Raw genomic sequence first — 144,179 nt, 5'->3', positions numbered from 1 at the left:
GTAGAAATACATTGGATCCAGCTTATAATTTTGCATGGAAGATTTTCTAAATGCCTGAAGTATATCAGCTAAGAGAGTGACATCAAGTTTTAAATATGCCTTGTGATAATCACCAAATGTCTGGCATTTTAAATTGTTCCACATCAACTGGGCATGGTGATAATCATCATCAGTAATTCCAGATGCCCTGAGTTTGCTGTAGAACTCTTGTTGTGGTGGCAGAGAACACTCATCAAATTTAGAAAAATCTGTAACATAATCATATGGGTATACACCCTTCCGCCTAATTAATTTCAGGTCCTGATTTGGAAACAAAGCACATGTGATTTTGAATTGATCATCAGATAATTGACTGGCCAGTGTAGCCAGGCTAGCAGACAGAATTCTGTAGGAATCAAGAAATCTTAAGTGAATGGGAACACCATTAACTTTAATTATCTTGCTAATAGCAATATATTTCTCATCATTTTCTGCTAAAATATTTAAATTCTGCTTGTCAAACCCCTCGTACCTGATCAAATGATGAAAATCATAATTGGATGCACCATGGCAAAATATAGGGACAAATTTTGGTCTCTGGATCTTAATATTAGAGCTATTACACAGGACCATTTTGAATTTACCATCTGTATGAGAATGGTGTTTCACCTTGATATTTGTATCTGAAAATTCAGAATCACATACCGTGCATTTTTCTGCATTGTTGAAATCTTCAATCTGATTCTTTGTTAAAGGCAACATGGGTTTTGATTTTAATAAGACATTAGATGCTATGTCATGGCACTCATTTTCTATTCTATGTGCAAATTTTTTGATGGCATCTGATCCCATGTATAAATATTCTTTACTAAAAACCCCATCCTGTACAACCACATAATAAAAACTAGAAGGTTCATGTAACTGGTATGATGTAATTGAAGATTCATCAGGATCTGGGCTGCAGAATGCAAGGGGTTTGATGTTTGATTCAAAATCACAGACTATATATGCTGGGTATTCCAACAAGGCTTCAAATTTTTTGAATTTGGCATTTTCATTTGGCTTAGGCATAACCATATGAACAGGTTTATGGTTGCCACAGTATTTCAGATGCTCAACTAACTTGTTTTTAGCAATTTCTGCATTCACTTCCCGAACCCCATTCACCATTTTTCTACCATCAAATACAGTCAAACATCTTCTACACAACTTGAATATTGTATTGGATTTGCCTTGTTGTTTTCTGACTAAAGCTTCAAGACTGTGTATCAGAGTGTAATGGTGTGTGTCATCCCCTTCAATTAAGAGCAGATCAATCGGAACAGTAGAATCATCATCAAGTGTACTGATTCTGAGAGGTGCTATCAAGCAATTGCCACGGCCAGTAGAACAAATAAAAACATTAATAGATAATTGTTTACCATTGATATCCCTGGCCTTTTTTTCAAATTTATCAATATTCTGAACAGACATTGGATATTCTAAGCCCTCCATTACATCATCAAAATTATGTTCATATTGTTTATAATAAATTATTCTTTGTGGATCCCTTAAAACTGGATACAAAGCAGCTAAAATACATCACAGAAAACATTTCTCATCATTATTTTTTATGTTAACCACGGCTTTTTTGTTTTTGATATTGGCAGGTAATGGCAGATATGTAGAACCTTGTAGTGGGCTGAATTCAGAAATATTAACATAGAGCTTGTGTGAAGTTCCGCATAGGCTCCATCCTGATTCTTTTGCTGCAAATTCAGAGTGTTTAATATTCAATTGCTCTATCAAACTGCTTATTATTTTGTCTAAATTTGCATTTGAATATACAGCTACAGTTTTTGTTATGTGGGGCTGTGTAAATTTTGTGCCATTTGATTTCTTATATTGTGTAAACAATTTGAGGGACAGCTTATAAGAGCCATTTTGTGCATTTAGAATTGCCTGCACATTAGGATTTATACTGTTCAAAAAATTCTTAATGTCACATCTTGGTTCTGATACAAACCGGTAATCCCTAAGTTGGCCAGCAAAACTGCTATGGATGGGTGGTGCATAGCGTGGCTGCTTTGCTGCTCTAGCATTAACAGGTGCTTCATGCTTCCTTTTCAGACCAGATGTAGATGGCTGTGAGAGCAATGTTGATGACTGTACATAACAAGTACACTTATGCCTATTGTAATATGCTTTGCTTAATATTTTATGGCATCTTGGGCATATTTTTGTAGCCTTTCTGCATTTCTTAGGATCACAATTATGCCGGTGCCTAGCGCAATTAGAACTAGATATATTTTTATTGCATTGATTGCAATATTTCAAGTTTGGCATTTTTATTGTTTGTTTATATAAAATTTCTTGGTCCAAAAAAACAGAACTATGGATAGAATGCCAAAACAATTATAACAGCAGTTAGTGGCTGAGCTGGTGCTTTTATACCCAGACAACAGCAGTAACTAGGCTCTGGTGATCCCCAATATAAAATAATTTTGCTCTATTATGCTGTTGTATAACACACTTTACCAGGTATCAAACCTGGAAGCTATCAGCTGGATATCAGCTAGCAGTGAATATTCTCAAAGTCTCACGTGTGGGGATATTATTCTGCCACATGTATTTCAATCTCACATATTTTACCAGGTCTTAAACCCAGGAGCCTTTGATTACAAGGCAATAATACCAACACTTTGCCATGAGGAAGGCCTACACATTTTTACCAGGTTTCAGACCCGGAGCCCTTGATTACAAGGCAGCAAGACTAGCACTTCTCCATGGGGAGGCCTCAAACCCAGGAGACTTTGATTACAAGGCATATAGGCCATGGGACCATGCCCACACTCTACTGAGTATAGAACCCAGGAGCTATGAGCTGTATATATCAGCTAAATACAGTCAAAGTTGGACTTTGAACTGTGCAGTGAATATTCTCAATGTCTTACTTGTGTATATATTATCAGAGCAAAGCATTTTGGATTGGAGTCATGCTGTCATGCAAGAGGGTAATGTTCTTTTACTAAGAATTTTCCCCTTATTACACAGAAATATTAATGGAAGTTTTATGCCCTTTCAGTGAATTGGAGTCAATGCCATATCAATAATGCCCCTTTTAGCCTATTTTTCTTATGCATGCCAACAATAATGGAATATGAAATCCCCTAAGCGTGCATAATTTATTGTCCGGGGCAAGCAATTACTTAGCTCAGAAATGTATTAGTCTGTCAGACAATTTCGATCGGGAAAATTGATGCATTTCTGAGCTAAGTAATTGCTTGCCCCGGACAATAAAACTGATCAAAGATTAGAAAGAAAGCAGGCTGCAAATTAAATTGTTACCTGCCTTTGTCCAAATAATCCTGTATTGTATTAGATCTGTAAGTTGTTAGAGCATGAGGATATGAGCATTTTTGGCTTAGTTTTAAGTGTAGCCAAAACAATATCAGGAGGGGCATATTTTTGACAAGCTTATAGACAACAATCTGGCAGATTCAGCTTTTACACACATGGACAAATCAATCTGTTGAGGGTTCTTCATTTGTACACTAGAATTCAGGATTCTTGGGATTTTGACAGAGTAACACACTATAAGCAATAAGATCATATGGGTACTTGGCATAGTTTTAAGTGTAGCCAAATCTGTCTGTTGAGGGTTCTTCATTTATACACTAGGATTCAGGGTTCTTGGGATTTTGAGAGCATATCACACTTGAGCAATTGGGGCATATGGGCATCTTGGCATAGTTTTAAGTGTAGCCAAATCGGGCTGTTTAATCAAATAACCTCTTCATTTGTACGCTATGTGTGCGCTAATAATAGTACCAAACACACTACTGAGCTACAGTTTAATGTGGGATCCGAACCACTGTGCCATGTGCCTTCACCGGATATCGAACCCGGACTTGATTACGAGGCGACAACGTTACCACCGGGGAGGCCCTGAATTTGCTTAGTGTCTCGTACAGTCGCTAACTAGTCAACCGACCGTCCCTCACAAAAACGCGGCGCAGCAAATGGAAAAACTGTAGCAGAGGGAAGTTTATAATCGCTTAACGTTGATCCCCTTAACTAGCAACAGTCACCTGAAAAAGAATCATCTGAAGCGTCGCCACGAGTACTGTTGGCTAAATGTAAGATGTTAGGGAGGAGAGCTCTCGTTTTATGACAACTGTAGAGGAAATTGCAATTTAGTCGCATACGTCCTTCGATATTTTCTTCTTATGCCACAGTAATGATATCCCCCAGTTAAGAAAATTCTAACAAAGTATCCACGGCAAGGATAATTTGCATAGGCAATCCTTCACCTACAGCATTTTCTCAAAATTGATCCATACAACTACAAGCATCCCCATATCTTTTTCCCAAACTGGGCAAGGATTTTCACTTCGAGCACTTGGGGGCAGGGTAATATTTCATATCATAAAAAATTACCGTGACATTTTATTATCATTATCATTATTGTTGTCGTTGTTTTACAAATCATAAAATTTAAATTGAATTGAAAATACCGTGGCGTTGTTGCTAAGTTCAGACTTGAGTCCTCTATTTAAATAGAAACTGGATTCGACTTGTTTCCTTTCCATAAACTTTAATACTTATTTTAGGAACAGTTCAGTGTCTTTTTGTATTTTTTCACGATGTGTATATCAGAGACTAGGGTCAACCCGATGGCGTAGTGGTAATGGCGTGGCCTTGTAATGAAGGGGTTCCGAGTTCGGTAGTCGGCGGAGGCAACCAAAACTTCGGATCCCACTTAAAACTGTCGGTCAAGTCCCGATTAGCCTATCTGTGCATAAAGTGGACTTAAAAACAAAAACCCAAATATCAGAGACCGCTAAGTCTGATATCTTTCAAGACACACCTTGTCCATGTTTTCACGCAACAATTTCACTATTCAAATGATATTAGGTGTTCCCAGATATCTCAGGAAGGTCAAGTGCTTCACTATCCCCCCCCCCCTTTCCCAATATGAGCGCGAATGCTAACATCCTACAAATTTTCGAGTAAGGAAAGAAATAAAAGCTCATTAAAAATAATATGGGTTATATTTAAAGATTCGTATTTTGCATTTCTGATTTTAACAAAAGTTTTAGCATATTTAAGAATATTTCAGTCAGAGGCGCAACCACGAATTTTTGTTTTGGGGGCAACCACTAGGATGAACGAATCGATAATAATAACAACACGATTGTAATTAGTATTACTATTTTTATTATTAATAATAGAAGTAGTACCAAACATTATTATTCACGCAATAAGGGGGGTTAGAAGTCGACGCCCAAGCAATAGTGTTGGATCAAACTATTTGAAATATTTTTTCAACACTTTCATTTTCATTAGCTAATAATGAAAAACAAGCACACAAACTGAATTTTTGAACGACAGAGAATGCATAACGAATATAATTCTTATGGCGAGCGAAGTGAGCAAGAAAATTTTTAGAACCAAAATTGTGAAAACTGAAAATAATATAGATTCTCTTTTACATATTTTTCTTTCATTTGGATCGTTCGGCTCCTAGGGCGGACTCCCGCCGCCGCTCTAGCTACCTACGGCTCTGAACTTGATGAGACTGTAAGAAAATTAAGTATTGCGAGCAAGAAAAATACGAAATGTATTTTTATTTGTATAAAATTTGAAATAAAGTGGCGTAGTTACCCTTTTCTCCCCCGCTGCAGGTGCCTTGGCCGTCTAGAAGAAAAAATGCAAGAAATACGTGAAAACATATTCCATATTGAGTATCCTTTTGTCCTGTTACTCTTAGAGTCTGCCAGTCTTGCTTTTCGTCCAAGGTTGGGAGCAATGCCCTGGCCTCTGTCGTTGCGCCACTGATTTCAGTTATGTCTGTAGAACATCATTTAAAACGCCCTATTGCTACTACTTTGAGGGGAAAAAAATTCAAGAAGCGCCTTCTGTGGATGGCTCCCTAGTCCCCCTTTCCTATCCCTCGCTAGGGGCTTGAAAATAATAAACGTGTATTCATATCATTAACTTACAGACTGTGTTGCGACAATATATTTCTTTTGTTTGCTGCGAAGAAAACACAACGTTTATGTGTGAAAATATGAAAAAAAAAAAAAATTATATGTCACTCACAAAGTACTACAGGGACAACCCGGTTTGAAATTTTAAATACCGAGATCCGGAATTTCTTGCACGATGAATAATATTGATATCTCATTGTTTTCAAAGGAGGTATGAGTTCGACGGGACGATCCCGTCCCCACGATGTCTAAAATTGACAAAAAATCACATATTATGCAAAATGTCGGTGCTTGGGGGAGGGTAACCGTGGGTAAGGCGCCAGAATATCTAGCTGGTTATATTTTTCATTATTGACAATGTAATTGTTTTTGGAAAAAATAAACTCGTTGGAATCATTACGAATATTAGATATCTGAATTCAAAAACATCTGAAACACTTGAACGTGGATCGATCTCAGGCAGAAACCCATTGGAACAGAGGCGCAACCACGAATTTTTGTTTGGGGTGGCAAGTGCCAGGATAAATATGCCATATTAATAATAGTAATAATGCTAATAATAATAATGTTAATAATAATAATGTTAATAATAATAATGTTAATAATGTTATTATTATTGATTTTGCCATATTTTACTTTGCTTATTGTGCTACTTTTGGCTAATTTGCCAAAATGGGGATGAGTGATGATTTGATGAAATTGATGAATGGACACACACTCACAAACATCCATGCCCAAGCCGGAATTCGAACCCGGCACCAACATTATTATTATTATTATTATTATTATTATTATTAGTATTAGTAGTAGTAGTAGTAGTAGTAGTAACAAAGACATTATTACCCTCGTAAATTATGCAAGAAGGGGGTAGAAGTTGGCGCTAAAGCATTTGTGTTCGAACAAACGATTGAATTATTTTTCAACACTTTCAATTTCACATTGACAAATGCATTCCAAATATAATTATTTTTTATATTAACATGTATAACTTTAGTGCACGATATGTGTTTCACATATCGTCGGTGAAGGGATGAAGTGACGTATCTTGATTTTTACGATTTTTTAAGAGAGAGATTTAAAGTTTCTCGTTCAACATAATACCGTCGTGCTCATTTGATATTTATTATATCAATTGCAAATTTTGTACAATAAGTGTATGATTGTTGTTACATCTGGGGAAAAAGTTACATTTTGAACATGTTTTCATTTCTGCTGGAAGAAAAATTTCGGAATGTGCTTGAATCACTTACACCCCTTCGCCTTTTCATTTCAAAGATTGTGATTAAAGTTACGCCCTCCTTATATTTTTTTTAAAATGATCTTTTTGGTATGTAGAGATACAATTATTAATTTTCCCGTTAATATAAAGTATTTAATAATAGTTGTATTGATTTCATACCTTTATTTAAAAGTGATCCATACATTCATTTCTATTTATCCATTGCTGTTGAAAATATTAGTTAAAAGAAGTTAATAAAATACAGAAACTTAATAATGGTTTATCTTTAATGCAATTCAAGATATAGTAACACTTCAGTACAAAGAAAATATGAATTCTGGTTGTACTTGTAACTAAGAATAACTATGGGACTTTGAAGGCTCGTACAATAGAATATTTTTAATATTTTTTTAATGATATTCAGTGTGGAAGATTTTTGTAGAAATACACAAACTCAGGTTCTCTCACTACAGGTGTATCTCCTTCACATAAAGACACCAAATCTGCATACATCTGTAGTGAAATCCTTGGTGGATGTGAGTGAAGACACTTTGGAGTTTTGGTGAATATAACTTTCCTTTGCAGCGAGATACTTCAATAAACCCATTTAAATGGCTGTCCTTGAAATAAATTTTATCTGGTTGATCCTTGATCACCATTAGTTATCGTATGCCTGTTCAGTCAATTCCTTCACCATTATCATCCTTCCTTACAGATAGGATCCTCAGATTTGATGCGACATCTCGGAAATCTAAGAAATTCATGCATTTGAAGGGAATGCTCAGTGTATGGTTTATCAGATCGTGCAAGTCTAAAAATTGGTAGCAGCTGAGCTGGAATTAATACATTTCCAGTTGATTTTAGTTCCTTCATTCTGTCCGTGGTACGATTCAAAGAAATTTAAATTGATGACACTGATATGCTGGGCCATAGTAACAGTGTAGAGCATCATGGCTGCAACTATTGAGTTTTTATTTTTCCCTGTACAACCTTCAGCGAACAAGTAAATTTCTTCAACCTGTTTTACATCCAATTGATGAAGAAACTTGTTTAGACAAGTGAAGATTTTCGCATGCACCTCTGTAGGTCACTCCTTCGTGCCAAACAAAACAATGACATTCCCTTGTCTTCAGATCATAGAGTGTAAAATTGTATGTTCATAATCGTCTTTTATAAAATAACTTTATTTCATTTGAAATGGGAAGATAAATGACTTGCTGCAACTGAAACACTGCAGCAACAGTCTTGCATTGAAAGTCCGATGTGTCTTTAGATTCCATTTTCTTCTTTCTTACAGTAACTATCTCGGCGATATGTTTTTGATACTTATCACCTAGTTCGCTCTTCTTCGACTCATCTCCTTCCAGAAAGTTGCTACACAGACCGCACGTATCCTTTTTTGGTCAATGAAAAGAAAGGTTCATGCTTTTGAATATCTTTCTGTATGCCTGATAAGTTGGTAAAGGGGTGATGTTCTCTTTATGATCCTAAATAAACATTCTATACATTTTGCTTTTAGGCAGATCCGAATGAAGATATTGTCTTTTTGTATCTTTACTGCAGTAGTGAGATTCTACTCTTGGGGCCGGACCCTGTGGTCGAGTGGTCGGCCCCCGTGGCGGAGTGGTTAGCACATCGCGCTACGACGCCGGGGGTCCCGGGTTCGAATCCTGGCTCGGACATGAATGTTTGTAATTGTCTGTCCTGAAAAGTCCTGAAATTGAAATATGAATGAAATAATATGAGTGAATGAAGTGTGATGGGGTAAGCTTCCGCATAGGGGCTTTCGTTTAAAAAACAATAATAAAAAAAGTGGTTAGCACATCGCGCTGCGACGCCAAGGGTACCGGGTTCGAATTCCGCTCGGGCTTGGTTGTTTGTGAATGTCCATTCATCAATTTCATCACTCATCCCCATCTTCGCAAATTAGCCAAGAGGCACAAAACGCGAAGTAAAATAAACTAAATCAATCAATCAATCAATCAATCAATCGACTCTTGGGAATCTCTTTATGAGTTTTACACCATATTCTCTATTATTTTGTCCCTTTCCAGTAGGCTCTGAAGTTTTCCTCCTCTTCTCTCTTTCTCAATGACATCTTCTTTTGGCTAGAGCAGTTCGCATTGTTTTCTCTGATATAAAAATGTGTTTAGAAACATGGTTTTACTCACTGATACTACTTCTCTTTCCTTCTATGGTAAAAAGTAATGATTTGTTTTTAATCTTCGAGATTCTTCATTTTGCGTAGTTTGTGTTTACCGTCTGAAACCTTTACATATGTGTTGACGAATTCTCGTTGAAGCTGAAGGTCGTCACTTGTCCTTAAAAAATTCATGTCTTTCCGCATCTGTGATTTTAAAGCATTCTTTACCAAACTTTCCACATTTTCCATCACATTTTTCTTTCAGATTTCTCCCTGGAACTAACTTTTTTGTGCATGGACTAACGTATGATTCACCTTTGTTTCATAAATCTTATATAAATTTATATAATATTTCGTAAATCGTATATCTTGTTTCCCGATATAAGCTTACACCAGTACGTGCCTTCATTTCTTAGCAGCCACTGAAGAAACTTCGCAGATATCTTTATGCAGAAAATTTCAAGATACGCCAATTGCAGGGTGCTTAAATCTCCGGAACCAGTGGGAATTCAGCCACGAAATTTTGACAGGTAACAGAGGAGGTAATCATAAATCAAAAACGCAATTTTTCGAGTTACGCCACTTCACCCCTTCACCGACGATATATGCAACATGGAGCGATGTGGACACTAAATTGTGTGCATATTCAAAGTTTATTTAATACATATTATATACAACTTATATTATTTAAATCCATTAGGCAACCAATTCATCCACCTCACAATAAACCAACAGCAAAAATTACATAAATTGTCTGCACGCTCCCTTTCCTCGAAACAATTGTTCATGCATTTAAAACAAAATCAATTAAGACAAGTCTTATATCTCTGTCTGGTAATTTACAATGCATTACAGAGAACAATGATATATTGCGAGCAAAGCAAACAAGAAAATTATTGAATTCAATTTTTTTGCAGGCTGAAATCAATATTGGTTTAATAGGGCTCAAACAATTTCACGAGACGCCAATGCATTCTCTCTCTCTTACAACTATTGTGCCTCCCCGACAGGGACGGCGACAAGGGTGGGCATGGATGGACAATTGCCTACCCAAAAATTGCTGTGCCAACCCAATCAAATTCAATAAATATATACTCTTGGGAGAATGCGAAAGGTCTAATAAATAAGTTTATTATGGTGTTCACTTCATGTATATTTTACTTGTGAATATTATCTATATTACAGACAAGTTCACATATTATCATTCAATAAAAAGCTTTGCCGAAACACTGATTTCGTGAATAGGTTTACAAAAGTCAGAGTAAATAATAAGTTGAATGGGATTAATTTAAGCTTTTCTTTCAACTTCCTTAATTTTATCAATGGAAAGCGAAAGGAATTTCCAAATCTTTAGAAACAAAAAATGTGATCTAATGCCCACTTGTATGCTTAAGCAGCCAGTAGGCTTAGGAGGCTTTATGAGAGGAGCAAAATTGTGCAGAATATGATCAAGATTAGAACAAGATTATGGGCCTGAGGGCTGCAGCTTCTGACCTTCACAGGGATGATGCATCAAATTGCTTTGAAAATGTGCCACATAATGAAAAGAAATAGATTCTTGAAATGTGGCAAAAATATAGAAATATAATTAACTGTCTGCCATAACTTGGCCAAAAAGTTGTAACTGAAACTGAGTGTAGAAGGGGTGGAGTGGAGTTGCTTGATGTTGTCAACTCCGGGCTTCCGGCCTGGGTATGATTAAGGTGATCTGTTAAACAAATAAAAACCTCTTCTTCGCATTGCTTCCTCCTGCAACACACAAAGTTGTTTAGTTAGGTCTATATTGAAATACTAAGACAGAGGTAATTTGATACGTCCCTTTCATCATCACGATTTTATATACCTGTAATTTCTAATTTCGATATCGTATCCAAAATAGATATAATAATTTTATATTCATTCTACTAATAAGAAGCAATCACAAAAATAGATTTTGATAAAACAGCTCCGTAGGTTTGAAAAATAGCTGCAGAATTAGTAATGACTTGATGAGTTAGCTATTGTATTAGGAATCTTCTTAAATGAGTTGTTGTTGTAAGTCCACTTTATGCACAGATAGGCTAATCGGGACTGGACCTACAGTATAAGTGGGGTCCGAATCACTATCTGCCTCCACCGGTTATTGAACCCGAGACCGCTTGATCACAAGGCGACGACTTTACCACTATGCCATCAGGGAGGCAAAAAATCTTCTTACAGATACATTTTCCCTATCAGTTACGTAATCATGTGATTTTTCTTGTGGTTAACTAACACAGAATAGGGACACAATTTTAGAACTTTGTGCTTCATAACGTAATACATACAATTTTATTTATTTATTTATTTATTATATTTCGGTGATATTTTGCCAAAATGTCCTTCTTTAGCTTAGGTAAATATTATGCAGAATGAACTAATAATTTGATTTATACCCGGGTTCTTGCTTTTTTTAAATTTTGCTAATAAGACATTATTCATACTTAAGTCAAACGCTGAGCTGTATTGGGCGCTCGGAATGCACACGTCAAACAGTGACACCCTTATACAGATCGGATTGATTTCAGTTATTATGTATTAGTTTTAATCTGCGAATTAATTAATGTTTAAACGATATTTTTCATTTCATTGCAAGAGATTTTACCATTCATTATTTTTAGTAAGGGGTTTGCAGTCTGCGTGTGAAACAAAACAAGGTGGCGAACACACTATGTTTGCATTTCTCAGTTCGTCGATTTCATCAACATGTCGTAAGTGTATCTCGCGATTCACGATTATTGGTACTGCACGACACTCGAAACACGATGGGGACATTTTAGAATGAAGAGTCTTGAATTTCAGTCCGTATCTGTTGGTAATTCTATGTCTTTGCCAGTTTGTAAATGCTATAGATACTTCTTACAGGCAGGTGTGCACACGGAGGTGCCAAAGGTACCTGGCTACCCCAAACGTCTTCTAAAAAATAAAGAAAATATGTTGAACTACCATTAAAATAAGGAAAATAATATCAGTGGTAAAAAATAAGGAATTTCGTTTCATTTGAGATGACCAGCTCTCTCTCTCTCTCTCTCTCTCTCTGAGTCTCTCCATCTCCACAAAACAATGTGATATTCCTTTACTATAGTAGACAGTAATCACGTAGTAAATAAATTATTTTTTTCTTGATAAATCGCAGAGCCCCTTCACATATCGGACCGTAAATATTCTTTTCCCGAGGACCGACTTGTCTGTTAATGCAACCTTCTAACATTTCCAATAAGACTTTCATGTTCAAAGATTTTCATGAATGCTCTCTCACTTCTCATTCAATGACAAGTGTATCAATTTTCAGATTTTTGCTTACATCTGAATGCTACGGTTTAAAATGATATGTAACACATGACATTAACTATCGAGTGACCAGGTACAGCAATATATTTTATGAAGTAGGCTAATGTGCATTAGAAAACATGGTAAAACTGAACCTACAGATGTACTTCGTGAGAGTGATTCAGCTGATAGTACCCGTAGAGATATAGCCTTGTATTTATCATTTTCAATTGTTTACTTTCATTACTTAAAATATCGACACGGTGATAGTAAAACCTGTGCTAATGTGATAACAAATGCTCATTCTATATTGTTAAAATTTCATGTATACTTAATAGTTTCTGTGAAAATAACATGAAGTTACGACTATAGGCTAGCCATGTCCAGGTAGGTAACTGAAACTTCTCTTAAGGGACCCCCAAATAAATTATTCTGCGCGCACCTATGCTTACAACATAGCAAGAATAATTATTCTTTTGTATTTTGCCAGATAAGACTCCTAAGTTTGTTGTTTTCAATTCAAGTGGCAATCTTGTTACGCGTCCCTGGAAGTTACGTCAGAGCGATCGTTTGGTGAGTTGGGTTGTATACGTACAGTCATGGACACTTCTGGTTTGTAATGATTGCACTGAAAGTTAATGGGATTGTTATAATCCAGACGTGTCCGTGACTGTACATACAGGTTAGATTTTCAGCGCTCATAGATCAGAAACTAAGCACTTTCGAGGTTATGAGTATGAGGAAAAGTCTCTTGTTTTTTTTTTATATATCTATCTATCAGCATCCAACCGTTGTTGAAGTTGTTTTAGAACACCCTGAATATGTTGGAGGGGGGGGGGACGAGCATGAGTGCATGAAAAACTCATATAAGGTCTTAGATTTATACTGCCCACCCTAATTTATGAATATACAGCTTCTGCCCACCCGGTCGAAAATTTTTGGCGCCGCCCCTGCACATCGATTTTATAATGATAACATCGTTGCCATGTGATCAGGGGGTCCCGGGTTCGATATCCGCTGGAGGCACATGGCACAGTGGTTCGGATCCAACTTTAAACTGCAGGTTCAGTCCCGATTAGCATTTCTGTTCGTAAAATGGACGTAAAACCACAACCCAATCAATCAATTTTACAACTTATTTTCCTTCAAGTCGTTCGGCGTCCAGGGCAGACTCCCTCCGCCCCCTAGCTACGGTACTGAAGACTAAGAAAAGCAGGTAATGATAGCGAGCGATCAAGAACGTTTTGCGAAAAGTATTTTTATTTGCATAAAATTTCAAGTTGTGGGCGGTAATTGCAGGTCACATAGCCGTCAATGTTTTCCCCCCCTGTCCCCCCAAGAACTCATTTCCGTCCAAGGTTGGGGGGCAATGCCTCCCCTGCCCCTCCCCCCACGCCCTGTGGTCGCGCCACTGCATCGGAATGAAAGTGGCGACACGTGAGCTGCGTTCGCGCTAAATCTTTCGTTGCTGGGCCACTTGATGTCGACAAATAAACTCAAGGTCAACAGATTTAGGGTCGCGTGGGTGGTGCAGGGAAACGTGTAAACTGCTTACGTGCCAGCTATGATGTAAGCGCTCTCATTTTGATAGGAGTATTTGGGATTGATTACGTCAGGGGGAATGATTTCCTTACGCTAACCTGATGTGAGGGTAGGAAGTATCAAGTAGGAATGAAGTTAATGGCAAGCACAAACACACCTGTTGTATGCACAGTAAGGCTAATCGGGATTAAACCTACAGTTTATAACTATGATCTGTATGTCTCCACCGGGTATCGAACCAGGGACTTCTTGATTACAAAGGAACAACCCTACCACTGAGCCATGGGGGAAGCCGAATTAAATATTATCATGAGGATTCATAACATACCCAACTTACAGACCCTATTTCCAAGATGTCTCAACTACAATTTTACATTAAACAACTCTGGGAATAATTGAATGTCGATGCTAAATTAAGATGTAACACAATTCAAACAAGTTTCGCATGTAGCAGTTTGCTAGCTTCTTCCTTGCTCAATTCATTCAACTTAAATTGACAATTTGTACTAGGTGGTTAACCGTGGCGACAAAGTAAGAGAGTGACGGAAAATGTGATAAACAAATAAGAATAAATGCAATATTTCCGCAGCATTTGTCTCAAGTGACGATGGAAACTTTAAGTTAAACACCCACTGAGACGCGGCAACAGAAAGCAACAGAACTTCTGTTGTCTGCTTCCACTACAGGGAAACACACGGAATTTCCATGCCAGAAGTCTGCATGTTATCTTAAAGGTTATCGCCCGCTGAGACGCCGGAAACGCGTCTGTTGAGTTCTGTTGCCGCGTTTAACAACGTCTCAGTGGGCGTTAAGCTTAACGCGTGAATTACAACCGGCTACTTCCAAAAACGAATCCGTTATCTTAGACGTTGATAGGTAACGAGGGGTCCGACAGCCCCGAGTGAAACTTAACTTGTCGACCATTTTGTGATACAAACTGACATGGCAATCCTCTTGAATGTACCCCATGCTAGGTGCTTGCACTTTAGACGTATTTCTACGCTCTCTCGTGTGCGTCTAAATGAGTTACACTTCTTGACACAAATATCACTGACTTTTATTCCACAGAAGTCGAGATTTGTTGAACTTTAAGTTTTGAAAGTGAAAGTAATTAGAAAATATTAACTAACTCTCTGGCATTCCTAAAGCGGAAAGTGCGAGCGTCCCCTTGTAATCGAGGGATCCCGGGTTCGAACCTGATTGAGGCACATAATGGTTCGGATCACAGTTTAAACTGTAGGCCCAGTCCCGACTAGCCATACTGTGCATAGAGTGGACTTAAAACACAAAGTCGAACTTAAACTCTAAAGTGGAAAGTTTATTGTCACAGCAACCTAAACTTTTTATCCCTTCCTACAATGGGTAAGATTAATTCAGGTTTCTCCATTGTTACCAGTTTCCTTGTAAGCATCTTATTTATTGCCATTCCCGTCTTGGCCTTTCTATAAGTTTCCTAAAATTAGGTTTCCCAACCAGGATTCTGTAAGTTTTCTTTCTTCTCCCATTCGTGCTTTATGACCTGCCCACCGAAACCGTCTTTATTTAATAATTCTAATAACATCTGGTGATGAATATAGATTATCAAATTCATTATTTTTTACCCATCATAATTTTTCCTATTTCCGACATACGACTCGCACAAGACCCTGAATGAAAAAGAGGAGGTCAACTGAGCAACACATGAACATTTGAAAATCCTTGGAGAGAACAGTTGTTTGGCAAAATGCAAGACAAATAACGTTTTCATTTGTTTCAACCGGAGACACTGGCACAGTTCCTCTGTAAGACTTAATCCAACTCATTAATAATGGATCGGGACACTGAGGGACGAGGTCCTCCAGCCTCCTCTCGCCACTCACACTACGCATCCCTCTCTCTTGGTATACTTTTGCGTAGATTGCTTATCATAGCTGTTACAAGAGCGGAAGTGTTCCGTTTAGGATTGGAATATGGAAGAGGATTCTAGTACTTGTATAGAGAAGTTTCTGACCTTGGTGCCTATTAATAAAACCAAGGTGTGTGTATATATGTTTGTGTTTTCTAAGATTGTTGTACTTGAGGAATAAATATAATAAAAGAAAAGTATATACAGAATATGAATATAAAATATAACAAACAAAATCATATATATATTTGACCAGTGTTTCCAAAATTTCTAATAGACTTGTATATGTTAAGGATTTGGTTGGTGCTGATTTTCAGCTTGAAAATCTTACGGAAATTTATAATGAAAAATATAATAAAATACTAACTTGGAATATATGATATTATCTAGTAAATTTATTGAGTAATATAAGTCCTTAGACCTTAAGCCTCCCAAAGGAACAGGAGTTGCAAGTATCTGGTCTTCCTTCTTTTAGTCCCTTTTTCCACCAGTAACAAGCGGCACTTTGTCGAACTTCAACAACAGCTATTATCAAAGTCTTGGATGTTGTACTAAACGCTGCTAGGATCCTTAACAGGACATTCCGTTGTACAGATCTGAGACTATCTCTGATTTGTTTTTGCGCTGTGGGATGCGCCCAGACTGACGCAGCATAGCATATCACTGGCATATCATTACTACAGTATGAGCAAGTAATTTCAATGGTGGACAATAACGTTTTGTGTGAACAACAAATCACACAGCATTTCACAGTGATAGTCGCTCCTGCGGCATCCAAACATATTTTTTAGAAAATAATTTTAGGCATTATATGTTTCAGAATAGTGTTTCATATATTTACATTACATATATAGTATTTTACAGACTGAGCTTTACTCTTAACTTTTGTAGTCAACAATCATAACTAATTGATATATTACCTACGTGTAAAACGCAGATTTTCAGTTCTGAGATGGATGTTCATTGTATGTTTTAAGTCCAATTTATCGTCATATTCGGCGTTTGTTGAAAGCTCTTTCTGTTTCAGTGTACATAGTCTGCGTTTACAATAGACTTTCCCAGCTATATTTTCAGTTTCCTATTCTTTCGTTATTCTAACAGGCTTCTGTTTATGTTTTCTGATTCGTGTCTGATGTCAGATTAAGATCGATGACTTGCCTGTTGTATGCAGTAATACCGATCTCACTTCAAAACCTTTCTACGCTGAATATAACATGGTTTAACAAGTTGAACAAGGGATGCTGGACGGCGTGAGGAAGAAAATGAAGGGGTGATGAAGCACCCTTTCCCACCTCCTGGCGGTCCCCCTGATTATAAGTAAACCCAAACTCATACACGAAAATAGTTATCGAACTACTAACACCGAAAAAGTTACCAACTGTATATTGCCAAGTTCATAGTTAATGCCAATCTTACATACCTACAAGTTTCTTGTGAACAATTTAATAAGTGTAAAATATCAGCACTATGCCACGAAAATTTGAGTTTCTGTTGTCTCGGCACGGTGAGGTTGTCAGTTTCGGAATGGTGTCCTTCCTTAATCCACGAAGCTGCATACTTTGGGGCAGGCAAATCTTATGACTGAACCATAAATAACAAATGATTTTTGAATGGTGTCTGTTACATAGTTAAGACATGGAATAATATATCCTTTCAATTCCATTTTTCTTTAAAGGGATAAAAACACTTCTGGCAGGGATAAAAATAATTTTCTTTTGCAGGGGATAAAATTTATTGTGGTGGGGAAATCACCAGCACCCCCTTCGCTTAATTTGCACACTGCTTAACTCATTTAATTATTAACCTTCCTAAAATACCACTCTTTCACCCCTCTGTCTTAACACATTCTCCCCGCTCCCGAACTTTCGTTTCATTACTAACATAAAAAGTAAAGTGTTCCCCTGTGCTTTGCACCAAGCTATGAAGGCGTATACGGGGTGTGGAGTTAGGGCCCCACACTTTCTTGATCACGGCCGAAGGTGGGGCCGCCTTTATCTCCCAGAGTATCCTCCACGTACCCACTTTATACTACACTACGTTGGGCGGGCACCAGAGCCGCTTGAACAGGTGGAAAAAATCCCGGGTCTCTCGCATGGTAGTCAGACGCTAGCTGAGCTACCGCGGTTTTCATTACTAACAATGCAGATGCCATTCATTTAATTCAATTACTAGCAAGTAAGATCTTACAACCAAGTTCGTTTCTAGAACGCCGGGACAATCTTGGTCCACTATATCCATGAGACGTTATCTAGATTTAGCTTTAGTGCCTCGTACATACATATAATTCAAACCGTCAATACATGGACGAAGAGAAAAACGGGGGAACCGAAATTCCGCTGATCTGACCTACCCTTGAACATATGCGGGTGGAGGTTGGGCGTCTTCAGGAATTTCTCCTTTTTCTTTCCTTATCTGTTTATTACTGAGGGAAAATGCAGGGCTTGAAGCTCAGGGACGGCGACAGGGGTGGGCACGGGTGGGCAAGCGCCCACCCAAAAATTCCTGTGCCCACCCGATTGCCCACCCAATCAAATTCACTAAGTACATATACTTATAGGTATGTGAATGTTGCAATAAATAAGTGTATTCTGGTGTTCATTACATGTATATTTTACTAATAATGAATATTATCTATACTAGGAATGTTCACATGTCATCATCCCATAAAAAGCTGATTTCACTTTGTCATTAAAGCAAAAGAAAGTACTACAGATCTAGAAACAAGAAAACTGTGACAAATTGAACACTTCTATGATTAGAAGCAGCTAGTGGGTTTAGGAGGCGTAAAATTATGCAGGGTATGGTCAAGATGAGATCAGGATTTAGAGTGACCTTGAGGGCTGCAGCTCTGGGCCTTCACTGGGGAACAAAATCTGCTTTGTAAAGTACCACATAAAGAAAAAATGAGGTACTTCGGATGTGATTTAAAAATGTAGAAATACGTATAACTAACCACCTCATGTAGCTTGGCGAAATGTTATAACTGAAAGTGTGGAGGAGTTTGGTTTGGGATCTTGGTGTTGTAATCTCCGGGTATTCACATATATAAATCCTGGTCTGCGTATGATTAAAATAATCTCTAAATAAACAAATAAAAACCTCAGCGTTGCTTCCTCCAGCAACACAATAAATAATTAGGTCTACATTGAAATTCCAGAAGTGTATCTTTCTTTATTTAATTACAATGTTTATATTTATATTTTACATACCTGTCATTTTCAAATATCTACATAGTATACAAAATAACAATTATTATTCATTGCACTAATAAATACTAATAAGAAGCAATCAAAATAACCACTACAATACCGAGGTATATTAATTTTGATGTAACAGTTATGTCGGTTTGGAAAAAGCAACATTATTATTGAATTGATAATGGGTGGCTAATTCTATTTAGAAATCCTAATTTCACACATAAATTTTGCCTATCAGTTACGTAATCATGCGATTTTTCTTGTGATTAACTTCGTAGAATTACTCGTAAAAGAAGAAGGGGTTAGAAGGAAAGCTTTGTTTTGAGGGCGTCAGAAAACTAATCAATCACGATGAGAATGGTTTAAACTTTAGAAGCATCAGAGGTTTAGCCGAAAAGATCAACAGAATCTGTAGATGCAAATGAATTAAAGAAGAAAAGGTATGTCACGAAGTATCCATAGAAAATTATGTTTATTTGTTTTTAAGTCGAATTTTATGCTCAGATAGGCTAATCGGGACTAAACCTACACTTTAACGTGGAGTCCAAACCAGTGTGCATTGTGTTTCCACCAGAGAAGGGGGCAGTAGAAACCAGAGCCTCTATAAGGCGACAACGTTATGCCATTGGAAAACAAATATACAGAAAGAACTCACAGGGAACGTGTTATATTATCACCATAAAATATGCGTTCATTTAAGAGAGTATATTGCCAGAGACTAATATTTGAGACTTTCTTAAAACAACGTTATTGTTCACGAAGTTAGCTGCCTTAGATCCAACAATGAAATACTGTGAAATTGAAACTACCATCTCAACTTTCGAAGTGGTATGAACTAATGAAACTCCACTTTTGAAAGAGTAACATGTTGCTGATTCGACTGGTTTCTTCTATGTGAAGTCACTTTTCTCCTAATTTTGGCTAATGGCGACAATGAGGTTCAATTATGATTAGATGAAAGTGACGAAGGGGAGAAAACAAATACACGCAGACATTGAAAATACAACCCCACAAATTATTATTTTGACTGTGGTTTTAGGCGCCAGAGATTAAAGTTTACAGGGTATACTGCGCAGGATAGATGTTGATATTTGGGCGCTTTCGAAAAGGTCACGCAAACAACCCAAATCGTCTGTGAAAAAGAGATGAATTCCCGGATATAGTGATAAATTTCGATAAATTCCTTGTGTCCTACAAAATGTAAACTATTTGTTACCTGAGTGCATGTGTTCATCTAACCATACGTGTGTTATTTCTCCAGCACGAGTAACGAAGACTTACTTCAGAAAACGAACAACAACTTAGCTAACAGATTTCTCAATGTTACTTGATTATTACTTTTGGGCGATATTTTGTCAAAATAGCCTGTCATAAGCCTCGGGATACAGCATGAACAAAGAATTGGTTTTTCCGTGTGTGTGTGTATTTATATTCCCAATAAGACATTAATGTTAATCCAAATATCCAGTGGCGGCGATTAGGAGGAGCGAGTTCCCCCCCCCAGCCACATTTTGCCAATTCTTGCACCTGCACTATGGTCTCTTAATGCTAAGACTTTTCTGCCAAAAAAAGTAAAATGCCCTTGCCCCCACGTTTTGACACCCGATATCTGTTATTGAAAACATTCAGATCCATTTGTCAGACGTAATAACCTTGTAAGCCAAGAAAAGTGATCATTAACTTCCACATTTCAGTCAAAAACTCATATGATGAAAATAATATGATCAGGAACATGAATTTAAATTACGAAAAGTAATTTAATTCTTCACTTTTGTCTATCCGTCACAATTTCTATCACTGTCGCCTAATATATAAAGTGGAGTAGGTATGTGCCTTGTATTTTTGCACTTGAAGGACAAAATGTGATGCAACCAAGTGAAAGGGAGAAAGAGGTAACAAGCTAAGAATGAAAGATATAAGAAGGCATTAGGGAGTAAAACAGAAAAGATGAAAAAGAAAGGAAAGAGAAGTGAAGGGAATTCGGGAGTGTAAGAGAGAAGAGAGCAGGGGATACAAATGCATGTATGTCGTACATATACAGTATGTATCTTACATGCATGCATGCATATATATATATGCATACACATTTATACCTGCCCACCCTAATCTACCAATTTACAGCATCTGCCCACCAGGTCGAAAATTTCTGGCGCCGCCCCTGTTGAAGCTGAACGCTAGTTGTGGAAGCATTCCCTTTCATCCCGTGCTGCGGCGACCTATTGAAAGATAAATTATTTTCTACAGCAAGCTGCATTCTTTATGGAACCAAAACACAATTATAGTCTGCCCCTTCCAAGGTCAAGTGGAAACAACCTGAATTTGTTTTCTAAACATATGAAGTCACGTACGCGGTCACGAAGACGACGTGGGCGACCCAATGCTTTCCGAATCAAGTTATGTTTATTCCGTACTGAAAGAGACAAACAATACCCAGTCTGTAGGCCACATCGAACCAACGAAAAGCGACGTAAAATAACGAAGAAATAACTAATACCACAAAGAGCATATAGATATCTCACATATTTAATAATAATAATAATAGGTAAAATGTAAAGTTTCCCGCGCATATAGCACCGTGCATGAGGCAAATTTAGGGGACGTGGAAGCATATATTCTTGATCTCGGCCATTTTGGAGGTGATGTGTTCAGCACCACACTCCGGCCGCCCTTACTCCCGAGGATTACCTCAAGGTACTAATTTTTTTGAGTCAGGGTGAGCCTCAAATAATAATAACAATAATAATAATAATAAACTTCTGTATCTGTATAATAAACGAAACTTTGTATCAAGATACTTTGAGAGTTACTTACAGATATGTACTTAATCTTACATTCATTTTGAAAGACAATGTATGTTTCATAATTCCCGGGTCTCTTTGGTTATTCCTAGAACACCCTTGTTTATGAGATGGGGCCTAGTGTTGTGTAGGCCCCACCAGATCAAAACAAACATTGGAGGAGCAAGGGAGTTTGTGCTTTCTTCATAGCATTGCTAGCGACTTCTGCCCTGTAACGAATTCACAGCTCTCATAAACAAATGCGTGTGAAATAATGTGTAACTGTAAAGACAATAGAAGAATTCGCACGAAACCTAGTGGTGTGAAAAGTTGGGTAAAGTAAGGTTGAACCCGCATTATTTTATTTTTTAAAAAATAAACTTGAAATGATAGTGAGGAAACAACAACACGAACAACAAAAAGAGAGGTTAGGCAGAAATATTGACCTGCTTTCCTGATGATACATACCACATTTCATTTATCATAACAGAGGGCTTCCAGCCATTGGATGTAACCGTCACTTGAACCTTACATCCATGCATATACCTACCTATATGTACATATGTATGTATGTATGTATGTAAATATATTTATGCATATTCACTACTTACCCATTTTTGACATTTGCAACGCTCTGTAGAACTAAATATTCAGAGCTTAATCATCGAAACTCAACAAACAATAGATGTACAATTTGCCAGTAAGAAATTTACTTTTGAGTGCATAGGTAGCGGGGGGGGGGAGGGGAGCGGGAACAAAATAGAAAACTTACAACTCTGCTAAGATGTAATTACTGTAAATTTAGAGCTTTTAGGCAGATTTTTTTACAGTCGCTGTATACCTTTGAGGACTAGAGTGATAATTCATTTGAGTAAAATTGGGTCAAGGCCTTCGATAAGGCGGGAGGAAAATGGATTTTCGCTATTTTGCGCGATTACAAAATGCTGTAAGTTGAGAGATGTTTAGTTTTTCTTTCGGCGAAGTGACGAACTTGATTGATTGATTGATTAATTTGGTGTTTTAAGTCCACTAAGGCTAATCGGGACTGGGCCTACAGTTAAAGTGGGATCCAAACCATTATGTGCCTCTACTGGGTAGAAGTGGCGAACTTGTTTCAACAAGTTAAACTTACTCTAACCTCTGGCGCAACTACTCTAACCTCTGGCGATATCTTGAATTGTACAAACATTGCCACAACAACAGAAACAGTGCTTTCATGTCGCACAAATATCTACACATTCAGTTGCTTGCTATAAGCGAGTGGTGTCAAAGCTACTATTTTAAACAGTGGATCTACAAGCTGATGGTCGATATGCTGACTGGATTGGTTTTCGTTGAAACACCCGCATAATATCGTTCGAATCTGTGCTTCAGGACAACTCAGGGCATTATTAAATGCCTCGATACCCATGGAGAACATGATAAGCTGCAACCCTAGCTCCAACTTGTTCAAACACAAATCTAGAACATATTTTAAAAACGAAGATTAATTGCTTCACAATGAAACTACTCGTTACGACCTTGTTGATTACATTTTTACAACTTTGTTCACTACAATGATAACAAACAATTGAGGATTTGAGGAATACAAGGGTGGAGGAGCGGCACCTCACGGTCGTACACATGCTTGACACATGCGTACATGAACATACCTTAGCCTACAAGAAAAATTGCCCCTACAAGAAAAAATGTCATTTAACCAACTTTTACCTCAAGTATGCATTTTGTATGCGATATTTAATCGGAATAAAATTTGACTATTCCTAAAAAAATATTTCGGTCCCCCCTTTTTCTTCTATCTTTCTATGTTTCCTCTATTCGGAGGAACGTTGTTGTCCATACCTTACTTTCTTCTGTTTTGTTATTTTACGTCCTTTTTTTTACCTCTCTAGGTTAATCACAATACAATGAGGATGAAGGATGAATTGATGAGATAGATGACGGAACAAACACATATCGATTACCCAAGATTCGAACCTAGAACCTAGGATCAGTGTGTGAAAGTGCAACCCCCCCCCCTTTGAAAGGTTAGCCCCCAGTTTCTGGTTTCTATCCGGCCCTCTGGATTACTTCCTGCTTTAATCCTTCAAATCCCTCCTTTCACCTCACCCTGGGTGCCAAGCGAGCAGATTATATTTGAGCCGGAAATACGAAAGGGGGGTTTCACATAACAATTTATATTTTTAGTCCCTGGTTCGTTACTCATGTACGTACATCAAGTGAATAAACAACTGGTTTAAAATGGACAGTACTGTAGTTCTTAGAGTTAATTCAGCAAATCATAACATTTCTAGTAGTGCCTCCTCGATGGCGCAGTGGTAGCGTCGTCGCCTTGCAATCAAGGGGTCCCGGGTTCGATACCCGGTGGAGGTACATAGTGGTTCGGATCCCACTTTAAACTGTAGGTCCAGTCCCGATTAGCCTTACTGTGCATAAAGTGGACTTAAAACACCAAATCAACAGCAACAACATTTCTAGTAGGATTATATTGTTTATTATACGTTGTTATATAGTATATATCTCTGCAAAACTATCTCTGCGGGCCTACCCTCAGCTGAAATGATATTCCGTTCATTACAAATGCGTTTCCTTACGCCTTTACTCTTTCTTTTGGGCATCAACTATTCAATACGGAAATATCCAAATATTCAAAACTTTTCTAAAGGGGACTTGGGACAGCAAACAGGGGCTGGCTTACACCAAATGCTACATTCTTATAATAGTCTAGCCACCAAAAGTGGACTAAACTCGAGGAGACATTCCTCGTCGTCGAAAGATGGGGAAACACTGTTTTCTATAAAAGCCCAATTGGCTTTTTTATAGTCTGGGTAAACGTCCGTGGACGTGGACCACGTAGCGTTGGAAAATTCCACTGTAACGGTCTTTGGAAAGACATCGCCCCCACTGGGGTGATAAAGAAATCTAATATCCAGGAAAGCACAATCCAATGAGCACATACACTTACATCCAGTAATAACATATAAGTACGCACATGGAAAACATATTACTTTACCCTACACCTTGTAGCTGGCCAGCAATTAATTAACATATTTCCAAAACCAGTAATGCTCAATCCGACCATTACAAGTGCTCCGAGGTTTTTCTTGGCTATGAAATTTATGTTACGAAGATTTCATACAAAATATACAAATAACAAGTACGTACAGGAGACAAGCAAGTTGCTTGAATCAACAGAGGGTTTCGTACCAAAGCAACAAAATGCAAGGGATACAACACCTGGATGTTCTATGCAATCTTCAAAACAGCATTCACTGCACGTGAACGGTGCAACTAGACTATAGAAAAAAAACGAACCTTTCCGAGAGTCACCCAATCTACAGGCAACTGAGCTGCTTATTGCGTCGCCCCGGTGTGGAAGGTCACACTTGCTTCTTAATGTTCGTTTCAAACGACACGTGTTTCTTGTTTACTTATTCTTCTGAAATCTGCTTTTGCCTGAATCTTCCTTAATGCATCAAAATATCTGCTTTCGAAAGTTTTAATGAGCACGTTTTAAGAACATCTCAACGACCAAAGTCAAGAATTAGTAGAACTTTTGACTGTCTTCTAATCACCGCAAATTAGCAAATATATTTCCATCAATGGATTGTAAATTGATTATGTACGAGTTACATGTAAATATATTTTGTAAACTTCAAGTTAGTATATTTCATTGATTGATTGATTGATTGATTGATTTGGTTTATTTTACTTCGAATTTCTGCCACTTTTGGAAAGTCGCGAAGATGAAGATGAGTGATGATTTGACGAAATTGATTAAGTGATACTCAGAAAGAATACTCATGACCCTGGCGCTGACCACTCCGACGGTTAGTGTATTTCATTTTACATAGAACTTTAAATAATATTTTTCTTCCATGTGCAGCAAGTTGTACCACAGTTATGTTCGGAATTTGGCAACTTCGACATTACCGTTAACGAAACAAATAGTTGATGAAGGTACGATGAATAAAAGCAAACTATGGAGATCACATTTTATGTATTTTCCGTCCATAATTATAATACATGAATAAAGTTAACCCACAGTTTTAAATTTTCACATGCAAATTTGCTTCATTATTCGGGATGGTTGATTAGAGGTTAACAGCAGTGTACGTAAAAATGATCAAGCATAGCGTTATGGACCTCAGGTTGAAATTCTAAGTAAAGCATGCAGGTGCGAAAATCCCTCCACTTATTTCATGAGTTCATGATTCATGCTTATGTCACGTCGTAGATATGTAAAAAGAAGATAGAGCGGTGTTTACAGTTTAACTGCGAATGCTCTATGCTATGTGTACTAATCAGAAAGTAGTATATCCATAGTTGAACTCACATTGACAGACAAACAATTTTATCGACATGTCAATTATTCCATAATACTAGACTTAAGACTACTTTCAATCCAATTTGCAATTATTTCTGAGCAATCGACAGGTATATGTTGTCAAATTGTTTACCCTCACTTACAAACAGACAAACCATTTGAGAACATTTTGCCGAGAGAAGTTGCCATAGGCATAACTTGGCGGAGGCAAGGGCGGGCAACCGCCCCCCCCCCCCCCAAATCATGTGTTGAGTGAAAGAGAGGTATATTCCACACATAAAATGTCAGAGACAGAAAAAAGTTCAGAACTCAATGTGCTGTCAGGAATGTGTGAATATAAGAACACTGATCATGAGTTTCAACCCAGAACTTTCTTGTGTGTGAGGAACAACATTTACGAGAACATTTTCCGAATTTGAAATGAACTGTTCAAAACATTATTGACAACCTCCGTGAGTTCAGGATGCTGTGAGCATTCTTTCTTGCCCTCGAAAGTTCAGGTCCAATACACTGTATACTCAAAGCTACTGGGCATTAAATACTTCGCCTTATTGCTGTTTTGTATATTTAACAAACGAATGATATTAATAGGTCCAAAATGATAAATGAATTTTACTCGGACGCAACTCGTCAAGAAAGGAAACTGAAGCTTCGTTAGATTTTTGATTGATTGGTCGATTGATTAGGTGTTTTAAGTCCACTTTATGCACAGTAAGGCTAATCGGTACTGGACCTAAAGTCTAAAGTGGGATCCGAACCACTTTGTACCTCCACCGGGTATCGAACCCGGGACCCCTTGATTACAAGGCGACGACGCTGCGCCACTGCGCCATCGGGGAGGCCTGAAGCTTCATTAGAACTAGAAGCTTCACTCATACTTGTGTGCTATATGTGGTATGTGGCGGATCGGATTTATGTGCTATATAAAGATCGAAATATGCTATGCATAAAAACACCTTCGAAATTGTATTATGGTCTATATAGTATGTTTATGACCTCACGGATACTCTTGGGAATGCCACGTCTCACATGATTCCAAATACTGAAGGAATTCCCTTCTAAAACCCACATATTTCTTGGTGGCTGGGTACCATCATTTTTCAACATAGATAGCGCAAAACTATTGCATTTCTATCCAGTGGCGCCGACATGTCAAAATTATTGGGGGGGGGGGGCTCTGATCACTGAAATAAATTAATGAATGACTAATTCCCTTCCTTTTTGAAGTTTTGGGCTCAGTGTAAAAGCCCATGAATTCCTCAAAAATATCAAAATGTTTTTTTTTGTTTCGGCTAAAAAACAGTTTGAGGAGGCAACCCCCCCTACCCCTCAAATGTCAAGATGAGCACAAATTGAAGTGGGGATATGACCTGTGTGTCCCCCTCCGACTTCCATGAAACTTGGCAGGTGTATAAAATGGCCCAAAGGAGGAAATACGTGTTTTTTGTTTCAGCTCAAAAACTGTTTTAGGGGGCAAACCCCCCCTCAAATGTCAAGATGAGGAGAAAGTCAATTGGGGATCTGACCCCGAAACCACGTAAATCTGGCATAGGAAGAACACACACATATAATTGGAACACTCACAGCACAGAACTGTAGGAGTGTCGGTACCAAACGCAGTGCAATTGTAGAGAGATGCTGAATTCACAGACACCGTCGTTCCCGGATAGGCATGGGCATAACAATAGATTGACCAGAGCAGGGTAACGGAGTGTGGTTAGCCGAAACAAAAAAAACAAAAAACACATATTTCTTCCTTTGGGCCCCTCTATACACCTGCCAAGTTTCATGGGAATTGGAGGGGGATCCAGGGATCAGATACCCACTTCAATTTATTTTCATCTTGACATTTGAGGGGGGTTTTGCCCCCTAAACCAGTTTTTAAGTCGAAACAAAAAAAAATATTTCTTCCTTTGGGGCCCTCTATACACCTGCCAAGTTTCATGGAAATCGGAGGGGGACACAGGGGTCAGGTCCCCACTTCAATTTGTTCTCATCTTGACATTTGAGGGTAGGGTTTGCTCCCTAAACCAGTTTTTTAGCTGAATAAAAAAACGTATTTCTTACTTTTGGACCCTCTATACACCTGCCAAGTTTCATGGAAATCGGAGGGGGACATAGGGGTCAGATACCCACTTCAATTTGTTTTCATCTTGACATTTGAGGAGGGGTTTTGCCCCCTAAACCAGTTTTTTAGCCGAAACAAAAAAAAATCTTCCTTTGGGCCCCTCTATACACCTGCCACGTTTCATGGAAATCGGAGGGGGACACTTAGATAACTTCCCTCATGTGTTTTTTGCTGTCTCTGGTCATAGCCCGCCCCCAAAGTTAATGGTTTAGCGGTCTCAGCCCGCCAGCATTGATGGTCTAGAACATTTCAAATGTGTATTTAAAGTTAAATTTATGTGGCACAATTCAGAGTAAACTTTACAAGAGAAGCAAAATAATACATTAGATCCTCTCAAGCAAATTATTTGGGGGGGCTCTGCCCCCACATCGTTAACATTGGGGGGGGCTCAAGCCCCCCCAAGCCCCATGGAGTCGGCGCCTATGTTTGTATCACTTGTATTTGAAGAATAGATATCGTTTACAGACGAGGAATTGATAAGTTGCTGGGCTCATTTATAGTTTTCTTCTGCAATAATAGAACCATTATGCACTAGAGGTATTAACAGCTCAACATGAGTGACAAAACTTGCAAACAAATTGTAAAATTTACACGCTAGAAAATAGTTTAACTATACTGTGCTAGATGAAACTAAATTCATGCAAACAACCTCACACCGTACTGCATACTTTGCACACCATGGTACAGAGTTTTCAAAGGCCTGAAAGCCAAAGCACATGACCAGTTTTCTTGAAATATATTATTATTTAATGAGGATACAGGGGTAAAAATGATGATAAATAATTCAGAATCACCCCTTCCCCTCTCCAGGTACACTTTGGACTCATCGTATATAGATGCTTGAGCTCTGATTCTTGTTCTTTAAAAAATTGCAGAAATACAAAGAGCGAACTATCGCGCCCTCTCACAGAAAAGACTACAAAATTTAGAAAGAGAATTACATTGGTTAAATGTCCAATTTATAAAGTAGGTATTGTCCAGGTTTTCAGGGCTTTGCAAATACTGTGTGGTCCTTACGGCATGGAGGAAGTCCTGCTCTTCACGGCCACCGGAAATCACATGAAACCGTGGAAGATTTATGCGTGTGAAAATTTCCATACAAGTCGATATTTCTGTGCTGGGACGTACACAGTGGATAGCAGAAAGTCAACGAATCTGAAAAGTTTCATACATGCTGTGTGACGTATAAATTATATTGTTAAGTTGTTGTTCTAACCTCACTTTATGCAGTAATAGGATAATCGGGACTGGACCTACAGTTTAAAGTGGGATCCGAATCACTATGGGCCTCTACCAGGTATCGAACCTGGGTCCATTGATTACAGTTTAAAGAATATTGACAACAATTGTATTTGTAAATTCCCACGTGAATAACCAGATATTACTTTAAATATAAAAAATATTAAATTGAATACTTAAATGCGAACAGTTTGCTATATATTAAATAATTCTGGCATCAGCGAATGTGCATGATCATCATCATCTATTCACTGTTGAAACAGTTTGACCTTAACTCCTTCAATATTAAAATTTCTAACATGTACCATTTGAAACAATTATTTTCAGGTGGGGAAGGCCACCTTAAAACAAGCCCCCAAGGACTAATATTTGCAACCAGAAAGAAGAATGCTCTTTTATCTCCTAAGTTTAAATTAAGTATAACAACAAAAGTTTGCTGTGTGTTTAAAATTTCTATTCGGCTTGTTAATTTTCCAATACATAATTAATGGTTTTAAAAGTTTAATTAAAAATTGATTTTATATTAATATAACTTTTTAATTTTACAAATACAGTAGTTATGGGATGAAAAAAAATTCGATCATGCCTCCCCCCCCCCAAGTTAGGTCCCAAGTTACGCCCATGGAAGTTGCTATTTAACATATCTATCAAATTACACGTTCGTAGCTTTAATTGAGTCCTAGATATTTAAGTATAAGAATATTTTCATTGTTGACTTTCGATTCATGGCCTCCCATAAACAGACGGATACTCACATCCAGATACTTTATACCGCTCCATGCTAGTATTTGATAGGTCTACCCATCTACGCTTCTATTTTATGGTTTTTGACTATCTATCCAATTATTTCGTGAATGACTACAACAATGAAATGAAAGACTCAATGGAGATTTTTAATAACGCGTCCGGTTGGTTTGACAAATTTCAATTTATAGCTCGAACCGTTTTGGTCACGTCACCACTTTAAAATTCAGGGTGATTCGAAAGTCGAAAGAGAAACACCCATATAATTTCTACAGATATTATAAACAGTGAATGCAATCACGTGCAGTATGTAGGAGTCTATGTGTCCATATCTTACTTTCTTCTCCTGTTTTGCTATTCTACGATATGAGAATCAATTGATGAAAGTGGATAGAAAGTTTTTCTTCTTTTTTTTTCAAATGGGAATAGGCAAAGGACATATCAAATTCATGTAAAATTTTCTGAAAAATTGAATGGTGAAATCCGGTTTTAAGATATCTGTATTACTTTCAAAGTTACGGGGTGTCAAAAAGTACCGACGTATAAACAGGCAAAAACATGGAACCACCCAATTTCATGACAACGCATAACGTTAAACCAATAATATCATTACCATTGTGTCTTGGACTAAAGAGTGCAACAAGAATACCCGTTCCAACTTCAAATCCGCTTATTTTTTTAATTGGAAAGGGGATCATGTGTCAACCCGAAATAACGTGAAATTTTCTGAAATATCACATTTTGAAATCCTTTTTAAGGGATTTTTATTCGTTTTTGAGTGTCTGCATAATATAAAATTACGCACTTAATAATGGTTCTCCTGAACTCGAAAACTGTCAAAGATGTTTGATGTGTTACTTACCCCTATTCTCGTTTGAAAAAAGGTTAGATCAAATATGGCGAATCCAATATGGCGTACGGGGTATCTAACATGCCTCAGAGATGAAGCACTTTATCTCCTAATAACGCATATGGCTACATTAATGGTCCATGTTTCAACTCAAGCAGAAAATGTAAGTTTTCAATAAAACTTCAAAAAAGCGAACTTCCAGTCTTTATATCGAAAATTAACAGACTTTAACTGGGTAAATCTATGCGATATTGAGGATGTCAATACACTAACTAATACGTTTTATGATATTTTGTATAATATTTTGAATGACTGCGTACCACTGAAACGCATCAAGGTACCTAAATATCCTGTGTGGTTCAATGGTGACATTATTAGGAAAATAATGTCAAAATTATATCATTGCAAAAAGTGGGGAAAATTTCATTGCAACGTAGAGTACCATGAAGGGAAATACAAGAATCTTAGGAAAGAGATAAAGAAAGGGCTAACAGCAGCGTACAAAGCGTACATCCGTGAGACGGAGGAAAACATAAGGATAGATGTAAATAATGTATGGACTTATATTAGAAATAAAAAGAGGGATTCAGGTAGTGATACTTTTGAATACAACAATGAAATCTTACACAATGGACACGATATTGTAAATGCATTTACTACCTACTTTCTATCGGTGTACAAAGATTCTTTACAGTACTCTATAGTTGAATCAGATAAGTGCGAAACCGGAGTGCTTTCCCAACTCGATATATCGTATATCGAATTGAATGATATCGAGGAAGCAATTAAAATGTTGAAAGCCAAAAAAGCAGTGAGGATGGACATCATTCCTCCCTATGTGGTCAAGGGGAGTATAATATTCAATAACATTTTAGAACATCACAACTTCCCATCAAAATGGAAAATCACTAAAGCTAATCCCTTCCCAAAAAAAGGCAAATGCAAAGAACGTTGATTGCTTTAGGCTCAGTTTTTTTGCAAAGTGTTTGAACAAATACTGTACGACAGAATAATGGCCAACGTACGACCGGCTATATCTACCATGTAACATGGTTTTATATCGCGGAGGTCGACAATCCCAAACCTTGCCGAATTTGCACATTTTGTAGCTTATGAATTAGACGAAAGGAAACAGGTATCTATGCTGACCTGGCCAAGGCGGTCGATTCGGTAAATGATGACATTTTAGTTCAGGAACTATCGTATTTTAATATATTTCTGAAAACGTAATTATGCTGCGAAAATCTTACCTCATGGACCGAAAGCAATTTGTCAATTATAGAGGATACATATCTCGGGAATACCCTACGCCTTCTGGGGTGCCGCAGGGATCCAATTTGGGTCCACTCATTTTCTTACTCTTTATTAATGACCTCCCGAAAATTATTACGAAATCACGTTGACATATTTGCTGACGATGTAAAAATATTTAGAACAATTTGCTCTGACGAAGACAGCCTTGACTTGCAGGCAGACGTAAATATATTACTACAATGGAGCGAAAATTATAGACTTGTATTCTTGATACATGTCAGATAATGTCTATAAAAAACGCTGAAATAAAAAGAAACTTCCAGTGTCAGATGGGAGGAAAACAAATAGCTAAGGTCACTAAATTCACGGATCTTGTTATCACGTATGACGCAAATCTATGTTTTAAAGAGCATATGCATCATATCGTTAACCAAGCATATAAGAAATTAGGATTGATAAAAATATGTGGGGAAGATCTAGAAAGTACATCAATATTAATAATTTTTGTATGTCTCCCTAGTACGCTCACTCGTAGAATATGCGTCGGTAATATGGCAGCCCTTGGACAAAAAAAAAAAAAAAAACATATGAGGGAAATAGAAATGATTAAGTCCAAGTTCTTGAGGTTCATAAAGTATAGAGAAGACAAAGTATATCCTAAATTCAATCCGTACTCTGAGCTTGTATCGCAGTTTAACATTGAAAAAATTGAAGAAAAGTTTAATCTTAATTTGATGAGCACGTTATATAAAATTGCAAATAACAAAATGGGGTTAGTATCTGCATTACAATATCATGTATCTCAAATGAGAAACAGACCGAAACCCGGTTTGTTTCATGTACCAAAATCTAGAACAAATTATGTAAATATATCTCCGATGTGGAAAATGGGTAAAACTTATAATGAAGTAGTAGCAAATGATCCGAGCGTTGATATAAACAGTCTGTCATTTCAATCATTCAAAAGAGTCCTACTGGCTCATTGGAGAAAGGGGTGAGGGGTTCGTCTGTATAGGAATTAGTGAAACAATTTTTGTTATGCACAGATATATGTAATGCACATATATAATTCACAAAATGTATGTATGTCTCAATGGAACAATGTTCTGTGGCATCATTTGTTAAATAAATAAATACATATATAATATCTGGAGAAAATATATGGGTGGTTTCCGACTTTTGGATTGGATTGGAGATAATTTATACAGGAATTGTTTAGAATTTACTTTGTCGTTCTCGTAAATTGTGTTTATTTTTGCGGATGTAGCGTCAACAGATTCTGTGATATGGATGTCTCACCTCGCATTGACTCTTGTCCCTCACGGCCAAACAGACGGACGGTCCGAAAGAGATGTGTTTACCTACTATCTGTTAGGTCTATGAGATTTTTTAATTTGTAGCTTTGAGACACTGATCGTTCATACGGGCTGATGGACTTGGAGAGAAACACTTTACACATTCGCTAATCAGTTTCCAAAAAGGAATATAAAATAATCCAAAAATATAATATAAAAATAATATGGCAATAAATATCGTGTTTAGTAACGTTACAGAAAATCATGAAAAATAAAGTGGGATATTACACAGCCTTTACCCAGCCAGAACTATATTTTTCAACATACAGTAGAGCGTCGATTATCCGAAGTAATTGGGGGACATGGGTGTTCGGAAAACTGGTTTGTTCGGATAATCGAACTGTACATGTTTATTTGCCAAAAAGAAGTACTGTACAGTAAATTTATTCATAAAAACAGGCATCTCTTTAAGTATGTATTACAAAGTAACGTACAAAGGCAACTTTAGTAGGAATATATAGTATGTGGTACAGTTTATTAAACAAAAATATGTACATATTACATACGCATTTTGCATGAACAATACACACAGTACACAAAATTAACGTTTAAAAAAATCCTTTATTTTGGTCTGTCTAAGCAAGCCTACACGCTTACGAGCAGCTAAGTCACGTACTTTTTTCATTACAGATATCTGAAAGTGAGCGAGTACACAGTTCGGTTAAGCGGTCGTTCGGTTGACCGACGTTCGGATAATCGACGCTCTACTGTAGCTTGTTTATTGTGATAAATGTGAGATAAAAGGTAAAGTTCCCCGTGCAGATAGCATCGTGCCATAAAGGCACATTTAGGGGATATAGGTATAGGACCCCTCATATTCTCGAACTCGATCTCGGGCATTTGGAGGTGATGTGATCAGCAGCACGCTGCCGCCGCCTTTACCCCTCAGGGTTGACCCCAGTTAGCAATAGATTTGAAACTGTGTAAGCCCAGACCCGCTTTATGCGGGGACAAGGCCGGAAAAAATTCCGAAAGTATATCATGCCCCACCCGGAAATCGAACCCTGGTCACCCGCTTGGCAGTTAGACGTCCTGAGGAAAATAACTGCCATTAATTTTTTATCACATCATTCGTAGCATATATTTTGTAATATCAACTTTATAATAAAAGATGTATGTATTTCGACGTTCACAAGATGGGACGTTTGACTTCCAATATACCTACATCACACGATGCAGTTCAAAGTGATTCGAGCGAAGAAACTCAAGGTCGAAATGGAGCAGTGGACATGCTGTGAGCAACTTCCACAAATGTTCTCTGGGGCTGCTGTGTTTTTATCAACAACGAAACACAAGACATTAGGTTCCAAGCATGTGTGTGGGTATCACGAATCGAGTCATTGCAATCTGAACTTCTAACCTGTCACGTTTCTCCTTTCCTTCTCAAGTCACAAGGCAGCTGATTCTGATATGCTTACGTCACGGGGAACGACCTACGCTTTTTATTCACGTCTGCTGAAAGGTTTTGGGAAACTATGAATTAAGTTAATGAGAAGCGAAAAATTGAAGGATCGTTTTTGTGATTGGGTGCTTGTTTATTTACTCATCATTGCTTATATGCACAATTAGCTGAATTGGTTGATTGATTGATTTGGTGTTTCAAGTCAACTTTATGAACACTTACGCTAATCGGGACTGGATCTACAGTTTATCCCTTCTCTCTCACTCTCTCTCTCTCTCTCTCTCTCTCTTCTTTTTTTCTCCTCTCTTTCTTTCATTGAGAGAGAGAGAGAGAGAGAGACAGAGAGAGATAGAGAAGTAAAGTGGGATCCGAACCACTATGTGCCAGGGACCCCTTGATGACAAGGCGACGACTCTGCCACTGCGCCATCGAGGAGGCCTCAAAATTAACAGAACAGCGACGAGAGGATGACGTGTATAAAAAGTGAAAATAAAGGTCAGGGAATAAAGCGTCAGCGGCACTATCTCAGCAGTCGCCTGAATAGACTCAACAAGGCAACGAGAACTCTTTAGGCTGTCGTGAGATGTGATTCAGTGACCATCCAAATGTAAATATACGTATATCCTTTACCAAGAAAAATGAAAAACGTAATACAACTGATAGCGAGTGGTTGAAGCTGCAATCAAGGTTCCCCGGGACAGATTCCACATTAAACTGTAATTCCAAACACGGTTGAAAATATATGGTAACTAACTTACTCTATTTTATTTACACATACACTGAGGAATTTACGTAGGGGCTTCGCCGATAGGACGTTGATCTTGTAAATATAGGTTCCAGGATTTGATTTCTTATGGGGGTCACGTTTCAAGTTGTCCTTGTTGCGCTTTGAATTTGTAGCTCCAGTTCGGTCAAAAATAATATGAAATACTGGGAAAATACATCTGCAAGAGTGAAAAAGCAGCATTAGGCTTCTTACTAATTTTCTGGAAGCGCCATTGAATTCATGGCAGAAATAGACGTTATTTAATTTCGTTCACATTAAGACGATCCGATTGTATGATGTTATTTATCTAAATTTAATTTTCCTTCGGTTTCTTCCACACTTTTACGTCAACCATAAAACTTTACGTTATTTTACAGAATGAAATATTCAATGTTTGTTTCGTATGCTCAGATTATAGTATAAAAATTTGGAGCTTAACTCATTCGGGGGGGGGGGGGGGGGGTTGAGCAGAATATTTTCTTTTTTGCAGCTCATAGAAATATCATCCAGGACTATTTTGATAAATAGGTGTTACATTTGCAAAATCATAAAATTACTGATTACTGTAGTCCTCGGGTTTCAGGAGGTTTACAAAAGTACCATTATATAATGAATCTCCATAAACCTAAATCAATTGGGAGCAAGTGTCTCCTTTGCCCCTGCTAAGTTACGCCTATGGTTGCTGCGCATAAATCCGTCGCTGAAAACCCATAACAGTTTGAAGAATCAAGGATTCCTTCCTGGTAGGCCGCAACAATGATGAATAAACTGAAACGGGACGGTGCAGGGTACAGGTATCTGGATAACTTAGTGGTAGCAACTGTCGTCTTTGACTGTCTCTAAGTCATCGAGCAACTTGGCAACAATATTAAACGTACAATAGGATTGTTACATTCAAAAAGGCATATGTGAAAATATATAAATTCTATTCACATTTTTACATCACATAAATTGGTATTGATTTTTTGATTGATTTAATTTATTTGACTTCGCGTTTTGTGCCTCTAGGCTAATTTGCGAAGATGGGGATGAGTGATGAAATGATGAAATTTATGAATGGACATTCACAAACAACCAAGCCCGTCCGGGATTCGAACCCGGGACCCTTGGCGTCGCAGCGCGATGTGCTAACCACTTTTTTTTTTTTTTTTTTTTTTTTTTTAAAGGAAAGCCCCTAAGCGGAAGCTTTCCCCATCACACTTCATTCACTCATATCATTTACATTTCTATTTCAGGACTTTTCAGGACAGACAATCACAAATACCCATGCCTTACCCGGGACTCGAACCCGGAACCCCTGGCGTTGTAGCGCGCTCTGCTAACCACTTCGCCACGGAGGTCGACACCACTCGGCCACAGGGTCGGGCAAAAAAAATTGGTATTGAATTTAATTGATAGTATTTATGTGCAGAGAATGTTCTGAGAAAGTTCAAATTCGATATCCCCCTTAAACACACCAGTACCTTCAACAAAACGATTTTTCTAGAATTGGTCTAATTACTTTTGGGACAGAACTTGCATAATAAATATGTAGGCTGTGTCCTAGAGAACAGTAAGTTTACAGTCAAGAAACAAAGAACAAAATAGGTATTAACGTTGTTCTTCCCTCGTTTTTTAGTCTGTGGTTTTACTCCCTACACATCGCAGTAATTAAGTACCAAAAGAAGTTTCTTCACTTCAACTGAATCTTAATCTTTTCTCGCTATCGAGGTTGAATCAAAGAGAAATAAGTGGGAAAAATAACTGAACAACATGTATTTACCCGTGATAGGACCTCTCTAACTTTACACTTATAACGGACGTCTTGTTAGCTCATGACGCAGAATACCATAAATTATCCAGTATTGAACACGGCACATCATAAAATTTATTTATCTAAAAAACATACATTACGGCACTGTTGATATAAATTAAAAGTTTAGGAATGAGTTACAATATAATCAGTTAAAAATACTACTACTACTACTACTACTACTACTACTAATAATAATAATAATAATAATATTAATACAATTCACTGCACTCTTAGGTACTTTTGGTATTATTATTATTATTATTATTGAAACGATCTATGCAGCTGATTATATGGATCCGAAACGCCTGTAGAGATTATGTGTGTATGTGTAATAACAAACTGACCCTTGCCATCAAGGCATGCCATGAAGGAGTAAAGTGGGTGTGGAGTTTGGACCCTACACTTTCTTGATCACGGTCGAAGGTGGGAGTGAAGTGATCAGCACCACGCCCATGGCCACCTTCTTTAGCCAAAAGCTTTCTCCAGGTACCCACTTTATACGACGCTGGGTGGGCGCCAGAACCGCTTGAACAGGTGGAAAATATACTGGTTCTCCCCCGCTGGGGATCGAACCCGGATCTCTCGCATGGTAGTCAGATTAAATAATTTACATTCAATTTGTTACTACAAGAAAAGTTCGCAGCACACCCGTGACCTTGTGGAGGAACACCGGTTGCGAAACATAGATTTAGATAGAGGGTAATGGCGCCAAATAATAAGAATTAAAGTATTTCAGAAATCGAATTACAGAAAGCTGTGGGGTAAAAAGTTACCTTCAGCCATACACTGTCTCAACCTCTCCTGATGAGCGCCGATACACCTTGAATATCTTGGCCTTTGACCGGGAGGTGATTCTCCGGTACCCACAAGGTCTACTCGGAAAGAAATCGTGTGTATGCGCTCCCCCTCTCACCGCACCACCACCCGAAACTTCCCCCCTTACTCCACTTCCCCCCGGGTACCGACAAGGGCGATAAAACCAGAGCGTGTGGGTGTGTAACGCGGACGCGATTTTTCTGCCACCTGGTGTGGAAAATAGTAAGCTCGTCCCACACGTTGCATTGAAATTTGCCACCCTATGGGGACACGTGAAAAACAAATTTTCCCAAGTAAGGATGCTATCCATCAGGTTCTTGCAAGTATTTCCTATTAGGTAATTCCATTATCGTTCCTCAAAAATTCAAGGGCAGTGATCCGAGGCTTCTAAATGTATTTTCGTAACGATTTCCTTGTGGGGACCGGATTTTGGTCCCCACAAGTCGGTGCGGTCCCCATAAGGTGGATTCACAACTGACGAGTGTCCCCATAAGGTAGCATCTGCAAAAGCACACACACACACACACACACACACACACACACACACACACACACACACACTCACGCACACACACACACACACGCACACACACACACACACACACATATATTTGCCACCAGAACGTCCGATTCCCGTGCCAGGAGCGTATATTTGCGAGGAACCGTGAGACAACTCATTCATTTGTTTTCGTTAGACGGGGTTTTACCGGAAACGTCACTTCCCGGAATTTTCCGGACGAAATGTCGCGTTGGTTGGATGAGAACGGGATGCTGGGGATCTTCTCGTTTCTGTCCTCTTGAGATCCACTAGAATTGACTTTCTCTTTCTCTACCTATTTCAGCCATTTTATGTACTTTTCTACTACTTGGTTTCGCGTGGATGAGGATGAAATAGATGATAGGTGTAATGACCTGAACATTACATTACTAAAACTTAACTTTGGAATTTAGAGTTCGTTCATTTTTGTATATTGTCAACTGTCTAGTGTGTCACAGACAACCAGTATCAGAAGAACAAGCTGTTAGACTAATCTGAACATGTCAATCTCGCAACGAGATTCACATTCTCAATGTGTTAATACGTGCAGTACAATGTAATTATAATAACTGATTGAAAATATCGCCATATGTGATTAATTGTATACGTGGAACTAATAATTTAAATAACAATGGAAAAACAGTTCATTATGCATGGGTAAAATCTCATACGAATATTAATGGAAATCAACAAACAGACAGATATGCAAAAGAAGAAAGAAACAACCCAGTTACCATTGCACTACACGAATCTTCTGCCGAGGGTTAAGAAGAAAAATTTTGAAGAATGGAAAATATGGTGTTAACAGTTCATTAGAAAATGTTGGTGAAATCTGTAGGCCTTATGCTGAACACACGAAGAAAAACCTTGAACAATTGTAAATGACCAAGAAAAGCAATTGCTTTAATAAACTAAGAAGTTGCCATGCGGTAACTCATCATCATTTTTTTAAAAATAAACATTTTAAAGTCTCCCAATTGTGACTGTGGTAATTTAAGGGGTTATGATCATCATATTATTTTGGAATGTACTTTTCGCGGAGAGAAAGTCATGATTTTGAAAAAGTCACAGGGTGTGAGGTCTGGACTACTGGCAGGCCATTCTCGTCGTCTTAACCAACGTCCAGCAAAATTGTGGTCCAACCAGGCCCGTACGGTAAGGGCAAATTGTGACGGCGTGAAATGAAAACAAGCTCGCCAATGTTTCCTTAGCGATATACGATGGGCCAAACATGCCCTTGCAATATTGTCAGTTACCGTTCGCCATTCATGCTGTCATGCAGAAAATATGGACCTACGGCCTTAACGGCTATCATATTGTGAAATTTGTATGCACATATGTCATCCTATTCCATAATGTACAGGGTGTTTCACTCGCTCTCGGCCACCGATTTTCGTTTATAAAATTCAAACTATTGGTCATAATGTAATGAAATTTGATATGGACATACCTTGGTTTATGAGATACATGGTCACATGGTCACCATTAGCATCAATGCATGCCTGCACTCGCCTCTCCATGTTACAGAAGGTAGCCACCAACATATCAGGAGTCACAGAGTCAATTTCCCGCCGAATGATGTCTTGCAGTTCCATAATAGTCCGTGGCTTGTTTCGATAGTTCTTTCCTTTCAGCATGGCTCATAGGAAGAAATCACACTCTGTTCCACTGAGTACCGACTCATACTCTACTGCTTTGTTACTACACTGTAATCACGAACCACTGCTTGTAAGCACGAACCCGAACAAACACGCTATTAGGTGTGTCACAACAACAAGGCCAAGGATTCAGACTGAAAGCACACGTCCGTACGGTTGGGATTTTAGCGGCAGAATCGCCCAGACGCACGCGCATGCCCACGTAAGGACTAGACAGACTGTGGCGCCATCTATTCATCACGCCGCCAAGCATCCACATCTCCAGCACGATGACTTCAATCAGAGCCGACAAAGGTAAGCCGTGAATGGAACGTGAAAATGGATAAGCTTCGTTCGCCCCGTCGTAACATCCAATGAACTCGCTTAATTACGTAAAAATTACCAAGTGACATTGCTTATTACGGTGATTAAATTGTACCAACGATAATTTTATCATGTAAAACCGTACAACTTCCAGTTATTCATTTATCCAAAGTAATTAACATTCAGATTGTACGACGCTATAAATTGTCAATATAATTATATAACAGTGATCCAAGTTAACGTCAAAAGTAACAATATAAAGATTAACATTCAATTACAACAACATAAAAGGAGTAGTGTCTTTTCGTACAGGTTTAAGCTCCTACCGGAACTTAGGTTTCCCGGAAAGGGAAAAGTAAATGTTACTATCTTTAAAACATCACGCCGAACTATTTTTGTATTAATTAATTATGTCTTTTGGAATGCCGAGATACGAATGCGTGAGTGAAGGTAAGAATGAAAGGGGCATTAATGTAAGTGTTTATGCATGTGCTCTTATATAGCAATTACATCATATATAGAACTAACCCTGTGGTGTGTAATTTGTTCTACCCTATGTAATCTCTTGGGCTCCAACTGATGGCGCTTACCCTGGCACAAAAGGTAAATATGTTATTAATGATTGCCTTTTGTTTATTTGTTTAATTGTTTCATGTTGGTTTGGCATTACCCATGTAATGTAGAGCCAGAACGTCGTCAGGCACATTCAACAAGGTAGACGTCGTTACATGACAAACAGTTTGATTTTCATAAGCGAAAATCAGAGGCCGAGAGCGAGTGAAATTCCCTATATGTACAGAAAGTCTAATTGAGATTGCGGGCCCGTACATCACGCTACGACAGCAGGGGTCCCTTGTCCGAATACCGGCCTGTGCATGGATGTTTGCGAGTGTCCATTCATCAATTTCATCATATCCCCACTAATCCCCATCTTCGAAATTAGCCAAAAGTGGCGAAGTTAAATAAAGCAAATCAATCAATCACTCAATAAAACTAATTGAGATTGCTTAAAAATTACCAAAAAACTACAGCAAATTTTCAATGTCTAGTTACTTCTCACCCACCTTGTACAACCACTATGCAACCTACCTTCGACGGGATTCGGACCCGGAATCCTTTGATGACAAGGCAAAAGTGTTGACCCCAGCGCCATTGACCATCCCTGAATATTATCACGAAATGTTGCAAGAGCATCTGACGAATGTTATTCGGAGCTGATCCCTGAACTCAAGACCAACTCCAAAAGCGATATTTCACGGGAGAGCAGGCCGAAAGTAAACAAGGGATGTCCCAGGTCCCTAGGGAGGCTGTGACACGTGGAGATCCCGAGGGAACATTCCTTCTCCTTCAAGGAAGAAGCAACGGTCCGGGCGACAACTCCCGCAGTTGCTGGACCGCAGTAAATCTTCGTACAAAGTTCCTCCTTTCTGGAGGGCGAAATGGTTCTCTGCTTAATAAAAAACGAGGTGGCAGCATCTTCGAACGGACCGGGAATAACCGTTGTCAATACGTAATAAGATTTTGGTGGGCGGTTGCACGTTTCTTGAATGCCACGCTTGAAGTCCGCAGGTTTCAGGGCAGTGACATTTCAATTCATACAAAACAAAGAGAAAACTTTGGACAGTAACAAGCAAAAGTTGGTACTGGCGTCACCAGAGAATTTACATCTCGTCAGTCATGGCTACTAAAACTTTTTTCTCTCTCTCTACAATTATCCATTTTCTCTCTTTGACTATACTTTTTCTTGTGCTTTTCTCTATTCTTTTCTTCTGTCTATTTCCCTCTCCCTTTTTTCTGTTTACTTATGTATTTCTTTCTCATTCTTCTCCGTTCCTCAATCTCTCTAACTTCATCTTTTCCATTCTTCTCTTTTTTCATACTTAATTCTTTCGCTCTCAGTGCTTCTTTCTCTTTTGTTTTCATTCTACTTCTTATCTTTCGTTTTCTTCCTTTTTTGTTTCTTTCTGTATCTTTTCCATCTTCCTCACGTTCTCTCAATTCATGGCTTCTCAATTCTTTCTCTTTTTATCTGTCTCATTTTCTCCCATTTTTCTCTCTCTTCCTGGCTACACTTTTCTCGTGTTTCCGTTATTTTTTCTGCCTTTATTTTTTCTACCTTCCTCTGTATCTTTCACTCTTTTACATTCTCCTTTAATTCTCTATCACTTTATATTTTTGTTTTTAACTGCTTCTCTTTTATTTTCATTATCCTATCTTTGTCAAGTACTATTTCTTTCATTTTCCATTCTTCTTAGTATCTTCCTCTCTCATTTGTCTTCTTCTGTTTGATTTTTCCTTTCTCTGTTTATTTCCTTCCTTTTCAATCTTCTTTCAGCTCTCACTCTCAATTCATGTCGTCCCACCCCTTCTCTTTATATGTATTTTTGTGTGTAATTCTCATTGTACTACGTGTATAAATGATTCTGAGCATTTCTTATGGATGGGCAGTTCTTTGGGCGACCTAAGGCAATTTCACAGTAGCGCTCCAATTCTTGTAAATATGTGGGTTACTAGATTTTCAGGATATGGCTGCTTACTCAAAGTCCACTTTTCCCTTTTCCTTATTGTAAAATATACCAAATCAATCCAAATAGAACGTGAGAACAAGGGACAAATAAAAACCTTACAAGTACAACAGGCAGTTCAAGTTTACATGAGGTATCAAGTATTACTTACATGACAACCCCTGGGCTGCAACACTAATCAAGTGAGCCTCACAACAGCATTTTTGACATTTTAAAGATGGCGCCTCCTCCACACACTTGCACCAGTGAAGAGCAGAAATTCTCCTCCAAATGAAAATTCAGTATGTCTATGAATTGAGGCTGAAAGACAGGTTGAAACAACATAGGGATGATGTACGACTTAAGAGAGAGAGAAATGCGATATTTAAACACACAAGAGAAACAGGACATGGCATAGAGTGGGATGAGGCTATGCAGATAGGAAGGGAGAAGTGAGTACTAGTGAGAAAATGGAAGGAGGCCAAGGAAATAGAGAAGACAGGAGAAGAAGACACAATGAACTGGAATGGGAGACTGAAGATAAACAAAGAATGGAAGAAGGTGTTAGAAAGAGTGGAAAGGACAAGAGCGAAAGAGGAGAGAAGAAGGAAGAGGAATGAAGAAATAAAGAAAAAAGAGCGTGAGATAACCACTTTCCAGATGATAGGAAATGTTTAGCTAAATCGCCTGTCAAGTGAAAGTACAGTTGACAAGGGAAGGCCACCTGCTAGAATGTTCCAGAAAAAAACAACTTTCTAATAACCCTGTGTCTAGAGGGGAGTGATTTTTGTGTGTATATATATATCCTGTTTTGTACCTCGTTTCATTTGTACTTGTTACAGAGTCTGAAGAAGACCTTGCTAGAAGGTTGAAACATTACGTTCAGTCTGTGTTTTAAAATATAGTAAATTTCTGCCTTGGTCAGCATATTGAGTTTTTCATATCATGGAAACAAGGCTTAATATTGTTATGACTCTTTGAAATCTTACCACACCAATAGTTTACGAATGGAAGAGGAAGTTCGACAATGACCTCTGTTCGCAAACAGATGAGTGGAAGGACCTTCGCAGTGGCTCGTAAGTGACTGCACGTGCATCCCAAAGATTGAGGTATATAGGTACTATAGGTCTTTTCCACTCTTACGGCGGCCGGTCCTAGTTCTGGCAAGGGAGGTGGGGAGCGGGGATTACGCAGCAGGCCAACCAGACAACAGTAGTGGTGCCGAGAGACACGACGCGGCGGGAAGAAGTCCTACGTGAACCTCGTTCTACTGGCTGCTGCGTTTCTTATCGCGCTGGAATGGTCGCTTCCCCGCTCCTCACTTCCGTTACCTGCATGAGGATCGGCCGCCGTAACAGTAGAAAAGACCTTTAACTCAGGTTTGAAAATGCAGACAGAGGTAGAAATATACAGAGCACCCGGTCACCATGACGCCTCAATTTTAAAATTAGGTCATATATATATATATATATATATATATATATATATATATATATATATATATATATACAGTAGAGCGTCGATTATCCGAAGTAATTGGGGGACATGGGTGTTCGGAAAACTGGTTTGTTCGGATAATCGAACTGTACATGTTTATTTGCCAAAAAGAAGTACTGTACAGTAAATTTATTCATAAAAACAGGCATCTCTTTAAGTATGTATTACAAAGTAACGTACAAAGGCAACTTTAGTAGGAATATATAGTATGTGGTACAGTTTATTAAACAAAAATATGTACATATTACATACGCATTTTGCATGAACAATACACACAGTACACAAAATTAACGTTTAAAAAAATCCTTTATTTTGGTCTGTCTAAGCAAGCCTACACGCTTACGAGCAGCTAAGTCACGTACTTTTTTCATTACAGATATCTGAAAGTGAGCGAGTACACAGTTCGGTTAAGCGGTCGTTCGGTTGACCGACGTTCGGATAATCGACGCTCTACTGTATATATATATATATATACACAGGGTGTCTCAAAAGTAATAGCGCGAACTGACATAGGTGAAAGTACACGATAATAGAAGCAAAAAGTCTCAGTAAACATGGGTCTGCAAACGAGCCGTTTTCGAAATAATCGCGAATGTGTGATTACAAGCCGCCACTGACTTCATTGTTGGTAAACGTCGTCCAAGCTGGTAAAATGCTAATAATGTGTGCGAATGTGTCGTTAGAAGCAGTCACTGATTGCATTTTATGAACACCGAGAGCTTTGCTTCTTGCGCATTCCGAGGTTTGCTAATTGTTTACAAAACAGAACATTTCCGACAGGTGGGTGGCATTTTAATCAAACAGGATGGATGCAATCAGTACAGATAATTGTACATGCTTGTGACCAATTCCGAAATGGACCGGGGGTGTTCGAAAGCATTTTACCAACTAGGACAACGTTTACAAACAATGAAGTCAGTGGCGTCTTGTAATCAACCATTCGCGATTATCTCGAAAACGGGTCGTTTGCAGACGCATGTTTACTGAGACTTTTTTGCTTCTATTATCGTGTACTTTCACCAGTGTCAATTTGCACTATTACTTTTGAGACACCCTGTATACACACACACACACACACACACACACACACACACACATACACGGTGGTTTTAATATTTCGAGTTCGCTTTCGGAAATTTCCATTACCACTTTCTTTAAAAAAATAACGAGTACATTGTGTTTTTTTAATGTTTGTGTGTTTTTTGTATCACGTGTACAATTAAATAACAAAAATAAACATGCTATTATAAATTTTTGCACTGTTGCTAACCAATTTAAAGAATCTGCAGAGATATGGTAGAGCCAGCCATATTTTGGAATGTATTGCATAGTTATTCATGCTGTTACCAGTTCAGCTTTATTTAGGAATGCCACTCTCGTGCAAGAATTAATTACTTACATTAACCAAATCTTATATTAATTAAATACTTTAAGATCATTTTTCAAAATGTGTAACTTAATTGGATTCTTTATTTTACCATATTTGCCAAAAAAAAAAGAATGGGTTGGCGGTTGAAACATTTCGATTTTTTGCTACCCTCTATTTAGATCAGCAATGCAGTAAAGTTCTGCAACCCTACATGCAGAAATCTACTAGATAGAGAAATAAAAGCAAATTGCTGTTACTATTTGACCTTCCCTTGTATATTGCCCCCAGGGTGGATAAAAATCATTTTTGATTTAAATTGGATTTTTTAAATTTAAATCAATATCCTTTGTTTTTTTTTTGTTGTTTTTTTTTAAAAAAAAGTGCTTAAAATTGATGGTATGGTTTTCGGCACCATACATGTAGATATGTTTTTTTATAGCAAGGCTTTTTCTAGTAAACGGGTCTGTACAATATTTGAATAGTTCGATTAAAGCAAATATTTGTTGAGTCTGTTAACGAAACTATAATACAAAATTTCACTAACTTTTCATTCAGTAAAATCTGTATGTACTCTATAATTATAACTTAAAATACTTTTAATAGTTTGTGTACCTGACTTTTCGCAATCCTTTTAATCATAGTTTGCAAAATATCAGCTGCCATGTTTATTTACAGTTTAATGATCATGACACTATTCACGGTTTAACATGATTAGTATTTTGTACATTTCTTAACACAAAATGTTTGCTATTTTTGCTATAAAAATTATCGGATTTTTAATCAAGATAATTTAAGTGTGATTACAGTTTACATACTACATTTCCTTTCGTATGAGCTTCACCCCATCAGTACGTATATTTTGTTTCCTTTCTTAGAGCCTAATAAACACCATTAAATGATTACAAGATTGATGTAATTTCACCAAGAGTGATTCTGATATCTACAAAATTCTTATGTACATTTTCTAATATATAAAAATGGATGCATGTGTGCGTGTTTGTTCCGGCATAACTCTCGAACGCCTGGAGCGATTTCAACCAAACTTGGTACACGTATCACTTGCAATCTGGAAAGAAATACTGTGGGAATACCCTGGCACCATTAGGGGAGGGGGTGGGAGGGGGTGACATGTAAAAATGATAAGAAACGACCGATATTAGTGTGGAATCCATAGATTTCGGGGTGTCTAAGATGAATAGTGACACTCCCAATGAGGTGCAACTTCAAGACACCCCTAGCACCCCTAGAGGGTTGGGGTGGGAAGGGGGTGACATGTAAAATTAATAAAAAAACGACCGATATTATTTTGGAATCCATAGTTTTCGGTGTCGCTAAAATGAATAGTCACCCTCCCAATGCCGCTCAACTTCAAGACACCCCTGGCACTCCTAGAGGGTTTGGGTGGGAAGGGGGTGACATGTAAAAATAATTGAAAATGACCGATATTAGTGTGGAATCCATAGTTTTCGGGGTCGCTAAGATGAATAGTGACACACCCAATCCAGTTCAACTTCAAGACACCTCTGGCACCCCTAGGGGTGGGGGTGGAAAGTGGGTGACATGTAAGACGACGATATTAGTGTGGAATCCATAGCTTTCGGGGTCGCTAAAATGAATAGTGACACTCCCAATCCCATTCAACTTTAAGTTCATTTTACACTATAGTTAGAATTTATTATTTTCCTATCTAATAGAAGATTGGGATAAATAAATTCCCGGGCAACGCCGGGCAAAAAGGTAGTTATCCTTTAAATTTCTTATTGAAAGTGATTTTAATCAGTGATTTTTTTTCAAAGAAATCAGCTGATTTAAATCATTCCACCTCGATTGTCCCTTATTGAAACTTCATGAGATTCTGACAAGAGCAAGTGGAAAGAGTAATTACTTCCATTACGTCCACAGTAGAAATATTCCTCTGCGGACTAGCGCTAGTGCATTTCACGGCTGGTTGATTACAAACAGACCTGGTTTCATCTACCGCTTGAATCTAGCAAAGAGTTCGAGAAGAAGATGCGACGCAGAAACCTTAATAGTACCTGCGAAACCGTAGAGACGTCATATCTGTGTTAATTACAGAAATTGACATGTACAAACGCCCGATGGCTAGTGGAAAATTTTCCGAATAACTGCCATGCTTCAACCTGCCGTTTCCATGGCAACGAACCGCAGGACAGCAGCGTCCGGCAGAGATCTTTTGCATGCAAAATATTAAATGTGCAGCACCGCGAGAGAGCTGAACGGGAAGGTGAAACACTGAACAATGCGAGGAGGAAAGGAGTGAGAAGGTGAGGAATGTGTATCGACATATAGTCAGTCGCAGAGCGTGTTGGGAGCCTTTTGGTTCTCGACGTAGTTAAACAGAAATTGGATTACCAAGTTCTGGTGCAGTTACTTCCAGCGGGAGCGATACAGTGAGAGACGGAGAGACACAGAGAGGGTGGGAGAGTAGAGAGAGACAAACACAGTAAGAGATAGGGGGATGGAGAAAGAGAGAGAGAGGGGGAGAGTAAGAAAGAGGGAGGATGGAGAGAAAAGACATAGACAGAGAAAAGGATAGATTAAGAGAGAGATACAGAAAGAGTAACAGAAGAGGATGGAGAAAGAAAGACACAGAGAGAGAGAGTAAGAGAGAGGGAAGGTGGAGAAAGAAAAAGAGAGAGAGTAAGAGAGAGGGAAGGTGGAGAAAGAGAGAGAGAGGGAAGGTGGAGAAAATAAAAGAGAGAATAAGAGAGAATAAGAGAGAGGGAGGGTGGAGAAGGAAAGAGAGAGAGAGGATGGAGAAATAAAGAAAGAGAGAGAGTTAGAGAGAGGGAGGGTGGAGAAAGAAAGAAAGAAACAGAGAGAAAGAGAGAGAGAGGATGGAGAAACAAAGAAAGAGAGGGAGTTAGAGAGAGGGATGGTGGAGAAAGAAAGAAAGAGAGGGAGTTAGAGAGAGGGAGGGTTGAGAAAGAAAGAAAGAGAGAGAGTACTAGAGAGGGAGGATGGAGAAAGAAAAAGAGAGAGTACTAGAGAGTGAGGATGGAGAAAGAAAGAAACAGAGAGAGAGAGAGAGAGAGTAAAAGGGAGGAAGGATGGAGAAGGAAAGAAAGAGAGAGTAAGAGAGAGGAAGGGTAGAGAAAGAAAGAGAGAGTACTAGAGAGGGAGAGTGGAGAAACAAGGAGAGAGAGTACTAGAGAGGGAGGGTGGAGAAAGAAAGAGAGAGTACTAGAGAGGGAGGATAGAGATAGAAAGAAACAGAGAGAGTGAGTAAGTGAGAATGAGGAAGGAGAAAGAAATAAAGAGAAAGACTAAGAGAGAGGGAGGGGAGAAAGAAAGAAACAGAGAGAGAGTAAGAGAGAGGGAGAATGGAGAAAGAGAGAAAGATAGAGAGAGTAAGAGAGAGGGAGGATGGAGAAAGAAAGAGACAGAGAGATAGTAAGAGAGAGTGAGGATGGAGAAATAAAGAAAGAGAGAAAGCTAGAGAGAGGGATTGTGGAGAAAAAAAGATAAACAGAGAGAGGAAGAGAGAGAGATGATGGAGAAATAAAGAAAGAGAGAGAGTTAGAGAGAGGGAGGGTGGAGAAAGAAAGAGACAGAGAGATAGTAAGAGAGAGGGAGAATGGAGAAAGAGAGAAAGAGAGAGAGTAAGAGAGAGGGAGGATGGAGAAAGAAAGAGACAGAGAGATAGTAAGAGAGAGTGAGGATGGAGAAATAAAGAAAGAGAGAAAGCTAGAGAGAGGGATTCTGGAGAAAAAAAGAAAAACAGAGAGAGGAAGAGAGAGAGATGATGGAGAAATAAAGAAAGAGAGAGAGTTAGAGAGAGGGAGGGTGGAGAAAGAAAGAGAGAGTACTAGAGAAGGAGGATGGAGAAAGAAAGAAACAGAGAGAGAGTAAGAGAGAGGGAGGATGGAGAAAGAAAGAGACAGAGAGATAGTAAGAGAGAGGGAGGATGGAGAAATAAAGAAAGAGAGAGAGTAAGAGAGAGGGAGGGTGGAGAAAGAAAAACAGAGAATTAGAAAGAGGGAGGGTGGAGAAAGAAAGAGAGAGTACTAGAGAGGGAGAATGGAGAAAGAAAGAAAGAGAGAGAGAGGAAGAGAGAGAGAGGATGGAGAAATAAAGAAAGAGAGAGAGTAAGAGAGAGGGAGGATGGAGAAAGAAAGAGACAGAGAGATAGTAAGAGAGAGGGAGGATGGAGAAATAAAGAAAGAGAGAGAGTAAGAGAGAGGGAGGATGGAGAAAGAAAGAAACAGAGAGAGAGTAAGAGAGAGGGAGGATGGAGAAAGAAAGAGACAGAGAGATAGTAAGAGAGAGGGAGGATGGAGAAATAAAGAAAGAGAGAGAGTAAGAGAGAGGGAGGGTGGAGAAAGAAAAACAGAGTGAGAGAGTACGAGAGAGGGAAGGTGTGGAAGGAAAGAGAGAGTTCTAGAGAGGGAGGATGGAGAAAGAAGGAAATAGAGAGAGAGTAAGAGAGAGTGGGATGGAGAGAAAAGACATAGACAGAGAAAAGGATAGATTAAGAGAGAGATACAGAAAGAGTAAAGAAGAGGATGGAGAAAGAAAGACACAGAGAGAGAGAGTAAGAGAGAGGGAAGATGGAGAAAGAAAAGAGAGAGAGAGTAAGAGAGAGGGAAGGTGGAGAAAGAAAGAGAGAGGGAAGGTGGAGAAAATAAAAGAGAGAATAAGAGAGAATAAGAGAGAGGGAGGGTGGAGAAAGAAAGAGAGAAAGAGGATGGAGAAATAAAGAAAGAGGGAGTTAGAGAGAGGGAGGGTGGAGAAAGAAAGAAAGAAACAGAGAGAAAGAGAGAGAGAGGATGGAGAAATAAAGAAAGAGAGAGTTAGAGAGAGGGAGGGTGTAGAAAGAAAGAAAGAGAGAGAGTTAGAGAGAGGGAGGGTTGAGAAAGAAAGAAAGAGAGAGAGTACTAGAGAGGGAGGATGGAGAAAGAAAGAGACAGAGAGATAGTAAGAGAGAGTGAGGATGGAGAAATAAAGAAAGAGAGAAAGTGAGAGAGAGGGATGGTGGAGAAAGAAAGAAAAACAGAGAGTAAGAGAGAGGGAAGGTGGAGAAAGAAAGACAGAGATATGAGAGAGGGAATGTGGAGAAAGAAAGAGAGAGTACTAGAGAGGGAGGATGGAGAAAGAAAGAAAGAGAGAGAGAGGAAGAGAGAGAGATGATGGAGAAATAAAGAAAGAGAGAGAGTTAGAGAGAGAGAGTTAGAGAGAGGGAGAGGGAGAAAGAAAGAAAGAGAGAGAGTACTAGAGAGGGAGGATGGAGAAAGAAAAAAGAGAGAGTACTAGAGAGGGAGGGTGGAGAAAGAAAGAGAGAGTACTAGAGAAGGAGGATGGAGAAAGAAAGAAACAGAGAGAGAGAGTAAGAGAGAGGGAGGATGGAGAAAGAAAGAGACAGAGAGATAGTAAGAGAGAGGGAGGATGGAGAAATAAAGAAAGAGAGAGGGAGGATGGAGAAATAAAGAAAGAGAGAGAGTAAGAGAGAGGGAGGGTGAAGAAAGAAAAACAGAGAGAGAGTAAGAGAGAGGGAAGGTGGGGAAGGAAAGAGAGAGTACTAGAGAGGGAGGATGGAGAAAGAAAGAAACAGAGAGAGACTAAGAGAGAGTGGGATGGAGAGAAAAGACATAGACAGAGAAAAGGATAGATGAAGAGAGAGATACAGAAAGAGTAACAGAAGAGGATGGAGAAAGTAAGATACAGAGAGAGATAGAGAGAGAGAGAGAGAGAAAGAGAGAGAGAGAGAAGAGGGAGAGAAGAGACAGAGAGACAGAGAGAGAGTTAATGAGTTAAAATTATTGTTTGTGCCGGCACTTCAGGCCATTCTGCACCCTTCAATATATTCGGGGAAATACCCCCTTACCTAAAATTCTCACTTGAGTGATTAAAACAAGGGGTGTAAAAAACCTTTTTGGAAAATTAAAATGCAAGGTTGTATAAAGACTTGCAGAAGACAAACACAACACATTAAAAAGTCAGAAAAAGACTAAAAGCCTCCTTAGAGACGGTGGAAGAGTCCAGCTCTGACGGAGTTAAGCAAGATCAGCACATTCTACAAGAATATGGCGAATACTTAAAACAATATTACAAACACGACACAACAGAGGGGAGAGAGAGAGAGAGAGAGAGAGAGAGAGAGAAAGAGTGAGAGAAAGAGAGAGAGAGAAGAGAGAGTGAAGAGAGAGAGGAGAGAGAGATAAGAGAGAGGAGAGAGAGAAGAGAGAGAGAGAGGAGAGAGAGAAGAGAGAGAAGAGAGAGAGAGGAGAGAGAGAAGAGAGAGAAGATAGAGAGAAGAGAGAGAAGATAGAGAGAAGAGAGAGAGGAGAGAGAGGAGAGAGAGAAGAGAGAGGGGGAGAGAGATAAGAGAGAGATAAGAGAGAGAGAAGAGAGAGAGAGAAGAGTGAGAGAGAGATAGAAGAGTGAGAGAGAAGAGTGAGAGACGAGAGAGAGTGTAGAGAGTGAAGAGAGAGAGGAGAGAGAGAGATAAGAGAGAGGAGAGAGAGAAGAGAGAGAGAGAGGAGAGAGAGAAGAGAGAGAAGAGAGAGAGGAGAGAGAGAAGAGAGAGAATAGAGAGAGAGGAGAGAGAGAAGAGAGAGAAGATAGAGAGAAGAGAGAGAAGATAGAGAGAAGAGAGAGAGGAGAGAGAGGAGAGAGAGAAGAGAGAGGGGGAGAGAGATAAGAGAGAGATAAGAGAGAGAGAAGAGAGAGAGAAGAGAGAGAGAGAAGAGTGAGAGAGAGATAGAAGAGTGAGAGAGAAGAGTGAGAGACGAGAGAGAGTGTAGAGAGTGAAGAGAGAGAGAAGAGAGAGAGAAGAGAGAGATAAGAGAGAGAGAGAGGAGAGAGAGAAGAGAGAGAGGAGAGAGAGAAGAGAGAGATATGAAAGAGAGAGGAGAGAGAGAAGAGAGAGAGGGGATAGAGAGAAGAGAGAGAAGGGAGAGAGAAAAGATAGAGAGATAAGAATGAGAGAGAGAGAAGAGGGAGAGAAGAGACAGAGAGAGAAAGAGAGAGAGAGAGGAGGGAGAGCGAGAGAGAGAGTAAATGGAGAGAGAAATAGACACTTAAAGTACACTTCGCCAACAGAAAATTATTCATTCGCCGTTCAAATATTATATCTTGCGCAGTGTGTTAACGAATGTCTTGTTTCGTTTTATTTACATACCTACCAATTTGCTTAGTAGAAGAAAAATTCGTTTGACTACATCTTTAAATACTTTGTTTATTTTGTGTCGGGTTTTCCATCTCTCTAAGCCAATAACGACGATGAAGCTGAATTATTAAATGGATGAAGGAACAAACGCAATTAAACGTCCAAACCAAATAGTTCAGCCTGATTTTTATGATTCCCAAATAACAATTATTCAAGAGAGAGAGAGAGAGAGAGAGAGAGAGAGAGAGAGAGAGAGAGGAGAGAGAGAGAGAGAGAGAGAGAGAGAGAAGAGAGAGAGAGATGTGTGTACGTCTCTGTTTCTAAATGCAAGAGGTTGAAAGTTATATATATATATACAGGGTGTCATTTTAATGGCGCCACGGACCACAGAAAGGTATAGAGCAGTGGTGCCAAAATGGGCGCCGTGGCTCGCTTACAGGGCCGCCGCGAAATTTTCCAATATACTGTATATTGGATATTCATATGATTTTTCCAAATATGTGTATTTAGTAATTTTTACATGTAAAATCTTTCTGAATTTGAAATATGTGTTTATTTTTTAACTTTAGGCAAGCAACTTAACCACACTAACAGAGCGTTTCAAGTGTTAGAGAGGCCTACATTCTTACTTGGGCTCCGCGGGAAAATCTTGAAACGCTAAGGGTTTGGGAACCTCTGGTATAGAGAACATCAAAACAAACAACTCCTCCCAGTAACATTTTTCTCGTTGGTGCGTCGTTTCGACGCTACAGTCGTTCAAGAAAGTCTGTTTTGCCACCTGAATGCTGGCAACCCAACCCAACATTTGATCGCATTTGTGATATCATTTCCTACCGTGAAGCGGTGCGTGCCAGAGTTGCCAGGAACACACATATTCTTTGAAAACTGACGTACCTACAACAATGCACATCATGTGCCGTAAAACAAAGGGACAAAAACGCGTTGAATAAGCCAACAAGAAGTTGACCAACGACACGAAAAATGGTGGGAAAACAACGTTCAAACTTCAAAAGGAAGTGGTAACATCAGATTTGTCTCTTAGCCTACATGTCAAATATTTTCAAACCTCGTTGCAAAGTTGATATCTATAGTTTAGTATATCCAGTTCGTCCATCTGATACTGGTTGTCTGTGACACACTAAAACAGTTGAAATTAACTCAAAATTCCAAAGGTAAGTAACACATAATGTAATTATATTCAGGACATTATGAGTAAAGGGGCAAAAATAGTTGAAAATAAAAGGATATAAGTAGTAGTAAAACAAGCTCTCCGACGACTGTGTTTATGTACGCACCGGATACACATGTAATAGTTTGTAACATTACTGTGAATATGACAGTATATTAACAGCCGATTCGTGATTAGGTTGTTACTGTGCTTGTACGTGTTTTAGTCATAGCGTAACAATGTGAAATTTGGATACTTCCGTTATCAACACCACAATACCACAGCGTATGTATCAGGACACAAACCTGTATGTACCAACCTTGCAACGAGATTTGCAAATATTTTACATGTACAAGTCCAATAAAATTTGTTGTTGGTGATGATAATATTTTGACATGTAGGCTGAGACAAAATCCGATATTAAAACTTAATTTTGAATAACTTGTTTTTCTACCATTTTTCATATCGTTGGTTCAGTTCCCTTTTCCTCTGGGATGAGTGCTGGTCTTCTGGCTGGTAGGCATTGTTACCCTTGATGTTCGGTCTACTGGATGCGTTCCTATCTTCGTGCGCTGTTTCACCGCAGGACATGACATCACAAATGCGATCAAATGTTGTGTTAGGTTGGCAGCATCCAGGCGGCAAAACAGACTTTCTTGAACGACTGTAGCGCCGGAGCGACGCAGCAACGAGAAAAATGTTAATGAGAAAAGTTGTTTGTTTTGATGTCCTCTATATGTTTCCATTGTCCGTGGGCACCGTTAAAATAACACCCTGCATATTAGGGGTATTACAAGTAACAACATCTCTACGAGGCGGCTGCTAAAGTCTTGTATTCTCCGTGAAAGGAGTTAAGGTATATTTTACAGTGATAAAAACGTGAAACATAACATTCTCAAATTATTATAGAAGTTTCAATTTTAGCCATATTCACAATGGACAAAAAGCGAACTAGTATGAGATCAGAGGAAAGAACTGATCTGATCGTGACCCTAGGTGCAAGGCTGGTTCGGAAAAGGATTAAGTAAAATCCTCTTACGTTTAAAAATACTGTTCACTACATTTTGCGTTGTTTTAAATAATGAGAAATCTGATTCACCATAAGGCTGTAGGTGCGACGAAAGACTGACGAACAAAAAATCGCACATCAGTATCGAACGCATCGCCTTGATGCGTATCGCAATCGGATTAAAAACCGTTGTAGGCCGTCGGACTAATCTGGCCAAAGCAAATTACTTTTTAACGCGTTTTTTTCCTCGCTTGCCTTGTTTGTTCCCCTGTTATTATCTATGGGAGAGGGAGCCCGGGAGGGGGAGTGAGACGATGGCTATCGTTCTGTCTAGGATGAATTATGTTACCGCAGCAAGATTGAATCAATATGGTTTTATGCTAATATTTAAAGCCTTCCAGTTAGAACTGCAGTTCTGCCTCTTTTCCTACAGGCGTCCGAATTCCCATGCTTGATACTGAACAATCTTTGAATTGTGGAATGGTTATTTGAATAAGCGGAATCTTCTATAATATATAAAAATGGATGTATGTGTGTGTGTTTGTTCCGGCATAACTCTCGAACGCCTGGAGGGATTTCAACCAAACTTGGTACACATATCACTTGCAATATTGAAAGAAATACTGTGGGGGTATGACACCCCCGGAACCCCTAGAGGTGGGGGTGAGAGGGGTGACATGTAAAAATAATAAAAAAACGACCGATATCAGTGTGGTATCCATAGTTTCGGGGTCGCTAAGATGAATATTGACACTCCCAATGCCGTTCAACTTCAAGACACCCCTGGCACCCCCAGAGGATTGGGGTGGTAAGGGAATGACATGTAAAAATAATCGAAAACGACCGATATTAATATGGAATCCATAGTTTTCGGTGTCGCTACGATGAATAGTGACACTCCCAATGCCGTTCAATTCCAAGTTCATTTTACACTATAGTTAGAATTCATTATTTTCCTGTCTAATAGAAGATTGGGATAAATAAATATCCGGGCAACGCCTGGAAATCAGCTAGTTTAGAAAATAATAACGGTCAGTTGTTTGAACGCCTCTTTTTACAACCATACACTGCATACACATTAGAGAGAAAGAGGATTTCTCTCGAACGCCAAGTAGTCCGCAAGGAACAACCCTAACTTGCAACGTTCATCCACGCCCACAACAACACAGCATAGGAGTACAAGCACTGGCTGCATTCGACACACTAAACCCTGCAATTAGGTGGGTGGCAAAAGTCTACCCTTACGTGCTAACTTCCTATCAGTCGTAGAACAAGGATTCAGAATTATCTCAGGGTTTGCTGGGTGTAAAGAAAGGTTAAACCAGATTTATATTTATACACGCACACACACACACACACACACACACACACACACACACACACACACACACACACACACACACACACACACACACACACACATATATATATATATATATATATATATATATATATATATATATATATATATATATAAATAATTGATAACATTTACAGAATACAGCAACTACGCAGGGTCTAATAATAAGTGAAGCTAATAAACGTAGAGGTGGATCCGTTAACGTTTAGAGAATACATTTAAATTAAAGCGTCCGGCTCGCAGGGACATTCCGCTTAACACTTCTATCCGAAATTAAAAATAATGTAGCGACCACGCAAGGTCTAATAATAAGTGAATGGCGACCACGCACGGTCGTTACAAACTGCAAAAGGTTTAACTAAACCCTCCCGCCAAAACCTTCTCCGTCGTCTGCAGGATGTTGTTGCTACTGATCTCGGCGCAACCGAGCAAACATGGCGACAGGCCTGACTGAGAGCGGTCATTTTCTGGTTCAGGCATAGATGTCTCCGCCACCAGAACATTCACGTCCTTGACAACGTGGCAACAAAGGACACGGGAAAACAGCGGCGACCCCTGGTAGGCAGAGGACAAGGCACGTGCTATCTCCAAGGCTTATACCAATGGTTGAAAACACTCACGTGACGCCCGGGATGGTCGGCTAGCAGAAGGAAATCTACTGTTTGGCGCGAACTGTGCCAGGTTAAACCCTCTGCAGAGCGTACGGAATAGTGAGCTTCTTCGCTCGAGCGAATAAACGCTCGAACAAGCGAAACGAGCTGCATACGCTCGAAGCTCAGTAGTACAAGTATAACCGTAATTTGTGTTCCGTGTTAGTGGACCATCGAATATGGATTGTGAAGTGTAAGACGCAGTGAAATTAAAACTTAAGTAAACATTGTCATTATCTCCATCTTACCAAATCAGTAATAATTGAAAATGAAATAGATGATTGTGGGCTGAAACTACCAAGGCAGATATTTTACATATATGTATGTGTCTATGATTATTGTCGCATCAAAATGATATTCCATTGTATTCGCTCGAGCGTGGGAGTCCATGCAGAACTCTAACACACATACACATGGTGCTTCTTTTGTATACAACAAAGGTTCCGGCAATCTTCATTACTCGATATGCTATGGTCACAGTAGTGATAAATTATACAAAGTTTAATCTTGGGGGTCCTTAATTACTGTGGTATATTAATTTAGTTAGTTGGTACACATTTTTCTATATCCAAGTCTTAAAACTTCAGTGGTCACGTAGAAAAAAATACTCGTCATTGGTTGAGCGGATCACTATTGTGGTCCATCGAATACTACCAATTTATCACAATTTATCTGGTTTTATTGCGAGAATATCTTTTCTTAAAGTATTATAGTTCAGTTAACAAACATTATGAGTTTTTTTCACTCAACACATTACAGGAGGGAGGAAATGCTCAATCTAGTGCATTATACAGAGTACAGAGTGTTTCAAAAGTATCGCAACCAAAATTTTGAAAATTTATATAATGAAAACCATACTAGATATGTACACCACGTTTTCTGCATAATAAAGCTTCATCCATGGAAATATTTTTCAATGCTTAATATTATATTATCATTTTACTCCATACAGAAAATCAGATAAATTAATAACTGGCGGAAGGCAGCGTTAAAAGTTTTCCACAAATGCACTTTTGAGTGAGAAAACTATGTAAGAAATTATCGGAGAGTGTCATAATTACTGATGCCATTTCAATTTGTCATTTGTAAGCAATAATGATTATGTGCCGTATTTGATGGATTTATGACTGGCGATTTTATGACTTTAGTGGAACAGTGTCTTTTTCTTTTGGGACATATCTTCGGAGCTGGAAACACTAGCAGGTCGAAATTTTGTCACCAGACATACGCAACATGTCCTTAAATATTGGCCATACATTTACTTTTGAAACACACTGTATTTGAATGTGATGAAACCAAACTTACTTTATTATTCTTTTTCCACGCAAGATTCACAAACAGGTTTATTGTGGTCTGGACACATTCACTTCATACCTTTATAACAGACTTTTAGAAACATATATTCATATACATATGTGAAAATACTACGAAAACGCTCCCCTCAATACCAGCACGGATCACCACTGTGCTCCATTGAAATATAAGCTCTATAACAGGTCAACAATGCATCTTTTTCAAATAATGGCTGAACGATCAGAGTCCCTGGACTGCGAGCAAAGGTCAACAGTGTTGCCAAACGAGAGTAACATGCAAATATAAGATAGTTGATCACTACTGTGCAGTGTTAAAAACAATTTTAATATACCTCCCGGATGACTTAGTGGTAACGTCGCAGCCTTGTAATCAATTCTCGGATTTTGCTTTCTTCAGACAAAGCTTTAACCCGCCCAACGATATATTATCCACGTTGGGAGATCACAGTGTTTTAGCAAATGTTTTAGCTTTTGAGAAGAGTGAATCTTTTTCATTGTCTGTGAGGAACTTCCTTACCTTTTCGTGTGTTATGTTTGTCCTGTACAGGTCAGGCAGTAGCCAGGCAGGGGCCAGGGGGGAGCTCAACCCCCGTGGCACTGCCATCAGCCCCCTTGACATTAGGTCATTAGGTAAAACTATTCTTTGTATAATTTGTTTGCAGTGAAAAGTGAAAATGCAGACAGCAGCTATTACATGCATTCATCTTGTTTATGAGCCGAAATCTAGGTAGAAGATTCTCTAAACTTTAGAAAGTTATTTTTCAAGGGAACTTCTTTATCTTTACCTTCGCTGCTCCTTCCACATCTGCGTCAAAGATCAACAGCTCCCAATTTTTGAGGACGAAGTTGAGTTTTATTGCGTTTGGGCAGTGGTGGAATGTACTGTAGGCACTTTGATTGAATATTGTGTATTTTTCTTGTATGATTTAAATATCTGTATAATCAAAAGTAGTATGGAATGTGTATTAAAGGATGATGTCAGTAGAAGTCAATTAACACTTCAAGAGACGCTTTAGCAGATATAGAAAAAAACTGTACAATCTTGTAGTTTTAACCAGGGGCGGTGCCAGAAACTTTCAACCGGGTGGACAGAAGCTGTATATTGATAGATTAGGGTGGGCAGGTATAAATGTAAGGCCATTACATATATATGCATGTCGCACACATATATGTACGACATACATGTATATGTATCCCCTTCTCTCTTACACTCCCGATTTCCCTTCACTTCTTTTCCCTTTCCTTTTCATCTTTTCTGTTTTACTCCCTAATGGCTTCTTATATCTTTCTTTCTCAGCTTGTCACCTCTTTCTCCCTTTCGCTTTCTTTCGTCTCATTCTTAATTGCCATGCACACACACATCACATGCATGTGTATTTGGTTTCTTTCCTCTTTCTTTTCTAATCTATTCTCGCATCTTGTTCCACTTCCTTGTCTCCGAGGGACACAATTATTTCAAGGAAGTGTTCGTGTGTGCGCAGCCATACATTCTAATCACATTCTTTCCTTCATGTCAATGTAGTGAAATAAATGTTAATTGGTTTGTCCTTCAAGTGCAAAAATACAAGGCACGTAACTACTCCACTTTATATACTAGGCGACAGAGATAGAAATTGTGATGGTAGACAATGGTGAAGGATTAAATTACTTTTCGTAATTTAAATGCATGTTTCTGATCGTATTATTTTCATCATATGAGTTTTTGACTGAAACTTATGGGTTAATGATCACTTTTCTTGGCTTAAAAGGTTATTACAACTGACAAATGTATCTGATTGTTTGTAGGAACGGCTATCGGGTACCAAAACTTGGGAGCAAGGACAGTTTACTTTTTTGGTAGAAACGTCTTAGCATTAAAAGATCATAGTGCGGGTGCAACAAGTGGCAAAATGTGGCGGGGGTGGGGAACTCTCCTCCTGCCTAATCGCCGCCACTGGATATTTGGATTAAAATTAATGTCTTATTGGGAATGTAAGCACAAACCCACGGAAAAACCAATTCTTTGTTCATTCTGCATAAAATATCCCCAGGCTTATGAAAGGGTATTTTGACAAAATATTGACCAAAAGTAATAATCAAGTAACATTGAAAAATCTGTGAGCTAAGTTGTTATTCGTTTTCTGAAGTAAGTCTTCGTTTCTCTAGCGGGAGAAGTGATACAAGTATGGTTAGATAAACACATGCACTGAGGTAACAAATAGTTTACATTTTGTAGAATGTGATTTTGGACACAAGGAATTCATCGAAATTGATCACCATACCCGGTAATTCATCTCTTTTTCACAGAAGACTTGGGTTGGATGGCGTGACCTTTTCGAAAGCACTCAAATGTCAATTTCTATCCTGCGCAGTATATCCTGGAAACTTTAATCTTGCAGGCGAACGAGTCTCTGGCACCTGGAACCACAGTCAAAATAATAATTTGTGGGAGGTTGTATTTTCAATTGCTGCGTGCATTTGTTTTCCCCCCATCGTCACTTTCATCTAATCACCATTGAACCTCATTGTCGCCATTAGCCAAAATTAGCAGAAAAGTGACTTCACGTAGAACAAATCAGTCGAATCAGCAACAACTTATTCTTCCAAAAGTGGAGTTTCATTAGTTCATAACACTTCGAAAGTTGAGGTGGTAGTTTCAAGTTCACAGTGTTTCGTTGTTCGATCAAGGTAGCTAGCTCCGTGAACAATAACATTGTTTTCAGAAAATCTCAAATATTTGTCTCTGGCATCATGTTTTATGGTGAAAATATAGTACGTTCCCTGCGAGTTATTTCTGTATATATTTTTCTTCAATGGCATAACGTTGTCGACTTATAATGAAGAGGTTCTGGTTTCTACTGCCCCCTCCATCAACAGATGACAGTTTAACTGTAACTTTGACCCGTCGATATCTCTAAGTATATGTACTTCTAGTGATTGTAATTGGGTGGGAAATCGCGTGGGCACAGGAATTTTTGGGTGGGAGCTTGCCCACCCGTGCCCACCCCTGTCACCGTCCCTGGTTTTAACCTTTCTGAAGGGTCTCTTTACACCCTCTATCTTAAATCTCAGGTCAGGAATTTAGATTAGGGGATATTTCGCCGTGTACATTGAAGGTTGCAAAATAGCCATATGTTTTGACGCACCGAAACTTTTCATTCATTCATTCAGATTTGTTCCGGCCCCTTTGTAAGCTTCTGGTTACAAAAATCACCGTTGAATTATCATAAGCACGGAGCTATGGTTATACACAGAAGAAGGAAGAGTTTATAGGTTGTTGTTGGGAAACCTGATGGTAAGAGACCTGTAGGAAGGCCAAGACGAAGATGAAGGGATAACGCTGTTGAGATGGACCTAAAGGAAATCGGTAAGGATGGAAAAGATTGGATTGATCCTGCACAGGATAGGGACAGATCGAAGATTTGTATTGCTGCAGTCATAAACCTTCGGGTTTAAGAATGCTCCTAGTTAGTTAGCTATGGTAATGTGGCACAGTACGCTGTTAGGTAGTGATATTACTTGTCAGATGCACAGCGCAACGATATTTTTTCTCCGAACGGGAGAGTCCCTGAAGAAAAATCGTAACTGATGAAACATTAAATATTACTTGACAGATCTACCGATTAACTAATACCATAGGGATACGAATACAACCGGCAATTATGAACACCAGCTTTGGGTACTTTATCTGAAAATCCCACTCTATCCTTTGATGTGCCCGATAGAGTGTAAGCAGACTGTGCATTTTTTAAATTTCAACGCTCCAAACTGAAAGAAATGCTCAGAGCTTAACTGGATTTTCCAATTTTTAAGATACAAATGTAACCATTTCCCAAAATCCACCATTCGGAAACAACCTTAAGCCCAAGTGGGTTTATATTGGGAAGGGAATTTTTACCTGAGGGAAATAAGGAACCATAGAAGCAAGGAGAAAAGGGATTAAGGAGTCGGAAGGTTTAGCATAACCGGAAAGGAACTTGGAAAGATATTTGAGGAAGCTGGAAAAAACAGAAGAAATTTGGCCGAGGATTGAACGGAACGTAAAAGAAAAGAAAAAAGGGATGGAATGGAAAAGCCAGCAAATATTTCAATTGGTGATTTATAACGACAGGGTCCTTTGTAGTTGCAAGACCTGGAAAGAATTGCGAAGGGGAAAATCGGTGATTCGAGACCCATTTCTTCTGGAAGACCGGGCCTTTTTATTCATTCGTCTTGTATCGGAACGCCGAGCCTTGCCTGCCTCTTTCCTGATTTTCTTTCGTCATTGTGAATCCAGGACGCCGATCAAGAATAATAATGGAGTGACGACTGACGTAACAGATTTTACCTCCAAAGTGTTGTTTGCTTTAAGTTCCGAGATTGTCCGAAGCTACCGAATCGTCAGTGAAGATATTATACAAGGGCTGGATAAGAAGTAATGGCAACATTTCTATGATTGTGATATGGCTTCATTACCAAAGGCAGGTTTAACAGGTATTCAAAAACTGTAAAAAATATTCTTTAACATTTTTGAATTTATTTTGTGAATATTGCTTTTTCATTTATTTGCAGCACAATCTTATGATTGATTGATTGATTTGGTATATTTTACTTCGCTTCTTGTGCCACTTGTGGCTACTTTGCGAAGATGAGTGATGATATGATGAAATTGATGAATGCACACTCACAGACATCCATGCCCAGGCCAGAAATCGAACCCGGGACCCCTGGCATCGTAGCGCGATGTGCTAACCACTCCGCCACGGGGGCCAGCAACAGTCTTATGAAAATTTAGTTTAAAAAATTCAGAGCTATGTGGCCTGTTTTAAGCTGGAATGGCTCGTGCTTATATTTGCATACTACACCAATACTCAAACACACCCCCTTCCAAGTAATACACCCTGGACTGCATTTTGCAGACTATCGAGGCTGTGGCGTCTGGACTCACATCCAATATAATCCTCTATGGGGCTCGTGTTGTGACGTCCCTATATGTTGGTGATTATATCTTCATCCCTTTCATGTTATCACCATTCATTCTCAAACTCGCGATTAGCTAATAGTGGCATAAATGCGACGTAAAATAAGGCATATCAATCAATCAAACACACACACACTTTTTAAAATTAGGGTGGGATGAACCTGCATTTAGACAACAGGTGACAAAATGCTTGAACGTCCATTCCAAAGTTCTAACCACTGACCACCCGATTACAAGTCCATTTTCCTATACCCGCACGTAACTCATACGCGTGAACAGCCTACCACTTACGTTAGCAGCAACTTTTAATATAAATGCAACAGCGAAACACAGGGGGGCTCATAAGTAATAGCGCAAACTTAGACAGGTGAAAGTACACGATAATAGAAGCAAAAAAGCCTCAGTAAACATGGGTCCGCAAACGATCCGTTTTCGAGATAATCGCGAATGTGTGGTTACAAGCCGCCACTGATTTCATTGTTTGTAAACGTCGTCCTAGTTGGTAAAATGCTAATAATGTGTGCGAATGTGTGGTTAGAAGCCGTCACTGATTGCATTTTGTAAACACTGAGTGCTTTACTCCTTGCGCGTTCCGAGGTTTGCTCTTTGGTTACAAAACAGAACATTTCCGAGAGGTGGTACGGCTTGTACCTACACATTCGCACACATTATTAGCATTTTACCAACTAGGACGACGTTTACAAACATTGAAGTTAGTGGCGTCTTGTAATCACACATTCGCGATTATCTCGAAAACGGCTCGTTTGCAGACCCATGTTTACTGAAACTTTTTTACTTCTATTATCGTGTACTTTCAACTGTGTCAGTTTGCGCTATTACTTTTGAGACACCTTGTACACAGACTACAGCAGACGCTGCCACTTTCAACCTATTATCAACTGGGACCGAGTTATAAATTCCGATCTTATGGCGGATGCCATAAATTATCAAGTACCGGAGAGGTCCGCTGTATAATAGATGCGATGGTTATGCATTACCCATCGGGCTTCAGAAGCCAGGCAAATCCTTCCACGAATATCTGCTCGTATAAAAGTCTGTGTTAGGCGACGGCAATCCTATCGTGAGCGTAAAATATTCGTCTTTGTGTGTGTGAAGAAAAAGTTCAATATACGAGGTGTTATCGGTAAGTAAGTACACTTAGAAATTTTTTCGCTGCAGGCTGAGATCCCACATTCGTTGTCCAGCCAGATATGCCATTACACGAACGCCAGACAGTGCTTGCGTACTGTTCTGTGTATAGGTGGTACCGAAACGATACGATATTTTATATCCGAGAGAGACTTAATATACTAGACGAAACGAGACTTAAAATCCGAGACGAGACCAGACTTAATATCCGAGACGAGACCAGACTTAATATCCGAGACGAGACTAGACTTAACATTCGAGACGAGAATTAATATACTCATCGTACGACGGTTATTGTCATATGGCATCATAAGGTTAATACAATGTAATGAATGTAAAGAACATTTAGATAATCAACGCACGTCCATAAACCTGTACAATACGAATTTCAGAGAATTCACGATAGATGGAGCGTAACTGCTGTAAAATATACTTTTAATCACGTCAATTCCAGATAATAACGCTAGATGTCACCATTTGAAAGTTATTATAAATTGTAAAATTCTTAAATCACATTTTACGTGAATGTTATCTTGAAGTTAAACTCAAAGTCATTCTTATATAAACGCCTTTGTAACAAATTTTGATCTATTGTTGTTGAAGATCGCGTTGTCATAAAATTTACCGCCAAAAAGTTTGCTGTCGCTTATGCACAAGGACATTTTGATGTGACGGCGGCTGCACGCAAGGACAATTTGCAGTGATGGCAATAAATTATAAAACTTACAGCGTGATATTCTCCATGCTATGGCATAAATAAAGATAGAAAGTTTATTCAAACATTTATTGCAAAAATATCCTTGACACATACATGTGCAAGTATTGTGATATTATATAAATATGTAAATTGACAAGTTATCCGAGATAATTGTGTTGTACACAAAAAGACGGTGGGAAGGAGTAGAAGAAGAGGAAGAAAAAGCGGGAGTTGGCTGGAAAAAATGGTAGCGAAAAGGGCATTGTGGTGAAGAGAGGAAGTAAAGGATTTCCGTGGAATTTCGGCGGTCACACGTTTTGCGGGACGAAAAGTGAGGATTGTGGCTCGGGTACCCTTTTCTACACCCTCGATTTTTCGCACATTTCAAATATTCTCGTTACAAAAATTAGTTCTTCATAATAAACGATGTTTCTAAATAGCGCGGAAAGTAATTTTTTAGATCTACGAGCTACGAAACTTACATTTTTTATTAAATTAAAATTCCTTGCGTAACGTCAAAAAGGTTTATCACAACTTTATGATGGCGAATGATGCATTCATGTCACAGGCGCAAGTCTGAAGATTTCGGATCATCGATTTATGTCACAGGCGCACGTCTGATTTTCTTCTTTTTCTTCTTATGATTGACTTGTGCAATAGGAACATTTGCGATTGCGATATGTTCTCTGTGTGATATATTGGCAGATTGGACATTTCAGACATTCGATTTCATTTGTGCGACTTCAGAAATTGGAAATAATAATATTTTTTTTGGCAACTGCATGCCGTAAAGGGGAGGGTTGTTTTTTCTAAATGACTTGTGGGATGGGATAATTTGCGACTTCTAATTTTTATGATGGGAAGGGAGTGGAGGTTGGTATTCTGTGGAAAAGGACAACAAGGACTTTCAACGTAGGAGTTACTTCCTTTTTGGACTTACAAATTGAACTTCGACCCACAATTCAATACCTGGCCTTGGTAAAAAGAGGTAAGTTACCTTCTTTGGTTTAATTTTAGCCTTCATTTTTTGTATCTTCATGTGTCGATGCGGAAAATAGTGAGAAATAGTGTTGGGGGCAGGAGACTTCGGCCAATTTCTAACATGCCTTTAAAAGGGACTCTATAGATACAGGCGGGGCCGCGGTAGTGGTAGGAGGCGGTAAGTTAATTACCCCAGGGGCGGAGCCGGGAACCGGTGGGAAATTTTGACTCAACAATTGCAAACTACAAAATCGCCACTTTAAATGGCTGTACGGTCGTAAATACTTCTTTCCGCGTTCCAGTGTTTTTTTATTCACAAATAGGATCACATAACCTTCATAATGAAAGAAAAAAAATATCAAAATTCGAGGGTGTAGAATAGGATACCCGACCCAGGATGGTTTCCTTACAGCTAATGGACGATGAATGTCTGCAGATAATAGAGAACGATGATGCGTAAGTTAAATGATGAAAATATCATACAAAAACAGTTCGCATAGGGACTGTGGCTTGGCATCTTTTCCCGGCTTCACAAGGTAAGCTGTTGTTATCTAAACATTTCTGCATGAGCTCATGTCATCGCAAAATAGGTAGATCTACCAAATTGACATAGTCGGTAAATGCATGCATTCGTGTGAAGCGTGTGTCGCAGGATTAATTACGCAAAGTTCGTGTTGAACCTTATGATGTATAATAATTGACAGGTGACACTTTCATTATTTGGTTCAAGTACACATATATAAAGAAGCAAGAATCTTATTCATTTCTATAAAAAATAGTTGAACTTTGTATAGTATCTAACTCAATTGTTAGTACATTGGAAACCATGAATGGTTAAGAAAATACGGTAATTTCAATTTTATCACGGTCACGTGACCATATATGAGTATAATTGCAGTAAAAACAGAATAAAATAAATCAAGTGCAATTTATAGTACAACTCGCAAGTAGTTGAGTAATGAAAGTTGAATATGTACTTCAATGTTTGACTTGTGGTTCTGTAATTGGTAGTGACCAATACGGGTAACTATATGCGGTGTTGCCATCTGGTCAAACCATTCATAGTTTTGATCCAGTTTCCTTGATGTAAAAGGAATCAGCTGTTCATGTTCTCATGTTGCATATAAATTGCAATATTAGTTCTCAAAGTAGTGGTGTATCTTGCGTGTTCCAATGCGGTGGATATGTAAAGTTTCATATCAAAAAATATGTTTAAAGAAATCTAAGGTCTATTTCCACCCAAAATACACGAGTCATGATATGTATATTTGGTGAGATATTCTGTTCTAATGTTTTTATGTTCCTTACAGAGGTAGAATGCTTCGAGTGTGTTGTGTTCGCGACTAAAGTTGTTGCTTGCTAGCATTTGATGTGTCTATTTCTCGGAAAATATTAAAGATTCTGGAGACTCAAATTGGGGTTTCTGACGTCACATAATAATTCAAATAGTTCCTTGGGGTAGTTGATCCTCCCGGCAAATTTCCTCCCACCTGCGCTTTCAGGCGCTGTGAGTGTGACCTGTGGGGGGCTTCCTGCAAAATAAGGTGATAACAGTGAGAACTCAGGTTTGAAATGAAATTGTAGTGGATGTCGCATAGGCTATCCCTGAAGTCTAGATAATAAAAAACAGGAGAGAAATCGATCAGAAATTGTAAATAAAATTATTCATATCAGTGAGATGATGATGGTGATTCTGGAGTTGGCAACCTGATTTCTTGAGAGTTGGTAACCATAATTTCCTATGAGTTGGCAACGTGATTTCTTATGAGTTGACAACCTGATTTCCTATGAGTTGGCAAACTGATTTCTTATGAGTTGGCAATCTGATTTATTAGAAGTTGGTAAACTTATTTCTATTCGTAGCCTAGGACCTTGTTGTGACAGTGAGATTGCCCAGACCTTTGACTCAGTATACGCTACTGATCTATGACATCTGTGTATATACACACTGTAACATATGCATCTACAGGGTGTACCAAAATAACGAATTCAAAATTCTTAACCTTGAATGACTTTTTCTTGACCTCTCTGCCCTTTTTCTTAACATTTATTTAATCGTCTCCTACCTAGGTATAGATACAAAATTTAGAAAAATAGATATGTTTATTCGATAAAAAATCCCTTCCACAAGGCCGGTTGATATGAAAACGGAAGTTGTACGTTAACAAGAGATTTAGACTTGTTTTCATTATTAATGCATGTAAAAAGTAATGCTTCAGACTTTATCCTGGATGGGAAATGGTCACATTACTTTATTCAATATTTTTACAAAACTTCAAGCACATAAGAATGCAACTCTTAATAAACAAAGTGGAGAAATATTAACCACAACTCCATAAAATTTTAGATTTCCAAATATTCAATTTTATAAAATCCCAGTACAGATATATAACAATGTAAATTCATTATATTGCAAAAATGCAAAAATTCTTGACCACAAGCATTTTCTCTTGCAGTACAGATAAAGGGTGTTCACATAGGACGCCGAATTTGAATCGAGTGCTATTGTTTTGTTTCGAGGTTGGCAGACCTGTTCTTACCAATGTTGGCATCTGTTGTTGCCGATTAATGCAGCCTCAATTGTTTTGACTCGTTTGTTGTGGTTTCCTTCCGAAAATCCTCGAATAATCCAGGAGCGTGAAATCCATCCATCCGCTGAGAACGACTGTATGGTGTGGGTTAAGACAGGTGGAGTGTGATCTTACACCCTGTGATATCTTCTTATGGGGGTTTGTGAAATCACAGGTGTACGCCAACAAACCACAAACCCTTTTGGAACTGAAGCGGAAATCATACGGGTGATTGGAGGCATTGGGACAGACATCTGCGAAAGGGTTATCAATAATTTTGTGGAGCGTATAAAATTGATTGATTGATTGATTGATTTGTGGTTTTAAGTCCACTTTATGCACAGAAAGGCTAATCGAGACTGGCCCTACAGTTTAAAGTGGGATCCGAACCACTGTGCCATATGCCTCCACCGGGTATCGAACCCGGGACCCCTTGATCACAAGGCGACGATGTTACCACTACACCATCGGGGAGGCACTTGGAGCGTATAAAAGCATGCAGACTCAGTAGAGGTGGACATATGTCCGACATTGTCTTTCATACGTAAATGGGAGATGTTACTACTTACATATATGTAAAATATAACTATTTTCATGATATTTTCCCTATTTTTATTTAATTTTCTAATTCGGCGTCCTATACGGAACACCCTATATATAACAATGTAAATTCATTATACTGTAAAAAAAAATAGCAAAAATTCTTGACCACAAGCATTTTCTCTTGACTTTCTTGACCTATCTGCTGATTTCTTGACTAGTAAACACCCTGGCTTATTCATGTTATTCATTTTAAGGAAGTGATGTAATCAGTTTAATCAAACCACCTACACAATAAGCAAACAAATTAGAATGTAATTTCCTGTTGCTCTTAGGAAGAGTTAAGGGGATCATGCCATTACATGCATAATCCTCAGCCTGGGATAGTTCACTCTGCGATTCTAAAATTCCATTCCGTAGAAAGGGGGATGAGAAGACGCCAAGAAATAGCCAGAGAGAAGAGAAAAAACGCAGAGATTCCTTCAGAGGATAAAAAATGAATGATTTATTGAGATTATGTCTGATTTATGAACGGCGGATCAGATCAAATGGATGATTGAAGATGCTGCCCTCCCTGTATATACACACGCACACAAATGTTTGATTCGGTGTCTGGGAGTGACCTTGTGCGATGGAAGCCTCAGGAAGCGGATTTCTTTTGCATCTTCGCCGCCGGACTGACAACATATTTTGACATTAATGATGATCCATGACTCCCGCCGGGAGCACTTAGTCATATAGTTCCACGGGAGAAGAAAGAGTTGGGGAGGGCTGATGCTACGTGTAATCAAGTTTTCTCAAGAGAATTGCTTCCTGGACAGGTGATATGGGGTCTGCCTGGTCTGGAAAAGTGCATCTGTGTTTCTTCAACACGTTTCAACCAGTGTATATTTTCCTAAGATGAATAAGATGATACATTAGATTCCATTGAAGTTTGTTACAAGAGTAAAAACGATTCAAGGCCTCTGTCAGTGTTCGGAAGTAACTTGTTACAAGTCGCAGTTACTTCTTTGAGGAATTCAAGCTGTAATTATAGCTTTTGTCTAGTCTTGCGGCTGGCGGCCTACATGCAGACAAGGGAAGTAGGGAGCGGGGAAGCAACCAATCCAGCGCCGTGAGAAACACAGCAGCCTGTAGAACGAGGTGCGCGCAGCATCTCCTCCCGCTAAGTTGTAACTCTCGGCGCCACCGCTGTTGCCCGGTTGGTCTGCTGCGTATTACCCGCTCTCCACTTCCCTTGCTAGCATGTAGGTCGCCCTTCGTAAAACTAGACAAGTATAGCTATAATTAAAACAGTTACTTTTGCAATAGAATAACGTTATCAACAGTCACTTTAGAACAATTGAATTGTTAACTTGAAAATTTGTAACGTGGAAAAACATTTAGATTGGTAACTCTGTTTCCAACTATGCATCTTCTCTGGATGCTAAGGTGAAATGATTTTTGTGCAATGCCTAAAGCAAGGAAGCTAGGCTTAGTTGCATGCTAAATTTAGAACATCCACGCTTTGTTGCAATTCGTCATATCTAATTGCACTTGAATAATTCAGTCTTTGGTTCCATCTTATTTTTGTTTGCAAACACTTGCTTGCTATCTTCAGTACTCGATACTGACAGTGCAGAACCAACCTTTTTTACCCCACACGATGCCTAGCGGAAGCAAGCCAGTGTCTATCCCCCAAACTTGAACCAGGCTAATCTTCCTTAATTTCCACAGAATTCCCTCGACGCAAATTAGCAAGGGAGTACCACATTTAAGAAGTAGAATGGGGATCTCTTTCCCTATCATGGCGGCATCCGATAATGTAAACAGTACTGCAGGGACAGTGGTAAATGGATCGTGACATCATGACCTTTGCAAGCCTCAGGGGACGATGTAAATCAAACTAACGTTCACCGCTGGGAAACTATTTTGACAGTAAGCAGCATCGATCGATTATCGGTCTTTTGTCGGCCTTCGAAGTCAGCAAGCGCTCATGGGAAATCAATCCCAACCGGCGGCTGGAATAGCAGATGTATCTGGGCTGCTTCTCCTCTTTCCCACGCCGTTCTCCTTGGTTCTATTCCCCTTCTGGCGTCATTACTGTTTCCTTCTGCAAGTGTCCGTTGTGGTCTTCTATTGACGCGTCGTCGGAGTGCAAGGAATAGGCCTCCTTTAAACAATGGCTGTGGCGCCAGGCTTGCTTTTGCAAGGCGGTGAATTCTCAATGATATTCCTAATTGGACCTCGTGCTGTAGAAATTGGCAGATCTGAACGAAAATGGATCATAACACATCGGCTGTGGTACGGCGTGTTTTACTCGCTCTCGGCTTCTGATTCTCTCTTATAAAAATTTAACTATTGGTCATAATGTAATGAAATTTGCTACGGACATACTTTGGTGTATGAGAAGCATGGTGACGTCAGAGCGAGTGTTGGAAGTGGACTCCATTAGCACCAATGCACGCCTGCACGTTGTCTCCAGTTTCCTCACTATAGTATATTGAATGGAAGACTATGCAGGCGGTTTGCGGACCCCAAACTGTGCAATAAATTGTCGCGGGAACGCCTTTATGGACTCCGTTTTCCCGTACGTGCGAACGATAAACACACCCTGTTCCACTGAGTACAGACTCATAACTGTATTGCTTTGTTACTGTACTGTAATCACAAACCACGATTGTAAGCACGAACTTTCAACCGAACCCGAACAAACACGAACCACTATCAGGTGCGTCAAAACAACAAGGCCAAGAACTCAGACTGAAAGCACACGTCCGTACGATTGGAATGTAACGGTAGAATCGCCGAGACGCACGCGCATGCCCACGCAAGGACTAGAGAGACTGTGACGCCATCTCCAAAGACGTCACCATGCCTCTCATACACCAAGGTGTGTCCGTAGCAGATTTCATTACATTATGACCAATAGTTAAATTTTTATTATCGAAAATCAGGAGCCGAGAGCGAGTAAAACTCTCTGTAATTCTCTCTCTGTTTTCCTATTCTTACTTCTTCCCTTTTTCTCCGAAGGAACTCTTCCCTTATGTTCTATCACAATCTCTCCTGCCCACCAGCGTTGAATTCAGCCACTCTTCTCCGGATGGGGGGATATCAAACTTCACGAGGAGATATCATAGGTATCACCCAATAAAACAATACCAGTATTTTTCAATTTCCCCTTGCTTCTGATAAGTACACAAGTAATTAAATTAGATATAATCTATCTATCTATCTATCTATCTATATATATATATATATATATATATATATATATATATATATATATAATGGATGAATGTATATAAATTTGTTCCGGTATAACTCTCGAACGCCTGGAGCAATTTCAACCAAACTTGGTATACGTATCACTTGCAATCTGGAAAGAAATACTGTGGGGGTAAGACACCCCTGGCATCCCTAGGGGGGGGGGGGGTTGGGAAGGGGATGACATGTAAAAACAATCGAAATCGACCGATATTAGTGTGGAATCCATAGCTTTCGGGGTCGCTAAGATGAATAGTGACACTCCCAATGCCGTTCAATTTATTTATTCTTGCTCCTGGAGGTGAAACTACAAATGTTGTTTATAATCAACTTTTCAGTTAAATTAATATTATAGTGAATTTGTAAAAGATTTTACTTTGTAATTTGCATACTATAGGGTAGATCGGGGCAAGTTGAGACGGAGACAAGTTGATAAATTGCCATTTACGAGGGAACGCGCATGCGCTGGATAATGTCCGTTAAACAGAAGACGCCGTTCACCAGTCCCTATTGTCTGAGCGTGTGCATGGCTAACGAACAATTTTGTGGATGAAGTTATCCGACCAAGTGTATTTTTCAGGGTGTAAAGTAACTTTTTTGGATGTTGTTTGAAATCTCCTGGTGGACTTACATGAACTGTGAATTATTTTGTCTTGGTGGATGTGTGTCGTGCCACTAAAAGGTAAGAAAACTCGGTTATTGTTGTTTGTTTTTCTGTTGTCTGTAGTACAAGTATAGTTCGTTAATCGAAATGGAGCCGGTTGGGGAAAGTTGATACGGCTGAATTGGGGCGGTTTGATACGGTGTATGAACTTACCCCAGCTGCTTCTAATTTTTTTTTTGTTTGCTTGTTTACAGAAAATGGTCCGGCATTCGAGGAGAAATACCAATTGAAACATTTAAGAAAGCTTACGCCGATGTCAAGAATGGTACCTTGTCACTGAAAGAAGTTGCATAGACATATGGGTATTATGAGGTATAATAAGAAAAAAGAAGTACCAAAATACGAATGGGTTACTCCAAACATCGTCAGGTCTTCATTGAAGATTTAGAACTTCAACAAAAGGCATACATTGTCCACTGTTCAAGTATCTACTATGGTCTGACGCCTAAAAACATCAGAGAGTTAGCATGTGAATTAGAAGTAGCTAACAAGGTGAAAATTCCTGACACTTGGACCCCCCCAACCCTTCAGTTGAAGCCTTCCCACAAGCTTGAAGCGTATCCTGATCCATCCTCTTTCTTAATTTAGCAGTTATCAAAACGGACGATAATTTAAATTCGTTTATTATTTTGTCTTTTAATTATGAAGAAGACTAAATCAGTGCTTATTACTAAGAAAAACACAAAGAGTAAGTTTTATGTTAAATGAAAGAAAGCCAAAGTGAACACGGTTGCCAAATGTCTCATCTATTTTCGAATGCTCTGCCGGGTTTATGACATTTTCGGGAGGATTTTTTTAATTTCAGGGGAATTTCCCCGCTCACCCCATCAATTCACCACTGCTACCCACTATTTCACTTTAGGGTCAATCCATATGAAGTGGTAGAAAAAAAATATTGGTTGCTTGCATTTTTTTTTAAATATATGTAGTATATATTTTGTGTGCTGTGAGTCTCATATGCTGACAGTTCAGAACCACTGTTATTGTTTTTAGTATCACTGATTTCAAGATTTCGGACACTTTTTTTTATTATGGCGTGCGGTAGCTTTATTATATTAGCTCTTGTAAGTCCTAGGACAATGAGACAAAATTTGGGATATTAAGTTCATTATAGGCTACAATTATATTTGTGTATAATATTCTAAATATTATTCCTTCATGTAAAATTTCAAGGTCAAAATTGTGTATCCTAATCGCTCAAAATGTCATTTTCGGATGCTTACGAATGGAGAAAATGACGTGCGCCATGATAAAAAAATGTCCGCCATCTCGAAATCAGTAATACTAAAAATAATATAACAGTGGTTCTGAACTGTCAACATATGAGGCTCATACCACACAAAGGGCCCGTTCCGAAAGTCGCATGATTTTAGAGTTTAACACGTTAAACGAGTTACGGTAACTGGCTGTCCCATAAGCGCTTCCGTGCGTTACGTGAGATTCATTATGCTGTCCCAAAAGTCAGCAATCCCCGCGTTTCGTGCAAGAACCAGATTCACCAAACGCACGGGCCAGGAGGCTGGTTTGTTCTGTGAGAATTGTCTGCTGCTTGCATGATGGATTCAAACTGCACTAGTTCGGAAAATGTATTATAATTTTAACAGAGAGCTATATGAAGCAACATGCACAAGATGAGTGTGCCTTAACTGTTCTTAGAATGTGTTTAAAATGCGTAACAGTGTCCACAGTAGAGTTTATTTTTGTCATACTGAAATTCTTTCCTCTGGACGCCATTTGGAAACTTTCTCTAAACCAAACGCTGCGCTTTCGTCTAGAGCGTCCCATAAGTCTGTAAAATAACTGGTTTCACCAGATTAGCGAGCCCAGTTATTTTCATTGAATGCGTTCGTTTCGTTAAGACTTTTGGAACCCACCCACAAAATATATACTTTTGAAAAAAATGGTCAAGCAACCAGTGTTGTACTTGTACCAGTTGATATGGATTGACCCATTACACCATCATCCTCCGTACACATGCACCCTGAGAATCTTTCTGAGAAGCACTGGCGTACGTAGAGGGGGGCTGAAGGGGCTACAGCCTGCTTGAAATTTTGAGAAACCTGAGTAGTAAATACAAACTTGCTTTAAAATGACTACTCCATTGCCATTTTTGAGAGTGGAATGTTTTAACATATGAAATATGTATACCGTCCCCCAGAAAGCAGTTATGCACGATCCACCTTTACAATTCCAATCCTTCCCGTACGCCAGTGCTGAGAAGTGGGAGTTTTCTGAAGCAGACAACTGTGGGGAAATAAGAGGGGACAGTGACCCCCACAGCTTTCCCTGCAACCCTATAAAACCACAAGAACATATACTGAAAATGCCACGCATTGTGATCGCTGTATGTGCATTTTCCCATCCAATCAAAGAATCGAAGCGAGACAAGACACGTCTGTCGTTCATTCCTCGCAACCTTTAATGATCTGCGAATGGAATTCTCCCGCGTGACGTAGACAAGAAAATTACTCTTGGCACCAGGCGTCTTATTCTTCCTGAGGCACAGAAAGCTGCTGACATTTCCTTTCTGCGTAAAATTAATGCTTGCTCACCGTGAACGCATTGTTGTGACAGGATTTACAATGGACTTCTTCCAATCAACGTCATTCAAACGAGTTTAACATGCAAATGGGGTTGGTATTCTGTGCTTTATAATCTGAAGGCGCACAATTCCGTCAGTTCTCCTTCGAAGCTCACAAAATACGTGAGGAGGTACCAGAATATACTTATTTAAATGCCGCTGTCGAACAAGGGATTCTGCACTCGCGAAAATTTATTGGTTGTTACGGAACTGTTTAAACACACGCTCAATAGTGTCACACAACCGTGGACGTAGGCTGTTCATCTTTTGGTAATGTTACGATTGCTATATTTCATGAGTGAAAATCCGGGATGCTGCTGACCAGGAGCTTTTTGAGAATGTGGGGGGCGACCTGAACCCGACAAAGTGGTATATATGCACACCATAATTATTACGTACAGTCAAATTATTATATTCTTTACACTTCGGTATTATCGAACGGTTGAGAAATTTCAAATTGTCAAAGAATTACAACTTGAGGAATACTTAATTCTTGAATGGTAGCACACCATATCGGGAACTTATAATATATTCGTGCTAAAGTTCACAAGAAACTGCTTCGGCCAGAAATTGCATGTAAGATTCTAGAATTTGCGAAAGATCAGGAATCTTCTGAGCATTTTCCAGAGAAATTTCGAAAGCATCAGGAAATTGCACTGCAGACATTTTCCACCAAGAGTGTCTGGATTTAATGTCCTTCTCATCATATACTCCTCTAATTTAGGAGAATAAAATAAGCTCGATAGAAAATTTACGAACATACCAATTATGGGTTTTCGTCAGTGACTTTGACAAAAATGTTGTTCTGGTATTGCGATTAGCCAATCAGCGACTGCGATATGAGACGGAAGGAACACCTATCGTAATACAGGGTAATCCAAAATGAATAGTACAAAAAGAAACCTTACCTGTGACCTCTGTAATTAATGTAATTTACAATAATCTATATAATTTGAAAGGTCAACTCATCAAGTTACTTGGTAGGCTACACAAACTAAACGTTTCTACGGACATTCATAGATGTTCCATGTGGGCGAAATGTCTCTGAACAACGGTTACCGATGAAGTTTTTGCGCATTCTGGCACACAATAAGCCATTTCTTTCGCTGTCAATTTGAACGACGAGACTGTTTTGTTTCAGTGTTGCCAGATGAAAACTGGAAAGGTAGAATGAATGATTTGGTGTTTTAAGTCCACTTTATGCACAGTAAAGCTAATTGGGACTGGACCTACAGTTTAAAATGTGATCCGAACCATTATGTGCCTCCATCGGGTATCGAACCCGGGACCCCTTGATTACAAGGCAACGACGCTACCACCGCGCCATCGGGGAGACTTTAACTGGAAAGGTGAACTGATGTTATGTTATGTCGACAATTGTGGATTAAATTCATTACAGAAGTCACAGGTATGGTTTCTTTCTGTATCATTCATTTTGAATTATCCTGTATATGGGTAATGCAACTGTAGTTGTATTATATGTGGCGTCAGTGCGGTAGTCCCAAAGTTTCGTGAAATGTTAAGATGAGACCATGTTTTATTTACTTTAATTTATATTTGCAATAAATATATGGATGACATCATTGAACGTCTGCATAAAAATATCATTGATAATACTGATGATGATGATGATATACCCAGAATTGGCATAAATGAGGCATATTACAATAGAGAAGACATTTTCAAAATATAAATCGTGTGTTTTAACGATTGCTTTTGAACATAACTGATACAGCACAGCATGTTATTTTATATCATTTTCGTAATGATATTGTTTTTTTAATTGTCAGTCTGTATATTGTTAATAACTTTATTAATAATGTTAACAATATTTTTAAAAAAAGTTGAGAATTTTTTTGGAAGATGCTTTACTTACATTGAGCAATAAAGTCTTCTGAAGCTGTTTCCACCTCTTTTGCTCGTCACGAACGTTTTTCATAAGCTCTGAAATTTGTGTCATTTGCAGCACTGTGGCTTTGCAGCCATATATTTGCATCTAGTTCTGAGGTTTAAGCTGATCAGCTGGTTGCTCTTAACATTATCTTCCCGATCACATGAAGTAATGGCCAAATTTCTTAAGTAAGTATAAACAAAACGAAGGTAGAAGGTATACACATTGTAGCAGAAGGTATAAGCTACTAACAAGGACTTATTTAGGGGGGTCCATGGGGTCCAACCCCCCCCCCCCCCCCGAAAGACTTTGCTAAGTGCAAAAATGAAATAAACTAATTAAGAAATAAAATCACTAAAATTGAATAATGAAAATATATTTATTGTTTAATTGTAATTGAGGGTTATTCATTTCCGCCAATTTCATTAGAATGCAAGGATTATATTGGGGTCAGACGACTTTGAATGACGGTACCAAAGAAGATTTAAGCAAGATTTATTAGTAACATTCATATATCACCAGAAACTTTGTTTTTCCTCAACTGGATCGAACATCCTTTTTCTTTATATTAAAAAAATATTAAAATTTTCATTTATTTCACATTAATTTCCTTGTCAGGGCAGATTTTATAATTTAATTTTTTGTACAAATTTTGCCGACCTTAACTGCACGTAAGCTAGATAATGAATACGTGCTGTTATATCGCTATTCTTATACAGTCTACTAATATTTTAATTAGAACTATTTTAATTTAATATAATTATAATTATTTTAGTTTAGACACAATTATTATTACTATTATATTATTATTATTATATTTTTATCATTTATAATAATAATATTTTGAGACACTTTCTTCGGACCCCCGAAATATATTTCTAGATACGTGCCTGGCTACTGAGTAAGGTGTATCAGAAAGTATACGGCGTATACTAACGTACACACTCGCCTACAGCCCTGCGTGGCTTACAGTTTGTCCCTTTCAGACTGTACACAAGTTTACATGTTATTCACGAAACGACCTCAAGGCTGCAACACTAATCAAGTTAGCTTCACAACGCCATTTTTGTGATTTTAAAGATAGCGCCTCCTGCATACACATGCACCAGCGAAGAGCAGTGGTTTCTTGCCATCTGGAAGCCTAAAACGTAGTCATTCTACGGCAAATGAAAATCCAATGTATCTATGCACACTTACCAGGCCAGCAAATTTACAAATAGAGGAGGAATTTCGACAATGGTCTCAGTCTGCACGCAGATGGGTAGAAAGACCTTCGCAGTGGGTCATAAGTGATTCCACATAGATTTCAAATCGTAACAATCTGTAAGATCATTGGAAATATTAAGTACAAAGAACTCCAAATATAAGACATCTAGCCCTCACTTTTCCAGACAGTAAATATCTAGAAGCATCTGAGGAATGCCTTGTCAGACATTGCCGAGCTTCCTTGATCGCTATTGTTGCAAAAAGGTGTAAACAATTGCAATCAAGGAAGACGGTACAGATAACTGATTCGGCGGAATAAATGTCTGGAAGCAGAGAGGTCATTGGTCAGTCAGAGAGTTACGAGCAGTCAGTCTTAGAGCGAACATTGACAGGGGCTGAATTACGATTGAGCGAGGAAAATATTGGAGCGAGTTGCAAGACAAGCTCTTCTCCATCGTACAGTCACCATCATAATTATTCACCGTGGGAAGTCCATCTCCAGGCAGAGACAGGTATAACTTTGCATTAGCCATGCTGATCCAGTCTTTAGGGGTTTAAAACTCAAGTGTCATGTTTTGCCATTCATATGCGTGAAATTAGTACCTCTCGTACCTTACCATCAAGCTTACCATTAATAGCAAGTTGCTGCATAAACGAGGATGAATGATCAGTGAGCTACATCAACCCAGTCCGATCCCACATACCGCATGGTATCTTACGAAATATTCTTCTTCTTGAGGTATACAGGCACTAACGCAGACTTGAAAGTGTATGTGGATCAGCAATGGGTCTGTGCTAAAATGCAGCAAACTTTGTGCAACTTTACATGCAGAAATATACTATATTTACTGCTGGACAAAAAAACCCGGACACCTTAATATTTGACATCTGAATTGCAATTACTTATGAATTACGCTCTCAGTTAAGTATTGAACAATTGAACATTCATTATTGAACATTTTGCATAGTTTTCCATTTACTATTTATTTATTTATTTACTCGTATTTACTTATTTGGGACACCTAGTAGGCTCAAAATTAATTTCATGCAATTTTGTTTTAATTTACTGATTTTCAATTCCTGTTGATGTTATTTTGTTTAATGTCTAGAGAGGCATGAATTTTGGTTCATAGTAACAGATATTATTGATATTGTCATTTCTGGTGTTTATCTTGCAAGTGTATTGTAAGTTTGCTAGCTTGAAAATGAGACGTGAAGAGGTAGTAAAAGCAGTAGCTCTTCGTGATGATGGTCGTATATTGCTAGGGTGCTAAATATAGCACAAAGTACTATCAATGAAGCTCTCAGACGGTATGATATAACTTGTTCCTATGGTAGAAGACCGGGTTCTGGTCGGAAACGATGCACAACAGCACGGGAAGATCGTTTCATGTGTATCATAGTCTTAACGGAACCATCGTACGACTTCAAATATTGTGGCACGGCGTTTGAGAAATGTTCATAGAGCTGTGGTTTCTTCACGAACAGTTCGTAGAAGACTAAATGAAAGTGGTTTATCATCTCGGAGGCCGGCTGTGGAATAGTTCCAGGAACAATTGAAGAGCTAAAACTTGCTATTCAAGAAGAATGGGAGTAATTGGACCAAGAAGTGATTGCCAACCTTATTCGAAGTATGCCACGGAGGTTGTTAGCACGTCACCGGAAGCGAAGACTGGAATTTGCTACACAACACTTACATTGGAATGTGGAGCAGTGAGAAAAGGTTTTATTCTCCGATGAGTCAAAATTCAACCTACGTTCATCAGACGGGTGTGAACAAGTGTACAGAAGACCTAGTGAGCGTTATGCACAATGTTGTTTCGTTGAAATAACACCCTTTCGAGGCGGTGGTGTAATGGTCTGGGGAGGTATTTTTTTACAAGGACGTACAGAGTTGGTTCTTGTAGAGAATGGGGCAATGACAGCTCGCAGGTATATTACAGAATGTTTTGCAGATCATGTAGTACCATATGCACCATTCATAGGCCCAGATTTTGTTTTTATGCATGACAATGCGCGTCCTCACATTGCAAATATTGTCACGGAGTACCTGGACAAAGTTGGGATTACGCGATGAGAATGGCCACCACAAAGTCTGGACCTAAATCTGATAGAGCATGTCTGGGATCAACTGAAACGACATATCAGAAACCGTGCAATAGTTCCAGGAACAATTGAAGAGCTAAAACTTGCTATTCAAGAAGAATGGGAGTAATTGGACCAAGAAGTGATTGCCAACCTTATTCGAAGTATGCCACGGAGGTTACAAGCTGTAATTGATGGCAGGGGAGGTAACACCCGCTACTAGACAGCTTATATACCCCACCAGTAGCACTTAACAATATTAAAACAAAATATTGCTAAGATTTTTTTTTCTAATTTTTTTTGGTAGTTTTCTGTAACTTTCGTTTATGTTCTAATTTAACTTATTAACAATAAATTTTAATTTGCTTTCTGTTGAATATATTAAGTTTTTTTTATTTCCAATAATTTCTGCAACATTTAGTTAGCCTTCGAATCAGAATTTATGCGTTATCACAAAAAATGCAAGTGTCCGGTTTTTTTTTGTCCAGCAGTATATATATAAAGGTTTTCATTTTACTGTACCTCGTATTTGAATCTAAACTTCTGAAGTGATATATCGTGCTTGTGACGTCGCCATTTTTAAGGTTGCGTTTTGGAGGTCTGTGTGAGAACTCTGTTGCTGCCTTCCAGATCTAACGACGTAAAAAACCCTCATAGAAGTTTCTATCTGGAAGTGAGGACGTACATAAATAAGAATGGGCGTAACTTGACAGCCAACTTTGAGGGGGCAGAGTTAAACTGGTATAAATTTTTAAGGGGCACAATTAAGCTGGGCCTAATTTCGAGGGGGCAGAATTAAACTGGGCCTAATTTTGAGGGGCAGAATTAAGCTGGGCCTAATTTTGAGGGGCAGAATTGAACTTTGTCTAATTTTGAGGGGCAGAAATAAACTGGGCCTAATTTTGATGGGGCAGAACTAAACTGGGCCTAATTTTGAGGCGCAGAATTAAGCTGGGCCTAATTTTGAGGGGCAGAAATAAACTCGGCCTAATTTCAAGGGGGCAGAATTAAACTGTGCCTAATTTTGAAGGGCAGAATTAAACTGGGCCTAATTTTGAGGGGCAGAATTAAACTGGGCCTAATTTTGAGGGGCAGAATTAAACTGGGCCTAATTTTGAGGGGCAGAATTAAACTGGGCCTAATTTTGAGGGGCAGAATTAAACTGGGCCTAATTTTGAGGGGCAGAATTAAACTGGGCATAATTTTGATGGGGCAGAATTAAGTTGGGCCTACTTTTGAGGGGCAGAATTAAACTGGGCCTAATTTTGAGGGGCAGAATTAAACTGGGCCTAATTTTGAGGGGCAGAATTAAACTGTGCCTAATTTTGAAGGACAGAATTAAACTGGGCCTAATTTTGAGGGGCAGAATTAAACTGGGCCTAATTTTGAGGGGCAGAATTAAACTGGGCCTAATTTTGAAGGACAGAATTAAACTGGGCCTAATTTTGAGGGGCAGAATTAAGCTGGGACAATTTTTCAGGGGCAGAATTAAGCTGGGCCTAATTTCGAGGGGGCAGAATTAAATTGTAACTAATTTTGAGGGGCAGAATTAAACTGGGCCTAATTTTGAGGGGCAGAATTAAACTGGGCCTAATTTTGAGGGGCAGAATTAAACTGGGCCTAATTTTGAGGGGCAGAATTAAACTTGGCCTAATTTTGAGGGGCAGAATTAAACTGGGACAATTTTTAAGGGGCAGAATTAAGCTGGGACAATTTTTAAGGGGCAGAATGAAGCTGGGACTAATTTCGAGGGGCAGAATTAAATTGTGCCTAATTTTGAGGGGCAGAATTAAGCTGGGCCTAATTTTGAGGGGCAGAATTAAACTGGGCCAATTTTTAAGGGGCAGAATTAAGCTGGGACAATTTTTAAGGGGCAGAATTAAGCTGGGCCTAATTTCGAGGGGGCAGAATTAAACTGTGCCTAATTTTGAAGGGCAGAATTAAACTGTGCCTAATTTTGAAGGGCAGAATTAAACTTGGGCCTAATTTTGAGGGGGCAGAATCAGATTTGGGGCTTAATTATGAGGGGCTAATATCAAACCAGGGAAGGAACTCGAAAAGTTTTCCATCCCATAAAAATAGCGTCCAGGATTATTTGCTAAATAACTGTGAGCTGTGACGTTTGCGCAATTGCAAATATTACTCTTTGTTAAGTTGTTCCTCAGGGCCCCTAACTTGTAAATTTAAATAGACCCTATATTTTTGGGCGGGGCAAGTGTCCCCCCTTACCCTCGCCAAGTTACGCCTATGTACATAAGTACCGTGTGAGACCGGTATTAGCTGCAAACTAAGCTTTTGCAAACACTATTACGCTTCGCCAAAGTAACGCAAAATCACCTAAATGAATTTACAAGTTTAAAAAATTGGGAATCTTCATCAAGTAAAATAATAACATACATTTACTAAACCGTTGTGTTCCTAATTATTAATATTATAATGGCCATGAGCTTTAATCAGAGCCAAATCTGTAATCAGTAGTGACTTGGATGTAATCCGATTGTGATGCTAAGAACTATTTACGATCGAACTAAGCACCAGGGGATAAATAATCTTTTAATCGGGTAATTTAAGTTTACAGAACATTTTCCCCAAGGTACGGCGCATTAACGTAATTAAAAAAAAGAAGAAAAAGAGGCGTGAGAGAACAAATAGATTTTTTGACGAACCGATCCAATCGGCGGTTACCATAGAGACGGATTTTAAGACAGGGATTTTGCTGTTCTTTCTGAGAGAGCCAAGTTTCTCTTCTCGTGCTTACCTTTCCGTCTTTAGAGTTTCTGGAAAATTATAATTAATCAACGGAAGAAGTGTTTTCACCTGCACCGAAATGTTACTGCGCCTCGACGATTGCTTATACAGGGTGTCTCAAAAGTAACTATCTATTTCTGTGACATTCGATGTTCCTTTTTAAAAATGCTATTTGTAGGAAGACTGATGGTCACCATGTGAAACAGTAATATTTTCATAATTCCAATCGCTTTTCATAACAGATAGTGGCTTATGAGACACCGTGTACAGTCAACAGCAAAGATAATAGTAGGCAAATTGTCCATCGCTATTTTCATTCGTTTCTATTCTACATCCTCTGGTATTTTAAAGAATGGAATTATGTTGATGCGAAGCAGACGACGTCCTCTGCTTATTGGTAAAGTAAAAAAAAGGTAAAGTGCTCCCCTGTGCCTAGCACCACGCCATGAAGGCGTATAGGGAGTGTGGGGGTAACGCCCCACACTTTCTTGATCCGGTCATGAGTGGGGGTGATGTGATCAGCATCACGCCCCTGACCGCCTTTACCCCCCAGGGTTTCCCCCAGGTACCCATTTCATTCGACGCTGGTTGACGTTTTTTATTTCAATTCACGAGCATCACATTGGTGATAACAGACCGAATGAACTGCTGATGGACAATTCATATACCTTTTTTGCCGTTGGGTGTACAGTGTCTCTCAAAAGTTTTAGGACAACGACATTTTAAACTAGGCAACCCAATTTACACAAGGCGTTGGTGGGTTGCGTGTAGAGTTAGGCTCAATTTCAGGGTTGCCACATGCACAATAGATATTTATAAAATACGCGAAAAAATAAAAACAAGTATTATTGTATAAAATTATTAAAAATATCACTATTATATCGCAATTGACAAAATTTATTCTCAAAGGAAAAAAATAGGTTTTCTGGTATTTCATCGCTGATGAGTCTACAGAAAGGAAAAGAGGTGAGAGAAAACGAGAGGTGACAAAGGAGAGCAGAAAGAGAAAGCGAAAAGAGAAGAGGAAAAGTAGAGGAGAGAAGAAAGAGAGGAGAGAAGAGGAGATTGGAAGAAGATTCTAGGAGAGATGAGGAAAATGGAGCAAAGAAGAGAAAAGAGGAGGAAAACGAGATGAGAGAAGAGGAGACGAGAAGAGGGGAGTGGAGAGTAGAGTAATGGAGAGAAAAAGAGAAGAATGAAAAGAAGAGGAGAAGAGTGAAGTGGAGTCGGAAATCTAAGACAGGAAAGGAGATACGAGGAGTGGGGATGAGTGGGATGGAGATAAGATGCAAGAAAAGTAGGGAAGACGATATGAGATAAAAGCAGAGCAGAAGGAGGGGAGAGAAGAAGGAGAAGAGAAGAACAGAAGGGACTGAAGAGAAGAGGTAGTTTCAGAAAATATCGTCTCAGCGTCAAGAATTGATGCATTGGTTAAATTATCGACATGAAACATTCAATAACATTTTGAAATGTATTGGAGAATGTATTAGATCGGTTCGAAATGCCTTTTGGGTTCTTTCAGAGCAAGATAAAATCTTCCATGTAAGATCTTTGATTTTACCTGCGATTATACCACTAAAAACATAAATGTAATTTTAATATTTATAAGAATTCTCCAATTTTTGTCCACTTCTCCGTTGAAATGGAGATTTTGTAATTTAATATTTCCCCTTCCCCCATCGTTAATTCCAAACTGAATCATTCCGTTTCACACGGACAATGAACACAATGGAATAAGTCTAAAACTTACGAAAATTTTCTGCCACTGGAAGGGTTTGAACCTACGACCATCAGATTGACAGTCCTGAACGGTAAACACTACCCCACAAGCTTTCGCTCCTGAAAGTAAGTAGAAGGAGCTGACCAATGTGAAATGTAGATGCAACTCTCCTCCTACATGTAATGTGCAAACAATACTTGTTTGTAACAAAGAAAACGAAGGTAGTACGACTCGGCGAAAACATTTAATGGAGAATTGCACATGATGAGAACTTTTCATTCTATATTTGTGGAGGTATCCTTCCATTGAACTCGAGTGGAAAAGGGGTAAAATTAGTATGTAATGAATTGCCACAAATATAAATAGTTATTTCATTAATATTTGTCAATGTCTTTGAAGCAGTACACAATTATGGTTAGAGTATCATAATTCATAGTCCTCCTCCGTAGTCGAGCGGGTTAAGGCGTTCACTCGTCTTGAGATCGTTCGCTGCGGGACGGCGTAGGTTCGAATCCGGCTCTGGTCGGAATTTATTCGGCCTACGTATAGGGCCGGTGGCAACCCACCATCGTGAGGAAATTGGGAAGCTCCGAGTGAGTGAGCGTAACCTGGTCAAGAAGACCTACAATAACGGCTGGGGGTTCGTCGGGCTGATCACCCGTCACCCCAACACTGGTCTGAGACCTCCACGCTATAACAGGTGACGGCGGAACAGTGTGGGAGGGAGACCAGCAGTCGGTAGGTAAGCCAAGGCCCGCCAAGGTGCTGTAGAGCTGTAGGGTTATGTTATGTTATCATAATTCACGATCTTATACATGAAAATATCCCTTTGAACGTGTGTCACTTCATTTATTTGTTTATTTTTTTATAAATTCCATATGCAGAACAATGTAGCCACTATACACTGCTACTACAAATAATGTTACCATGCTTTTGTTTATAATAAAAGGAGAATTAAAAAAAAGAAAACCTTCTAAGGAGGATCGAACCTGGGATCTCTAGCAGTCCAACCGAGAACTCTAACCACTACACCACGCCCTTACCTTCGATTGAAACAACAATTTTTAAATATTCTGTCGCTCCAATATTGTAAATGTCGTTGGGTATACATGTAGTTGAACTTTTACTTTAATTTTGGATTGCTTTCTTGTAGTATAGCAGATATCTTCGAGAAATTATTTTCGAAGTGATGAAGAAAAACGAGAATTTTGGTACGTAGATGTGAAAATGCGAGTTATTTCTTCAAATTTGTTATTGTGATTAGACATTATTAATGGAAAATATCTAGAGGCTTGAACATTGCAGGACGATATTATTTTCCTCTGATACTACAACAGACGAAATGCTTGTTTACTGACGCAAGTCTCGTGTTCAGAAAAGTCTTATGAAATGTATTTGATCTTTGCGTAAGGTAACACGAAATAATTACACCGTTTGCGAACTACCAAATCTGCGCAACGTTAGACGTAAACAGGCGGAAAATTTTATTCATAAAATCACTTCACATTTGACAGTATTCATCAAGGGAGACTCGTGGGACACTGTGTTAAGGTGCTGGAGGAAATCCTTCTTATTTTTCTTCCTGGAAGAACAACAATTTTTAAAGTAGAGCAACAGTCGTTCCGCCTTTTCTTATTTCTTTTAAATTCTTCCACATTCCTTTAATTGGGTTAAAAATAAATAAAAATATTGCTTGCATTTCTGTCATTGGCGTAGACCAGGCCCGTACGCAGGATTTCTTTGAGGAAGGGGCCAGACCCAAATTTATATGTATATAAGAGAGAGAGAGAGAGAGAGAGAGAGAGAGAGAGACAGATATTACAAAATAGTTCAAATAGTGCAAGCGCCATTGAAAAGTCATGATAATTCTATGTTTAGAAAATAATATATTTATTAATTAAATGTTGCGTACTAGGAATTATTATTACAATAAAGAACATGTCTAATTGTGAGTTAAGAAAAAACAATAATAAAGAGACATCTCGCATCACGATTGCAGTTCGAAAAAGTCGGGACAGGGATTGAAAGTAACACACTGTCCTGACTAAATTGGTAAATCGGACGTTTCCTAGCCTTGCATTAAAAAACTAAAACTACCCAATATTGCACCCTGAAGACTTTTGCGCAAGAAACAGATTCATTTATGTAAGAACAAAATTGAAATTTTTACACATTTCTAAAATCGACGATGTTATTTTCGTAGTTACTGATAGGTTCACATTTAATTATTTCAGGGTTCGAGGGGGCATGGACCCCATGCAACCCCCCCCCCCCCTGGGTACTGGCCTGACGTAGACAGAGCGAGAGAAATTTTGGAGAATCTTTCTATTAAATTTATTGTTTACATCCACCTTATGCTCAGATAGGTTTAGTGACAATCGTGAACTTTTCGTTTAATAGATAATATTTGGTTTTAAACGACGGGAGAACATTGGTCGAATTTCCTTTCCTGCTCTTTTGAGAGAATATATACTTCTACAATAGCAATCGCGTTCGGAAACGGTGAAAAAAAATGACTTGGTTTTCAAAGGCAGACAAGCTTGGTATCGTAGCTTGCTCGCGTTCAAAGTGACTCACGCTATTCAAGGCCGCTTCTTATCGCAAACCACTGTCGATGCAGTGTCTGCACCCAGCAAGTTACAAGTGACCAGAGTCGAATTTTAAAGAGAATCTGAAGAATGATAGATTTCAAGTTGGGCACTAGCTCAACATGAAATAGCTTAAGTGATAATGTCTGACAAACAAGAAACCTTATTGAATAAGTATTGGGATAGTAATATGAGTATCCGCTCCTTTTTAACAATGTAAGCTCGAAGACAATCTGTATTCCATTTGTTTATATTGGCAACTTAGTCAACCGGAGGTTATTATAAGGAACTATTTCGTAGATGTTCATGTAACCGTTATAAAAATACAAATAAAATATACTCACAAGCTTAGTTATACTAACAACGAAGAAATAAATTCAGAGTTAAATTTCAAATGCACGTGTATAGAGTAATTCTAGAAGTACAGAGCTATATCAGAGTGTTAAACATCTTTTTGCAGGATAACGTTTACAATATTGACGCGACAGAATAATTAAGAACTGTTGCTCCAAAGGAAACAAAGGGCGTAGTGTATTGGTTAGAGTTCTTGAAAGCATTGATTGCGGTCCCAGGTTCGATCCTCCTTAGAAGGTATTCTTGTCTTTCTTTTTTTAAATCCCCTTCTATCAAACAAGAGCATGGTAACATTATTTGTAATAGTAGTGTATAGTGGCTATATTGTTCTGCATATGGAATTTATAAAAAAAATAAACAAATAAATGAATTGACACACGTTCAAAGGGATATTTTAATGTATAAGATCGTGAATTATGATACTCTAACGATAATTGTGTACTGCTTCAAAGACATTGACAAATATTAATGAAATAACTATTTATATTTGTGGCAATTCATTACATACTAATTTTACCCCTTTTCCACTCGAGTTCAATGGAAGGATACCTCCACAAATATAGAATGAAAAGTTCTCATCATGTGCAATTCTCCATTAAATGTTTTCGCCGAGTCGTACTACCTTCGTTTTCTTTGTTACAAACAAGTATTGTTTGCACATTACATGTAGGAGGAGAGTTGCATCTACATTTCACATTGGTCAGCTCTTTCTACTTACTTTCAGGAGCGAAAGCTTGTAGGGTTGTGTTTACCGTTCACGACTGTCAATCTGATGGTCGTAGGTTCAAACCCTTCCGGTGGCAGAAAATTTTCGTAAGTTTTAGACTTATTCCATTGTGTTCATTGTCCGTGTGAAACGGAATGATTCAGTTTGGAATTAACGATGGGGGAAGGGGAAATATTAAATTACAAAATCTCCATTTCAACGGAGAAGTGGACAAAAATTGGAGAATTCTTATAAATATTAAAATTACATTCATGTTTTTAGTGGTATAATCGCAGGTAAAATCAAAGATCTTACATGGAAGATTTTATCTTGCTCTGAAAGAACCCAAAAGGCATTTCGAACCGATCTAATACATTCTCCAATACATTTCAAAATGTTATTGAATGTTTCATGTCGATAATTTAACCAATGCATCAATTCTTGACGCTGAGACGATATTTTCTGAAACTACCTCTTCTCTTCAGTCCCTTCTGTTCTTCTCTTCTCCTTCTTCTCTCCCCTCCTTCTGCTCTGCTTTTATCTCATATCGTCTTCCCTACTTTTCTTGCATCTTATCTCCATCCCACTCATCCCCACTCCTCGTATCTCCTTTCCTGTCTTAGATTTCCGACTCCACTTCACTCTTCTCCTCTTCTTTTCATTCTTCTCTTTTTCTCTCCATTACTCTACTCTCCACTCCCCTCTTCTCGTCTCCTCTTCTCTCATCTCGTTTTCCTCCTCTTTTCTCTTCTTTGCTCCATTTTCCTCATCTCTCCTAGAATCTTCTTCCAATCTCTTCTTCTCTCCTCTCTTTCTCCTCTCCTCTACTTTTCCTCTTCTCTTTTCGCTTTCTCTTTCTGCTCTCCTTTGTCACCTCTCGTTTTCTCTCACCTCTTTTCCTTTCTGTAGACTCATCAGCGATGAAATACCAGAAAACCTATTTTTTTTCTTTGAGAATAAATTTTGTCAATTGCGATATAATAGTGATATTTTTAATAATTTTATACAATAATACTTGTTTTTATTTTTTTGCGTATTTTATAAATATCTATTGTGCATGTGGCAACCCTGAAATTGAGCCTAACTCTACACGCAACCCACCAACGCCTTGTGTAAATTGGGTTGCCTAGTTTAAAATGTCGTTGTCCTAAAACTTTTGAGAGACACTGTACAACCAGCAGACATGACTGGTTGATATGTTTATTTTACATTTCTTCAATTTTCGTCTAATCGTGAAGATGAGGATGAGTGACGATATGATGAAATTGATGAAGGGACTCTGATAAAGTACAGCCATGCCCAGGCCGGGATTCGAACCCGAGACACCTGGCGTAGTAGCGAGCTGTGCTAACCACTCCGCCACGGAGGTTGGCACACATGGATAGTTAGATAAACCGAAAGAGAGAGAGTGGGGTAGAGACAGAGACAGACGAAATACGTATATCGGATATTCGCAGTTAAAAGCTCGAGAAATCTCGCTGCGAAATATTAATAATATTACAACTGTAAGAAAATGAGGCCGCAATATATGTACGAGGGTCTGCTGGAAAGTTTCTGACCTGACCCAGAAGAAAGCATTTTTGGTTCATGAATTTTTTGTATGTTAGAGAGTAGTCCCTATATGGATACTGTACGAGGTTACATGTTCTAATGTTGAGCCGTTCCTTTTGAGCAGGTGGAATTGTGAGCCAGGATGGAGCCATCTGTGACTGAGCATCGATGCGCATGGCATCTTGAAGTTGTGCCACATCATCCTGGATGGGCGTCGATCGCTGCAGTGTTTCCAACTTGTTCTGTATGTCGTCTATCAGATGATGGAAATGCGAGTGTTTCGGATTCGGTGTTCAGACTTTCCAGCTTTGAGATCTGCTGTTCAACGTTGGCCAGAGTTTCGGCGATGCCGGGCAATTTCGATTCTAGATCTTCCTGAACGCTCGAGAGATAGCTTTTCATGGTTGCCAAGGTATCCTCTATGTGGGTTACGGTGTCTTGAATTTTCCCGAAATCCTCGCAAGTCTCGAGCTGGAGTTGGATGTTGGCTACGCTGCGAGCAATAGCGTTTAGTTCGCCAGACGAAGGCAGGTTGCCTATGAAGACTTCCAGCGTTTGGAGTTTGGCTTGGACCTCGGCGATGGCGGCGTGCAAGGCATCCGTTTCAAGTTCCATCTTGATGTTTTCCAGCGTGGGAATTTCCAAGGATTGAAACTGCTCGCGTAAACCTGCGTAATCATCCTGAGTTTTTATACTCTGAACAATAGATTGCAGTTCGGTCTGGATGCTACTTGTTTGATCCTCTAATCGCTGTTTCAGTTGTTCTACGTCCTTGGTCCGTGCATTGAGTTCGTGTTCCAACTTGTCAACACTCACCTCCAAGTTTCCGAGGTTGTCGATGGACGCGAGGTTGGTGTACTTTTGAAGCAGGGATTTGAGTTCGGCATCGATCTTGAGTATGGGGTCCAGTCACTGAGACTGCAGGTTAGCTATCTCGGTCTGGAGGCTGGAGTTGAGCGTGGACTAGAGGGCATGCAGGTCGCTCCGCAACTTCTTGACCCTAACATCGAGCATGAGACGCTCGTCGCTGTGAACATCGTGGCTTGTGTGGCCGAAGATGTCGTTAGATATTGCTTGCTACTATGCTTATTTATTATAGGATAGGTGATTCGCAAAATGATGAAGAGAGGGATGACATACAGGCAATCGTCGGCAGACACATCGTACGTGGTGGCACTGTCCATCCTATCGTGCTTGATGCGATAACTATTCTTACCAAAAGAAACCTTGACTTCACCTACATGCTCCGGATTCACAATTATCTGAAGTTTGCCGCTGATCGGAATTTTGTAGAAATTTAGGTTGTTGTTGAAGATGTAGAATGTTTAGCTCACATCGTTATCGTATTTCGTCCAAATGCTGTTGAGGTGAATGATTAACAGGCCACTTAGTTTGACCAACATGGACTGCAACAGGTCGAAGCTTGGTGGTGCAGCCTGACTCGGTGCTTCCATGACAGTTTGCTTCCTGAACCCGAAGAAGTTCATAGGCATGGTTATTTTTATGCACGGAAGTTGAAACACTTCGACACTAAGTTAACAACGCTGTGGTTGGAAGTGCATGCAGATTTTCGCCAACTGCTAAACATCCGATAAGTTAGAGACGAGTCACATCGCGATAAGGTTAGTTGCCATCAATTTTAGGTTAGATTGGGTCGTAGGCAACAACAACACACTGATTCGGTTGCTAGAGTGACATGAGCAGGTAGGTTGCCAGTGTAATGTAGTTCAAGTCGTATAAAAGTAAGATGCCATCCATTTAGGTTAGATAGAGTCATAATAGAGTACGATGTTAGTTTAGATTAGGGTATAAAACAGTGCAAAACTCGCCAACAGCTACAAGTTGGCAACACTGCCAGTGAGGTTAGAATACACCGTAAACAGCTGTGGGCCCTCAAAATATACATCGTAATCGGCTACGAGTTGGCAACACTACCAATGAAGTTAACATACATCGTAAACGGCCATAGCTTTTTAAAATGTACACCGTGAAAGGCTATGCCGAATTTGAAACACTGCCATTGAGGTTAACATACATTGTAAACGGCTACGAGTTGGCAATACAGCGAACACCACTGAGCACCATTTTCGGTTGCTCAATCGGCTTTGTACACCTACTACTACAAAAGTGGGTCTACAGCCTAAGCGGTAAGACTTAGCCAAAATCTGTTTGCGAATTTATAATGTACACCTATATGTGAGAAAAAGTCTCAATACAACCTATGCTCGGAAATCCAAAATGGCGACAGGAAGTGGGTCTATCTCGGAAAACGTTAGACCTAGCTGAAATCTGTTTACGGATATATAATATATTCTCGGATATGAGTACATGTCTCAATACAATCCATGCTCGGAAATCCAAAATGGTGGCAGGATGTGGGTCTGGAGCCTAAGCGGTAAGACTTAGCCAAAATCTGTTTGCGAATTTATAATATACACCTATATGTGAGCACAAATGTCAATACAACCCATGCTCGGAAATCCAAAATGGCGACAGGAAGTGGGTCTACAACCTAAGCGGTAAGACAGACAAAATTTGTGAGAATTTATAATATATACTCGGATATGAGTAAAAGTCTCAATACAACCTATGCTCGGAAATCCAAAATGGCGACAGGAAGTGGGTCTATCTCGGAAACCGTTGGTTGTAGAGTTTTCGGGTTTTCTGCATTAGCATTGTCTTGGTGTCCAAGTTTGGTGTTTCTAAGTTCAAAAGGGATGAGTTTGGTCCAATTGTCAAAATTATAGGTTTGTCGATAACAATGCAGTTTGACTCGGGGCCTCCATGATAGCCTGCTTCCTGAACCCGAACACATTCATTCATAGACATGGTTATTTTTTATGCACGCGAGTTGAAATACCACGACAATAAGTTGCCAATGTTACAAATAGGGATTTTCGCTAAATGCTATATATCCGAGAAGTTAGCCACATCACAGTAAGGTAAGGTATCATCCATTTAGGTTAGATTAGGTTGTAATAGAGTACGATGTTAGTTTAGATTAGGGTGTGAAATAGTAACATGAGTCGGTAACACTGCGAGCTTTACCGAGCCCCATTTTCTAAACTGCGTAAAAGGCTACAATAAGCTAGCAATACTGTTAAATGTACATCGTAAAAGGCTATGAGTTGGCTACACTGTAAAATATACATCGTAAAAAGCTACAAGTTAGCAACACTGCGAGCCCCACTGAGCCCCATTTTCGGTTTCAGAATAGTGCCCACCTGCACTACTTAAACCTGTTTGTTGAGACCTATAGAGATTGTATTCACTTGTTTAACAGATGTATGAGGGTCGGCTGGAAAGTTTCTGGCCTGAGGGGGAACGAGATGTGGTAGCGAGCTGAAATTTTATGTGCGTTCTACATAGTCCCCTTCTACTTGAATGCACTTTTCCCAGCGTTGCTCTAGTTTCTCTAACTCACTGGAAAAAAAAGTTTCGTTCTAGGTGTGTAACCAGTCATCAACGACTGTTGTTTTATCTCTGGATCGAAATGTAAACATAGTGCATGTAAATGTAAACAAGGGAAGGAGTGTAAACATAGGTATGTGAATGTAAACAAAGGAAGGGTTGTAAACATAATGTATGTGTATATAAACAAAGGATGGAGTGTAAACATAGTGTATGTGAATGTAAACAAAAGATGGAGTATAAACATAATGGCTCGATGTACATATAAACAAGAAAATACACATAGAGTTGAAATAAATAAAACAACAATGGAACATGAATTAAACGGCGGGTATCGGGACTGAAACTCGTGGGAGACTTCTGATCTCGCAAAATAATTATAACTACCACTTGTTCATTGTAAAACGTTTCAACTGTCCTCAACTTTTTCCTCGCCATTGCTCACCACACAATATGTTCCCTGAGACACCTATAAAACATATAGAGTTGGAGTCCTCAAAATCGGATAGGCCTGCTAACCGAATCGCCCTAAATTTTACTGTCTCCAGCGCTGAACATATGGCGTGGTGATGCATTTTACCATTCTCACTGAGTGACCCCATGCCTCGTGCAGACAATAGCGGACGGGTACAGTGTTCACTCTGTATTCATTGTGACAAAGCGATTCGAAACATACCTTTGACATGAGCCATATTGTGTGTAGACTGCTGTGAAATATTTCTTCAGTACTTAGTTAAGCTCATAAGGTAAGCATTGTTGTAATGGGTGTTGATGTTTGTGTGTTATAAATAGGAGGAATACTACACAAATACGATGTCATTGACTTTTTCATGGTCATTGTTGCTGTTGCTCGTATAGGCGGTACTTTGCGGTTCGTAGAGGAATCCTTTAAATCAGATCATAAAAAGTAGTGCAAATCGGATCACCACATAATACCACAATATGTAAACAGAATGTATGATTAGATGTTAGAAAACAGGGAAACACGGATACATAACACATTAATCAATCTAATAGTATATAAAAATGGATGTATGTGTGTGTGTGTGTGTGTGTGTGTGCGTTTTCTCCGGCATAACTCTCGAACGCCTGGAGCGATTTCAACCAAGTTTGGAACACGTATCACTTGCAACCTGGAAAGAAATACTGTGGCGATAAGACACCCCTTGCACCCCTGGGGTGGTGGTGAGAGGGGGTGACATGTAAAAAAGAATCGAAAACGACCGATATAAGTGTGGAATCCACAGTTTTCAGGGTTGCTAAGATGATTAGTGAGACTCTAAATGCTGTTCGACTCCAAGTTCGTCACCTATCGGGATGAGGGGTGAGCGGGGGTGAAAATTAAAATGTCAAAAATGACCCAAGATTACTGTCGAATCCATAGTTTTTGGAGTCGCTAAGCTAATTGGTGACATTCACGATGACCAAACTTGGTACACATATGACTTACAATCTTGAAAGAAATACTGTGGGTGTAAGACACCACTGGCACCCCTATGGGTGCGGGTGGGAAGTGGGTGACATGTAAAAATAATCGAAAACGACCGATATTAGTATGGAATCCACAGTTTTCGAGGTCGATGAGATGAATAGTGACACTCCCAATGCTGTTCAACTCCAAGACACCTCCTGACACCCCTAGGGGAGGGGCTGGGAACCATGTAAAAATAATAAAAAACGACCGATATTAGTGTGGAATCCATAGTTTTCGGGGTCGATTGGTTGAATAGGGACACTCCCAATGCCGTTTAAGTCCAAGACACGCCTGACACCCCTGGGGTGGGGGTGGGAATAGGGTGACGTGTAAAACGACCGACATTATTGTGGAATCCGTAGTTTTCGGGGTCGCTAAGATGAATAGTGACACTCCCAATGCCGTTCAATTTATTTATTGTTGCTCCTGGAGGTGCAACTAAAAATATTGTTAAATTTATATTATTGTGAATTTGTAAAATATATTACTTTTTAATTTGTATTCTGTACTTATACTTTTAAATACCTGTAAATAAAATTAGTTACATATTACGCTATAGCTAGAATTTATTAAACTCCCGGGCAACGCAAGGTAATCAGCTAGTAACATATAAAAGATAGATCTATAACTAGTAAAGTCGGGAATAGAAATAATAGCATTAGTGGAATTCAAATACGTACAATAGTTAGATATTGAAAATAACTGTAAAAATTTTGAGCACACTAAGGTATTGTTTTTTTTGTTTTTTTTTGCAGGCAATCAAGGCAAGGAGAAAGAGCAAACCACACATCCCTAGGCCTACAAAACAGTAGTCTGAAGTTGCAATTGGTTAGGCAGTATATGCATACAAGGAGGAGGGCTTGTCGCTCCGAAAGCCTGTTGGTTTGTACGGTGTCCCTTATACAACACATCAACGATAAATCTCTTCAGAGGAAGTGAAGGATTATTCGCATCCACCCACTCTGGTCAAAGAACCAGAAAAGGAGTTGGCGGATCAGTTAATTTATCTTTCTAAACGGGGTTTTGGGCTTACCAGAAGACAAGTGAGAAAAGCTGCTTTTGAATATGCGGAACTTAATAACTTAAAACATACGTTCAACAGGGAAAAAAGGTGTTGCAGGAAAGAACTGGTACTATGGTTTTATGAAGAGACATAATGCTTTGAAACTAAAAAACCTCAAGGGCTGTCCTCGAGTACAGCACCTCCATTTTCTATGAACAACTCTACTGACCCTCCACACAATAGAGTTGATTATTCTGAGAAACGGCCCAACTCTTCACAATTTACAAACATCCTACCCTCACCACACCAGCACGAAAGAGAAAACAACAAGAGATGAAAGACGATACGGTGACATCGTCCAATAATGTGAGAGAATTACGAGACCTTGCAGCAGCATCTAAAAGTACAGAAGTTCTGCTAAAATCTTAGCGGCGACAGAACATCACATTACAGAAAATGAGACGGCATTTCTTCAACTGATAGCTCCACCAGTTCTGATGACGAATCGTTAGAGGAAGTCAAGGTAACGACAAGTGTGGATTTTGTGAGCGGATATGATCAGATTTAAATTACAGTTTTATGGGAGATTGGATTTCTTGCATGCGGTGCTCAGTGTGGTACCATGAGCAATGTGTTGTAGCACAAGATAAAAATAGTGAAAGGTGTTAGTGAAATTGTGGACAAATATGTTTGTCACTGCAGTTATACTCCAGCTACTACCCTATGATCCGCTTTCAAGGACACGTGATCCGGTTTGCAAGACATTTTTACAAAAAAAATATTTTGTAGTTCCTTTAGTTTTTAATATGTAACTTTATTAATATGCAACATATGCGTTTCGGGAACATATGTAGCAATGATGTACCTGTCAGATGCTGTTCAGTTGGTGCCGAAAAAAATGACAACTTTCGATTTTATGTGTGTTTTCATTTGAAAGTGATCCGATTTTGAGGACTCCACTCCATTATACCTGTCTTGAATAGTCAACCACCACACACTCGTCGCAAACTAGCAGACATATATATTTTTTAATACGAGTACCTACACGGCCACAATCCCACCACAAGGCTCTCCTTTCCACAGCTATTTCTATTTGCTTCCTTACTTATACGACGTATATAATAATAACCTGCCTCCAAATGTTGACATATTCTTGCGAGAACACAGTTTCCGACAATTGTTAAGAATGTATGTACAACTTTTAATTTATTTTTCTGTGCCATCTTGCATTTTTATATTGTTTTTCTTCACTTCCTGTTACCTTTTCAGTACAATATGGTCATTCATTACAAGGGAAGGTATTTTAAGGTGCAGCACCTTTTCAAAAATATAGCTGTTTTCATACCCATCGTTTAAGATATTTATTTTAGGACATGAAATCAAATAAAATGAACATACTTTGTTACACCTTTTCGTGAGATTTGCACATTTATCCTCTTTTTACACCCTCTTTGATGAATCAGCACCTTCATCCTTCCTTTTCTTTCATGTTTTATTAAAAAATTGGACAGAAATATAAATACTTTTCTGTCTTCTTGAGCAGCTACATAAAATCCTGTAGTCTCATTTTGTAGAGCAGAACGAGAGCTATAAAATGGCATAATAAAATCATTGCAGCCCCAATAGTTTCCAAGATAATGTAGCAAAACCTGTCAGAGAAAACACAAACTTCAACAAAAACTATTCGGCTTAACTACAGTTCTCCATTATATTATATACAGAAGTCGCAGAAAAAGAGAGCATTGAATAAAGGCATTTTATCAGAACCGTTCTGAAAACATTTTCAGAACCTTTTTTTACCGTTTCCCGACCATAACTTTGCACCTTAAAATCCTTTCCCTATTGATTACTGCATCTGAAACTTTAGGTAAATAAATGAATAAATAAATTGCTGTTTTATGTTATTTGGAGCCAGTATTTCCAAGATACGACTGCAGTAATGGGATGACTATGTACGTACTACGAAATGAACTTTGACGTCACGACTCCGACAATAGAAAACACCCGATTTCAGAACTAGAGTGAGTGAAACGAAGTAAACAAAGCAGAAGTTAGAAACTTTCTAAGAAAGCCACTGTTCTCCAAGACAATGTACACCGGTTTCCCGTCTCCCTCAACAGAACTTCCATGGGAGACATATTCTCCGCAAGATTTATTCGTTCACCACCAGCCTATAAGGCAACACATTATGTGCTGCTGTACATGTTCATTTCTATGGAGGATTTATGTCCGGGGGGAACGGAGGCCAACAGAGGGGGAGGTCGTGCTAAAATAAAGTCATCTGCATAGAGAGCGTAGTTAACAAGATGTATGGGTGTAAGGTAGAACGTGTTTTCTTTACCAGAGCACCTGGGCTGTTTCCGAACTATTAATGGGATAATATATTCCAGCACGAGGCTAGAATTGTTTTCAATATAAATCTTTCCTACATACGAAAAGACACGGAGGATGTTTCTTGTCACTGTATCGCAATGGAAATTCTTAACACCGTGCCTTGAGGAGGAGGGGAGCTAACAAATCCTTAGCACGTATAACAAGAAGCTTTGTAGAAAGCTCCTCATTCATGCGCTATGCTAGACATTTGTTACAGTGTTTCTATTACAATAAAAACTGCTGACAATCTCAAGCGAAGAGCATGCAATCAGACCTCTTTCCCAAGCAACGACAATTAAGTGCTCTTGCAGTTTATAATTCGTAACTCATTTCCAGGCATTCGGGGCTCCTGGAACTACTCAGCACTTCTTCCTGCTAACGTGTCCGATTTCACATTAACACGTTAGCTGCTCGTGTGTTTTGTGAGACCCCCCTGGTAGCGACAGTTATTGCTCGGAAGCCGTAATAACTAAGCCTGCCATCTCTGTTTGGTTTGAAAGACTAAATGGTTCCTCATCTGCCCTTTCCTCTTTCTTGCTTAACTCTCTTGCCCTATATTCCTTGAGTTATTATAGTCGCATGTTTTGGTTGCGTTCGCCAGCTAGTAAAACACAGGTTCTGCTCCCAAAGCTCTTCTTGCGAAATGCTGAGATTAGTTTCGCTGAGAAACTTGTGAAGGAATATGGTTGGTCATGATTTCAAAGTAACGTGTAAAATCATTGAAACATGAATGCAACTCAAAGACGATACAAAAATATAAACGTGAATCCGGATGTTGACAACACAACACGAAGTGTATGGACGGAAACTGTAATCAAAAAGGACACCAGAGCGTAAATACATAATAAGAACAAATCCTTCACATGACATAGGTGATGGTGGACCCCTCTGCTTCCCCAAATACGTAGACTACATGAGAAAATGTCATAAACTTTTGTAGCGCAGCAAGAATCACATACACAAAAGAAGGATAGAGACACACATATGGAAAAGAGAGTTGAAAAGTGATGGAGAAGCAGAAGAAATATAAGAGGAAGAAAGTTAGAGAAAGTAATAGAAAGATTTATTGTTTTGGTGTTTTAAGTCCACTTTATGCACAGTAAGGCTAATCGGGACTGGGCCTACAGTTTAAAGTGGAATCCGAACCACTATGTGCCTCCACCGGGTATCGAACCCGAGACCCAGTAATAGAAAGAGATAGAGAAGCAGAGGAAGGAAGAAAAGAGAGAGGGAGAAAGTAATACGAAGAGATAGAGAAGCAGAGGAGGACATAGAAGAGTAAGAAAAGTAGAAGGAAAAGCTGGAGAACCATAGAAAGTAAGAATGACAGGGAAGAGATAAGAGAACTATAGAGTAAAATAAGGAAAAAGGAACGTGGAGGAAATATTGGAAGATATAGCAGAGATATACAAATACCACTTCAGATGACAAAACCAACACAAACAAAGGACTTTCTAAATAGCTGGCAAATAGTGAAATTCATATATAATTTAGGAGCGTGTTAGCATCGTTTCTGTTTGGTTCTCTGTTATTACGTGATTCCTTAGCATAGAACGAATTTGAAAAAGTGTAGGTTTGCCGAAGTTTGTCAATAAGTCCATAAAGTTTTGTTTTGTGTTTGCAAATACTCTCTCAGGGCCTCCCCGATGGCACAATGGTAACGTGCTCGCCTTGTAATTAAGGTATCCCGGGTTCGATATCCGTTGGAGGCACATAGTGGTTCGGATCCCATTTTGAACTGCCAGTCCAGATTAGCCTAGCTTTTACGCCCTCAATTGGAAAAGAACAACTATTCAAACGGAACCTATATTGTCATGGTGAGAAATCTTGCAGGGTAGCATCACTGGAGTACAAATAGAAACAGACTATTGACACGGAGGAAGGAGCGACAAAAATGGAAAAACAAGCTCCTTCCAGTCATCCAGACAGACAACTACGTGCCGCAACTTGAAAAAACAAATCGCAATGCTCAAAACACCAAGAGCCTTTACGCGGAAACAAAAGACGAAATACGACACGACGGGGGGAAAACAAATGAACTCCGGAAAGCGAATCTTTGCATATTTATTATTCAAAAAAAGGGATCGTTTTCTCGAAGCGTGCTTTCGCTGTGCATCTTCCGAATAGCTTTTTGTTCTGTTTCTGCTTCTGGGCTCCATAAACACGAGAAAGACACTCGCCTTTGCTCAATTTCCCCCATACAAGATGATCCATCATTTCAGTTGCTACTCGTGAAGAGAAAGCGTAAAAATAATCCTCAAACATTGAAAATATATTAGATTAAAACAGCTCCAAATTCCAGACAGCAGCTATCATTTTCCAGACAGGAACTTGACAATCAGGAATGCAGTGTCAAACATTATCAAAGCTCTTCCTGGTCATCAGCAGCGTAAACACGTAAACAGGTGAAATCAGGAAGAGGATACAGGTAACTAACTGACTCTGCATTTGCTTAGTAAAATCGATCATAGTAAATATCTGGGAGGAGGGAGGTCATTGGTCAGTTTTAGAGCGAACATTGAGAGGGGCAGATCTACGATTGAGCGAGGAAACGTTGGAGCGAGTTGCAAGTCAAACTCACGAAGTACCGTACAGTCACGATCATAAATAATTCACCGTGGGCAGTCCATCTCGAGGCAGACACAGGTATACCTTTCCATTTACCATGTTGATCCAATCTTAGGGTGTATAAAACTCAAGTGTTGCGTTTTGCCATTTACGTGTACGTTTATCACCTCTTGCACCTTACCATCAAGTTTACCATGAATATCGAGTTGCTCCATAATCAAGGATGAATGATAAGTGATCTTCACTACCCTAGTTAGATCACACATACCGAAGGGTATGTTACGAAAGGACAGTTTCTTAGACACATATGATTAGCTTCATGCTGAGTGCATGTTATATACTTTTCGTGATGTAAATATATAGGAGAGTCGTCAAATATTATGCCCCCGGTGCTAGTAAATTTGATCGTGACGCCACAGGAAAGTTGGGGAAACTTACAAACTGTTTCCTCTACAGGAGAGAAACTTAGGTTTTATAATCCGATCAAATTACAACTTCACGAAAATGAAACCAGTAAGAGTATATACTTTACTATTCATTCGTAAGTCAAAACTAGTTTAATGCATCAGTAATCTGGAATCCCACTTAAAAATACAAAATCCATAGACTTGAGCGAATTCAGTTAAAGCTCCTTAGATACCTCACATCCAAAGCCTGTGGAGAAAATCCAACATTCGATTCATACGAAAATCTACTTCCAGAAAGCAACTTCAGCAAACTAGCACTCCGACGACAAGTAAGTCACTTGTTCTTTCTCTACAAAATAATTAACGGTGCAATAGACGATTCCGACATTTTATCAGCCGTAACATTGACGAAATATTCCGTTTTCAAAACACGTCCCAAGCACAAAATCATTCATTGCCAGAGAGCCAAAACATCAGTTCTTTCAACCTCTCCGGTGTGGAGAGCATGCAACTCTTTCAGCACGATTGCATTGATATTTTTTGCGATGAGTTTATGCAAGCTTATAAAAACATGACTGAAACATTTCAGTGAATCTATTGTTATAATATTATGAGAGCACTATAATTGGACTCTGCCTGTTGGCCTCTGTAAATAAATAAATACGTATAGTACAAGCTATGGGTCGTCTAACTACCATCCGAGAGACCCGGGTTCGATCTCCGGCGGGAGTGAACCGGGATTTCTTCCACCTGTTCAAGCGGGTCAGCCGCCCACCCAGCGTCGTATAAAGATGGTACCTGGAGGAAACTCTGGAGGTTAAAGGCGGCCAGGGGCGTGGCGTTGATTACGTAATCCCCAACTTAGGCCATGAACAAGAAAGTATCTCCACACACCCTATTCGCCTTCGTGGCGTAGTGCAAAGCACAGGGGAGAACTTTACTTTACAAGCTTTGGGTGGAGTTGAGTAAGGTGGCATTGAAGTTGAAGGTGATCGACAACACCAGGATGGTGACTACATTTCTGTTATAAAGTGGATTCTCGAAATATAAAGTAGGCTATAAGCAACATATTTCAAAGTGTCACCGCACAAACTTCCACAGCGTGTAGAGGTCACTAAGGTAATCATTTTTTTAAACAAAGTGCATGACGCCTTGTTTCGGCGCTACGAGCCCTCGAAAGACCTATGCATTATTTATCCTAAATATATAGATATGTAACCACGCAACACAGTTTCACAAAATCGTCACTATTGAATTGATTGATTGATTTGCTTTATTTTACTTCGCTTTTTTTGTTACTTTTCGCTAATCGTACCACCAGCGATCACAATACTATTAGATTGAACGTAGAGAATGTCAAATACAGCACTAATGAAACAAGGAAACAGAAAATGAAATTGAAGTAAATTCATTGGAACACTTCTTATAATCCCTTATCTCATTACATTTCGTATTTAAATATTTTGTCAGTTAACCAACTTCTTATAATATTTTATTTTGAATCTCATCATCTAATTTTCTCATATGTTGTCTTTCATCATCATCATTTCACATGATATGCATCATCTAATGATTTGAATTTTGTATTATTATATAATATTAATTTTATTCTCTCTCTCTCTATTATTCAATTCTATCTATCATTATCTATTGTACTTACTCTCACATTTAATCACACAACCTTGTTATGGACAGACTATGAAGAAGCTACACCCCGGATAACTATAGGAGCCGGGGTTCTGTGTCAGTTACAGAGGATTATCTCCACGACATCTCCAGCTTACACTTCAAGATTTGGAAAGACAGACTGTGAGTAATTAATTTATGTGGTACCGCATCTTGGCTATTAAGGAAACAATGGAAGAAGAAACTATGAAGAGAGGATACTCAAAGAACGAATAGCCAAGATGAGAGGGTTTCGGGCGATGTGTGAGAGGCGAGTGGTGGAGAATCGCCAGTAACAACCCCCTTAAACTTCTTGCTAATTTGCGAAGATGGGGATGAGTGATGATGTGATGAAATTAATGAATGGACAGTCAAAAACGTCAATGCCCAGGCCAGGTTCCGAACCCGGGACCCCTGTCATCGTAGCGCGATGTGCTAACCACTCCGCCACGGGGGCCGGCCACTAATGAATTGATTTCGCAACTACCATAAACTAATCTAAAATAATAATATTGTTATATCTTAGGAAGTCGCACAGTAAAGTAAATCTGATTTATACTCTACTCCGGTTATCACTGGAGCAAGAGAACGAAAACACGTCTCTGCGTAAGTAGTGAACATATGAGAGGGAATGGGATTGCATGAGGGGGAGCGACTGCAGTTGCCATCCTTCGCAGCAGCGTGTACGGCTTCGTTCTGCACACTCGATTTCTCCCCTTCCTTGCCGTTTGCCTGTCCTAGATCCACATATTACAGGGACATAGTATAGGTACTATAAATCTGGTTTAGGTACAACTTTCATTATGATACCAAAGTCTCGTACGAGATCGGGAGTCTCGGACACCAAGTAGGTTATATCTAGAGACTAGTTACGTTACTGTCTCATCCCGAAGGATCTGTTTTCGTATCGATTTTTACAAATTTGTCTCGACCTCGATCTTGTCTCGGTAACTCTACCATGCAGTGGCGTGCGGGTAGCAGATCCCGAAAAATTAAGAAAACCAAGAATTCAGTGCTTCTACATGGTTCATTATACTGGAAACATGAGCACTCTACCTGATACTGTTTCCTTAACGTCTCTGAATGTCCTGACGCAGTTCTTCATTTCTCGAATTTCAGTTGGTCTGTGTCAAACGTAATGCAACAGACGATCGCGCATGATTGAAAACAATTTTCAAGATTTTCACACATTCCAATATTCACAAAAACACTCTGACACCGCGTAGTTCTTTCCGTAGTAAATACCAAACAATGCCAACACTAAAGTTTTTTTTTGAAGAAAACAAATAGAAATTAACCCGTACGAAAAACAGCAACTTTTCACCTCGCAAAGCGCTTGCAAACAGTGTGACCGCGGTCAGCGGGTTTTACCAACTCTATTTGGCGGATATGTCCATGGACATGTTGGCTGTCCAAGGCGAAGAGGGACAATTACTCACCAGTTGTGCATTTATTTCAATACAGTCGGATTGGGCACCGCTATTTAAAAAAGGGATTAGTATGCAAGAGAGTATGAATTTCTCTCCATGTTGCAAGTGGAAACTGTTGTTCAAGTTGATTAGTAAGCTGGACACGATGTTTGAAAAATATTATTAATAAGTATTTACAGAATCCCATGTATCAAATGGGAGTTTCGACATTTCCTTCTGCTATGACATAGTTCAACGTGTCCTTTTCCGTCCATGTACTTTTCTACGTCATTGGATATTTGATATTCCCGAGAGAACGAATAAAATAATGGTTCCATAAGCCTAGTGCATTTCTCCTTGCCTCCTACGGCCATCCTGGCAGTGTTGCCAAACCTGATGCGCATGAAAGAGCTAAATTTCACCATTAATAGAACTAAAGATGACTTTCAAGAAGCTAGATTAATGAAGGCTGCATAAAATGCCTCCTAGGGTAATTTTAGGTGTCAGAGGGGTGTTAGCCGTTAGCTTTAAAGTCATGGCAATTTATTCTTAGTTTTCACCGCCTAGATATGGCGGCATCACCCAATTCAATAATCCAATGATGCTCATATGAAATCAAAAATAAAGGATTCCCGGATAACAATATTGTCATCTTCACCTTATGCACGGCTCAATATATAAAAATACCTGAGGAGGAAAGAGGGGGTGGGTGACGCAGCCTATATATGAATATCACGTCACGTGCAAAATGTACACTCATGGCAAAAGTTGGTCTTTATGGGCCGGAGCCAGTGGTGGCACCATAGTGGGGCAGAGGGCGGGTGCCACAGTTCACAGCCTAACGAGTGAACGAAAGAGCCAGATCTGGCTCCAAAACAGCGAAGTTGCCAACAGTGATAGGCAGCTGCCCCAGCGAGAAAGACATAGGGTAAATTGTCCCTCTCCCCCTTAGAAGACCGAACGGTCTGAAACAATAATCTTCACATAGAATGTGTCATCCGTATGCCAGCAATCATATATTTGTCTCTAGAAACTTTATAGTTTACTAGCTGATTACCCGGCCTTGACCAAGTGTTTAATGAATTCTAATTATAGCGTAAAATGTGACTAATTTTATTTACAGGTATTTAAAAGCGTAAGTACAGTATACAAATTATAAGGTAATACATTTTACAAATTCACTACAATATAAATTTAACAACAATTTATTTGGTTTGGTTTGATTTGGTGATTTAAGTCCACTTTATGCGCAGTAAGGCTAATCGGGACTGGACCTACAGTTTAAAGTGGAATCCGAACCACTTGTGCCTCCACCGGGTAACGAACCCGGGACCCTTTGATTACATGGCAATGACGCTACCACTGTGCCATGGGCGAGGCCCAACAACAATTTATTAGGTTAGTCAAAAAGTAAATGCAATGTTTTTCTTTTCTTCCGTAGGTTGGCTGTACAGCTTTCTGCGCTCGCAAGCCGATAGATAGTATCGTTGTCTTCGCCTGTTGCAGGTCACAGCGTCATCACTTGAGTTCGCTCTGCAGTATTGCCAAGTAAACATGGCTGCGCCACTGTCCGTGTGCACCACAGAAGAACAGCATTCTGTAATCCGTTTTTTGTGGTCTGAAGGTGTACCAGGAGCTGATATCCATAGAAGACTTTCAGCACAATACGGTGACAATGATTTACCGCTGCGAAGTGTTTACCAGTGGATTGAAAAGTTCAAAAGCGGTCGAACAAGTGTGAAGGACGAGGAAAGAGCAGGTCGTCCAGCCACATCCACTACTGATGACAACATTGAGCAAGTCCGTGAGCTGGTTCTGAATAACCGACGAGTGACTGTTGATGAAGTGGCAAACCACATGCACGTTAGTCATGGTTCTGCATATGAAATTATCCATAACAGGCTCAACTTTCATAAAGTCTGTGCGAGATGGGTCCCTAAAGAACTCACTGACGAGAGCAAGCGAAATCGTGTGAGAATCTGTCAGCAATTATTGGGCAGACATGCTAACGAAGGTGAAGCCTTTTTGAAACCAATCATCACTGGAGATGAAACATGGATCCATCACTTCGAACCTGAGAGCAAACGCCAGAGCATGGAATGGAAACACCCTGAATCTCCAGTGAAAAAAAAGTCAAGCGTCAACAAAAGTGATGCTCACACTTTTTAGGGACTCAGAAGGGGTAATTATGGAACATTATGTGGAAAAGGGGACAACAATAAACAGTGAACGATACAGTGATATGCTTTCGAACAAGTTGAAGCCTGTAATTAAAAGCAAACGACGAGGTCGATTGTCGGAAGGCATTCTTATGTTGCATGACAACGCGCGTCCCCATACCGCCGCCAACATCGCTCAAACTCTTCAGAATCTGGGCTTCGAGGTGTTAGAGCATCCTGCATACAGTTCCGATCTCGCCCCGTCGGATTACCATCTGTTAGGTCCACTTAAAGATGCTTTAAGAGGCCGTCGATTCGACACAGATCAACAGGTGAAGGAAGCGGTGCATACATGGCTTGCTGCTCAACCAAAAACCTTTTTTTCTCAGGGTATCGGAAAGTTTGTGGAACGTTGGACCAAATGTATTGAAGTGCAGGGGGACTATGTTGGAAAATGATATCATTGTAAGTTTTATATTGTTGCTGTGAAAAATAAAAAAAATGATTGCATTTACTTTTTGACTGACCCATATAAACAACATTTTTAGCTCCACCTAAAAGAGCAAGAATAAATAAATTGAATGGCATTGCGAGTGTCCCTATTCATCTTATCGACGCCGAAAACTATGGATTCCACACTAATGTCGGTTGTTTTACATGTCACCCCGTTCCACCCTCACACCTAGGGGTGCCAGGAATGTCGTGGAGTTGAACGGCATTTGGAAGGTCACTATTCATGTTAGCGACCTCGAAAACTATGGATTCCACACTAACATCGGTCGTTATACATGTCACCCCCTTCCCACCTCCACCCCCAGGGGTGCCAGTGGTGTTTTGGAGTTGAACGGCATTGAAAAGTTGCTGTTTTTCGTACGGGTTAATTTCTATTTGTTTTCTTCAAAAACTTTAGTGTTGGCATTGTTTAGTATTTACTACGGAAAGAACTACGCGGTGTCAGAGTGTTTTTGTGAATATTGGAATTTGTGAAAATCTTGAAAATTGTTTTCAATCATGCGCGATCGTCTGTTGCATTACGTTTGACACAGACCAACTGAAATTCGAGAAATGAAGAACTGCGTCAGGACATTCAGAGACGTTAAGGAAACAGTATCAGGTAGAGTGCTCATGTTTCCAGTATAATGAACCATGTAGAAGCACTGAATTCTTGGTTTTCTTAATTTTTCGGGATCTGCTTCCCGCACGCCACTGCATGGTAGAGTTACCGAGACAAGATCGAGGTCGAGACAAATTTGTAAGAATCGATACGAAAACAGATCCTTCGGGACGAGACAGTAACGTAACTAGTCTCTAGATATAACCTACTTGGTGTCCGAGACTCCCGATCTCGTACGAGACTTTGGTATGTTAGAAATTTACACTGTAGAATCAGTACCGATTAGCCTTACTGTGCATAAAGTGGACTTTATATACTGATATAGACTCGCGAAATCCACGGCCATTATTCGGGAAACTAAATGCAGAATGATCTCATTCACTTAATGGCTGATACACCAAGAACAATGTTATTTAGTCTTTAGATTTGTAAATTTGCTCGAAGAAAATTGAGAAGTGGATAAAACTCTTTTCCGTGGTTTTAGATATAAAGTGCTGGAACCAGGTTTACAAGTATTGGCAACAGTGCAAATATGAAATGTGAGCGTAATGAGTTCAACCTAGGCATCTCATGTATACAGTTCATACCGGAATCGAATCCGGTATCACTTAGTTCAAGGCGACCGCGTTAAGAACTATTCTATAGGGCGGGCCTGAGTCTTCTATGGCATCTGATTGTTCACTTGGGAAATGATGACGATAAGAAATTATATGCACACGTCTAATTTCTTAAAAGTAATCTCATTTGTGTGTGGAAAACTGAATATATGATGGCACTGGATAAAACAAAGTTCACACGCGCTCAAATGATCACGCTCTCGTCTTTGTTTCGGCAGGTTCAACAAGGGGTCCCGGGTTCGATTCCCGATGGAGGCACATAGTGGTTCGGATCTCACTTTAAACTGTAGGTCCAGTCCCGATTAGCCTTACTGTGCATAAAGTGGACTTAAAACACCAGTTCAATTAATCAATCAATCAATTGAAAGATTCAAGTTTCGATCCCTGGTGGGTCAGGCCGTTAGCCAGAATTTGATTTCGGAAGGGAATTATCCCTTATCGGTAGCCGCCATCTAAAAGCGAAAAGGTGGGGGGGAGGGGTAAATGCGCTGAAGATGAATTTCTTGGTATATTGCAACTAACCATGTACAAGATGTTTAATCCTGTTAATGAAGTAAATTTAAATACTACTACACATTATTAAAATCAGATATTTGTAGGATTTCGGGAAAGGACTGCAGCCCCCGAGCCCCTTCCCTGGGTACGTACCTGCTTCTATTAATAGTTCCAAAATTTCTGTGCTGTTCCAACATGGTGAGGACAATTTGGGAAATACTTGAAAGCGATATGGAAGCAAATTCTGCTCTCGAAACTATGGGACTCGATGTAATGACCACGCGCAACCGAATGAAAGAACTCTTCGCAGGCCTTGTCCCTCAATATTAATTTTACTGACTAATTGTAAGTTTTTCTGGGCCTCCTCGATGACAGAGTGGTAGCATCACCGCCTTGTAATCAAGGGGTCAAGGGTTCGATACCCGGTGGAGGCACATAGTGGTTCGGATCCCCGATTAGCCTTACTGTGCATAAAATAGACTTAAAACACAAACACGAAATTGGAAAGTTTTAGAAGAACTAAACATGGTATTTTATGCATCGTACAATTTTGCTTCTTTTCACCCTACTTTACAGTTTTTCTTCCTAAGAATTCCACTGAGTATAACACGCTACGAAACCAGAGGTCCAAGGTTCGGACCTTGGACAGGTATGGTTGTATCATGTCTATCCCATCGCCATTCCTTCGGCTCATCATTCATCCTCAGCGTCGCATTTAACCCAAGAGGTAGAAAAGCGGCGTAATATAGAAATATATAAATGATTGATTTGGTTTATTGGCTAATCGTGAAGATGAAGATGAAAATGAGTGATGTGAAATTGATGAGAGGACCATCATAAAGAACACACACGCTCAGTCCGCAATGTGCACATTGTTAACCACAGCACAACAAATAGAAACAGAAAATGCTTGATAAGTAATTTGCTTCTCCATAACTTATGATTATATTATAAACTATTATTCGCTGTATGACTAGGGATTAATTATATTTGTATGTCTAGCCAACCTTGCCACCTAAGCAGCAGCAGCTTCCGCATTTGCAGGTGGAGGCTAAATGAAGAATAATCATAGAAAGTCAGGAAGATGTACACATTTTGTAACATAATACTTATAGAGCATGCAGACGGCTGTAAATAAAATTGCTACATACCTAGTTTTCTTCCTTAATTGAAAGGTGGTTTATTCTTCATTATACATGAGATCAACCACCCTGCAAGTCGAACCCAGTGGTAGTCAGAGTCTTTTAGAACGTCAATATGTTGGATATTTGGTCGATCAGTCGATCCTGATCTAATGTTTCCATAGGAAGACAATCTGGCAGCTTATCATTCGATATTTCACTCGCGATGTAGGAAAACGAGATCACAAACACTTCGTGATGCTATCTTCTCGCGTTTATAGAAGTTAACCACCGATCAGACCACAAACACTACTTCAAACTATCTGACAGATATCAATTGTCCACCAAATCAACAGATGAACCGACCGTTTCGATGTTTCTCCGAATTTTCATAATGTGGCCTTTTCCTCCTTTGCAGGGCAGGTCATTAGCAGGAGGGTTGAGTGCATGTGAGAAGAACCGCTATGTCATTCATTCCCGCGCCTAAAAAGGGACAAGCAATAGAATTCAGTTCTTGGAATTTGAAACGCATGGGGATATCTTTTCTGAACCATAAAATAATAAACCCAGAAAGTTCTTGCCACCCGCAGCTAAATCTTCCTGTTTGTGTCGTTCTTTCAGCGCCCATGGAGCCAGTGCAGGGCCAGATGAAGAGAAAGTGTGGGTTTTGGTAGGATCCTGGATCTGGTATGCAGCAGAGAGGAAAAGTGCATTTTCAATAGGTCTCAGACTTCCTTGACCGGGGCGGACCACAAAAGCATTAACTGCATCGTCTGCTATCTGCTAATACATCTGTTTGTGTTCAGCAAGCTAGAAACAGGGAAATAAGAAAGAAATGCCTTGCTTGGGTTCGTGCTACTGAAAATTGAAGAAGTGTTTCAAACTACAAGCAAAATTTACCAATGAATTATTTTGCAACATTTGTCATCAAAGTAAAATTTACAGCAAGTACAGAACAGTTTCCCGGAGCCACGTGGACGTTTGCCGGGGCCAGTGCCCCCGAGTACTCCCCTAACGACGTCCCTGGTGATCGCTGGTGGTATGATTAGCGAAAAGTAGGACAAGAAGCGAAGTAAAATAAAGCAAATCAATCAATCAATTCATTAGTGACGATTTTGTGAAACTGTGTTGCGTGGTTACATATCTATATATTTAGGATAAATAATGCATAGGTCTTTCGAGGGCTAGTAGCGCCGAAACGAGGCGTCATGCACTTTGTTTTAAAAAAATTATTGCCTTAGTGACCTCTACACGCTGTGAAAGTTTGTGCGGTGACACTTTGAAATATGTTGCTTATAGCCTACTTTATATTTCGAGAATCCACTTTATAACAGAAATGTAGTCACCATCCTGGTGTTGTCGATCACCTTCAACTTCAATGCCACCTTACTCAACTCCACCCAAAGCTTGTAAAGTAAAGTTCTTTGCACTACGCCACGAAGGCGAATAGGGTGTGTGGAGTTACGACCCCACACTTTCTTGATCACGGCCTAAGTTGGGGATTACGTAATCAGCACCACGCCCCAGGCCGCCTTTAACCTCCAGAGTTTCCTCCAGGTACCAACTATATACGACGCTGGGTGGGCGGCTGACCCGCTTGAACAGGTGGAAGAAATCCCGGTTCACTCCCGCCGGAGATCGAACCCGGGTCTCTCGGATGGTAGTTAGACGACCCATAGCTTGTACTATACGTATTTATTTATTTACAGAGGCCAACAGGCAGAGTCCAATTATAGTGCTCTCATAATATTATAACAATAGATTCACTGAAATGTTTCAGTCATGTTTTTATAAGCTTGCATAAACTCATCGCAAAAAATATCAATGCAATCGTGCTGAAAGAGTTTCATGCTCTCCACACCGGAGAGGTTGAAAGATCTGATGTCTTCGCTCTCTGGCAATGAATGATTTTGTGCTTGGGACGTCTTTTGAAAACGGAACATTTCGTCAATGTTAAGGCTGATAAAATGTCGGAATCGTCTATTGCACCGTTAATTATTTTGTAGAGAAAGAGCAAGTGACTTACTTGTCGTCGGAGTGCTAGTTTGCTGAAGTTGCTTTCTGGAAGTAGATTTTCGTATGAATCGATTGTTGGATTTTCTCCACGGGCTTTGGATGTGAGGTATCTAAGGAGCTTTAACTGAATTCGCTCAAGTCTATGGATTTTGTATTTTTAAGTGGGATTCCAGATTACTGATGCATTAAACTAGTTTTGACTTACGAATGAATAGTAAAGTATATACTCTTACTGGTTTCATTTTCGTGAAGTTGTAATTTGATCGGATTATAAAACCTAAGTTTCTCTCCTGTAGAGGAAACAGTTTGTAAGTTTCCCCAACTTTCCTGTGGCGTCACGATCAAATTTACTAGCACCGGGGGCATAATATTTGAACGACTCTCCTATATATATTTACTTCACGAAAAGTATATAACATGCAGTCAGCATGGGGCTAATCATATGTGTCTAAGAAACTGTCCTTTCGTAACATACTCTTCGGTATGTGTGATCTAACTCTATTTATGCTCAGTATTCAACTCCCAGTCATAAAAAGAGTCGCATGTAACCACCTGTATTTATTCACCTTGGTCTTCGTGAGGACTACATCACTCTTCTATTTCCAATCAGAAGAATTATTAAGTCACCCCTTTCTTTCTGACGATTTCCAAACTACGTCATATTTCAATTCCCAATGAGAGAAACTGTCACATGTAATCTAACAACCTGTATTTATTCACCTTTGTATTCCAAAAATGATAAAATACGCCTATATATTTCTGCGTAAACCTGCTCAGACATACCTATTGAATACGTAACCTCTTCAGTGGTAGGAATAAGCAGGGAAATGTCTTGGAGTGTTGCCAATTTGTGAGGCGAAGGAAGATGTTTTTTTTCTCCTGTCTCTTCCATTTGCTTCATCTCCCTTATTGCGATTTTCTCTCTGATTATATAGCCAGAGAATTTCAGATTCTTCCATTTCCATTTCTTTAATGAATATTCCATTGGGAGGGAGGTGATTTCGAGAAACATGCGTTTCCAGGATGTTTTCTCTTCGGAATTTATTTGTTTCTAATTCGTGAAAACTTCCCTTTGTACCACTTGAACTAACTCTAGGAACATAACAAGGACAATATTGAACTTGAAACTTGAAAGCGAATGATATTACCAGCAAGCTTGTGTAATATAGTTTGATGTTGTTCTTTTTTGTTGTTCTTTTTTAAAATCACTTCTCATTTCTTTTTCCAAATCGCCTTAAACCATTCTTTTAGTGTGTCCAGTGAAACAACATCGGTAAGGGTGTTGACAGAGTCAGAATTGTCACATGCGATGCGTGTATGCGTGATTCTTATTTTTATTATTTTTATTATTATTATTATTATTATTATTATTGCCGGCCTCCGTGGCAGAATGGTTATCACTACGCCCTATGACGGCAGGTATGGATCCCATGTTCGAATCCCGGTCTGGGATTTAGCATATTTTGTGATTGTTCATTCATCAATTTCACCATATTATCAATCATTCTCATCTTTGCGATTAGCCAAAAGTGGCACAAAAGCGATGTAAAAAGAGCCAAATTATCATTATTATTATTTTAGTAATTTCTGACCTGCCACCAAAGTTTCAGGCTTCGGATCCCTTTTTGGGCATCAAATTTCACGGCACTAAATAAGAAAAATGTAAATACGGACGTACACAAATAGTTTAACTGGCCTCATAAACTCGCCGTATACGCAACTTTTTGCTGTATGTGTTGGAGTTCTGGTGTAATAAACGTAATTCCTCACTTTGGAACACCAACTTCAGGTGTCGGAATTGTTTTGGTCGCCATTATGAAACTGGTAAGTGGATTACAAAATCATGTTCACATCCTTTTCACGTTTTCTGTGACCTTTTAAACGATGTATTGCTCGACCCCCCTTGCCATTTGAAATTTTCGAGTTCTTCCCAAACTTTTGACCCCCTTTTTGGGTCACGCTGTTTCATCCTTTTTTCGTCCCGCAGTCATCATGTGGCATATCGTTGGAAAGATTGTGTCCTGCACTTTCCGAAACTGTTATGGTGCTGCACTTATCTTAATTGTTAAGCTCGGTATACTCGATTTGGCTCACCTTCCTTTTTTTGCAAAACCATTTTCTACACGGAAAACGGTAGGTGGTATAGATAAATGTTTCATGTGACAATCATATTTTTTCCACACCTTTCCGAATCTGCATTCCAAACATACCCTTCCCATTTTAAAATCGCACGAACGGGGCATGTGCCCCCCACTAAATCTACAAAGGGTGGCTTTCGGTATGTTGCAAATACTTTCTATGGATTCTTTAGGCCCAACTTAGTGGTGCATTTTTAGTTTCAAGTTGATACGATCTCCCGTTCTCTAGAAAAAGGTAGTGTCTGGGTATACAGCGTGTCCGCCTTATAAGTATAATAAAAGAAATATGCACTACAGTTTACGAATACCTGCCACAGTCAAAACCTGTCTATGTACGGTACTGCCATATGTTGCCATTTACGAAAAACACGAAACGGTGTCGCGCGCATGCGCATGGGCACAGTAAACAAATATGGCGGAGTGGACTCCACAACAGAAGGTGTTATCATTTGTCGAATTGAAGTCCGTGGCCATAGTGCAAGTATATTGACGTTGTTAGTGACTTAGTGTATTACAAGAACCCCCATCCTCTCTCTCTTTATATATATATATATATATATATATATATATATATTGGATTTAAACGTAACAGATTAACTACAGATCAAATTTTTCACATCAGACAGACACTTGAAAAAAAGTGGGAATATAATCAAAATGTCAATCAGCTATTCATTGATTTCAAAAAAGCATATGATTCTGTCAAAAGAGATAAATTATATAATATATTAGTGGAGTTTGGAATACCTAAGAAGCTTGTTAGTATGATAAAAATATGCACCAGTGAAACAGAAAGTAAAATTCGTGTGGGTATTAATATGTCTGACAAATTTACAATTCATGATGGGTTAAAACAAGGAGATGCATTATCTCCATTGCTCTTTAATTTTGCCTTAGAATATGCTGTTAGGAAGGTAAACGAAACTAAAGAAGGACTAAAGTTAAATGGTGTGACTCAGCTTTTAGCATATGCAGATGATGTAGACTTACTGGGGGGATGATGTGAATACAATTGAGAATAATGCTAAAATATTTTTCAAAACTGCTAAAGAGATAGGTTTGGAAGTTAACAAAGAGAAATCTAAATATATGCTTACAGGCCGAAACCAAGTGTTAGGTAATAATCAAAATCTAATTATTGATAACAACTCGTTTGAACCAGTTTCGAAATTCAAATATTTAGGAGTAATATTAACAAATGAAAATTATATTAAAGAGGAAATAAAAAGTAGGCTTAATTCAGGAAATGCATGTTACTTCTCTCTTCATAAACTTTTGTCTTCTCGTTTAATATCTAAGAAACTAAAACTTAAAATATACAAAACAGTAATTTTGCCTGTAGTATTATATGGATGTGAAACTTGGTCCCTTACATTGAAAGAGGAACATAAATTGAGAGTATTTGAAAATAAGATCCTTAGGAAAATCTTTGGACCTAAAAGAGATGAGGAGACAAGGTGAGTGGAGAAGGTTACTTAATTTAGAACTACATAATTTGTATTCATGTCCAGATATTATTAGATTTAGGTGGGCAGGCCATGTGGCACGAATGGGAGAGGAAAGAGGAGTTTACAGGATTATTGTTGGGAAACCTGATGGTAAGAGACCTGTAGGAAGGCCAAGACGAAGATGGAGGGACAACGTTGAGATGGACCTAAGGGAAATCGATAGGGATGGAAAAGAGTATATAGAACTTGCTCAAGATAGGGAAAGATGGAAGGCCTGTGTTGCTGCAGCCATGAACCTTCGGGTTTAAGAAGGCTAGGGAGTTATATATATATATATATATATATATATATATATATATATATATATATTCTATCTATCTAACCAAACTGGCTCATTTCAAATGCTATATTAATGAAGTTATGTCAAGAAATTTAACTGTACGTGTATACCTACTTTTGCACCCCTTCCTGTATGATTGCCATTAAATATTAAATATGGATTTGTACTTATAACATGGGAACGAAGCAAACTTCCTGGAGTTTTGGCCAACATCATACAATGCTCTTCTACGGTATGCTAATACAAACATCCACAGGCCATAACTTGCTCTTGGGAATTCATGAACGCAAGTTTGTGTACAACAGGCAGATGGCTGTGTAGATACACATCCAGCTCCAAGAAGTTCAAACTTATTCATTCAGCACGATTCGTTGTGTACCATACCATGAGAACGGCAGAGCTGCAGAGCCTTCAGATTATTCAGGAATATATTTTGCTTGGAAATTAGCTGACTTTGCATTTTGTGAGAAACGAAATTCTACTTCAATAAAATATTCCAAGGTTGGTAGTACAGGATGATCCGTTTGATATGTGTTTTGCCTAATTCTACAGCGATGAGTAGATTTCAATAGCAAATTTTCAACAAGTTCTGCCACCGCAGTAGAATTACGCAGCACACACAACATAACGCCTTTGGAGGGAAGCGAGAATTTCAGGATGACCGTACGTATCTCTGAGAAGTTTGTTGTAATATAAGCAGTAGAGTACTGCATTGGACCACTTTCGCTCGAAAATACTCGATCAAATCTCCCATGCTCGAGCTTAATTCGCTCGAATATATAGAATATCAAATATCATTTCAATGAGACAATAATAATAATAATAAAACTTGGTACTTTCAGCCTATAATCATCTATTCATTTTCATATATTGCTATGTATTGGTAAGATAGACTAAATTACAATTTAACATGGAGATGATGACTGTGTTCACTTAAGATTCAAATTCATTGTGTCTTTCACTTCACGATCCAATACTACAGAAAAATTACGGTTACACGTGAAGTACTGGGTTTCGAGCGTATTCTGATCGTTTGAATGTTCGAGCGTTATTCGCTCGAGCGAAGGAACTCCCATTCCCAAAGCCATCTAGCGTCATCCGTGTGAACTATTAGACAATTGAGCAAAAAGGCCTCAATGCAGCACTCTAATAAGCAGTAAGGATGTAAGTTTCGAGTGAGTGAAGGTTTACAGACTTCAGCCGCGTGGCGCTAGCGTGCATGATAGACAAAGATCAGCGATTCTCATCGCCGTGATTAGACAGAAGTGGAAGAAAAGCGACGCTAAAAAACACAAATGAAATCAAACCACTGTATCAGTAACGTAACAAGAGTTTAACTTTGAGAGAGGGGAGCGGAACATGAACCTGAAGTCTCAAGTCTCATAAATATACAACATATAAATATAAAATAAACCTGAAATTTGGGAAGGGGGGGGGGCGAGTGCCCCCTTGTTGACGCCAATGTTCATTTAAAAAAATTGCTTGCAATGTTTCTTCCTAATTGTCATGATCCAAAGCTCTTCATACCCTGGATATAAAAAAACAAAGGAATTAAAAGCTCTACAGAACAGATCTGAAGTAGAACAAATTATCTCCATCCTCACACCCCTTTCCAACCACTGTACGTACTGTTGGTCCATCCAAGTAAACAAGCCAACCCCCATCCCCCAATAACTGCCTCCGAATTTGCGGCCCTGCGGTAAAACCAGTTGCGCTGGCTTATCGCTTTCCGGAACAGGGGCAAGTTTGTATCTCGAGTTTCGAAGCCGCGGGGGAAAAAAACGAGCATTAGTGGAGGGGCTTGGGGGGAGGGGGTCCGATGCACGCCCATACTGCTTTAATGGATCTCATCTTGGCTTATGTGCATCGCGACCAGACCGCGGCAACTGTGCGGTCTGGAGAAGAGGAGCAAGATTACGGCGTCTAAGTGTATCACCTTGGTGGTCGGACTGTGTGTTGGATTTTTAGTTTGGTGATCATTCCTTAACAGAACATTGCTTGTGCCGCAGGGAACATTACAAATTTTGGGGAACCTATCAGAATGTGACAAAAGTTTGTTTGGAAAGTCCAATTTATGAACAAATGGCGTTGCTAGGGGCTGAACGGTATGCCGGATTTTATGCGTGGAGCATGGGCGTCGCCAGACATTTTTGCAGGGGGGTTGGCAAATGATAAAAGTTGAATAGTTGAAAAATAATAAGTATTATTACCACGGTTATAAGTGTTATACAATAATAAATATTATAAACTAATAAAAATAAATTTTATTTGAAATAATAATAATAATTATTATTATTATATAAATGGGAAGACTAATTCCACCAAACGAGTGAAAACCAGCACACAACTATTTTCCATTATTTCACTGTAAAAAATGTTGGTGTTAAAACGACACAGCGTGTGACCCCTGGAGGTATACACCACATTTTGGTCAACGTTTAACCTCACTGGTGTTGAAATAGCTCAGACAAATGGTTGCAATCAACACCTTTTTGACACCACTGAGGTTAAATGTTGACCAAAATGTGGTGTAGACCTCAAGGGACCACAGTCTGTGTCGATTTAACACCAACATTTTTGTATAGTGTTCTTTAGCGTTTTGTGCAGTCAGTTTCTCAAATGCATTTTGATATTAACTTTTGCACGTCTCGTTCAAGAAAGGCTTTAAATGTTATGGTGACATTTCTTCATAAAGTCTGCTGTGTGACCTCTCACCTACAAATGAAATTATTACAATTTTGCAAACTGTAGAACCATTTGTTCTTTGGATGAAATGGTAGACTATAACATTGTTTCTGCCCTTTTCACTCAATGTTTTCGATTCAATGCATTTTTACTTTGATTAATCTCTACTAACTGAATGAACTTTATTTCTATTATTAATAATAAAACTTTCAGCTTTCTTGTATCTTTAAAAGAATGATGTCAATTTCCAGGGGAGATCCCGTTAGACTCCCCCCCCCCCCCCACCGACGCCCATGACGTGGAGTTTACGTTCGGAAAATATTCGCAAGTTAATCATTGACTGATTCATTTGGTTTATTTTACTTCGCTTCTCTGCCACTTTTTCGCTAATCGCGAAGAATAGTATCTAACTAACTAACTCCCTAGCCTTTTTAACCCCGAAGGTTTATGGCTGCAGCAACACAAGCCTTTCATCTGTCCCTATCCTGGGGAAGAGCAATCCAATCTTTTCCATCCTTACCGATTTTCATCAGGTCCATCTCCTTCCATCTTCGTCTTTCCATTCCTAAAGGTCTCTTACCATCAGGTTTCCCAACAAGAAGCCTGTAAACTCTTCATTGCTCTCCCATTCGTGCAACATGGCCTGCTCATCTAAGCCTTGAAGACGTGGATGAGTGATGACATGAAGAAATTGATGAAAGGGCACTCGCAAAGATTTGGAACCGGCACCCTTTCGCAATTCGCCAAAAGTGGCAGAAACGCAAATTAAAATAAACCATAAAACAACGCAGCGTCCTGTGCTAAGCACTCCGCTACGGAAGTCGGCATTTATCTTAGAAGCCGTAAAATTCATTTTCGGGGCCCATCCGAAAGCTTTCTCCTTTCGCCTAAATGATTCATTACTCAACCGCCATTTAAGAAGAAACTCAATACGTGAAAAAAGAAAAAAGGTAAAGTGCTCCCCTGTGCTTAGCACAACGCCATGAAGGCGTATAGGGGGTGTGGGGGTAACGCCCCACAGTTTCTTGATCCGGTCGTGAGTGGGGGTGATGTGATCGGCACCACGCCCCTGACCGCCTTTACCCCCCCAGGGTTTCCCCCAGGTACCCATGTTATTCGACGCTGGGTGGGCACCGGGGCCGCTTCCATTGTTAGAAAAGTTCCAGGATTTGAACCGGCCTATGATCGAACCCGGGACCTTTAGCATGGTAGTCAGACGCGTTACTGACTGAGCCACCGCGGCCAACATATACGTGTCTTGCATGTTTTACACTTAACCTAATTTATACTGAAAGGCAAGTATTTGAAATCAGAGATTTTTGGGGACAATTGTACAAAGACGGATGATGGGATCAACGTAAAAATCATCAAATTGGGAACACATCCTTAACAGGACCACAGAATGAATTGATATATATATATATATATATATATATATATATATATATATATATATATATATATATATATATATATACACACACTTATATATACTTCGTTGCAAACAGTGTACCTCCGAGCATACACACGCTCAAAAATACCTTGTGTGTGCTGAATCGTGTCTGCTGCAGCCAGAACTCGTGCAACCAGGTCTTCCTCTGACACTACAGGAGTCTCATAAACAAGACTCTTCATGTGGCCCCATACGAAAAAGTCAAGAGGAGTTAGATCCGGCGATCGTGCTGGCCATGGAGTTGGTCTTGTAGTGATTCAGGTAAAGCGGGAGATGTGAAATTACGTGATCTTGTCATCTGTGTAGTACCAAAACGATATGTTTCCGGACATGGGTTCCTTATCAAAACTTGATCTAGGTACTAAGTCCGCTCTACAACTCCTAGAAGTGTGTAATAGAAATTCCGTGTTTCGAACGTTTATTGCACCAGAACTTTAACACATACAGCAAAGAAGTTGCGTACATGGCGAGTTTATGAGGCCTGTTAAACTCTTTGTGTACGTCCGTATTTACATTTTCCTTATTTAGTGCCGTGGAATTTGATGCCCAAAATAGGATTCGAAGCCTGTATCTTTGGTGGCAGGTCAGAAATTATTGAAATAATAATAATGATTATTTGATTCGGCTTATTCTACATCGCTTTTGTGCCACTTTTGGCTAATCGCAAAGATGATAATAATTGATGATATGGTGAAATTGACGAATCACAAAGTACGCCAAAGTCCAGATCGGGATTCGAACATGGGATCCCTGCCGTCATAGGGCGTGGTGATAATCATTCTGCCACGGAGGCCGGCACTAATAATAATAATAATAATAATAATAATAATAATAATAATAATAATAATAATAATAAGAAGAAGAAGAAGAAGAAATAAGAATCACACATACACGCATCGAATTTGACAATACTGACTGAGAACAGCCGTACCGATGTTGTTTCAGTGAACACGCGCCTAAAAGAATTTTTTAAAGCAATTTGGAAAGAGAAATAAGAAGTCATAAAAAAAACAACTAAAAAAAACAAACTATATTACACAAGCTTGCTGGTAATATCGTTCGCTTTCAAGCTTGAAGTTCAATATTGTCCTGGTTATATTCCGAGAGTTAGTTCAAGTGGCACAAAGGGAAGTTTCCACGAATTAGAAACAAATAAATTCCGAAGAGAAAACATCCTGGAAACGCATGTTTTTCGAAATCCTCAACAATGGAATATTCATTAGAGGAATGGAGAAGGAAGAATCTGAGTAGCTGACTATATAATCAGAGAGGATATCGCAATAAGGAAAATGATGCAAATGGAAGAGAGAGGAGAAAAAAGTACATATTCCTTCGTCTCCCAAACTGGCAACACTCCAAGACATTTCCCTGCTTATTCCTACCACTGAAGAGGTTACGTATTCAATAGGTATGTCTGAACAGCTTTAAGCAGAAATATGTTGGCGTATTATATCATTTTTGGAATACCAAGGTGAATAAATACAGGTTGTTAGATTACGTGTGACAGTTTTCCTGATTGGGAATTGAAACGTGACATGGGATACTTCTTGTGATTGGAAATAGGAGAGTGATGTAGTCGTCATGAAGACCAAGGTGAATAAATACAGGTGGTTACATTAGACTCTTTCTGATTCGGAATTGAAGCGTGAAGTACATTGGAAGTCGTCAGAAAGACCATGCTGAATAAATACAGGTTGTTAGATTACATGGGGAATTTTTTATAACTGGGAATTGAAGAGTAACGTAATTTGAAAGGCGTCATGAAGGCCAAGGAGAATAAATACAGGTGGTTACATGAGACGCCTATTCTGATGGACAATTAAAACGTGACGTAGATTGAAAGTCGTCAGAAAGATCAAGGTGAATATATACAGTTGGTTACATTAAACGTCTATTCTGATTGGAAATTGAAGCTTGGTGCAGTTTGGAAGTTGTCAGAAAGACCAAGGTGAATAAATACAGGTCATTAGATTACATGGGACAATTTTTATAATTGGTAATTGAAGCGTGACGTATTTTGGAAGTCGTCGTGAAGGCCAAGATGAATGCATACAGGTGGTTACATGCGACCCTTTTTCTTATTGGGATTTGAAGCATGGAGTAGATTGAAAATTGACACTAATTTGAACAGAAAGGCTCTCGGACGTATTTACAGCAATTTAAGCACGTGAACTAACTCTCTGGCACTACTAAACCCGAAGGTTTACGGACGTTTCACCTTCATTTGCGACTTCCTACGGGTCCTTTACCACCAGATTTACCAACAAGCATCCTGTAAACTTTTGTATTATCTTCCATACGTGCGGACTCTTACAACATTAACAGACTGTTTCATACGTCTTTTATTCTCATGAAATCTAATTTCTGATACATACTGATATTGAACTAAACTAATGTTTCGCACTACTCATTCATTCTAACTTCACCACGTGGCTTGACTTTCACAAATTAGTCTTGGATCATTAATTTCAACGCTTGCTCTGATCTGATGAACAAATATATTCATATAATGACAGCAACAGAATTCCTATTACACACTTCTATGGGTTGTAGAGGGGACGTAGTAGATCAAGTTTTGATAAGGAACCCATATCAGGTAACGTACCGTTTTGGTACTACACAGATGACAAGATCACATAATTTCATATCTGCCGCTTCACGGTAGGCAACCCACAATGACGAAGGGCGTCTCCTGATATGATGTATGCTGCTTCCAACGTCTGTTTACAATCCGGCGTGCTTCGACCTTCACGTCAGTTGCTATTCAGTCGTGGCTGAAGATAGTTCGCTGTTTACAATCCGGTGTGTTCGACCATCGTCAGTTGCTATTCAGTCGTGGCTGCAGACAGTTCGCTGTTTACAATGCGGTGTGCTTCGACCTTCATGTCAGTTGCTATTCAGTCGTGGCTGAAGATAGTTCGCTGTTTACAATCTGGTGTGCTTCGACCATCGTCAGTTGCTATTCAGTCGTGGCTGCAGACAGTTCGCTGTTTACAATGCGGTGTGCTTCGACCTTCACGTCAGTTGCTATTCAGTCGTGGCTGAAGATAGTTCGCTGTTTACAATCCGGTGTGCTTCGACCATCGTCAGTTGCTATTCAGTCGTGGCTGCAGACAGTTCGCTGTTTACAATCCGGTGTGCTTCGACCTTCACGTCAGTTACTATTCAGTCATGGCTGAAGACAGTTCGCTGTTTACAATCCGGTGTGCTTCGACCATCGTCAGTTGCTATTCAGTCGTGACTTCAGACAGTTCGCTGTTTACAATCCGGTGTGCTTCGACCTTCACGTCAGTTGTTATTCAGTCGTGGCTGAAGATAGTTCGCTGTTTACAATCCGGTGTGCTTCGACCATCGTCAGTTGCTATTCAGTCGTGGCTGCAGACAGTTCGCTGTTTACAATGCGGTGTGCTTCGACCTTCACGTCAGTTGCTATTCAGTCGTGTCTGAAGATAGTTCGCTGTTTACAATCCGGTGTGCTTCGACCATCGTCTGTTGCTATTCAGTCGTGGCTGCAGACAGTTCGCTGTTTACAATGCGGTGTGCTTCGACCTTCACGTCAGTTGCTATTCAGTCGTGGCTGAAGATAGTTCGCTGTTTACAATCCGGTGTGCTTCGACCATCGTCAGTTGCTATTCAGTCGTGACTTCAGACAGTTCGCTGTTTACAATCCGGTGTGCTTCGACCTTCACGTCAGTTACTATTCAGTCATGGCTGAAGACAGTTCGCTGTTTACAATCCGGTGTGCTTCGACCATCGTCAGTTGCTATTCAGTCGTGACTTCAGACATTTCGCTGTTTACAATCCGGTGTGCTTCGACCTTCACGTCAGTTGCTATTCAGTCGTGACTGCAGACAGTTTGCTGTTTACAATCCGCTGTGCTTCGAGTTTCACGTCAGTTGCTATTCAGTCGTTGCGGAAGACAGTCCAGTATGGTTGAATACACGTTTGCCGAGAACACAGACATGTTGTTAATTTACGTCGAAGCTGGAAGTAATGGTAGAGATGCGCAACGTCTGTATGCAGAGCGTTTTCCGCATCGTGTCACTCCATCACATACCATTTTTGCCTGATTAGAGCAACGGCTGCGAGACACAGGTAACTTCAAATTTAACAGGGCCGACTGTGGTGCTCCACGGACATGCGGCACTCTCGACGTTGAAGAGGAGGTCCCTCATCGAACTGACGAGAACCCGTCGACGAGTACTCGCAGCATTGCACGACACATGAATGTGTCTCAGAGCAGCGTTTGGAGTATTCTTCATGACTGTGCATGGTTTCTACACCGTTGTGTGGAAGTTCCCGAGTTTCCTGGGCTTGTTCTTTTTACGGGTGAAACTCATTTCACCAGGGAAGTTTTCAACAGTTGGAACAGCCACATTTTGGGTGACGAATATCCTCGTGCCATTCATTCTCATGGATTTCAGCAACGGTTTGGCATCAACGTATGGGCTGATGGTCGTCTGATTGGGCCGTACCTTCTTCCGGGCAGCTTAACGGTCCGAGGTACTTGACCCTCCTGCAAGAAGTATTGGCGCAGTTCTTGGACGATGTGCCGCTGCACATTTGCCAGCTCATGTGGTTCCAACATGATTTTCCATGACGTTCGGCAACATCTCAATCAAACAGACGGGTACAGGTGGATAGATCGCGGTGAATCAACTCCTTGGCCACCACGATCGCCGGATCTAACTCCTCCTGACTTTTTCGTATGGGGTCACATAAAGAGTCTTATTTATGAGACTCCTGTAGTGTCGGAGGAAGCCCTGGTTGCTCGAGTTCTGGCTGCAGCAGACACGATTCAGCACACAACAGGTATTTTTCAGCATGTGTATGCAAACATCCTTCAGAGTCACACTGTTTGCAACGAACTTCATGATCACCAAATCGAGCAGCTCTTGTAGTGACGCAGGTAAAGCGTGAGATGTGAAATTATGTGATCTTGTCATCTGTGTAGTACCAAAACGGTACGTTTCTGGACATGGGTTCCTTATCAAAACTTCATTTACTAAGTCCCCTCTACAACCTCTAGAAGAGTGTAATAGGAATTCTGAATCACCCTGTATAATACAGAATGTTTAGCAATAGGTCCCATTATTGTACAGACATATTCATCCTAAGAATGTAAGTTGTTAGTAGAACCACAGGCAAAAAGGATCTGCGCATAACCGCGAGCCATGTGCAGCGCACTCGCGTGTAGAGGGGAGGGTACAGTATGGCAGGCTTCTTTATGCCCAGAGATGAACGGATGGAGGGGAAGATGCGCGAAGGCTTTTGGTTTAATGTGCTTATGATTGTGGTCACTCTATAGAGTTAAGGCAATGTGAATAATTAAATAGTTGATTGATTTGCATTATTTTACTTCGTTTCTTGTGCTACTTTTGTATAATTTGCGACGATGGGAATGAGTGATGATATGATGAAATTGATGAATGGACACTAACAAAGATCCATGCCCAGGCAAGGATTCGAACCCGGGACCCCTTGCTTAAGTAGTTGATCTTTTCTCTAAATTTCACTGAAGAATATAAGAACACGAACTCATTAATAGCAGTAAACCAGTAATCCACTCTTACAGTGACTATATTTCGGGGGGGGGGGGGGGGGAGAACCGCCTTTCACGGGGACCTTAACCAACCCTGCCCACTAGCCCTCCCCCTTGGTAGAGTGACTTGCACTTCGCGCTACGACGACATTGGTTCCGGCGTCCCGACCAGGGCATGGGTATTCTTTGCGAGTATCTCTACAGGGTGTCTCAAAAGTAATAACGCAAACTAACACAGGTGAAAGTACACGATAATAGAAGCACAAAAGTCTCAGTAAATATGGGTCTGGTCTGCAAACAAGTCTTTTTCAATATAATCGCGAATGTGTGATTACAAGCCGCCACTGACTTCATTGTTTGTAAATGTCGTCCTAGTTGGTAAAATGCTAATAATCAGTGGCGTAGCGTTATAGTACGCCCGTACGCCCGGCGTTCCCAGATTTAAAATTTCAAAAATGCTTAAATGCTGTGATTATAAAGTAAAACGTGACTAATTTCATATATGTTTGACCTTCATGGCATTATAATGGCTACTTTTCGCGATCCGCTTGCAACGCTCCACTCTCAACACTCGTTCTAGCATCTCTTTTCAATGCCTTTCACGGCCGGACGCCGAGCACGTTCGGCGTACAGAACTCTATATTCCTTGCTGCCTTTCTGGAGGGAAAGCTTCGATTTCTACAGCACTTGCGAAAATGGTCTCTCTTACGCCAGCGTACGAGAGGTCTACCGTGATTGGTTCATGTGACCCTTCCTGCCTTCTGAAGCAGACGACAGCGGCAGAATTCCTACCCGGTTCTTCGCTCTTCGCGCTCATGCAATTCGTGCTATGTCCGACCCTGTGGCCTAGTGGTTAGCACATCGCGCTGCGACGCCAAGGGTCCCTGGTTCGAATCCCGGTCGGGCTTGGTTGTTTGTGAATGTCCATTCATCAATTTCATCATTATATCACTCATCCCCATCTTCGCAAATTAGCCAAGAGGCACAAAACGCGAAGTAAAATAAACTAAATCAAATCAAATCAAAATTCGTGCTATGTGATGCTACAATACGCAATATTGACTGACGTAACTTTACCAATCTCAAATATACTGCTTCTTAATGGCCACTGCATTGTATAATTTATCGCACGAACAGCGATGTGCATTAGAAACTAAAAGATCAACACAGTTTTTGTCAAATAAGTTGGTGAAGTCCTCGTGATAGAAATTCAGCCTGTGGCTGCTCTACCACTTAACCCGCAAACCTATTATTTTTTTATTGTATTTTTTCGTTATTATCTAACTACTTAATATTGTGTGAATGGAAATGTTTAGCATTCATTTGAAAACTCTTAACATCGAATGGTCTCTGGAGAAAATTATTTTAAAATGGTTATCAGGATTCTCAAGATGTAATAAACAGTGGTATGAATTACTAATCGGCACTGTTACGTCAGTAGAGTGTACGATATTTGGATCATCCACTCTGCTTTTCACAGTACGCCAAGACGACAGAGGTCCCTGGTTCGAATCCCGGCGTGAGCACGGGTGTTCTTTGTCAGTGTCCCTTCATCAATATCATCACTCATATTCATATTCGCAATTAACCAAAAGTGGTAGAAAAGCGAAGTAAAATAAACCAAATCAGTCAGTAGTTGTATCGCCCACAACAATGACGTCTACTGTTGTGCAGAGTAGAGATGGCCAAACGGATCCGGATCCGAAAAATCCGGATCCATTCGGATCCGGATCCGGATCCAAAAGTTACGGATCTGGATCCGGATCCGAAAATTCCGGATCTGGATCCGGATCCGAAAATTCCGGATCCGGATCCGGGTCTGAAAGTTTCGGATCTGGATCCGGATCCGAAAGTTCCGGATCCGCGGATCCGGATCTGGGTCTGAAAGTTTCGGATCGTATCCGAAAGTTTCGTATCTGGATCCGGATCCGAAAATCCGGATCCGAGAGTTTCGTATCTCAATCCCATTATAATATTATCACACCTTAAAAGGTATTATGATCTTCGATTACAAAGAAATTTTTCGTTAGTCCTACAAAAAATTTTTCAGTGTTTTTCCTAAAATACTTTGCTACGCATCGGCTAACACACTCGTGCACAAATATCCGAGGTGATTTTGTAAATGCCATTGAAACGAATATGTATTCATTCGAATATATTGGAAATGAAAACACACATAAGTGTGAGACATTCCATTCCAGGATGAAACCTTTACCACATATAACAAGATAGAAATGTTATACAATAATTATACAATTGTTCTACAGTTACAGGTTTACAAATTAAAATACAACATTATATGCAGTGTTAAATAATTACAAAGTGTAAGACTAACAAGGGAAGTTATCTAAGTGTCCCCCTCCGATTTCCATGAAACTTGGCAGTATAGTGGGGCACAAAGGAAGAATTACGTGTCTTTTTTTGTTTCAGTTAAAAAACGGTTTTAGGGGGCAAAACCCCCTCAAATGTCAAGATGAGGACAAATTGAAGTGAAGATCTGACCCCTGTGTCCCTCCGATTTCCATGAAACTTGGCAGGTGTATAGTGGGGTCCAATGGAAGAAATACGTGTTTTTTTGTTTCAGTTAAAAAACAGTTTTGGGGGCAAAACCCCCTCAAATGTCAAGATGAGGACAAATTGAAGTGAGGATCGGACCCATGTGTCCCCCTCCGATTTCCATGATACTTGGCAGGTGTGTGTATAAATGGGCCCAAATGAAGAAATACGTGTTTTTTTGTTTCGGCTATAAAACTGTTTTAGGGGGCAACCCCCCCCCTCAAATGTCAATATGAGGACAAATTTAAGTGGGCATTTGACTTATGTGACCCCCTCCGATTTCCATAAAACTTGGCAGGTGTATAGTGGGACCCAAATGAAGAAATACGTGTTTTGTTTTGTTTCAGCTAAAAAACGGTTTTACAGGGCGAAACCCACTCAATTGTCAAGATGAGGACAAATTGAAGTGGGGATCTGACCCATGTGTCCCCCTCCGATTTCCATGAAACTTGGAAGGTGTGTGTGTTTAAACGGGCCCAAATGAAGAAATACGTGTTTTTTTGTTTCGGCACAAAAATTGTTCTAGGGGGCAACCTCCTCTCAAATGTCAAGATGAGGACAAATTGAAGTGGGGATCTGGCCCCTGTGTTCCCCTCCGATTTCCATGAAACGTGGCAGGTGTATAGAGGGGCCCGAAGGAAGAATTACGTGTTTTTTTGTTTAAGCTAAAAACTGTTTTAGGGGGCAAAATCCCCTCAAATGTCAAGATGAGGACAAATTGAAGTAAGGTTCTGACCCCTGTGTCCCCCTCCGATTTTCATGAAACTTGGCAGGTGTATAGAGGGGCCCAAAGGAAGAAATACGTGTTTTTTTGTTTCGGGTAAAAAACTGTTTTAGGGGGCAAAACCCGCCTCAAATGTCAAGATGAGGACAAATTGACGTGGGGATCATCTGACCCCTGTGTCCCCCTCCGATTTCCATGAAATTTGACAGGTGTATAAAGAGGCCCTATGCCCCCAGTTTCTTCATATACCATATTTACGTGGTTTCGGGGCCAGATCCCCACTTCAATTTCTCCTCATCTTGACATTTGAGGGGGGGTTCTATACAAATGCCAAGTTTCATGGAAATCGGAGGGGGAGACTTAGATCTCCCTAGTAAGTGTATTAATTAATTACAAATCGCGCACGCGCACACACACAATATATATATATGTATGTATATGTATATTATATATATATGTATATTAGCAGGTAACAATATGTTATAAGCACATTCTTACTTTCCAAAGAAGCGCATGTGGGATGGCAAAACGGATCCGAATCCAAAAAGTACCGGATCCGGATCGGAAAGTTTTGGATCCGGATCCGAAAGTTCTGGATCCGGATCCGAAAGTCCTGGATCCGGATCCGAAAGTACCGGATCCGGATCTGAAAATTCCGGATGCGCGGATCCGGATCCAAATAATTTTAGGATCCGGAACCAACCGGATCCGGATTTCGGATCCGCTAGGATCCGGATCTGGCCATCCCTAGTGCAGAGGCGCTTGCGATTCAGGTAGGTTTTTAATGACTTGCGTCATGCAGAAAGATATAACAAAAGGTATAGAACACCAGAGTTCAAAACATCTGTGGCGTAGTGAGGAATCTAATTTTCTAGCTAAAACATGCATAGATGATGTTTTATTGAAAACCCACCTTACTTCAGGCAAATAATACCTGTGGCGACTAATACCATAAGTAAATTATTAAGCAAGAAAGGGCCGACTCTTCCTTCGGACTTGGCGTTCCCACCCGAAATGTCCATGCTACGCCACTGCTAATAATGTGTGCGAATGTGTGGGTACGAACCGTACCACCTCTCGGAAATGTTCTATTTGATTGCAACGTCACCTCTCGGAAATGTTCTGTTTGATTACAACGCCACCTCTCGGAAATGTTCTGTTTTGTAAACGAAGAGCAAACCGCGCAAGGAGTAAAGCACTCGGTGTTTACAAAATGCAATCAATGACGGCTTGTAACCACACATTCGCACACATTATTAGCATTTTACCAACTAGGACGACGTTTACAAACAATGAAGTCAGTGGCGGCTTGTAATCACACATTCGCGATTATATCAAAAAGGGCTCGTTTGCAGACCCATGTTTACTGAGACTTTTTTGCTTCTATATTATCGTGTACTTTCACCTTTGTCAGTTTGCGCTATTACATATGAGACACCCTGTATATGAATTTCATTATATCATTACCCATACTCATAGTCGCGATAAGTCAAAAGTTGCAGGAAAGTGATGCTGAAGAACAATAAGCAAATCTAATTAAGTCGTCCTGCCCACCTTTAGCGTTACCATTGGCTGTACGAATACAGGGTCTCAATTCAAGTATGAGGAAAGATGACCGCAATACGAACGCAGACAATATAAAAAAACGAACAGTGTTGCCAGTGTACCCTATATCCACATAAACTTTTATCTTTTCGATTATCCCCATCATACTTCATCACTCGGGTTGAAACCAATTACATTTACTTAATCATACTCGCAGATCCAAACGTGTGGGCTGTAATTTGTCTTGTCACATTGCATCGGGCCTAAACCCACCGAAGAGGAGAGAGAGGAAAGGAGGCGGGAAATATAATGTAAATAGATTCCTACCATTCACGAGGGAAGCTGTTTTTAATCGTCACTCATGGATGACAGATTCATTTCGTGGAAAAACCGGAGTTTCGGTCACCCATGCGAATAACATGACACTGTTTACAGAAACCGCTTCGTATTGAACGTTTCTGACAAATTCTGAAATGCCATTTGCATGAAAATTATTTTCTCCCATCTGCATGGCGGTGAAATTGAAATTGTGGCAGCTGACGCAAGGTAAAGGAGGGATTCTGGTGCTACAAATGAAAGAGGGGTTAAATGGAACATGTACAGTCAGCGGCAAAGAAATGGGATACTCAGATCCTGAAATACTTGCTTTCTTGCAAGGAAATATGTGTGTTGCCTTATTCTAGTGCAATGAGCGGAATTTAACAGCAGTAGAGTTAGGCAACACACATGAGCATAGGCGTAACTTGGCGAGGGCAAGGGGGCACTTGCCCCCCCACACATTTTCGGGTTTATTAAAATTTGCAAATTAGAAGACCTGAGGAGCAAAGTGAAAAAGAGAAATATTTGTAATTTCGCAAATGCCACAGTTGTTTTGCAATTAGTCCTTGACGATATTTTAACGGGATGGAAAACTTTCGAGTCTCTTCCCCCCCAAAAGTCAAGTTTGATTCTGCCCCATTCAAAATTAGGCCCAGTTAAATTCTGCCCCTTCAAAATTAGGCCCAAGTTTAATTCTACCCCTCAAAATTAGGCCCATGTTTAATTCTGTCCCTTCAAAATTAGGCCCAGTTTAATTCTGCCGCCTTAAAATTAGGTTCCAAGTTACGCCCATGCACATTAGGGGAAGGGTGTTGGTCAGGATCTAGGTGTCAGATTTTTATTACCGGTGACTGTACGACTAGGGCAGAGAATGATACCAGTAGATTTTATTTACCGATACTGTCCGATCTGGCTCCATGATCTTTCGGGAGTCCATTAAAATGCTGCTACTTTCGCAAAGTTTAATTATCCTGAAAGTTATGCAAAATTTGAAGTTTCCCTTAATTTTGTACCAATATTATGTGGAAAACTGTATCTTGTGATCACCTAACAGGTATTTTTTTTAACGGGATGTAATTTTTTGGAATAATTTCAAGCAAAACTCTGCTGTTTTGTTGCTTATATTTGAAGTGGAATGCTCATATACTAATGTTAATCGGTATTTTGAACAATTTGCAAGCGGTAACGGTATCGGCTTAAAGTGGTACCCAGGGGAGTGCGAGTGAGGGCACTTTTGCCCCCGCACTTTGGTAAATCTTATCTACAAAAGGAAATATATTGTCCTTGACACCTCCCCCCGGTTTTGGAACCCAATCGCCGCCACTGGTGGTACCGGCTCAGCCTTAAGTACTACCGCACGAATGTTTGATTGATTTGTTTTATTTTACTTCCACTTTCTGCAACTGTTGGCTAATCGCGACGATGAAAATGAGTGATGATCAAATTCATGAAGGAACACTCTCAAAGGACTCACATGCCCAGGGTGAGACTCGTAACGCGTTGTGCTAAACACTCCACCACGGAGGTTGGCCCGCAGGAATGTACAAGTAGAATAGGTAAGACAAGAAACTCCTCGCGGTCTCACGCCCAAGCCATACGTAGGGGAAGGACGCACAGAAGCAGGGTTGGCAGTGCATACGGGTCAAATGTCTACGCAGAACGAGAACACAAGAAAACTAAGCAAGACGATCTGAGTGGTATGGTGGTAAACATACAACTGAATGACCGCGTTCTGCTAAGATGGAATCAATTTTGAACATCTTCAAACGGGGTTTGTTAATTTTCACCAAGGAATACAATTCTGGTGTGCGTCAAAGGGGGTGCTGTTTTGAACGAGCCACTGAATGAATCATAATGTCTTTTCGGGAGGAGGAAGAAGTCGCAGGATTTATTTGTACGTTATGGCATGAGGCGTTGTCAACAACAACAACACTGTTTCGTGTCAAATTTGTGATAAACTTCTCCCGGACCCTGTGGCTGAGTGGTTAGCACATCGCGCTGCGACGCCAAGGGTCCCGGGTTCGAATCCCGCTCGGTCATGGTTGTTTGTAAATGTACATTCATCAATTTCATCATTTCATCACTCATCCCCATCTTCGCAAATTAGCCAAGAGGCACAAAACGCGAAGTAAAATAAAATATATCAAATAATAATAATAAAAAAATTGGCATTCATATCATGGTATTAATCGCCAAAAGATTTTCCAGATTTGAACATTAACCTCCAGCATGTACAACAATTACACGTTGCCCTTTAGACACCGGTGCTTTGACGGCAGCCGCGGTTCCATCCACCCAAGCTTCTTTCTTTGTTGTCGAGCTGTGAAAATAAGTCCGTCAACGTAAACAATGGGTCGTCCTTGTCGACGAAAGATTTTTATGGCTTTGAGGTACGATGAACGTAAACTTCTTATTTCGTTCTTTTCTATAAGCAATTGTCTATTATTTTCTGCTTTTTCCCACTTAAACTCTAGGTCACGTATTATCTTCCGCACACACCAGACACTGCCTTGGAACTCTATTCTTTGTTTCAAAACCCTTCGGATACCTTCCCCGTCCGTAAGGTGAAATTCGTGCACAACACGCCTAACAACACACTTATCGAACTCGTCTATATGACTTTTGATTTTTCGGCGAGATCGTGTTCTATGGGGCGTATGAAAGTGTTTCTTCAACGTAGTGCATGCTTTACTTTCTATTAGTACAATTCTTCTCACACTGCTGAAGGAAACACCACATGCGCGAGCTACCCTCCTTTGCAACTGGTTTTCGGACATACGAACTCCCACCTGGTCTTTCATAAATGCATATACATTATATACAATTTCTCGCCTTGGCTGTGGATTACTTTCCGTCCACTGAGTTTACTTGCTTTCCCTGAACTGCAAGCTTCCATGCTAGCAAGTACACTGCACACAAAACAAACACACACTTTAAATGAAGACAGGCAAGTCGATCGCATTGTTTCTCGGTGCTCACACAACATTAAGACGTTCGGCAACCCTGCCTGTGTGCACGATAGGGGAAGTTCGCGCATGCGCTTGCCGCGTTTCCGATCCAGCACATCGGTGGGAGAGTTTCTTGTCTCACCTCTTCTACTGTACAGAGCGCCCGTAAATAGCAACACATATTTTACGCTTCGAAAAAAACTCCATTGCGGTTAAAAGACATGGGATATGGCAACCATGCTTTAATGTGAACACAGAGCGACTGCACTGGAGAGCTAATTCCAGGATTCTACCATAACGTCTTGTAGACGGTAGGGCGCAAGGAACTTACAAACACACACGTACACTCAACGTAAAACGCCCAACTTGGAAGGAAAGAAACAGGGAAGTAATGTACAGCTAACGGTAAAATATAATATTAGGCAAATTGTCCATCACTATATTGATATTTCACATGCCCAGCTTCCCACTATAAAAAACTGAAGTTGAATCCAAGATGGCGGACTAAAAGTTGGCTGCCATGTTGGTCACGTGCCCCCTTTTCTGCATTATGTATCGGTATGTTCAAAATGCATATTTTTTTAAACAGGTATTTCCATACTTGTGGATCACCCTGTATTTTAACTTTTTAATAAAAGAGTGTAGGTTGATTTGAGGGAAAACTGCGTTTTCCTGGACGCACAAATGCGTTGACATTGACTACAGGAAACAGGAAAGCAGCAAAGAAACTAATTCAGTTTTTTACACCGCTCGCAATTCTAACTGGCGGCTGGGAAACAACGAATAGGTGTTCCTTGTGAGTGTCCCTTCATCATATCATCACTCATCATTGACATCGCGATTATCCAAAAGTGGCAGAAAGGCGATGTAAAATAAACCAAATCAATCTAAGAGTTATAAAGAGTGTTGCCATTTTTATGCCCATAAAGTGCATTTAAATTTACCAGTAATTGCTATTAGATGGTATATGTATTTCTTACCGATAATGAAAAAATATAAATATGCTGACCAAGGCAGTAATTTATTTTATTAAAAACATAAACTAAACGTAACGTTTCAACCTTCTAGCAAGGTCTTTTGTACTTGATGCAGAGTCTGATGAAGACCTTGCTAGAAGGTTGAAACGTTACGTTTAGTTTATGTTTTTAATAAAATAAATTACTGTCTTCGTCAGCATATTTATATTTTTTCATAATCATGGAAACAAGGCTTAATGGTGCCTTACCGATAAGTACATCCTGCAAAATCTTCGCAGAAAATGGTGTGGGAACCGACATTTTTACACTCCTATGGAGGTTCATGATATTTTAACCCGGTCCTGAAGATTAGGGCATGGTTTGAAAGTACACAGTCTGCATATCTGTAACATATAAGCTCTAAGTTCATCCATCAACTGTGTGAGAGTATCCTCTATTTTACATAAAATAATTTGAACTGCGAGAAATAAATCTATTGGTTTCAGCATTGTCATTATGATAGGTACGTTTAAGTTTTTCAGTCATTCACACATAAGATAGAGTAGCAAGATAATGTTCAATAATAAATACACACCAGGTGAGGACAGTTGACATATTACTCACGTCAAGAATAAATATCTGCAACAAAAATGATAAAATATTCTCCGTTGACTGTGAATATTGAACACGCTCTGCATAATGAATTACAAGCTACGAGTGCTGCCACCTGTTGAGAAAAAATATAAAGATGGCTCCATTGTGTATAACGAAACATACATGAAGATAACACTGATGAACAAATTCAAACTTTTTTTTGCTCCTTTGAACGAAAATAGCTGAATATTTATAATTCGACCCTGCTGAATCCAAATCTGAAAGTAGAAATGCTGTATCACCTATCGTTTTCCCTGGATTTTCATTTTTTGTTTTTAATAAAAATTTAATTCCCTTTGTAATAATACATCGAAATTTGAAATTATTTTTGTTTGTTTGCTCATGTAATAAGATTTAAATATTGAAGTAAATAACTATGAAATATAAAAAAAATTAAAAATATATATAGGACCGATTTTGACTGTTCAATGAAGAAATTTCATGCCAAAAAAGGAAAAAAAAACACATTTTTACTCGCATTTTCAAAATTTATTTCTTAAACTCTGCCGTTTGTATCTGCCACCAGAAACCTCTTCCTTGAGGTTCCAACAGTAGTCTGCTAACATGTTCTGTACCGATTTTTCTGCATATCGTTTCTCCATTACAGAAATATCCTGGTGAAATATCTCGCCGCATTCGTCACTAACAGCGCCCAAGTTAGGGGGGAAAAAGGCCAAATGCGAATGTAAAAAGTGAATTTTCAAGGACATATTGCACCCCATGTGCTGATAACACTTCAACAAGTTCTTAACAAGATCCTTGTAGTTGTCAGCTTTCACATTTCCAAGAAAATTACAGCATACTTGTCTGAAACTCTTTTTCTCTTAGCAATTCTACAAAGTTGTCATCATGAATGATCTCACGGATTTGCGGCCCAATAAATATGCCTTCTTTTAACTTACTATCACTGAATTTAGGAAATGTTTTTCTCAAGTACCCAAAACCCTCACCGTATTTATCCAAAGCCTTAACTAAAAAAAAATTCATCAGCCCTAACTTTATATGCAACAGTGGTAACAAAATCTTGTCTTTCTCAAGTAGAGGGTGATTCCTAACACTCTTCTCTCCAGGAATTAAGTTTTTTCGTATGGACCAATCCACAATGTTGTAATGTTTATCTTTTGCCCGGCTGTCCTATTCGCAAAGAAAGCAACAAAATTTTGTAAACCCAGACTGCATGCCTAACAGTATACCAATAATTTTGAGGTCTCCGCATATCTGCCAACCATATTTTTTATAATTTATCACTTTTAATATTGTATCCATATTTTCATATGTTTTCTTCATGGTGGAAGAATAGCAAGGGGTACTGATGGGTATATATTCCCATTATGGAACAATACTACTTTTAAACTATTCTTAGATGAATCTAAAAATAGTCTCCACTCGTTTGGGTTGTGACTCCTTCAAAGTTCTTGCAGAAGGCCTTCTACATCATTGCAGTAAGTTAACTCATTACTAACAGCAAAAAAATGTGTCAGTGATTGTTGGCGTTTCCGATATGACACCTTAACACCATCTTGTAATAAATTCCACCCTCGGAGACGAGAACCTAATAATTGCGCTTGAACTTTAGAAAGGTTGAGGTCTCTGACTAGATCATTTAGTTCGGATTGGGAAATAAAGTGAGGTATATTTGGATCAGGAAAATTTGGATCGGTGTTTGAATATGAGGGTCCAGGTTTGTCATCTGGAGAAGCACTGCTTGGTTCTGTTTCATCCACTGTCCATTCTTTAGGAGGTTTAGGAATTGGTATAAAATTATGACTCATAGGTTTATTGGCTGAAGGAACATCAGGATTTAGAACTATATCCCACTATGTTTGTTAAACAGAAGTAACAATCCGTAGTATGATCTTTCTGTTCTGTCCATATTACAGGGTTTCCGAAGGGCATTGATTTGTGAGTGCCACTAAGCCAACCACGTAAAGTTCGCGAACAATTACAACAAATTTTACCTGGTGCCCAGCTTTTTCCCTCGTCTACTTCACTTCCAAAATACAACTCGTATGCTTTTTTCACTATAGGAGTGATAGTATTTCTCTGTGACTTCGGAGTAAATTCCCCGCAAACATAACAAAATAAGTTCGGGTTATTCACACATTTGCATGACATGGCTAACTCATTAATTGAGTTATAATATATTTCTTTAAAAAAACAATTATGAATGCTCTGATCGTTTTGTTAAAATACAACTTACACTTCACTTCACTATACACAATATTACATTCACAATTTCACGTACATACACAAACATAAAATACGGCTACTCGCGAAGTTATCGGAAAGGAAGTTAAGACTCGACTAACCCACAAAAGAACAAATTTTAACAGAGAAACAGGAAATTACTCTATTGCCAGATGTTTCCTCCACGAAATATTAAGTGCCAGTCATAAACACACTAGGTTGCTAAAAGGTTATTGTCCATTTGCTAGCAACCAAACATTAAGAAGGATGCGGAGCAGGGTGCGGAGACCTGAAACCATAAAACTACAAAATGTGGGTGTTCTGCAAAAGATTTAGGTGATACAGGAAAATGGATGCGATATTCGTTATCAGCACATCTGAATACAAAAAGATCACTTAGTTTTATTTAAAGGAGTATTTCATTGTTTATCCGTGTAATCGGTTGCAGCTACTTTAGGATTCAATTATGAAATATGGGACGTCGTCAGCCGGTGGGTTCTGACCCACCATGAAATAATTGCATATCGCAGAAATATTGATTGATTGAACGAGGTTATTTACGTCGCTTCTCTTCCACTTTTGGCTAATCGCGACGATGAGAATGAGTGATGGTATAATGACATTGTTGACCAGGCACTCACAAAGAACACTAATACCTAGGCCGGGATTTGAACTCGAGATTCCTGGCTTCGTACAGCGCTGAAATAACCACACCGGCACGGAAGTCGGCATGAGAAATATTCAGAATCATTTGTAGCAGTAGAAGAATCAGAACCAGAGGGATAAAGAGGAGAGAAAGAAATATAAGCAACGAGAAACAGAAAGTGACAGAGGAAGGAAGACAGGATACATGAAGATAAATATAGGAAGAAGGAAAATGGAAAGAGAGAGATAAACAGAACGAGAGAGAAAGATATACAAAAACAGAGGAAGAGATACGAAAACAGAGGAAGATATACACAAACAGAGGAAGAGATACAAAACAGAGGATGATATACAAAAACAGAGGAAGATATACAAAAACAGACGAAGAGATGCAAAACAGAGGAAGAGATACAAATACAAAACAGAGGAAGAAATATAGAGATACAAAAACAAAGAAATATATAAAAAAAGGAGGAGAGAGAAAGAAACACGCAAAGAAATATGCAGACACAAAAAGGGGAAGAAAGAAATGACATAAACAGAGGAAGAAGGAAAATGGAATGAAATAGAGAAACAGAAGAAGACAGAGATACAGAAACAGAAGGAGATAAATATATAGGAGGAAGCAGAAAGAAAGAAGGAAATAAACAAAGAAATATAGACACAGATAGAGAGAGGAAGAAACAAAATGACAGAGAAATTACAGGAAGAAGGAAAATTGAAAGAAGAAGATAGGAAAACAGAGGAGGAAAACAGAGTCAAAAACATAAGGAGAGAGAAAGAAACAAGGGGATAACAGTGCGGACCACGCCATCAATATTTTGATGGTGTTCTTTGTAAATGACCCTTCATTGTTTTAAAGGGATTTACCTCTTTGGTTTTTGTCGACTTCTGTACTGTTTTCGTCTGATTTTTTTATGTGTTTCATATTTCCAACATTTCATGACGGGCTGCAGCCCCATCAGCTCCTTCCCCTGTGTACGCCAGTGGTGGCAAACTACATTCTTACACTAGTCCACAGGTGGCGACGCTTTAGTCTCGGCCCTGATGATTAGGGCATGGTTTGAAATGGCACAATCCGAATTTTTGCAGCAATGCTAGGTAAGCTCATCAACTGTGTGAGGGTTCTGGTGCGGGACACACCCAGTTTCCACCAAATACTACCACTAAATGCTGAGCTCTAAACCTGGCCCATTTAATCTAACAATTCCTAAGGTACAATTTTTCTTAGGTCTAATAATATGTGGTTAGGTTAGGAGGGCGAGATTTAGAGCTCTTGACTTTTAGTGTTGGTGTTTGGTGGAAGCTGGCTGTGCGCCCCACCAGAACAAGTTGATTCTGGTACGGTACATACTTTCTTTTATTTAACTCTTTGAAGGGTGGTGGTTTCCTGTGGTAACCACGTTTTTTTTTACCCCTTTGAGGGGCACAAATAGAAATTGCACTTCAATTTTGAAAATAATGCTAACGGAAATTCTTATACTAATTGTAATATCATTTCTATAAATAACATCAAACCGTGATCGTTGTTTGTATAGATATGACGTCATCAAATGTGGTTACTGAGGCTAACCACTGCACACACACAATTGCATATACAGAGATGCACAAGACGCAATCAAAACAGAGAGAGACAAGAAAATGTATTTTATTTGTAGCATTTAGTTAGTGCTCAAACAAATTATGGTAATTACTTCACAGGTGGAGATGAAAGTCTGAATTTTAATGTTGTTTCATTTAGTTCGAAGGTAATTTGCATGACAATTATGCACAAAATTGTATAGCAAAAGATGTAGGAACAATAAACTCTTGCATGAGAAATGAAATCTTGACATACATTTTCTTATGATGAAATATGCTGATATTTGCTGATGAACTGACAAAAATCTCTTACTTGGATTGAAAATCTTGAAAGCAGGTCTTGCGGTTCATACATAAGGGTACTTGGTATGTACTACATGACCAGATGGTTTGCACAGGGTTTTTTCTTGTGCTGCAGTAAGCACATCTTGATGTTGACTTCTTTGGCTGATGAGCATTCTCCGTCAATCGGATTGCCGCATTTACCGATGGCTTGTGTTTCTTGACTGCTACAATTCCTGTGTTCTGCGATCGTGGACTGTCAGATTTCCTTGACGACACTATCTGTTTACTCAGAAGTCCCTGATAAACTGCTCTTCGAAGTCTTTGTGACTGTACTGTTCCAATTCCAACTCCGTATGAATGATAAAAACATTCACAACACAGCAATCAACAAAGTGAAAAAACAGCCGGTGCTACCATTTTCTGCCCTTTCTGTCAGTCTCGTAGTCTCCTTTGAGACTAAGTTCCTTTTCAGGCTTATTGCCTACTTTTCCTGTATACACTTGGAAACGCATATTATAATAAGACTCATCGCACAGCATCCAAATTTTATAACCTCTTTTTGTGGGTTTATTACACATGTACTGTTTCATTATGCTCCTCCCTTTGAATTTCACCATTGACTCATCTACAGCAACTTTTTGATGAGGTTTGTATGACCTTGCAAATGATTCTTCTATCGAATTCAGCAAAGGTCTTACTTTGTACAGTTTATCAAAATTGTCTTCCCCCTTTTTGGGCATCAAATTGTTGTCACTTGCATGCATATGGCTCAATAAAAAACTGAAGCGCTTGACTGTCATTAGGGATGAATTGTAGGAATCATGCACATCCGGAGCAGACGACCAATATTCTCAATAGCTGGGAAGAACCTTTCTACTCTAATTTCTTGTCCACTCGTTGGTACAAAAGGTTTTCCTTGTTGGGTTGCATAAAGGTTTGTGTGAAAGCAATGTGATCTACCAAATCGTCCATAAAGAGTTCCTAGAACAAAGAATATGGCGTAGGATTCTGCAGATCGTGTATAGGTTGCGAAACTCCTCCATCTTCGATGAAGTTAGGAACGTCAGGCACGGAAGCAGTCTGAGTCCATATCGGAGTTTGTGGCACAACTACCGGCACTGAAATGTGGGACGAAGGAACGGGAACACTTTGATTCCCAACAGGCTCGGACTCCTCACTCACACTATCACTGTCACTTTCTCCTGCTGTCATGCATGTAGTGTTATTTGGTTTATAGGTTGGATCGTCATCTGAATTGGTACAATCATCCAGGTCACTTTCAGGGTCCGAAGAAATGTCTTCAAATAGAATCTGTTCTATCGTAGTTTTATAAATATTATTGGACACCATTTCTGCCTAACACAAAGAAATGTACCTTGTATGTGCCGTGGTTATCACTGCTAACCACATGCAAACTATAGCATTTCAACAAACAACACGCAAAAAAGCATTATATACTTATTACCATCAACAATAGTGCGTGCAGAAAGACGAAACTGACACTAAATGTACAACAAAACTTTCCTTACCACTGATCCATTCATCAAAGTTAATAAATGGTAAAAACCCAAAAACAGCCAACAACGCCAACCACAAGAACGCTGTCTATTCACGGTAATCTTTTCAGAATGCAATAACTTTCTTGTGCTGCGATCTACCGGCAAGTATACGAAGTAAATCTGTGGCCACCACAGCTAACCACATCGCATGTAGCCCCACAAAAATCTAATATATGTGGTTACTGCAACTAACCACTGCCCCTCAACCGGTGCAGTCGCGAGCAAATCCTTGCCCCTGAAAGAGATAAAATATTCGATGTCCACAGATGGAAACTGGGTGAGATTTACCGACTTCTGAAATTAATAAATGTAATTAATTGTAGAAAAGTTTAACGTTGTAATAAATATGTAAAAAGTTGTTCAATCATTCTCATATAATACTAGGGTGATTCGAAAAGTAAGTTACACGCTTGGTGGCAACACTGTCTGGAATGTTTTCTTCACACACCAGAAGCAGCCGTGCTTCAGCTGGTTTAGTATGCGAGTAGTCACAGTGTGAATATGGAGCGTCGTATTGAGGTGGCGTCCAACAATGAGGTGCGCTACGTCGTCCAATTTTTGTGGGCACAAAGGCATAATCGGAGTGAAATCTATCGCCAAATTGTTGAGGTGTATGGTGAGAATGCGATGTCAGGCCCCATGATCGCAAAATGGTGCCAGATGTTCGAAGAGGAAAGATCGAACGTGAACGACGAATAGTGTGTCGGGCGACCTGCAACTGTTAACACTATCGACAACGCGGAGCGTGTGAATGCTATCATTGTTGCTAACCGCCGCGTGAAAATTAAAGAGATTGCCAGTGAACTGAACATATTCTATGGTAGTGCGTCCGTCTATGCTGATTCGTGATCAGATGGGTTATTGTAAACTGTGTTCTCGCTGGGTGCCACGCTTGTTAACAGACGGGCACAAAAATCGACGTTTTGATGCTGCGCTGTCATTTCTTCGGCGTTATTCCACGGATGGTCCGCATTTTCTGAGCAAAATCATCACAGGAGATGAGTCCTGGGTGCACTAATACACTCCCGAGACAAAGAGGGCATCCATGGAATGGAGACACAAGGATTCGCCACCACCAAAAAAAGGAAAAACCTATCCAACGGTTCGAAAGGTCATGCGGACGATCTTCTTCGATTCCGAAGGCGTTGTTTACAGTGAGTTTGTTCCCCGAGGAAAATATATCAATGCCGCAACATACTGTGAGACTTTAAAGAAGCTGAGAAAAGCCATTAGAGATCGAAGGCCCGGAAGGTTGAGTGATGGGGTAGTTCTTCTTCACGACAACTCTACCCCCATACAGCTGGTGTCACACAGGATTTACTGCAGAAATTCAAGTAGGAAGTGTGGTCTCACCCTCCCTATAGCCCCGATTTGGCACCCTCTGACTACCA

Source organism: Lepisma saccharinum, chromosome 7, assembly GCF_977018435.1.
Source record: "Lepisma saccharinum chromosome 7, izLepSacc3.1, whole genome shotgun sequence".
NCBI classification, from domain to species: domain Eukaryota; kingdom Metazoa; phylum Arthropoda; class Insecta; order Zygentoma; family Lepismatidae; genus Lepisma; species Lepisma saccharinum.
Note: the sequence above shows the minus strand (reverse complement) of the source record.